General features: G+C 39.5%; 2 protein-coding genes, 1 long non-coding RNA gene and 1 pseudogene across 6 annotated transcripts; 3 read left to right on the top strand and 1 right to left on the bottom strand.

The window, feature by feature from the left end:
* Window positions 1-41,425: 41,425 nt before the first annotated feature.
* LOC101422343 (sorting nexin-9 pseudogene) lies at window positions 41,426-43,143 on the top strand (annotated as a pseudogene).
* Window positions 43,144-46,052: 2,909 nt separating this feature from the next.
* MED23 (mediator complex subunit 23) lies at window positions 46,053-92,680 on the top strand. 4 transcript variants are annotated; one of them, XR_011650142.1, is made up of 30 exons: window positions 46,108-46,841; window positions 47,211-47,242; window positions 47,400-47,487; window positions 53,025-53,149; window positions 53,955-54,066; window positions 55,488-55,586; window positions 56,566-56,667; window positions 57,046-57,115; window positions 58,493-58,605; window positions 59,811-59,906; window positions 60,446-60,463; window positions 65,667-65,867; window positions 67,735-67,878; window positions 69,402-69,547; window positions 70,473-70,718; window positions 72,225-72,367; window positions 73,511-73,685; window positions 74,335-74,498; window positions 75,211-75,335; window positions 76,337-76,542; window positions 76,630-76,810; window positions 77,740-77,910; window positions 78,272-78,488; window positions 81,906-82,142; window positions 82,887-83,862; window positions 84,340-84,412; window positions 87,369-87,583; window positions 88,688-88,808; window positions 89,545-89,676; window positions 91,802-92,680. XR_011650142.1 is itself a non-coding variant. In XM_004450137.4 (30 exons), exons 1-30 carry the CDS (start codon window positions 46,299-46,301, stop codon window positions 91,967-91,969), a joined length of 4,629 nt encoding a protein of 1,542 aa, XP_004450194.2. In that variant the 5' UTR covers window positions 46,108-46,298; the 3' UTR covers window positions 91,970-92,680. The 4 variants fall into 4 exon arrangements, 2 of the variants coding, with proteins under 2 accessions (XP_004450195.2, XP_004450194.2); XM_004450137.4 differs by having other exon boundaries at window positions 83,697-83,862; XM_004450138.5 differs by lacking the exon at window positions 60,446-60,463 and having other exon boundaries at window positions 46,053-46,841; window positions 83,697-83,862.
* A 1,726-nt stretch (window positions 92,681-94,406) lies between these two features.
* ARG1 (arginase 1) lies at window positions 94,407-135,939 on the bottom strand. The gene is made up of 9 exons (XM_004450139.4): window positions 135,805-135,939; window positions 105,544-109,141; window positions 101,760-101,832; window positions 100,271-100,445; window positions 98,234-98,393; window positions 96,981-97,075; window positions 96,579-96,683; window positions 96,242-96,378; window positions 94,407-95,582 (listed from the first exon to the last, which is right to left on the bottom strand). Exons 2-9 carry the CDS (start codon window positions 105,598-105,600, stop codon window positions 95,416-95,418), a joined length of 969 nt encoding a protein of 322 aa, XP_004450196.1. The 5' UTR covers window positions 105,601-109,141; window positions 135,805-135,939; the 3' UTR covers window positions 94,407-95,415.
* LOC131280460 (uncharacterized) lies at window positions 135,683-136,344 on the top strand. Its single transcript, XR_009188060.2, has 2 exons — window positions 135,683-135,783; window positions 136,168-136,344. It is a non-coding gene; the product is annotated as an uncharacterized lncRNA (long non-coding RNA).
* The last annotated feature ends 4,956 nt before the right edge of the window (window positions 136,345-141,300 follow it).

The raw sequence follows: 141,300 nt of genomic DNA, 5'->3' as shown, positions 1-141,300 counted from the left end.
TACTGCCCATTTGCTGAGTGTGTGCCAGGCCCTGTTCCAGGCATTTCCTGTCCTCAGGGAGTCCCTGAACAAATAAATATACACTTTTCAGTAGTTAAAGTCATGTCTCCTATTTAAAATACTTCTGTCCAGTATTTTTTCACATGGGTAAATGGACATAAACAGAATATCATACTGAGCATTTTTCTGGCCTCTCTTGCTTTGTGTGCTACATAATACCAAGAGTATGGCGATACACATGGCTTACAGATGATCAGAGAAAAGAAGAGTGTCTGCAGGATATATCTGACAATGAAAGAGAAGAGAAAAAGGGAACAGGAAGCTGGACTCCAATATCAGTGTTTTGCAGAGTAAGAAGCTACCAATTTGTCAGGGCCTAAGTAATGGAATGACTGGTAAACTCAGCGCCTAGGCCAGAGAATGTGCGATTCCACCATTGACCACTAGATGGCGCTGGTCGTGCTATTTGGGATTGGAGAGTCACAGCCCTTTGTGTATATGGGTGGGCTGTACTTCCCTCAGGACATTTTCTAAAAACTCTTCCTTAAAATATGTGAACAAAATTAAGTTTTACTAATATTGATATACAAGATTTTTTGTAATTTATGTATGTAATATGTAAAGAAGTCTATGTCCCAATGAGGGTAGGCTCTCTAAATATTTACTGTTAAGAGGATGAGATCCAAGTAATTAGGTGCAGACTGACAAAGCACTTGTCCATCTGGCAACTTGACCTGTGGGTTACGGAACCACAGCATGAGAGTCCAGCAACCAGACTATCTCTGGGCATCTTGCCTTAAAACCTGGTCTCAGATTATGAGCTCTCTGTTTTTGGAACTTGGAGCAGTCACCTGAGAGTTCAAAGCCCCTTGGCTTCCCTCTTGCTACTTGTGAGACCTTGGACAAGCCTAAATTGGAGACTAACTTTTCATAAGTGTGCATTGTACATTTTTATAAGGAGCATGCTCTCTAAAAAAGATTTCATAGTGAAAAACATTTTCATTTGAAGGTCCTTCAGACTGCATCTCAATTTTTATTTTTGTCAATGTCTTTTTAACAAAATGCAGACAAAAAATTTTCTCTTTAACTTAAAACAATAGGGCAAAGTGTTAGGGAATCATTTAAGAATTCCTTAAAATAAATGACTATCATTTTCATGATGTCCTAGAACATAAGTTAACAGAAGATCTGCAGACATGTTGGTCCTGTTCCCTGGGCTGCTTTCCGTCCTTACCCCCATGCCTGGTTCCTTCACATCATAGAGCTCAGCTTGAATGTCTTCCTGGAGAAGATGGTTCTGACCAGCTACCTAGACAAGGTCCATATCTGCTTTGTGAGGCTCTGAATGCTCTGTACCTAGTAGTGTGCTCAACATTCAGTAGGCACTCACAAACACTTGTTCAGTGAAGGAGTATTTAAAACTGTATGAAGACATTAGTGTGAAGTGGCAGAGGGTGTGGTACCAGCTCCACTTCCTTCAATACTTGGGTTAACTGAAAATGAGAGTTAATCTCAAGTAGAGAAATATGGGGGGATGGGAACTTTATGAGCAAAAAGGTAATTTACATAACAAAAAATACATATGACATGGCAAAAGAAGCCAATAGAATAAATTGTAGCCAGTCTATCTGAATGAGTCACCAGCTGAGAAGGACTGAAAAGAAAGTTTTGTACTACTGTTGTAGAGAAATCGGGTGTGCACGGTATCGAAGGCCAGGACACGAAAGTACCAAGAAGAAAGTTGGTTTATTTCAACCAGCCGGGCTTGGTGGACTCTCTTCCTAATAAAAACCGAGCCCCAAATAGAATTTTGGGTTCCCTTTTATACAGAAAAGATATAAGGGCAGGGAGTTAAATGGTGCTTTTGTGAAAGAAAATGACTTTCCTTGTTAGTTGTTTGTCTGAATACCAGATAAGTTTTGAATTATAGTACCCCCATATTTTAGGTGAGCTTGAATTAGCATATCACTCACATCTCAGGTGAGCTTGAATTAGCATATCGCCCCCATCTCAGATAAGCTTGAATTAGCATATCCGGATGCAACTTTGAATACACATTTGTCTCACATCCTTTTTGAACATTTAGAGACTATAGGGCCTATATTACTTATTTGGCCATCTTGGGGACTAGGTACTCTTGGAAACAATTTTGAATTTATGCACAGGCTATATCACTACAACTAAGTAACAAACCTACCACATCCCTGTAATGTACGATTAACTCCATTTTTACAGAATTAAAGTAGATGGTGGATTTGCAAAAGGACTGTTAGAATAATTAAACTAGAAATTTTTAGCCCTCTCTTCATCACAGCCTATCACAAAACTCATTCTTTGCTTATTCCAGGGCTTCTAGGCCTGGAAGGGGAGATTTTACAATATTACTATTATTTTCATATGCCCTCTGAAGTGATAAAATATAATCAACGGGGAAGGGGATGGGGCTCAAATGATTGGGCTCCCATCTACCATATGGGAGGTCCAGGATTCAATTTCCAGGGCCTCCTGGTGAAGGCAAGCTGGCCTGAGCAGAGAACTGGCCCAAATGGAGTGCTGGTCTGCACAACAAAATGGCCCAAGCAGAGTGCTGACCCAAGCAGAAAACTGGCACAGCAAGATGATGCAACAAAAAGAGACACAGAGGAGAGACAATAAAGACACTGCAGACTAGGGAAATGAGGTGGCAGAAGAGATTGAGCACCTCTCTCCCTCTCTGGAAGGTCCCAGGATCTGTTCCTGGTGCCACCTAAAAAGAAGACAAGCAGACACAGAAGAACACACAGCAAATGGACACAGAGCACAGACAACGGGGGGGGGGGAGGGGGGAGTATAGCAAGGGAAATAAATAAATAAATCTTTAAAAATATATGTATATAATAGGCAGTGGAATTGGCCCAATGGATAGGGCATCTGCCTACCATATGGGAGGTCTGTGGTTCAAACCCTGGGCCTCCCTGACCCACATGGAGCTGGCCTATGCACAGTGCTGATGCATGCAAGGAGTACTGTGCCATGCAGGGGTGTCCCCCATGTAGGGGAGCCCCACACGCAAGGAGTGCACCCCATAAGGAAAGTAGCCCAGTGCAAAAGTAAGTGCAGCCTGCCCAAGAATGGTGCCGCACACACAGAGAACTGACACAACAAGATGACGCAACGAAAGCGGTCACAGAAGAACATACAGCAAATGGACACAGAGAGCAGACAACTGTGGGGGGGACGGGGAGAGAAATAAATTTTAAAAAAATCTTTAAAATAAATAAATATATATATAATTGATAAAATATAAAAATACCATACCATGGTCAGTCAAAGGATTATGTTGACACAATAGCTTAAGTTCTGCAGTTTGAAACCTTCCATCAACATCCCAAAAGTATGATCTAGTAACTATACGGCTTGAACAACTTAAGGAAAAAACTGGGGTTAAGATGGTCTTCATGAATTAAGTTTTAATTAACCAAGTCATTATCTAATTGAGTAAAATCATCAGTTTCAAACAGGGCATCAGAATGTTAAATAGAACATCATACCACCACATTTACCAAATAATAACGCCCTAAATTCCTACAAACAAAAAGCCAATCATTTTCTCTATAAAGGAAGATAGACTACTGCCAATACATGTATGAAAGGAAAAATCTTCAACCTCATCAAACACTATTCCAGTACAAAGGTTTTCACGATAATGCCCAGTGGTGGGGAGGTGACCCACAGCCCTTCTGTGGAGCCTAAGCTGTGACACGCTTCCTGGAGGATCATGTGACAATGTGTTACCAGAGCTTCAAAATGTGCATCACCTGTAACCTAATAATTCTACTGCAGGGCATCTTCCTAAGAACACAGAGCACAAATAGAGATTTACCTATGTAATTTGAATGAGCCCAAAGTATTTACTGACAGACTCTATGAGGGATATGACAAAGAGGAATCTGTGACAACCTCAAGGGTTTTGGCACAAACAAATGAAAGAATAGAATCACCATCAAGATTAAGACACGTACTGTGATGGTTAAGCTAATATGTCAGTGGGCCAAGTAATTGTACCCAATTGTTTGGTCAAGCAAGCACAGGGCTAAATGTAATACAAGGACGTTTATGAGCTTTAGTCATCTGATTACATCTACATCAACCAGGGAGATTGCCATCAGCAGAGTGACACTTTATCCAGTCAGTTGAATGCCTTAAAAGGGGAAGTGATTTCAGCATTCAGAGATAATTTCCTAGCTCATTTTTGGACAGCCAATGTCTCCTGGAAACTCATCAAGAACCTTCATTAGACCTTCATTGGAGCTCCTGGTTTGTAGCTTGCCTGCAGAACCTGGACTTGTGCATCTCCATGTTCTCTCCATGAGAGACTCTTATAAAACCTCATACTATTTACAGATACTGCCTGTTGATTCTGTTTCCCTAAAGAACCCTGACTAAAACACATATGCACACAAAAAACCCTAATCATTCCTGCAAAAGTGGAGTCACAGCTGCAAGTATCTCACTTACCTGTTGTATATACTATACATGGAAGGAAAGGAGCCATTGATAGTCACATCTGATCCAGGCCAAAAGAATGTCCCTGCTTTTATACTTTGGTACATTGCTGTCAGCCAGATCTGTAAGAAGAGAAAAGTATTTAAGGTAAGAAAAAGTAAATAAAATAATAGAGTTGGGTCAAAATAGTGCAACTTATTAAACTTTTGCAAAGTTTACTATTGCAAAATTTATTTAAGCTATTAAAATTTATTTAAATTATTTAAATTTTGTCTTGGTAGTAGTTTAAAAAAATAATTATCCTGGAATCAGTCTGGATCAAAAATGTAGTAAGGTAGTAAGAAATGTCATCTTTTTCATATTGGTCAATTATATGGCTCCTCTTTCCCTTGTAAATGATTACAAAATGGTGAATTAATATTAATAGATAAATTCTCCGGGTAACTTCCAGATTGCGACATGTTGGAGAAAAATGGCATTCATTAGGATATGGAGACTGATTGACCACAGGCAGAAAACGTATTTATTGAGAAGCTCTCCCAATGGAGGGGCTCTGAAGAACAGACTTCAGTCCCCCCACCACCATGGTGGGGGTCCAAAGAGAGACTTCAGCCCACTCCTGGGAGGGGGAGACTTGAATTTATACAGAGAACTTTCCTAGACAGGGAAATGATAGTTAGTGGGAGGGGAGTTAAGGGTCTGAGTGAGGTAGTGGGAGTTGAGTGGGGTTGAGGGAGTTTAGGGCTTCTTGGAATGCTGCAGGAGCAGACGTTTCTTTTCACCAGTAAGGATTAAAGGATATGTAAATAGTGAAGGTTTCCATCTCTATCTCCCTCTGACATTCAGGTAGAGGTAGTAAAGATCTCCATCTCTCTCTGAGATGCAGACGGTGAAGATCTCTATCTCCTTTTAGTCCTGTCTCTCTGAGGTTTCTTCGTTTAACCTGTGAGAAAGTGCCTGCCATGCCCTCAGACACAGGGGAGGGGGTTTGCCTTTTCCCAATGCATATCAGGGGAATTTAAGTTACAGCTTGTTAATTATTGCAAACTTCTAACAAGACATTTATAACACAATACTCAAGTTTCAATATAAGGCCATTTGATAAAACATAAATAAATTTTAAGATTTGAACTAAAATTAATACTTATAAACCATGGAGAAACACTTTCCCAACCCCAACCCTTGGTAAAGAAGTAGATAATATAAATTGCCAATGGAGAGAAAAGTCTTCTTCACTGTCATAATGGCAAGTGCAGATTACTTTGGGTGCCATGTGCAAAATGATACCTACTGGTTGTCCTTTCCACCAGGCTGGATCATCTTTCTCCTCAGAGAAGAGTGCAAAATTCTTGTTGAGCTTCACGTCATACATGTAATTGTCAATGATGCCATTTGACTCTGGATACAAGCCCTAAAATGAACATCTCAAGATAAGATACAAAATAAAATCTATACTGGTAAAAATATATATTTAAATTATCATAAGATCTATAACTCTGCTGTGTGAGGATTGTCCTATGCCTTTCAATGTAAACCCCCTGGAAATGAACCCAAATAATACCTATATGTGTATGTATGTACTTTACAGATATACACACACACATTATCCAAAAAATAAATAAAAGGACTTTATGAGTCCATGGTGTTGCAACTGCATCAACTACAAATAACTATAAATATTATAAATATTATTTCCTCTCCTTTTAGTACATTCTGAGCTAAATAAGTTTCCCTTGGCTTGTGGTTTGATTCAAGTTTACTGTGATCTATAGCAGCAAATAAATTATATGAGGTGGCAGTGGACTTGGCCCAGTGGTTAGGGCATCCATCTACCACGAGAGGTCTGTGGTTCAAACCCCGGGCCTCCTGGACCATGTGCAGCTGGCCCACGCGCAGTGCTGACGCACACAAGGAGTGCGGTGCCATGCAGGAGTGTCCCCCGCGTAGGGGAGCCCCATGAGCAAGGAGTGCGCCCATAAGGAGAGCCACCCAGCATGAAAGAAAGTGCAGCCTGCCCAGGAATGGTGCCATACACATGGAGAGCTGACACAACAAGATGACACAACAAAAAGAAACACAGATTCCCGTGCTGCTGACAACAACAGAAGCGGAAAAAGAAGACGCAGCAAATAGACACAGAGAATAGTCAACCAGGGTAGAGGGGGAAGGGGAGAGAAATAAATAAAATAAATAAATCTTTTAAAAAAATTATATGAGGCATGATGGTCTGTGTTCACAGTGTTAAAGTATCTCTGTGTGCTTAAAAATTCTGTTAATTAAAGTTTTCAAATATAGCAATGATAAAACACTGATTATGTTGGTAAGAGCAGCAAGAATTTACTAGGTAGAAACTTTTAAGACTCAAATATTCTATCTAGGGGAGCAGATGTAGCTCAAGTGACTGAGCACCTTCTTCCCATGTACGAGGTTCTGAGATCAATCCCCAGTACCTCCTAAAATATTTATTTATCCTGTCTACATGGGATTAAAGTTTGTTACCAGCACTTCAGAAAGGGGTCTACCCAGTCACCATCTACCCACCCTTCTACCCATACCATCACTCCTTCATCAATCTGATCACACATATTCTTTCAGTTATTCCACACATTTTCATTGAGTGCCTATTATTATCCTTGTAGTTGTAATAGTTTTTAGGAGAGGAGCATGCTAAATGGGGGGTTTGCAAAATTTGTCTGTAAAAGGCCAAATAGTAAACATATTAGCCTTTGCAGGCCTTATGTCGCAATTGTTCAACCCTGCCGTTGTAGCACAAAAGCAGCCAGTGGCTATGTTCAGGTAAAATTTTATTTATGGACACTGAAATTTGAATATTTTATAATTTTCATATGTCACAAATATTTTCCTTTTTAATTTTTCTGTTGAACTATTTGAAAATGTAGAACAGTTCTTAGCAGATGGCAGGCTGGATGAAAGCAGACAGGAGGGGATCAGATTTGGTCCTAGCAATGATTTGCCAGCCCTGACATAAATGTATTCCCAAATTACACTCCACCACCTTCATTTACAATTTTTTTTTTTTTTTTAAGGTACTAGAGGTCAGAGAATGATCCCAGGACCTCATATATGGGAAGCCAGCACTCAACCACTGTGTCACATTGGCTCCTCTGAGTTAGTTTTTAACGTATGTTTTTGCTTGCTGTTTGCTGCTGTTTTCCTTGGGAGGCACCAGAAACTGAACCTGGGACCTCCCATGTGGGAGCAAGTGCTCAACCACTTGAGCCACATCTGCTCTCCTTTGTTTACTTTTTGTGTGTGTGTGACACATTCATTGCATTTGGTGAATACATTTTGGAGCACTGCTGCACCACATGAATAATAGTTTACATTGTAGTTTACACTCTCACCCAGTAGATTCAGTGGGCTATGGCAGGATATATAATGTCCAGCATCTGTCCCTGTAATATCATTTAGGACAACTCTAAGTCCCGAAAATTCCCCCACATCTCATCTCTTCTTCCCTCTCCCTGCCCTCAGCAACTACCATGGCCACTTTCTCCACATCAATGCTACAATTTCTTCCATTTTGAGTCACAATTGTTCCATAGTAGAATATCAGTAAATCCACTCTAATCCATATTTTATTCCTCCATCCTGTGGACCCTGGGACAGTGATGTCCACTCCACTCTATATTGAGAGGGGGGCCTTCGTTTACTTTTGCTTTTTACCTCCTCCAACTATGGTCACTACAATAAGAACATCCAGATACCATTTATCTCAGGTGATAGTTCTTATTGTAACATAGTCAATAGTACAAAAGTGAACCAACTGTCTAGGCAACTCCAAAGGGATTTGACTTCTGTAAATCCATTAGCCCGTGTCAGGGAGTAATGTTTACAAAATGAACTAACTTTACAGCTTATTATTCTCAGTACAGTTTCCCTTTCATGGACATGCTTAACAAGCACACCAGGCGATCATGATGTACTTGACTCTGAAAACTACTCTAGGACCTTGTTTTAATTTAGGAGTGACATCAATTTTTTTCTTTCTTAGTCAATACCACCAACAGATAAATCTTGTCCCAACCAGGAAGAGACATATTTAATATTGTTGATAAATCCTATGATAAGAAAATAAAATGAGATTTAATCCACTTTTGTAATTAAAAGAATTTAAGTGGGTGAAAAAGGGCATTTAATAAGCAATGTTATAAGCCAGTTTCTGTTTTTATTTCCTTGAGACATGGCTGACAAGCTCAAATTCTTAAGTAGCAGATGTGGCTCAAGCAGTTGAGTGCCTACTTCCTACATGGAAGATTTCAGGTTCAGTGCCCGGTGACTCCTCAAAAATAAAAACACAAACAACAAGCAAACAAAGGAAGAAACCAACACAGGGGAACCAGTGTGGCTCAGTGGTTGAGCACTAGCTTCCCACATATTAAGTCCCAGTTTCAATACTTGACCCCAGTATGTCCAAAAAAAAAATAAGCTGACAGTGTTGTGAAATCATGACACCTCCCTCTCTACAAAGCCCTAAACAGGACACTCCCAAACTACCAGCACACTGCCTCGATTTTGGGTCACATGGCTCTGAACCAGAGCTACTGGGAGAACATCTCCCAGTGAGCAAAGCTTTTTCTACCAACCTTTCGTCCAGATCTTAGCAATCTAAATTATGACCAAGCAGAATATTTCTGGAAGGACACACAATAAACTGAGAAGAGTGACCCTTCCATTAAAGGAAAACTGGGAAGATGAGTAAGTTTTATTTATTTATTTTACTATATTCCCTTTAACATTGTTAGAATTTTTAAGCATGTGCATATTTTACCTTTAAGAAAAGAGTGGGGTTTTATTTTTTGGTAAGAAAAGAAAAGGAACAATCAAATAAATGTCTGGAGATATGAACATGTATGCATTTTAACTCTAAACTTTAAGAAGGGATGGAGAGACCTAATGGATGAGTAGGTAAAACTGTTGAAGAATGTACAGCTCAAAACTAAAATATCTTTAGGAAATTGTTATAAGGGATGTCATAAGGCAATATGATTACTTAAGGTTTTCCTACAAATTGAAAACATGGCCAACTGCTCAGGAATGTTCATAGGCTCAAAATGCACTTTCATTTTGTGTAGAGTTTAGTAGAATCCCCTTACCAGTACCATTAGCCTGTTTGATTTCCCGCACTCAAGGAAATCAAGAATAATCTGCAAGGCAGGGACTCCAATCTTCACAGTAGCTCCGAGGATGCCCCACCGTAACCCCCACTAGGCATATGGAGAAGAAAGGATGTGAGAGGGCAAAGAGCAAATGGCACCTGCTGTGGGGAACTTCAAGGTTCTAACTCTTCAATAATTCCCACTGTGCTAACTCTGACATTCGAAGCTCCACCTGTCTTCCTGTCTAGATCTTTGCTTTCTTCCTGCTCCTACTAGGCTTGCTTAATACTCAGTCTAACACCCAACTTTCCAGGAAGCCTTCCAGTCCAGGCCCAACCACCTCTGCCTCACCTGACAATCTCCTGACCTTGGGCCTGGCCCTTCCTTGTCTGCCGTCACCCACACAGAGACTAGAACATGTCTTCCCTCCATGCTAGAGCATGAGTCTGACACCCACATTCTGGTCCACTTAGTAATCATCCATGGGGCTTAGTGCTCTGTGCTGTCAGTTCATGCTCAGCAATCTCAACTACTGTAGCCCAACGCAGGCAGCTTCAAAAAAAACACTGGAGATGGGGCCCCAGAGTTCCTATTTTATCAAGTCTCCTCTCAACTGGGCCACCTAGAAGCAAGTGGTCCCCTTGGCCTTGGTCATGACTTTGCCCATTTGAGAACTGTGGTGCTGTCCAGAAGACTGAAAAATTATTTTAACCTTGGAAAGGGGAAAACTCTCAATGGCCCAGTATATATGGTCATAGTCAACTCTCAATGGATGGGCAAATCCAGTAACTCCTCTTCAAAGGGGGTTTAGCTGATTAATTAAATTGCATTTTTGAATACAGGGTTTGATATCCAGATTACCAAATGGAATGCTGATTAGGAAAGAGAAATTGGGAAGTGTTCATTAACTTCCCAGGCCAAAACAACTCAGTAGTAAGTGGCAGGTCCTAGATTTGGATGCAATTTTATCTGGACCCCCCAAACTCCTAATCTCTTTCTTAAAGATCTGTATCAAGGATCCTTATGTTATCTTTCTTAGAATCCTGGAATTTTACACTTGGAATTATCCGTAGAAATCATTAGATCCAACTGTCTCATATTACCAATGAGGAAACTGAGGCTCAGAAAACTCAGTTGCCTTACTCACAGTCAAACAGCAAATTTAAAAAATAATAACTTAGAGGGGAAAAAAAGCTCGGGAAGTTAGTAAAAATGTCATCAACCTTGAAGACTCTGGAAATAGAAGAGGACATGGGAGAATGGGAAGAAAAAGAGGAATTGCAGGGCAGTGAGAAGCAACGCTCTGGTTCTAACCATGCTCTGCCAATCTTGAATTGGGAATAGATCCTACATCTATTGCCTATGGGAGCTTAGTATATGCAGGACCTGCCCAGTCTACCCAGACTCCCTCAGGGCTTCTCCTCTGCTCAAGACCCAGACCTGGTTCTGAAAGACATCACTTTTGAGCCAGTTTACATGAACAGATTTCCACAGGACAGAAGTTATATCCAATACAAAACAAATCCAGATAAACAGACATAAAGGTGAACAAAATAAGGAGGAGCCAATAGGCAGGAAATTATACTTCCCACTGAAAATAGACTTACTCAGCTTATTAATATTAGGTATTAAAGCACTCCACGTTTCCAACTATTCTGTTCTAAAGCCATCCATGGAAAACAAGATAACTGGTAGCAGCTTAACCTGAAAATGGAAAAGAAAAGGTCAGTCCATTATTTTTATTATAAAAATATAAATAAATGCACCTTTCTGACTACAGGAAATACAGTAAGAAAATAGTTCTGGGTCAAGTTTACCTTTCCCTTTTTAAAAATTTATCTATCCTCAATAATCAATACTTAGGTAGTATTAGTAATCCTAATGAAAATATGCAATATGAAAAAATAAGTGCTACATACATTATCTGGGTCTTTCTCCTTTAAGGTCTGCCACTCTGAGCTCTAGGGAGCAAATGACTTTGGCCACATTTCTTTATTTCTACTCACCCCCTGGCCTTGGCTGTCTATGACATCAGGAGCACATGTGTGAAATTACTCTGAGAGTGTGTGGGCCAGGCAGTGTGCTGTTAGGACACGGAAGGGGGTTGGTCTCAGAGAGACCTGAGTTCAAGTCTCAGCTTCATTGTTGACTAGCTATTTAACCCTATGCAACTGTTCTGCTCTCAAAACCTCAGTCCCAACTCATTCACCCAGTATGGATAGTTATAATATGCCATATTAGTACTATTAATACTGATTAATAATACCTGATTAAAATGCATTTAGTATCCTACAGCAGCAGTTGTACATGGAGATAATTATTTGTCATTTCTGGTAGGTCAGAGGCATGCAAGCTGAGCATTAACAAGCCGCAAGCACAGATGGGATACTACACTGCAGCCTCCTATAGCTCAGGTCTGAGCTGAGGAACTAACCAAACTGGAGCAAAGTAAATACTGAATTCTAATTTCAAGCTCAAAAAGTATAAAAATTACAATTATGCTACCATCTTTTAGATATATGGGATTTTAAAACTCTAGATTATATTTTAATATTCTAAATTCTTAATTTCAAATGAGTTAAGTTCTTTGACTTTATATCTTGATATCTCAAGAGTGACAGATCGAAGCTTTTGTAGACCTCAGAAAATCTCATTCTTAAAGCTTATCCATTCCTATGCATGGAAACCTATTATAGGTGGGTCTTTTGATTAAATTACTCCACTTAAGGGCCTTTGATTAGATTGTGGGGTCCAAAGTGGGTCATTTTTATTTGTTTTTTATTTTGTATGATTTCAATTTTTAAAAATTTAATGAGACCTATTTTGTGACCTATCATATGGTCTATCATTGAGAATGATCCATGTTCTGGACATTAAATTCTGTTACATTGGTCTATATGTTCATATTTATTCCAGTACCAATCAGTTTTGAATGTCAAAGTTTTGTTATACAACTTAAAATTGGGAAGTGTGACTCTTCCAACTCTGTTCTTCCCTTTCAAAATTGTTTTGGCTATTCAGAGCCTCTTGCAGTTCATATGAATTTCAGGATTAACTCTTCCATTCGTGTGAGAAAGACTTGTGGGATTTTAATTGGGATTGTTTTGAAGTTTATTTCCAGGGAGGGTAAAGGAACAAAGACATACCAATTATATTTATAGTTCCACCACAATACGCAAAACTATTGGAATAGTTGCTATTTGAAATTCTAAATGGGAAAAGTACATAAATATAAAATTTCAAGAGACTAAAGAAAAGAGAAAATAGAATAACCAGAGGAAAAATTTAAATTGTAATAAGAAGTATGATTGCTGAAAGTGGCATGCTGAACATATTTTAGAAGAATCTGCTAATTAGGAGATTATTTTCCTGGTTTATAAACTTTATCCAAAGATGGAAGGGTTGTATCAATGTCAATATCCTGGCTGTGATATTGCACTATTGTTTTCCATGATGTTATTTTTTTTATTAAACCCAAGGTGGGCCTTAATCCTCTTACTGGACTCCTTTATAAATGGAAGAATGAAAAGCTGCAGACACAGAAAAAAGCTGCAGAGATGGAGAGGAAACCAGAAGCTGAGAGCGAAGGCCCCGCGAGCCAGAAGCTGAGAATGAGCCACTGTTGCCAGAAGCTGATAGCACCAGGCCTGGGGGACAATGAGGCCTGGATTTGGACACTTTCACGGCCTCAGAACTATAAGCTTTTAACCTGAAAATTCCCACTGTAAAAGTTAACCCATTACTGGTCTATTGCTCCCAGCAGCCTTTAGCAAATTAAAACATGCAGGATACTAATACAAACCTAAGAAGCACTGTAAACTTGTTTAGACCAGTATTGAAGCTAAAATGGTAGATGGTCCCTTGGGAGTTATAGGCAGAAGCCATATTTTTTCTCCCCTATCTGCAGTTCTTTCACTTTTTAAAATGTCACTAATTGTATAATATGGTACAGGAAAGTACGCATTTTGAAAATGCACAGTTGAGTGAATTCTTAGGAACTGAATTCCACTGTGCAGCCATCATGCAGATCACGAAACAGAATATTACCAGCACCCAGAAGCCTTTTATACTCTCTTCCAGTCACTCAACTCTGCAAACCACAAACCTCCTACAGAAGATAATCAGTATCTAGATTTGTAGCAGTATAGATTAGTTTCACCTATTTTTGTACTTCCATTTAGACACAAATGGAATCATGCAATACGCATTCTGCTGCATCTGTCCTCTGTGGCTCAACACTATGTTTAGGAGATTCATCCATACTGTTGCATGTAGTTGGAGATCATTCATCCCCATGGTTTGAACCCTGGACTTCCCATGTGGTAGGGGGATGTTCTATCCATTGAGCCAATATCCATTGAGCCAAATCCGCTTCCCCCAGTTGTATTATTGTTGTTGTTGTTGTTGGATATGTTCAAACCCAGGGCCTCCTGTCCTGTGTGGTGAGCTGCCCCACTTGCAGTGCTGATGCATGCAAGGAATGCCCTGCCACACAGGGGTGTACCCTGTGTAGGGGAGCACCATGCGTAAGGAGTGCGCCCCATAAGGAGAGCCACCCTGCATGAATAAAGCGCTGCCTGCCCAGGTGTGGTGCTGCACACATGAAGAGCTGATGGAGAGCTGATGCAGCAAGATGATGCAACAAAAAGAGACACAGATTCCCGGTGCTGCTGACAAGAATCCAAGTGGACACAGAAGAACACACAGCGAATGGACAGAGAGCAGACAATGGGGTAGGGGAGAGAAATAAATAAAAAATAAACCTTTTGGCTGTGGACTTGGCCCAGTGGTTAGGGCGTCCGTCTACCACATGGGAGGTCCGCGGTTCAAACCCCGGGCCTCCTTGACCCGTATGCAGCTGGCCCTCGTGCAGTGCTGATTCGCGCAAGGAGTGCCCTGCCACACAGGGGGAGGGGTGAGAAATAAATAAATAAATAAATCTTTTTTTTAAAAAAATAAATAAATCTTTAAAAAAAAATACAACTGGACTTGGTTCCTTTTTTTCCTTGTTCTACATCTTGGGAGTCCACCGTGACTCATTCCTCCTCACCCTTTTAGTAAGTTACCCTCCTATTAATTTCACTGTAATTTCTCTTAGCTCCATTTACCTCTTCTTGTCTCTGCTGCTGCTATCTTGCTTTGAGAACTTACCATTTGTGGTTGGAGTTAAACTCTACTGCTTTGATCCAAGTAATTTCACTTCTGGAATTCATCTAACCGAAACATACTAAGATTTATGCACAGAAATGTTCTCCACAGTATTATCTCTCATGCAAAAACATTTTAAAAGTGAAACAATCTAAAAGTACATTAAGGAATGAAGTTCAAATTGTGATGTCTACATGCAATAACATCGCAGACATTTCCAGATGCCAGCTGAAGTAGTTATGAACCATTATTGTATGTGATTTTAATGACTTTGAGAAATGCTTCTGTTGTTATTGGGGAAAAGCAAGTTGTAAAATAGTAAACATCGTTCTTATTAAATGTGACTGGTTGATTACTATTTATCTCCTCAATCTCCCCAAATCCCATAAAAAGAAAAGATGGAAAGACATAAACACTCAAAATCTAAGCATAGAAGATGGAAGCAGGAAAAAGGGTTGGTAGACAGGGATGGAAGAATGAAGGAAGCTACAACTGTGAGCCTAAGGAGAGGCAGACCCAGGAGAAGGGAACCAAGTACTTCCCCCAGGGCTCCAGGATGGTCCCAGACTCAGAGAGCACCAGGCTCCCTAGGGGAGAAGGGGGACAGGCACAGCTAAGCATAGCCGGATATGGAGCAGGAGCTCCCCCACCCCAGAACAGGAATTTCATAATCAATCCTACGGAATGTAGGAAGAACAGCAGCAGATAGAGAGGAGGATAACTTACTCTTAGATATTAAGAGATGGTCATAAGATATTTGAGGAAAGCAGGATAGCATCCAACATGGAAGGCAAAGAACAAAACAAACAAGAAAAGAAGAAAGGTGATAAACAGGAAAAAATCTAGGGAGCAGAAGAGTTAAACACACACACACAACTAAAATTAAGATCCTCAGAAAAAAGAGGCAATACTGCAACTGTGAAATGAAAGAAATAACACTGAAGATGCTTTTCAAACTAAAACTATGAAAGCATCATACTATTCTTCAGCTATACACCAAACCAAGAGAGCAACCAACACAGACTGGAGCAGGACAGGGAAACAAAAGTCAAAGCAAAAGATAAGACTCTATACCCAACTTTACACTGCCAAAAATTAGAGAGCCAGGTTATGCCAAGGGATAGTGGGATGCATTGTGAAGGTAAAGGCAGCCATTCTAGTGAGCAGTTAGGGGCTATTCACCCAGGATAAGAAGATGTAAACCCTAAGATCCAGGAATCCTATTCCTGGAAATATGACAAAGCAAATCTCACACCGGTCCATAAAGGAACCTACATGATTTATGTCGTAGTGGGTTAACAGAAGTCAACCTGAATGTCCATTAGGGGAGATGGAATAGTTCAAATACCATACTAGACACATGCCAAAGGGTAGTAGACAAAAGCATAAGAATATGCACATGCATTTAGGTGGATCACTAAAACATAATGCTCAGTAAAAAAAGTAAGCTCAATACCGTCTAAAGAAATGACCTTTATGTTTCTACATTCACTCTCCTCCTTGGAACACTTTCTGTACTTGGCTTCCAGGGCAGGGTGATCATCTGGCTCTCTTTCCACATTCCTGGCCAGTCCTTTCTAGTCTTTTTCTGTGCTTTTCTTTTTTCCTAATCTCTCCAATTCTTTAATGTTGGCATAAATCCTATGGCATTAAGTCCTAGATATGATACAGATAGCAACCACATCATAGGTCCAACCAGGAGGTCTCTTCTAAAAGCCAGACCCATATACCTGACTACCTGTTTATTTTTTCCATTTGGATATTTAAAAGGTATTTTAAATTTAACCTGTCTACAACTGAGCTCCTGATTTTCTTCCCAAACCAACTCCTTCTACAGCCTTTCCCTTGAGTCTTCTCAATTATGGAAACTCCAGCCTTACAGCCAAAATTTTAAAGTCATTCTTTTTTCATTTTTTCATTTTTTCATTTTTTAATTATTTTATTTTATTTTTGTCTTTATTTCTTTTTCTTAAAGTTACATTAAAAAAATATGAGGTCCCCATATAACCCCCACCCCCCTCACCCCACTCCTCCTACATAAACAACCTCTTTCATCATCGTGGCACATTCATTGCATTTGGTGAATACATTTTGGACACTGCTGCACCACATGGATAGTAAACATTGTAGTTTACACTCTCGCCCAGTCCACCCCGTGGGCCGTGGCAGGACATACAATGTCCGGCATCTGCCCCTGCAGTACCACCCAGGACAACTCCAAGTCCTGAAAATGCCCCCACATCATATCTCTTCTTCCCTCTCCCTACCCTCAGCAGCTACCATGGCCACTTTCTCCACATCAGTGCTACATTTTCTTCCATTACTAATAACAATAGTTCCAGAATAGAACATAGTAAGTCCCCTCTAATCCACACTAAGGTCATTCTTGACTACTCTCTCTTTCTTACCCCACATCCTATCTCTCAACAAAACCTATCTACCATGTCAAAATATATCCAGACAACAAATATTTCTCACTATGCTGCCACCCTGGCCCAAGCCAAAGGCTTGTCCAGATTATTACAGTAATTTCTTATTTGGTCTAGCTACCTCTCCTGTTGCCACCATGCCATCTACTCATAACATAGCAACCCCATTGATCCTGTTCATAAGAAAATCAGGTCATACCATTCCTCTGCTCAAAACCTTCAGTCACTTCCCATCCCATTCATGAAAGCCAAAGACCAGAATTTGACCTACTAGCTGCTTTATGACCTGACTCCTCTTTACCTGACAGATCTCATTTTATGACTATCCTCCCCCTAGTCCTCTCAGTTCTAACTGACTGGCTTCCTTGATGTTCCTTGAATGAAACATGTCAGGCAAGGTCTGCTGTAGGTGTTGGAATGTGCCCGCTTGTCTGGAATGTACTTCCCCAAAATGACCCCATGTCTCTCTCTCACTTCCTTCAGCTTTTTACCCAAGAGTTACTTTAAATCTACTGCATAACACAATATTTCATATTTCCCTTATTGGCTTTACTTTTTCCTTAGCATGTTCATTTTCATACTACATATATTTTTTGTCTATTTATATTTTTATTGTCTGTCTTCTGGAGTAGAATGTAGGCTTCTTGAAGGATGTTTGTCTCTTTCCTGCACCACTGTATTTCCAGTAATTAGAATAGCATCTAGCACATATCCAGTGATCAATTGTGGAAGAATAAGTAAAATATATGAGCACATAAAACAGTAAACCTTTTAAACATATAGAAATTTATAAAACTATATTAGGAGGGAAAAAAGGGGTTGCCAATTGAGGGTTAGGAAAACAGATATGGTGGAAGAGTGAAGGGATGAATATGTTAAAGATGCTGAGAGAGCGGCTGGGCTTATGTGCCAAGACCAGGGTCGGAGAAGGAAGGGACAGATGCCACTAGGGCAGAGACTGAAGAAAGGGAGCGAACGAGGAGCAAGGCCTCCAGAAAGCCAGCCAGCAGGAGTGTGAAAGGAAGGAGGGAGCGGAAGAGCTGAGGTCGTAGGAAGCTTTGTTCAGACAATAGTACATGCCCTTCACCGTTCATTTATGCGATTTGTGGGATAAAATATCCAAGAAACGATGGCCTCTTTTGCACCTCAACACCAGAATACTACTACCAAAATCCCTGCCAACATTTGTTATTCTAGGACTGGTGCCAGAGTTCAGAAACGTAATGGTCAAGTGCCAAAGGGAAGACAGTAATATCCCAACTAAAATTCACCTTTTCAATTCCATTGTGTTATAAGTGGGGAACTTGGCACATAAAACTCTTAGGTGAAAACATGCCTGGAGAATTGTCCATTAACCTCAACAAGAGTCTTCCTAAAGAAGAAGTGATAAGATTTTCCCCACTTGAGTCAAACTTGAAGGTAGACAAATTGAAAGTGGAATGACTTATCTAACATTTGGCCTCATATTCCCCTTGGTATAAATATCAAAGCAATACATAACAAGATTATACAAGGTGCTTTTTATTCAATCATTTATAGATAGTTTATTTGTTGTTCAAACGAATAGGTATGGGAAAGGGATGTGAGGTAATTTTATATTTGGGGGCATGTGCCTCATTTTTCTTTGCTTCTTGTGTGAAGAAAAATGAAACTGTTATGAGTTCAAGAATTTGGCACTGCCTACCTAAGCTCTAACAAGCGATTTCAGAGATTGAGTGAACCAAACGTGTTGCCCAGGTGCAGGGGTGGAACAGGAGGGGAAGTCGTGGGAGTGGAGCAACAAAGACTTGCAAGGCCAAGTGGCAGACGGTCATCACATACTCATGAGAACAGTAGGAGCTGGGGCAGAAAGAGTCAGCAATCCAGGGATCAACACCCTCTGAGAAGGCGAGAAAAGGTAAGGAGAAAATGATGAAATGAAAGGACTCTCAAAGGAGCGGGCATTTTGCATGAGGATGAAGGCGCAAAGTCCAGTAAGGGCAGTGGATAACGCTGAACACGGGTCTGGGCTCCTGATAAACGGGGCACGTGAGGGGGAGAGGCCTGGAAGGAGAGTGTGACGTGGTGAAAGAGGAGGCTTGGGGCAGGGAGCCAGGTGTGACTGGTTGAGACCAGGAGAAAGAACAAGGAAATGTTCTGAGAAACCACTGATGTATATACCTTGTGCCTCTGGTTGTCTGAGTCCAAGTCCCAGGCCTAATCCTAGTGAAACAATCACCAACGAAGCAAGAAGAACCTGTTCCAAGAAAGGAAAGGTGACCTTTACCACTTAGGTTAAATATACAAAGATGCAAAATCACCGCTCTCCATCAGAGAACGTTAAGTACTCATGGCATATTAGTTATGCAGGACACAAGACCTAACAGTGTTATTTTATTTAATACCTGGAATTGAGAAAGATGGTTTTGGAAGAATTTTTAAATACCATTCATTATACTTCTCCATACTCAAATATTTTAGTCTCAAAAAACATAATAAGAGTAAAACTGGAGTCATTTATCTTTGTCTGTTTTTCTTTCTTAACTAGGCCCCTGTTTAGAGGTCATTTAGTCTAAAAGCATTCTAGAATTGGGAAATCATTCTTAGGAGGCAGTTTGTTTCCAGTCTGTCCATCAGAAGATAATGAGAACATTAAACATAGGTAAGAACATATTGTTAATGTAATCTACATATCTTTTAAAAATAAATAAAATATATATTTTTTGAAAAATAATATATTGTAAAAATAGTTCATTGATAATTGATCTACTTTGAACTATAGCTCAAACAAATGATTTAGGGTAATTTGGAAGATGTCTGATGAAAGATTGTGTCATTCTTTTTTTTTTATTTTTTTTTTAGAGCCAGATGAAGTAACTTTATTAAGTGGAGAATATCTCTTTTTTTTTTTTTCAAATTCTACTCAATTTATTCATTTTTTAAAAAGATATTACAAGGTCCTCTGTGTAAAGGACTTTGTGCAATGACTAGAATTAAACTATGTTTCAACTAAAGGGATTCTTTTCACTGCCTTCTTTCCCCATCCACTGAGACCAATGATAAGGATGCTGGGCAAAAGAACTTGAAGAGTGTCCATTGCCATAAAGAATACAAATGGAACAGACACATGTGGTCAAATAACTTAGAAAATTATTTTATAACAAACTTAACTATAATAAGGGGAAAAAGAAAATAAGTTTCATGAAAAACAAAAACCCATCAAACTTTATAAAGTAAAGAACTATTGAGCAGTTAATTGCTTCGTGTTCCTTTGGGAAATCAACTGGAAAATTAACACATCTAACATTTACAGTAGAAACAAATCCAGCAATTGGGAAAATAATGTTTGAGTACCAAGAAAACAATTCTCATATGAAGTTTCAAAGTTAGCCTTTGTCCATGTCTGAATTTATCTAGTAAAGTGGATGGAGAGAGGACTGTGAACATAAAGGTTGAACCATGAGTGATAAGAGAGAGAAGACATTTTAGAGGGCCTCAAGTTTTCTTATCAAGTGAATCACTGAGGTAGGAGATCTTGGAATTCAGAAGAGAGAAATCTACAGGGCACACCCAGAGAAACAAAGCTGACAGGCAGCAGAGAGTACCCTCTGTTACTATGTTAGGGTTAGAGAAATTTAGGAGACAAGATAAAGAGAAAAACGTGAGGGTTAAAAAAAAAGAAAAAAATACCACCTACATTATAATAGGAGGGAAAGAAGAAGTCAGCTAGAGAGGTAGATGAGCAAAAGCCAAATTATAATAGGGACAAGAGAAAAGTCCAAATTACGAAAACCAAAGGGAGCTTCATGAAGCAGGAGATAGTACTCTAGAGAAAGGAGAAAGGGGAAGGAACCTGAAGAATTGAGAAAGAGAAGAGTCTTCAACACGTGCCAACTTGGAAGCTGATGACCTTGCCCCAGAGAACAAAGTCTGCTGGGGAGGGGAGTGAAGCTTAGAAGGCATTAAGGAAATAAGTGAAAGAAAGGAAGACAAAGAGAGTCGATGAATCTTCTGAAGAGTTTTGGCAGAAAAAGGAAGCCAAGAAACAGAATCACTAGTTAGAGCAACTGGCTTTTCTATTTGTTTCTTGTGCATCTGTTTGCATGTTTGTTTTTAAATTGGGAGCTCTAAGTCTGTTTCTGAGCAGAGGTTACATATGCAATAGTACTTTCCTCTGCCTGAAAGTATTTTCCTTTCCTTGCTTAATATTTTTTCTATCTAGTATTTCTCACTATCAAATATAATGCATATTTAATTTGTTAATTTATTTACTGATACTATATATATTCCCCACCCACTTGTGGATTTTTGCTTGCTGTCTGCTCTCTTGTGTCCATTCGCTGTGTTTCCTTCTGTGTCTGTATTTATTTTCTTTTATTTCCCCACCCCCCTTGCAGCTTGCTTGCTGTCTGCTCTCTGTGTGTCCATTTGCTGCATGCTCTTCTGTGTTTTTGTCTCCCTTTTTTGTTGTTGTTGCATCACCTTACTGAGTCAGCTCTCCATGATGTCTGTGGGCCAGGCAGCACCCTGCAGTGTCTGTGGGGTGGACAGTGCTCCATGGTGCTTGTGGGCCCAGTGGCTCACCATGGCGTGAGGGTGAGCCTGCCTTCACAAGGAGGCCCCAGGATGCGAATCCAGGACCTCCCATATGGTAGACAGGAGCCCAACTGATTGAGCCACAGCCGCTTCCCTGATACTATTTAACATATTTATCTGGCTTTTTTGGAATGACTTTTTGAAGGCAGGGATATTTATCTCTTTTATTCACTCCTGTATCCCCAGAGCCTAAGTACCTGGTATATTGTAGATGCTCAAGAAATATTTATTGAGGGAAGCGATGTGGCTCAACTGATATAACATCCACCTATCATATGGAGGGCCCAGGGTTGTATACCCAGGGCCTCCTGACCTATGTGGTGAGCTGGCCCATGTGCAGTGCTGCCATGTGCAAGGAGTGCTGTGCCATGCAGGAGAGCCTCCCACCTAGGGGTGCCCCATGCTCAAGGATTGTGCCCTGCAAGGAGAGCCGTCCAGCGTGAAAAAAGTGCAGCCTGCCCAGGAATGACGCCGCACACACAGAGAGCTAACACAGCAAGATGACGCAACAAACAGATTCCTGGTGCCGCTGGCGAGAACACAAGCAGACACAGAAGAACATACAACAAATGGACACAGAGAGCAGACAATGGGGGGAAAGGGGAGAGAAATAAATTTAAAAATTAGTCTTTAAAAAAAAATGTTGAATGACTGAATGAATTGCTAAAGATGCAAAAAAATAAAATAAATTGATGGAGTTAAAATCTATGGAGGTGTTAATGTCAGAAAGTGGGAGTAACCTTTTTTTTCTGAGATGTAAGGGAAAGGAAACAGGGTAAGTAAAGATATAAGAGCTGTAAGAGGACAGCGAGAACTAGAGATGTTGCTGTGAGAAAGGAGAGGCGAGGACAAACGACGCACCACACAGGCAAGGCCACAGGTGAATAGTAATTCAACACGAGATAAGGGAGAATAAAGGAAGACTACCTGGTTCCTCGTGTGCGTGGCAGGAACAATGTCAGTGTCATCGACTAAAGAATTAAACTCAGAAGAAATCTCAGCTGATTATGCATGAGAACATAATGCAAGTGGTTTTGATTCCAGGTACAGGGTGAGCAAGAATTTGGAATTACGTGACAGGAACTCAGCAAGAGGTCAGAGCTAGCAGCTTACTTGGATTTCTCAGTCAGGAATATAATTCTACAAGAAAAGGACACTGCAAAAGCAGAAGACCTTAAGATAGGGCTTCGGGGAACACGTAAGTATTGTGCACAGTGAGAAGGAAGATAAACCAGCCAAGCATACAGAAAAGGAGAAAAGTCATGAAAATGGGAATTGCCATGCCATCGTGGAAGCAAGGGGAGAGAATGCTTCAAAATGAGAGAGTCACTGATGATGCCCCTGTATTATTGTTATGGAGACTCACGCAGGAGACAGACAAGGAGCAGGACTGATTTTGGAGAGGGTGACTTCAGTAGAGTAAAAACAAAGGCAGAATACAAGGACTGGGTGGTGAGAAAGTCTTTTTTCCCAAATGGCTGCTGGTGAAGAGAGAAGATGGCAAAAAAAAAAAAAAAAAAATGGAAAACTTTTTCTTAGGTCTCAAAACAAGAAAGAATCAAAAAGAGAATATAGTCAAACATTATATGTAGAAGAGAAGAAAGTAGAATAGGATAAACATCAGTAATACAGCCAGAAACATAAAATACAATGATTTTTATCTTTCACTCTCTGGTTCTAAACTAGTCACACAAAAAGAAAAAATAAATGACTTGTCTGTGTTGTATTAGATATGAAACACTTTCCTGAAATAAACATTTTTAGTTGCTGTTTAAATGTTAGGAAGCAAAGTTGCTTTGAATTCTCTTAAAAGATTAAGTATCTTCTTTATTTCACATTTTATTTGGAAACATTTAAAAGAAATAGAAAGCTATATCACCTAGCTATCATCACTATCTGTTTGCAAAGTGTTGTCGGATTCTGACTTTGCATTTGACTGAACAAATATTAATTCACTGTTACTCAAATTCCTTACTTGTAGAACACAATTAAAAATACAAATGCACTGGAGTTTTCATAAGTGATGAAACTGAAAACAATCACTTAAAGCTTTACATTTAAATAGCAACACAAACACTATACTTAATATTTGTCACAAAGCTGGAGAGATAAAAATGTAGAACTGAACTTACAGTACAAATTATTTTATATTTTTCAACAGGGCTCTTCTTAACAGATTCTTCCATTGTTGAATCTCGCATGGAATCCAATGTTTTGTTGGTTGCAGGACCCACTCTTACCAGAAGACAGCAGCCTTCATTCCTTCCTTTAGTCTCTCAAGGAAAAACTGCACGAGGTACACAGCTGTAGCCAACTTTTGTAAACCTGGGAGGATCAAAGTTGTTTATAGATTGGGCAATCGAGAGAGGAGAAAAACATTATAGCAATAATACTGTCAAGAGATTAAAATCCATTTCTAGTACGCTGTAGATAGCTATACTCTTTTGCCTTGTAGTTTATACTACATAATAATCAAAAGATATGTAATAAGAATAATACAATAATCAAATTTTAATATAATCTGATAATTAATTTTCCTAAAAATAACCCAGAACAAAAGTCCGGTTATGACAATTCCAGGGAGTTTCTACATTTACATGAACTTCATGTAACAGTTGAAAACAAACATATCACAAATGTGCTGTGACCTTAGTAGGAATTCTAGAGCTCTAATGAACCACTTAAAGTGCCTAATTCTGTGATGACCATGACTTGCATTTTACAGTACAGTTATTCACAATTTGAGACAGGTTTTCATACATATGATCTTCTGTCAGAGCAACAATAGCCCTTATGCTTTATTTCTATTTTGTAGATGAGTAAATTAAGACCCTGAAAAGATACGTGACTTATTTGCCCAAAGTCATATACTTACTACATGCCACAACTAGGACTGGCACCCAAGTCTTCCAAATTGCCCCAATTCAAGGGAAACCTCACTAATCAACTGAAGTCACTCTTTTTTCTTCTTTCTATAAGCCAGAGTTTCCCAACAGGTTTACTCCTGGCTGAGTATGATGACAGAGCTGAGGACGAACAGTGAGGCCTAAGAGAGTAATGGAGGGAAACGGACTTTGGCCCAGTGGTTAGGGCGTCCGTCTACCATATGGAAGGTCCGCGGTTCAAACCCCGGGCCTCCTTGACCCGTGTGGAGCTGGCCATGCGCAGTGCTGATGCGCGCAAGGAGTGCCGTGCCACGCAAGGGTGTCCCCCGCGTGGGGGAGCCCCACGCGCAAGGAGTGCGCCCGTGAGGAAAAGCCGCCCAGCGTGAAAAGAAAGAGAAGCCTGCCCAGGAATGGCGCCGCCCACACTTCCCGTGCCGCTGACGACAACAGAAGTGGACAAAGAAACAAGACACAGCAAATAGACACCAAGACAGACAACCTGGGGAGGGGGGGAAATTAAATAAATAAATAAATCTTTAAAAAATAATAATAATAATAAGAGAGTAATGGAAGTTGTGCCTTAACTCTTCCAGTTTCAAAGGTCCTAGACCAGTACTTCAGAAAGTGTGCTTCCATGAATATAAGGTCCACGATTACATCTGAGAAGAGTTCCTGAGTTGAAAAAAGACTGAGAACCCTTTTCTAATGTAAAGATTATAAAAATCTTGTAAGCTGTGGCACAATCTTTGGAAACACTACTCTACTAAATTCTTCCAACCCTAAAAGCAGTGAAAAGAAACATCAAAAGAACCTATCATAACATATGAGACATAATGTTAAGAATATTTCTGAAAGCCATTTCTAAATTCCTTTGTGTTATTAAAGTCTATTCCCATAAGAAAAAGTCTGCAGCATGAGACTGATGCTTCCTTTTACAGTTTTGAGCATCTGTGCCGTCCTTCGCAGCCTCCCACCTCCGTTCAGTGTCCCCTTACTTCACCACTTCCACTTAGAGTTCTAGCCACAGAGGCACCCTCAGTAATCTCTAAAACACAAAGAATTTGTTTTGGAACCAGAAGATGACACAAAGACCATCTAATCCAAGACCTTGCAGATTTCTTTCCATGGACCACAATGGATTATCAGGTCTTTAAAAATCAGAAGCAAACAAATATATATTGAATAACTTTGGCCAGGGGTTCTCCACACGGGATGAACTTAGAAGCATAGAGAATTTTTTCTTCTTTCTAATTCTGAAGCCCAGGCCCCACTTACACCAACTGAATTAAAGTATTCTAGAGTTTTGACTAGGGTGGTATAATTTTTGTAAACATTCCTCCAAATGACTCCATCAGTAGCTGTCATTCTAAGCCTTTTGGCTTAGGGTGTACATTTTCAAATTCTTTTCTGTAATCATTCACTCTAGATTCCAATCAAACTGCACTCTTTACAGATAAAGTAAGAGAATCTAAGGGGCTTAATCACTTGTCCAAGGCACTTTGATTAGTGATATGTTGGCAGTTGGATCCCACCAGGGCTCCAGATTCTCAGACTGGTTTGTTGCACTGAGGGTTTAAAAGAAAGAGCAAGGCTATATTACCAATTTGTCTCAGAATTAGGGGATTCCCTAAAGCCCTTTTTTTTTCCCTAGTGACCTGACCTCTACCTTCAGATTTCGTGGATTTCCGGGTTCTAAACGCTGATTTGTACTCTGACAATGTACCTACTCGGCTTTGTCTCTGGTTCCTGGTGCTTCTCTCCTCTGAGCATCTCTTCATCTTTCTCCTGGTTTTGAAGACTTTGATTCAGATCTGACTCACCCTCTTGCTTGGATCTTCAGGATCTGTGCTCTTGGTTTTTGACTGCCTTCATAACTTTAAACTCTGTCTTGCTCTTCCCAATGATAATTTGTAAGCCTTGATTTGAGATTGCTTATCTGGTTCTGATATGCCATTGCACTTTACACTGCTGTTTCCTGGTACTCTCCAAGAGGTAACTTGATCTTCTGTAGCTTCGTATACCAGGGTACCACTGAATCTGGAGCTGTACTTTTAAGATAGGAGAGATTACTGCCCACAGGCAATGCTCCAGTATAGAGAAATTTCCTCCCCTCCAACTCTATCCTCATCCACCAGCACGTCTCAACCCTTATGAAAACACAATATAGGGAGGTAAGGAGGCCACTGATAATGTCATTCACAAGTTAATTGACTCTGGACATCAATTTTTTCATTTTTAAAGTGAATCCAGATGATCTCTATGTTACTAAATTATAGCTATTTTTAACAGAGAACTATCCTAGACCTTCAGGTCCTGAAAGAAGAAAAACTCAGGGACCCTACCCAAGTAAGACACAGATAGGTACAGTACAGATGTTGGCTTTACCTGGTCTCCAGGTGTATTTTCCACTATAATATTCCCCGAAATAAGTCCTGAACCCAAACTTCTTATGAGTCTCCCAAGTCTCAGACACCTGCTCTTAACAGTTCACCTGAGTGTAGGACACTTGCCTCCATTCAACTTAGATTTCAGGATAGACTTCCTGTGTCCCTAGAAATGAGCTTATTCTTTCTGGGTCACTTGGACCTGGAAGCTTGTCTCTGTCGTTTCCCTTTAACTTCAGAATGACCTGCATTTTCTGGGCCTGGAAATCTTCACTCTGCACACTCTAGGACTTCATATCCTGGTAAAGCAGGTTAGTAAGATAGAAAATCAATAGATGGATCTGGAACCTGGCAGAGAGTCCACATGGACATCAGTAACCCTAAGATGGCTGCTGGAAGACCGTCTCCAAGATTCTGCCACTCAGAAGAAGGCTTCCTCCAGAAGCCAGGAAAAGCTCTGGATATTCCCCAAGGACTTTATCATTGGGCCCTTCTGGGATATTGACGGATGGGTTAATAAAGCAAATACCTGGAACCCCTCTCTACCATTAGCAAAGGGGTGGAATAATTAACAGTTCAAAAAGCCAAGCATGAGACCTGAACGAGCTCCCTCCCTCCCTCCCTCCATCCTTCCCCCTCCCCCTCCCCCTCTACCCCTATCCCCATCCCCCTCTCTCTCTCTCACCTCTGGACCCCAACTCTGGCTGCCTTCTCCCCTTTTTGGATCACTATGCAAGCTAAACCTGGGGATTTATAATCCATAAGGGGAAATTGTAATCTGTATGTCAGCCCTCTTTTTTACTTTTCAACCCCTTCCTCTCTACCTGGGACCCCTGACCTGTTGTTTTCTCCCATTTCTTGTCCCTCCCTATCTGAATAAATTACTGGCCTTACTCACCTAATGTGCTCTTGAAATTCATTTCTGCAGCAGAGTCAAGAACCTAGGTAAAATCTAGTAACACTGAGACACTTGTATGTGGGCAGCAGCTACTATCAGATCTCCACCGATTTGAATCAGAAATGTTTCTCTAGTTCCAGAACATTCCAATACCTACAGAATTCTTGGGGCTTTTCTAAAGCCACAGACAATCCACTTGTTGCTCTCTCAGGAAAGCCCCCAGAACGCTACAGAGAGATTGACTAGCAGGCACACCTGAACGTCAGCCAAGAAAAAAAGTAAGACAATTATGATCTCCATGACAAACGGAAAGTTGTCCAAAAAGGGGAAAATGTAATCACAGTACACTGTGTTGCTAAATTGCGAATCATAGCTATAGAGCCATAGCAATATAAACAAGGGGTGGTATCCTTAGATCAGACTTAATTTCCTCTAATACAAGGGTGTTGCTGTAGAGTGACAACCCATGGCACAGATTTAGACATTAGCAGAGGATTTCTTTTCCCCTTAGGCAGCCCTTGCCAGAGTCTAATATAATATTAATAAAGCATTAAGTTGTTTACTTTTTCTATTGCGTGCCTGTGGCAATTAAATCAGCCCATAACTGTTTACAGGTTTCATGTGCAGGCCCCTCTGCCCCTTTCGACCACATTCTTTCCGTTTCACCTAAGTTGGCTAATAATGCCTGGGCCACCTGGTGAATGGCCTGGCCAAGAGGAACAGCTCGTTATCAGGCCAGTTAAAGTGATCAGCATGTTCTGCATGCTTTACATCTAGTTCTTGGACTATATCCTGTAACTCTGCCAGAGAAGGTCTTTGCAGTGCCTGGCAAAGACGCTGACGAAGAGGGGGATGTGTAGTTATGCTATTTCCCATTTCCACTACTGAAAGCATAATACCATCTCCCCCTACATCCCATAATCTTAGCAACCAAGCAGTTCTACTTTCTTAGCTTTTTGTTAAAACTTTCTGGGATTCTACTAGTTCTGCAGGTGTGTACTCCCTCATTCCTGTCTGCTTCTGAGGGTCATTGGGAGCCTCATTTTTGTAGTTAACAGCCCTGCTTGTTTAGGTTTGTCTTCAATTCCAATTTCCTTCTCCCAGTTTCCCTCTTCTGCACTGCCCAGAGATCCCACACCCATGGATGCCAGGCTTCCCTCCGGAAAACCTCTTGGAGCCGAAGTTGCTACGTCACTCATCCGTGCTTTTTCACAATTTACATGCCATTACTTCTAATTTCCCTCTTGAGTTTTTACATTTTTGCTAATACATTAGCATTGTTAGCACAAGCTAGCCTAATACCCTGATCTAGAGTTAAAAAGCCTCTTTAAATCCTCCTCCTTTTCAGCTTCTGTTTTTAATTGGACTGCCGTAGCATATCTAACTGCCCATAAAAGTGGCCGCAAGGTGGCAGCACTCGCTTCTTTTCCTTGCAACTTCCATTTTACCCCAGGTTTCCCTTCAGGACAAAACACTGGCTATTTACGGAGTGTCCCCGTACTCCCTTACCTGGCCAAACGGTTCTGAAAAACTGGGCTACCTCCCCCCACACGTGGAAGTTGGCCTCTCCAGTATTGCCCTGCTGAATACCACATTGGTACATATATATTATTATATCTTCTTGTTGATTTGGCCTTTGTATCAGTAGATAGTGACCTCTGTCTCATAATAGTTTCTGACTTAAAAGTCTTTTAATCTGATATCAGGATAACTGCTTAAGCTTTCTGCTGGGATGTCTTTGTACATAACACACTGCTTTTCTCTAAAGCTATCAGAACTCTTTCCTTGTCCTTGGCATTTGGCAGTTTGACCACTATATGGCTTCGTAGTTCTCTTTGAGTTTATACTCTTTGGAATTTATTGGGATTCTTGACTGTGCTATTGATGTCTTTTGTTAAATTTGGGAAGTGTTCTCCCATTATTTCTTTGACTATTCCTTCTGCCCCCTCTTTCTTCTCCTTCGTGGACACCCATGATGCATATATTGGTGTGCTTGATAGTGTCCCATGGGTCTCTTAGGCTCTGTTCACTCTTTTCATTCTTTTATTTTCTGCTTCTCAGCCTGGATCATTTTAACTGTCTTACCTTTGAGATCAATGATTCTTTCTTCTGCAGTTCCCTTCTGCTATAGTTACCTTCAGGGAATTTTTCATTTCAGTTATTGTGGTCTATCATTCCAGTACTTCTGTTTGGTTCCTTTTAAAAATTGTATATCTCTTTATTGATACTGTCATATTGTTCATTCACTATTTTCCATGTATCCTTTAGTTTTTTCCTCCATGTTTTTCATTTTGTCCTTTAGCATATTGAGGGCAATTTTTAAAAAGCCTTTATCCAGTATATCCAAAGTCAAGTTTTCTTTGTTGATGGTTTCTTAATTTTTATCTTATTCTTTTGAATAACCTTCATTTCCTGTTTCTTTGTTTGTTGTATAATCTTTTGCTGCATACTATATATATATATATATATATATATTTTTTTTTTTTTTTTTTTTTTTTTTTAAGGAGTTACTGGTGATCAAACCTGGAACCTTGTACATGGGAAGCAGGTGGTCAACCACTTGAGGTACATCCGCTCCTCCACAGTATACATTTTAATATTTTAATGTGTTACTCTACATTTGGCCCCTGAACTGTCTGTTCCTTCAATTGTATCCAACTAGTAATATGACAGATTTTCTTGAGTGCTCGGAGTTATCAACAAAAAAACCCTAGGCAAAAAACAACCTATACAATCTTTACAAATTGGCACTGCATGGCCTGTCCTCTCTTTCAGAGTTAAGCCCTCCTCTCGAGATTAGCCCAAGTCAAAAGTGACGTACAGGGTCCTCGCTCTTTCTGAGCCTGCTTCTTGTCCGGGGCTTGTGCTCACTCACGGCCTTAGGAATTCCCCCTTTTTTAGGAATCTGATAGTCACCTCCAATCCTTGTGAAACAGACTTTCCCCTGCTCCTAGGTGCTCTATTTTATGTCTTGAAGCAGGCAATCCTTTTCCTTGCTCTTAACAGTTCACGAGAGTGTCACACACCTGCCAAGTCCACATCCTTCATTCATCTTATACTTTGGAATAGACTGCCTGTGTCCTCTAGAAATGAACCCCTATTTTCTAGGTCACTTGGACCTCGGAGCCTGCTTATACCTTTCCCCTTCAACTTCAGAATGATCTGCACTTTCTGGGTCCAGAGATCTTCACTCTACATATTCTAGGAATTAATGTCTTGGGACTTGTGCCTGGGCAGCAGCTACTATTAGCTCTCTACCAGTTTAAATCAGAAATGTTTCTCCAATTCTGGAAATTAGTAATATTTACAGAATCCTTGGAGCTCTTCTAAAATCACAGAAAATGTTTTATTGCTGTCTCAGGAACAAGTATCTGCCAACATCGACTTCCTTAAGTCTCAGAAACTTGCCCTTCCTGGATCCAGCTCTAGAGCTAGAATGGTGGTTAGACAGCGCAACAGGGGTCCAGAGAAACTAGACACACTGAGGGGGCTGATGCAGGTGAGGCAGAAACTAAGCTCAGGCCCAGCAGCATGAGAAAGAAGTCCATCAAGACAAAGGGGACATCAAACAACGTAATAGCAGGGAGAGGCCATCAGGGAGCCATTGCAGAGCAGGCACTTACAGGGAAAAGGCTAGAAGGTCTATGGGGAGATTGATGAGCATGCACAGCTCAGACCAAGCTAAGAAAAAATATAAGACAATGATGATTTCAAAAAACAAACAGAAAGCTGCACAGAAGGGAAAATGTATACACAGTGCATTGTGTGGCAAAATTGTGAATAATGGCTTTACAATCATAGCAATATAAACAATGTCTAATTATCTAAGCAATAAATTATAATCTATAGCAAATGAAGAAATATGGGATACCCAAGAGGCGAAATAGTCATCTCACTTAGAATGAAGTCAGTATCAAAAGAAAGTGGAATAAGTATGTTATTTAGAAAAAAATTAAAGTAATTACATCTGGGAAGTACTGTCACCCAGGCCCTGGCATGTGCCCTGGCTCCGGGACCTGTGGTGAGGCAGGAAGGTGGGGTGCTGCTGGGAGAGGTGACGGATTGCTCGTAGGAGCCTTAAAACGCATCCTGGGGGCCAGAAATGTAGGGCTGAGTTCTAGGAGACAGTCTCCAAATGAGATTTAAAGGGCAAGGAAATAGTTTCAGTACAAAATGGGGTTTTTTTGCTTCATCAAAAAGATACTGTAGGGAAGCAGATGTGACTGAAGCAATTGAGCTCCCACCTACCACACAGGAGGTACCGGGTTCGGTTCCCAGTGCCTACTGAAGAAGACGAACAAGACAGCAAGCTGGTGCGACAGGCTGGCGCAGCAAATTGATGCAACGAGGAGACACAAAGAGGAAACACAATGAGAGAGACAACAAAGCAGGGAATTGAAGTGGTTCAAGCCTCTCTCCCACATGGGAGGTCCTAGGTTTGGTTCCCTGTGCCCCTAAAGAGAAAATGAGAAACTCAGAGAGCACACAGTGAATGGACACAGAGAGCAGACAGTGAGCCCAAAATATGGGGGAGGCAAGGTATGGGAATAAATAAAAAATAAATCAATACACTTTGACAAAACCTGTAAAATTGTGTCATGCAAAGTGTAAAATATAGTGTAAACTATAGACCATGGTTAGCAGCAATGTTTCAATATGTGTTCATCAACTGTAACAAATGTACCACACTAATGAAAGATGTTGCTAATAGGGAAAAGTAGGGGAAGGGGAGGATTAGGGCACATGGGAATTCCCCTATATTTTATTTTATTACCATTCCCTGAAGGAAAGGCCACTCTCCGTCCTCTTCAGTGTGAATGGGAGCGCACACTTCGGCGGAGTGGCTGAGATAAAGTCTGTTGCGGACTCCAATGCACACGGGCTCAGTATAGTGGAAGGGCAAATCTGAAGTCAAATGGACCTTTGTTTTTGAAGATGTTCCCAATAACCAATTAGGACATATTCGTTTAGAAAATAATGGCACAAACCACTCAAGAGGCACCCCAAGAAAAGCTAAGCCAGTGCTTACAATAATTGCCTCTTTCAAGCATACCACCTCAACCTTTGATGACTTTGTACATTATGAAAAGGGTCATGAAAAGAAGGAAGCCATGAGTAGGGGAAGAGAACCAAACAACAACCATATGAAGATGTCCTGCTGGAATTACAACACTGATGGTGTAGACTGTGGAAAAGCCTAATGTGTCAAGGAAGACATTATTAAAGCTTATTTTCTTCTGCTTAAGGTGACATCTTTGAACACTTTGACACAGAATTGACTCTTGCAATGGTTTTCATCAGTACATCTGCTCTTATACTCACAGCAAACACACTTGAGAACTGCAACTTCGTCAAGCACTTTCTATCCTGAAGCTTTTGCCAGTATCTGCCGTCTTTTGTAATTACGCATCCTAGCTAAGACACTGGAGGCTGAATGAATGCAAGGATTCATGAACTCTTTGAATTGGTCAAATAATACGGTTAACCATTAAAAGTGGATCAATGATGTAAGTCACACGACTTCAACTTTTTCTTTGTTGTAGGTTTTAAATGGTCAACTTTTAGCTATTAGACAGATTAAAAGCAAAATAATTACACCATATTTAGTCCTGGAGTCCAAGTCTAAATGTTTATATGAAAAATTATTGTAGTAAACTTTTAATATGGCAAAGCAACCATAAGCTCTATTTTAGCCAAATGAAGCATAATCTGAAATTATATTAGAATGTTTCCCTTGTCTTCAAACTGTTTGGTGTAATAGAATATTGATATACAGCTTGGTGGATTTTGCCAGTCAGTACAAATTCTTCTCACCTCCTTCCCCCAGTGAAATGTATACTGAAAAATATGCATTTGTCTGAGGAATTATTTTATTTGCTATCACTTAACGAATCTCAAATTTTTGAATAAATGTACCTCAGTCTAATCAGACTTATGACCTTTAGAACATTTAAAATCCTTAATTCCTATTTCTGAGTATTTGCAGGCTTGATTGCTATCATGAAATAAAAATGTATTATTCTAGGTATTCACTAGCCAAGTGAACATAGTTCTTGCTTAGCAAGCATTTACTGTTCTTCAATTTTTTTTTTCCAGTTTTTGCAGTATCCTGGCACCTTAAAAAACTTTGAAAATATGGCCATAATCCATGGTTCAAATCAGTATCTAAGTGAATGTGTTGATATTTATTGACCAGAGCCTTATAAATGAAGTACTGCATGTATATGTGTATTCTTACAGCTATTTTTAAGGAGATACTGGGGATTGAACCCAGGACTTCATACATGAGAAGCAGGTACCCAAGCACTGAGCTACATTGGCTCTCCTAGCAATCTTTTTAACTTCTTATTTTTCTCACTAATTACATACAATGAAACAGATTGATTTTATATAATTAAATATGTCAAAGATGTGTATTAACTGATTTGATGGTATATGGTTATAGAGATAGTGTACTGCACCTTATATTACTGTTCTAAAAGAAGAAAGCTATGTAGAAAGATGATACGTTAAGGGTGAAAATAGCAATACAATAGATTTGAATAGCTTGAAGAAAAAGTAATTCCATCTGGAAAATGGGTTTTATGTGTGGGGAGAGGTATAGTATATGGTAGAGGGCTGTAATTGTTTATTATAAGCTTTGGCAAATTATTCATCTTTTTAACATGTACATATAGTACTTTGAAAAATAGTAATAACCTTAAAAGCAGCTAACAATTACATTAAAACTAGTGTCAACTGATCTCATAATGCTAATTCATTAGGAATAGCATGTATTAATAGAAAATCGAAGTTTTTAATTTTAGACCACATAATGAGCTTTAGATGGATTTGTTTCCTAGAGATGCTCTAACAATGTACCACAAACTTGGTGGGTTAAACTACAGAAATTTATCTCAGTCCTGGAGGAAAGAAAAGAAGAAATGAAGGAAGGGAGGAATGAGGAGAAGAAGAACAGAAAAGCAAGAGAAAGGGAGAGAGAGAGAAAGGAAGAAAGGAGGCGGGGAGGGGAGACAGGATGGAGAGAAAAACCACTGAACACAAACATGGCAGTGAACAGCCTCGAGTTAACTCCCAGCCCACAAATTCATCCTCTGGTGGAAGGAAAATCTGTGACCAACTCCATCAGAAAGCAGTTTTAAAATAAGAGTGTGATCAGGAGGGTGCGTGCAGCCCTCATTCTGGAATTCTCCCCTCCTACACGCAGCCATGACAAAGGCATGCACTGGATTAAGGAAAGGCCTCGGGGCCAGTCCTAAAGTGCTGTGGTGTCCCAGGGGCTAGGTGGGCCTGAGCACAACCGGCCCCCTCCCCGCTTGGGCAGGGAGGCTCTTTGCCCTGGCCCTTGGGGTTTGGCCTGGCATAAAGAAAAACAGATGATGGGAAGGAAGACGGAGAAGGGACCTTTAAATGACTTATTTCAAAAGTTTATTGGCTCTCCAATAATTCAATTCTTATTTCACAGTCGCTGACTTTTTCTTTGTTTTTTTTGAAATACCGGGCCCTAAGGTTGAAACCGGGCCTTGTACATGGAAAGCTGGCACTCAACCACCAGGCCACCTGGGCTCCTCTGGGCTGTTTTTTGTTTGTTTGCTTGCTGTTTGTTTATGTTTTTAGGAGGCACTGGGGACAAACCCAGGACCTCCCATGTGGGAAGGGGACGCTCAATGGCTTGAGCCACATCTGCTCCCCAGTCACTGCCTCTTTTAAAGGATGGATGGCGGGTGGGAGTCAGAGCTGGATAAAAAGGAGTCTAGCACCCCCCTCCCCTGAGAGGTTAATAAATGAGAGGTATTCAAAAGCACATGGTAAACCTCACCAAAATCTCCCTTCCACACACCAAAAACAGTTTTGTTTTGCCTTGGTCCAATAATTCTATTTCTGAAACTTTATCCTACAAATACTCTGACACACATATGAACTGACATATATATATATATAGTTATTTTCTTTAGAGATATTTTTTGGAATAGGCTAAAAACACTGTCTAGTTCCACATGAATGGGTACTGGCCCACCACTGGCCTTCCAGGGGGCTTGGGCCCGGGCCACTGTTTGGGGAGCCCACGTGATGTCCTCATTCATGGAAAACCTGTGGACAAGCATCTCCATAGGAGTTGCTGAGGGGGAGATTCAGGGATGGAGCATCCACTAGTTTACCTATTCAATGAATTTTTAAGAGCTTACTGTGTGCCAATGGAAGGGAACAAACAGGGCCAAATCTCTGTCCTCACAGACCTTATCATCTAGTGGGGAAAAAAGTAGAGGAGTTGTGGGTTTACAAAAATATAAAAAAATCAATGCAGAAAATACAGATTTCCCATATACCACCCCTCACACAAACAATTTTCCCTTCTATTGACACAATCAGCCTTCAGTACTATCATGCGGCTGCTTACAGGAACTATTTTAAGAGCATTGTTATTTAAATCTTTACAAGCATTTTATTCTAAAGAATGTTTCACAGTTTTTCTTCTACTGGCCAGTTGTCTGTCATTTAGAAAAAAAACAAAATGTATTAAAAGTCAGTGTACTTTTCTATACATTTTTGTTTTTTTAATTTTTATTTTCTTTACTTTTTTATAGATAGAGAAGCTGTAGGTTTAAAGAAAAATAATGCATAAAATACAGATTTCCCATATATACCCCTCACACATGCAATTTTCCCTATTATTAACACTTTGCATTAGTGTGGTAACTTTGCTACAATTGAAGAAACAATGTTATGTTATATTAGTAGGTGGAGACCCACACAATAAACAAGAATATATTAAACTCATACCCTGGAGAGTCCTGCTATGATCTCAGATGGAGGGGAAGGGTCTCTCAAGAACATAGGCATTGCCTAATAAGAGAAAAAAAAAGACCAGTATATCAAGCCCTCAATACTATTGCAAGTAACCATGAATCTTATTCTTCAAAAAGTGAAACTTAGTGGTTACCATAGCTTCCAAGGGGGGGGGAGGGAATAAAATAACTTTGAGAATTTATGAGGACCATATTAGTGATATAGTGAATGGACTATTCAAGCCTAATCCCTGAAGCTATTCTCCAGCAGGTATTTGGATTCTTCCATCTCAGTTTTTATTAGCTATTGTGTGGTAATAATAACACATAGTGGCTGTAATGTACTTACAATTGTTAGGGAACTGAGTTTCCCCCAGATTTGAGACTCGTATAACAAAGTCCTGACTGGAGTCATCAGGTCATTGCAGTGCCTATCATTTGTGGTATTCCACGGCCCTCAAAGAAGTTAAAGGGCCTTTGGAAGCCAATCACTTCCATCAACAATATTTTTTTCATGAGCTAAAGGATATGGATCATCCAGGAAAGCAGATGTGGCTCAAGTGATTGGGCTTCCACCTACTACATGGGAAGTCCTGGGTTCAGTTCCTGGTGCCTCCTGGAGAAGGTGAGCTGGCGCTGTGGGCAGGTGCAGTGAGCTGACACAGCAAGATGATGCAACAAAAGAGACACAAAGAAGAAAGACAATGAGACACGACAAACCAGGGAGCTGAGGTGGCTCAGGTGATTGAGCACCTCTCTTCCACATGGGAGGTCCCAGGTTTGGTTCTGAGTGCCTCCCAAAGAGAAGACAAGAAGATGAAAAGACACAGAGAGCACACAGCAAATGGACAGAGAGAGCAGACAGCAACCACAAGCAACAAGGGGAGTGGGGGTGGGTAGATAAATAAATAAAATAAATCTTAAAAAATACATATGGATCATCCAAAAGAGACAACGTTTTTCAGGGTTTGGCAATGAAAGTGGCATGTGAAGAAAAACACATGATCTGAACAGAATATTAGCAAATAGAATCCAGCAATATATTAAAAAGAATAACATATTGTTAGCAAGTAGCATTTATTCCATAAAAGCAAAGTTGGTTCAGTACTAAAAGTCAATCAACGAAATTTATCATATTAACCGAATAAAGGAGAAAAATCACATAATCATCTCAATGGAGGCAAACAAGCATTTGACACAATTCAATATCCATCCATGATTAAAAAAAAAAAATCTCTCCATAGACTAGGAATAGATGGGGTACTAGTCAGCCAAAGGGGTGCTGATACAAAGTACCAGAAAACTATTCGCTTTTATAAAGAGTATTTGGGGTAAAAGCTTACAGTTAAAAGGCCCTAAAGAGTCCAACGTAAGGTTGCTTTCTCACCAAAGATGGTTGCCAATTTCTGCAAAAGTTCAGCCTTCCCCTTCGGGTTTTCTTTCTCTCAGCTGCAGGCTGGCATAGGCTTGTCTCTCAGGGCTTCCTCTTCCTCTTGAGGTTCCGTGGGCCCAGCTTCTTCCCACCCTCAGCTGTAGGCTATCAGGCAAATGGCTCGTCTCCCTTCCCAGGGCTGTTTGAGCCTTCTGCTTTCTGTCACATGGCAGAAACAAAATGACCACTCTGCCATGTCTGCCATGTCTCCAGAGCTCTCCTCGGCTTGAGTGAGTGCCCATTTATTGGATTTACCTGCACTTTGACTAGTTTTAAGTTTCATGCTTATAAAAATAAGATGTATTATTTTTTCCCTGTTTTGCAGACTTTAAAAAATACCCTTTTTCCTTGCAAATTATATTATGATATTTTTGACAGATTTTTAAAAAATAAACAGTAGAAAACTATTCACAGAGCTAATTATCTTTCTTAAAAACAACCCAGCCATAGTAGACATAAGACATATTATGGAAGTATTTTTCCAAGGAATTAGAAAAGAAAATTTGTCTGTGTACTTAAACCAGGTGGACTTGAAGCAAAAAAAAAACAAAAACAAAAAACTGATGCCCATGTAGAATTTTATGAGTTTGTACTTAATAAAACTGATACGCCTTTTAAAAATCTCCTAAAATATTTGCTAAAATTGAGATACAAAAAGTTCACAGTTTGCTTTATTGTAGACATGACAAGTGAACAACTCTTGAGATATTAGCGTTAACTAAACTGTGGTGACTTGGACTGGCCACATTAATGCTCATAGTTTGGTCTCTGCATTTCCCAGGAAAAAGAAAATCACTAACCTTTTTGAAAGGAATATTTAAAATGTCACAATTGTCAGTATTGAGTTATCAATGTAAAATGCCTTTGATGCTTGTTAATTAAAATGTTCCTGACTAATTAAAAAAAAACCACCAAGGGGGCGGGGACTCAACCATGAGTCACCCCCCACTGATGTGGCCGAATCAAAGCCTTAATCTAGGGTTTTTTAGCCTTTTTGTTCCACAGACCCTTTTGCCAGTCAGATGAAAACCACAGCCCCCTTACTAAGTCCACAATGTACTATACATTATTTAATGAATATATCACATTCGCACCAACAAGTCCCCAAAAGAATAATGTTTTTATGAATTTCGATTTATGCTCATGGACCCCTTGTCAAGAACTCCTGCTCTAGTTGCTTAATAGTGGTCTTTTACTTGTTCTTGTTAGGAACCCGTACCTAATCTTAACAGGTAATTTAATCAAGACATGTCAGCTGAATCTAATGTATTCAGCCAGTATCACACCGAGAGGAATAGGTTCGTTCACAAACATAATCTCTCTTTTGGGAATTCATAAATAGTCTCAAACTGCCACAGATGGGAACTTCCTCAGTCTGATAAAGACCATCAGTGGAATGACAAAGAGGTCAGTGAAAAACCTACAGCTACCAGCATACTTTACAGTGAATAGCTGACTGCTTTCTGCCTAAGCTCAGGAACAAGGCAAGATACGTCTGCACTCACTCCTTATATTCAACATTGTTTTGGGGGTCCTGGTCAGTACAATCAGGCATGAAACAAGCAAAAGATATGCACTTTGGAAAGGAAGAAGTAAAACTGACTCATCTGAAGATGATTCTAAGGAATCTACAAAAAAACTACTAGACCTAATAAGTGAATTTAGCAACATCACAGCAAACTTAAAGGAATGAGCCAAAGGCCGGCCCTGTGTATTGGTGCTGTTTCCCAGCGGGCTGAGATTGTCGGCCCAAAGTCCATCAGCAGCAAACTCAAGTCTTATGCATTAGTGTTTTACATATAGTCCTTTTGGAGCCATTTGGAGCCTATCTGCTTAGCACACCCTGTAAAACTTCACCCAGCATCTGCTAACCACAATTAAGACAGACCCTGGGGCTATAAAAGACCCTGAAATGCTGCTGTCCTTCAGAGTTCGCTGACCCAGGGACTCTGATCAAGTTGCTGAGTGACGTTACCCAGACACCTAAGTGCCCTCTTTGATCTCCCCTGCCCCCACCAGGAGTTTCCCTTCCTCTGCTTCCCCTTCTGGGTGGTGGCTCCTTTAGCTGCTGCTGTCTTCAGAAAAGTCTCTCCTGCAAAAGCTGTCCACATGGCAGCCCTAATTAAAGGCATGTTTTAGTGCCATCTAGCAGTCCTATCTTTTACCTGGATCAGCCCTGAAATCATCAAATTAACAACAAAAGGCCAATATAGCAAAAGGAATTGTATTTAAACATGCTGGCAACAAAGAGTTGGAAAATAGAATCTTAAAAATACTGTTTAAAATAGCAACCAAAAACCCTGTAAACACTTAGGAATAAATTTAAGAAAAGATATATTAGACTAGCACACTGAAAACTATAAAATATTGCTAAAAAATTTTAAAGAACCCAAATAAATGGAGTGATCTGCCATCTTCATGGATTGCATGACTCAGTATTATTTAGGTATAAATTGCCAACAAATTGCTCTATTTAGTCAATCCAATCCAAATCAAAGTACCAATATGCCCCATCCCTTTGGTTAAAAATGACAAGCTATTTCTAAAATTATATAGGAATGCAAAAAAAACCTGAATAACCAAAATAAGATTGAAAAAAAAGTTGGAGAACTTATCTTACCCTATTTCCAAACTTACTAAGTCATGTTACTTGAGACAGTGTGATATTGGCATTGAGATAATAAGTCCAGAAACAAAGCCATACTAATACAAGGAAAGTCAGTGGAGAAAGGAAAGTTGTTTTAACAAATAGTACTGGAACAAATGGATAAGTATATGGGAAAAAAGTCGAATCTCAATTCCTACTGTACTGCATTCACAAAAATTAATTCAATATAGATCATGTATCTACTCACTAAAGAAAACTATAAAGCTTCTAGGAAAAAAAAAAAACTGAGGATATCTTCACGATCTCAGGGAAGACAACGATTTCCTAGGCCACTAAATCTTCTAGTGTGCACATATGATCCATGTTGCCCTGTCCTGAAAAATCCTTTAAGTCAAGGGTTCTTAACCTTTTTTGTTCCACAGACCCCTCTGCCAGTCAGGTGAAAACCACAGACCCCTTACTAAGTCTACACTGTATTGTATATTATTTAATAAATACATCACTCCTGTACCAACACATCCCCACAAGAATAATATATTTTTTTTAAATTTTCAATTCAAGCTCACAGACCTCCTGGTTAAGATCCCCTGCCCTAGAAGATACCACAAACCCATTAAAAAAAACTGACATTAACAAACTGAAATAGGGCCATCCCAGGCTGGGGGCCCACCCACCATGGCCACCAAGGCTTGGGATATGTATGATTTTGCTGCTAAACCTAGAAATAATGAACTGACAGTTAATGAAGGAGAAATCTTCACAATTACAAATCTGGATGGTGGTGGAGGATGGTTGGAAAGAGGAAACGGCACAGGAGAATGAAGGCTTGTTCCTACAGACTATGTCGAAATCTTGCCCAATGATGGAAAAGGTCAATTTTCTTATGGTAATTCAGTGGCTGACCAAAACTTCCTTGATTCCCTCTCAGCACGTACAGTGCAAACCAATTCAACAACTGTCAACAGTAATAACCAGTTAAATAATGGGGAGCCAAACCAGAGGTGCCGATACCCAGAGAAACGTGTCCGGTAACTGGGACACTGCCTTTGGCCATCCCCAGACCTACCAAGGACCAGCACCTGGTGATGATGATGACTGGGATGAAGACGGGATGACCTCAAGCCATCGTCGCCTTATTTTAAGGATTCAGAGTCTGCTGAAGCACGCCCTGCTCAGAGATGAAACAGTCATGTAGGTACATCGTCCAGGAAACTCCCACTCGACAGGTTTCCTGGATTTGAGAAGCCTGGAATAGAACAGTATTTATTGGTCAAACAACTAACAAAACCCAAAGAGAAAATTCCCATCATTGTTGGAAATTATGGCCCCATGTGTTTTATCCTACCTCTGCATTTGACTATGTAGTAGCAGATCCTAGGCAATGCTCCAAAATGGACGGTCTGAAAACCTACATGATCTGAAGAATACCAGCTAACACCTACTAACACAAAACGATCTGTAAACCGCAGGTGCAAGCACGTTGACTGGTTATCTGAGCGTCTCTTGGTTAAGTTTGGGTCAGCCGTTTCAATCCCTTCTCTTCCAGATGAGCAAGTCACAAGTCACTGCAAAGAGGAATTTATCAAAATGAGCATGAAGAGACTTCGAGTGTGGATGACCAGGATGTGTCAGCCTCCAGTCACCTCAGAAAGAGAGCTTTTCCAGCAGTTCCTAAATTTCTGAGATACAAAGTAATAGAAAACTGGAAAAAGGAAAACTGGGAAGATGGGCTCATGGGAGTTATATTTTTTACCATGGAGCCAGAGGCTCCAGGCTTGGACTTAATAGAAATAGAGCAGAAATGTGATGCTGTTGGTAAATGTGCCAAAGCCATGGATGACGGCGTGAAGGAGCTTCTGACAGAGGGATAGGAGCCCTGGAAGCCACGCACTGGGCATTACCCAAGAACTATCAGAAGATGGGAAAGATCTTGCAGAATTTAGCAGCAGTGTTCATTTCTGGTGGCTATCAAGGTGAAACAGATCTCAATGATGCAATAATGGAAGCAAGAAAGCCTTATGAAGAAATTGCCAATCTGGTAGCAGAAGAGCCAAAGAAAGATCTCCATTTCCTGATGGAAAGCGATCATGAATATAAAGAATTCCTTGACTCCTTCTCTGGTATTACTGGCACCTACAAGGGAGCAATAGGAAAAGTGAAAGAAAGTAATAAACTAGTTGCCACTAGTAAAAATCACTCCGCAACACAAGCAGACTGTGGTGAAATGAGTTTGCACATCATATGCACTACAAGCTGAGATGAACCACTTTCTCAGTAACCGCGTCTATGATTACAACGAGGTCATTTGCCTGTACGTACAGCAGCAAGTGCAGCTTTATGAAATGATTGCAGGGACGCTGAGGCAAGCCCTCAGCCACTTTCCAGTTATGTAGAACAGAATGAAACATGAAGAAAACACAGAAGTGCTTCTTTCTGACTTGGGACAATGCAATTTAAAGATTTTTGTTTTGTTCTTCTTTCTTTCCTTATCATTATAAAAGAAAAGAAAAGAAAACTCAAATTAGAGTTGCAAACATTTTGTGTTTATTTTATTAACCAGCCCAAATTCATCCATTTTTTAGGGATGGTCTTTTGTTCCTTTCCACAGCCAATACTGAAACCAGTGGAAAATGTCTCTATTTGGAAAGTACTTAAAGCTATCAGAATTTTGAATGGAAAGATTAGTTTTTTCCTCCCACCAGTATTTTACATGGAGTCTTAATGTATAAGTCTCTCACAATCTTCTAGTTCCCACTCAATGCCAGATAATTACTAATCACTTTCTTAAAAATACAAAGTATGCCAAGATAAAACTTATGTTTGTATATTTTTATAACATCAGTCCTTTGAGGATTCCTGCCTATTTAGGGAAATCTGCATATCTTTCACTTACATGTCTGTGACTCAAGTGCTTCCATTTTCAGGAGGAAGGAGGCAATGAGGGGTTCCTGGGGCTGCTGACAGCTGTCAGGCTCCTGCTGTCACTAGGTCAGATCAGAGCGTCATCAATCCCCTCCCCACCAGCTAGCCTCAGGTTGTTTTTGATGCACTGCTCTTGCATGAGGACCAGTGTTTCCTCTCTTTGCACTTCCTCTTAATCATTGCTAAGGCATGTTTTGCACTAGGGAGAAGTCAGAAAAGTTAAGAGGACTTTTAAACAAACTGCTGTCCCTTTGCTGCCTGGGAGAGGGCAGCCTTACTGATATCTGTGCTAGAAAGTGCTTCAGGGTAACAGTTTTTGCTTCCCCTCTACTTTTTGGCCCCATTCTCTTGGTTTTTTTATTCCATCCGGCAGGTGAGAAATGCTGGAGGTGACATGATTTGGCACTTGGTTTGGACTGTGCACTAGCAGGCTAACTGGTATTACCTGAAAAGATGGGAAACAGTGTGGACAGTAAAACCTGTACCCTCCCCACCACATGCAAAGTTTAGGGACTAGTCTTCAGGTCTTGGAGAAAAGTGGTCACCTGAAAGATGTGCAGTAATCCCCAGGGCTTTTATACTTAGAAAAAAGGACAGCGTGATGTTTTTCCTGACTATATCCTAACCTACCAAGTTGTTCTAATTACCAGTACTTCAATTAACGCCTTAGAGCAAAACAGAATCTTGACACACTGTCAGCTTTAAATCTAAATATTCACATGTCCATACAATAGCTTACTCTGTCAGACAAATAAATCTATCTGCCAGAGTTGCCTTACTACATTATCTCCACTGCTTTCACTTTTCTGACAATAATTATAGAAAATGGAAAGTCTAGGCCAGCTTAAATAAAATGAAACAAAAAAAAAAGTAGTTGAGAATATCAGATGAAAATGAATATGAGAACATCTTGTTCTTTAATATCAAGGGTTTTTGATAATGCTTTATAAGTAATTTTTCCCACTTGATTTTTCCTTTATTAAATCCTATAGAACAGTGTTTATAATACAGCTATTTAATATATATACAGATTGTACAGTACATGTATAAATATTTTACACAAATGTAAGAGCACGTAGAAGCCAACATATAAATAAAAAAAATTTTAAACTAACATCAAATGTGTTAAGGATGCAGAACAATTGGAATTCTCCTCCAATAGTAGTGGAAGTCTAAAATAGTACATCTATTTTGGAGAACTGTTTGGCAATTTTTTATAAAGTTAAACCTATGCTTTATGACATAAACATAAACATGAATCAGAATTTCTGCTCTTTACCCAACGTTAAAGAAAATATGTGTTCACAGAAAGACTTTATGAGAATGTTCATAGCAACTTTATTCATAAGAGTAAAAAACTGAAAATAACCTAAATATCTATCAACAGGTGAATCAATAAATAGCTATCCATAAATATAATGGAAGGCAATTCAGCAATGACACATATGGATAGATCTCAAAATATAATGTGTGAAAGAAGGCAGTTACAAGAGTACACACTGTATGATTCCAATGATATTAATTTCAAGAAATGATATTAAATTCAAGAAAAGCAAAATGAAACAGTGGTTAGCCTCTGAGTAGGGGGATTAACTGCAAGAGTACCAGGAACATTTTTTAGGTGATAGAAATATTCTATATCTTGACTGGGTATGAACATTCGTCAAAATTCATGGATCCATATGTTACAATCTGTACATTTTAAATCCATGTATTTATTGTATGTAAAGTATACATAAATTTTAAAAATGAGTATTGGGGAAAAACATATTAAGAAGGCCTGGAAATGGATAGCCAAATTTTATTGCATGAATGGAGTATCAGCAGGCATGATAACATTAATTTGCATTTGGTTATAGCAACAGCAACAAAAAATTCTTTCCTGACCACTTTACCTTTCTAATTACACAAGCTTCGGTCAATACTAAAGTTGCCATTTGCTGAGAATACACTGATTTAGACAGCAGGGAGAGAGGAAGCAGGGAAATCTACTAGATACTAGGTGAAACTGTTTAGAACTAAAATATGATTAAAGATAATCTACAATAGAGATTATCTGTTTTTCATAGAGAAAATAAGAATAAATTATTAAGGGACTTGGATTTTCAATACTCAGGCTCTGTCATCTTTCCGTCTTGGAATTCAGCAAAATCAATGACTGCAACACAGTTTATTAAATACCTAATAGTGCTTCTGGCACTGAGTAAATGGGGGATAAATGTTCCCTAAGTGGAGTGTTCTGATACCTATGCACAAGGTGTTATATGAGGAGAAATTTCCTTAAGGGGAATAAGGCAAACCTCCATGAATGTATAAAACAAATTGATAATTGAAAGAATGAAGCGGCCCCCCACCCGCCCCCACCCGCCCCCCACGCAGTACACTCACTGCTCTGACCCATCGCCAGTGGATCAGCCTGCCGCTGCCCCTTCTCTGCTCCTACCCCCACCAAAGAGGCAGCAGATACAGAATAAGTGGCAATTATTATTTTTAGATGATTAAAACTAAAAATGGTAGCTGTTATTATTTGATGATTCTAATTAAATAACGCATCAATAGTGATGCATTCATTCTTTTTTTTCCCGATCTTTATGGAGAGGCTGCAGCCGGCTCTGAGTCCGGCACTATGCTACTCCTGGGTTACCGCAGTAAAGAAACGTCCCTGTCGTCAAAAAAGAGGGGCTTCAACAATCCGCTGCCGGTGGAGCTCCGCTCCCGGCTTTTTTATTCCGGTTTGGCAGAAGCGTTAGCCCGAGGAGGAAGCAACTCCAACTCTGACCGGCATGAGGCGCCCGGCAGCCGCCGACGCCTCCGGGGGACTTGTGCTCGAGGTTCCGCTGGGGGCGCCCTTGTGAGGCTCGCGGGCGGCCCTTCACCACAGGCGGAACTATCTGCCAGGCTCCTAGTTTCTGGGGGTTCCGCCTTCGGCGCGCGCCTGGCCCTTCGCGGTTTCCGTGCAGGTCCCGGTTGTTTACTGGGCCGCGCCGGCCCGAGCACCTGCGGAGGAAACCGACCCCGGCGAGCTGAGGTTTCCTCCGCCCCGCCCCGCTCCTCCGCCCCTCCGTTCCTGGAGCTGTGGCCTAACCCGGGCGGCGCCGCTAGCCCCGGGATGGTGGGGGCGATGGTACAGATGGAGACGCAGCTGCAGAGCATATTTGAGGAGGTGGTGGTGAGTGGAGCGGCCCGGGACCCGGGGCGATGCCTCGGAAAGGGAAGAGAAGCCGGGCCGTGGACCCGCGGCCGGGCCTGGGCCTCAGCCGTTGCATCCTCCCCTTTCGTTTCGACACCAAATCTGTGTGGGTGGAGCGGGTTATGGTTCTCAAGTGCTGTCAAATTCAGGATCTCCTTTGAAATCCGCAGTACCCTTTGTGCCTGGTCTGGCAGGGATTGTTAGATTCTGCGTTTCTGATCGAGGTGATTTGTCCAATATTACATTGTAATAAGTCGTCTGGGGAGCCCTCCAAGTCCCGACTCCCCTTTTTTTATTCACATCATTTACTTGTTTGTTTCCCTCCTCCTCCCTCCCCCCCCCCTTCAGAAAACAGAAGTTATAGAAGAGGCTTTCCCTGGGTGAGTATAATGTATGGTAGATTTCTGTGTTAAAGTATGACCGTACCTTTGTAAGACAATTTAGCTTCATTTTGGAGTTTATAATATAGACTATTCTGGTTATGTTGGATTATGTTTTTTAAAGCTCGTGACAAATCATGTAATTTTTTTTTGCCAGTATGTTTATGGATACCCCTGAAGATGAAAAAACAAAACTTATCAGCTGTTTGGGGGCCTTCAGACAGTTTTGGGGTGGTCTTTCTCAGGTAAGCACTGCATTTTTGACACATTCAGCTGATAATATTTAGCCCCATCTTTCCTTAAGTTTATTCTGATGTTGCTGTTAAGGTCTTTCTGGAAAGGGAGAAAGAAAATTTTCATCATCTTTTATTTTTCTATTCCGGCTTCCACTTGTTTTAGTTTGCTTAATTCCAGTGGAGAACTTACATAGAAGTCAAGTTATTAACAGCACAGTGTGAGATGTCCTTTCTTTTTCACTAACATGTAATGGGATCCCTTTATTTGAGGTTTAAAAAATGTCCCCCATGTAAAATTAAGACCATTTCATTCATTCTTCTGATGTGTTTGGTACACTTGAAAGCAACTGTGTTAGGCATTGTAAAGATTAAAATTTCATCCCTCAACTAGTCAAGGGACTGCCACAACCACAGAAATTTGATGAATATTTAAAGATACCATGGTAAGGATACAAAGGTACTACAATAAGGATACAAAGATACTCCAATTTAAAGGATACAAAAATATCATATTATAAAATGGGGAAAGGTGCAGTAAAACTAATTACAAAGAACAGTTACCAGAAAAAAAGATATCCATGGAAAAGATAAACTGTGTAATCCTTATAGTTCATGTTGGAGTAGTTCATTATATTCTCATGGTGCATTAAGGTAGGGAATTGAGAACTGTTTGTAGTTGAGCTTCTAGTGGTAAAACTTCACATGTAGGCATCACATAGTCGCATGACATTTAAAAATTTGTTTCTTTTGTTCTTTTTTATTTTTCTTTATTTTCTTTAAATGTTACGTTCAAAAAATATGAGGTCCTCATATACCCCCACACCCCCTACCCCACTCCTCCCACATCAACAACCTCTTCCATCATTGTGGCACATTCACCGCACCTGGTGAATACATTTGGAGCACTGCTGCACCACATGGACAGTGGTCTACATTGTAGTCTACACTCTCCCCCAGTCCACCCAGTGGACCATGGCAGGACACACAGTGTGCAGCATCTGTCCCTGTAGCACCACCCAGGATAACTCCAAGTCCTGAAAATGTGCCCACATCATATCTCTTCTTCCCTCTCCCTACCAACAGCGGCTATTGTGGCCACTTTCTCTGCATCAATATTACAATTTCTTCCCTTACTAATTACAATAGTTCCCCAGGAGAACACCAGTAAGTCCACTCTAATCTATACATTTTAATTGTTTTTTTTTAATAGGTAATACATTTGTGTGCATCAAAATGCAAATGGTACAACAGGGTAGATCCAATGAAAAATCTCTCCCATCTCTCTTAGCTTAATTACCTATTCTTTTATTCTCTCTGAAGCCAATGTACTCAGTTTTTTCCTACAAATATTTTATGCATATAGAATCATACCTATGGAAGAGTCATCTCTCATGCATGCTGTTGATTAACTCCTTGCTTTTTTCCCCTTAATAATATACTCTGAAGGTAATTCCACATCAGTCCAGTAAGAACCAACTTCCTCCCTCCCTCCCCTTGCTTCTTACCTTTTCCACTTTAAATAGTGCTGTAACGAATTATAGTGTGCACAAGACATAAAATAATTGCTGGGTTATAGGGTATGTTTATTTATAATTTTTATAGAAATTGCCAAATAGCCTTCCATAAGGGTTGTGCTAATTTATACTCCCACCTGCAGCGTGTGAGCATGTCTGTTCTTTCTAGTTTCATGATTGAGTGTTAAGGAACTTTATGAATCCTGCCAGTCAAAAAAGTCAGAAATTTTATCTCAGTATACTTTTATTTTACATTCCCATTTTTCTGAGTTAAGTTTGACATCTTTTCAATATATTTTAGTTTTTAATTCATTAAGCATTTGAGGAGTTAAAGTATGGCCTTGTCTTCAAGAAGTTTACATTCTAATGGGGAAGCTGGGAAGTAAATAGATATCTCTAAATAAGTCACACATCAATAGTACAGATATCAATGAGGGACAGTGGTACTGCAGAGGACATGTAGGCTCTCCTTGGACATATCCCAGAAGGCAATTTTTTTTAAACAAATCAATTTTACAAAACCTGTTAATAAACATACAACCCATCCAAAGTATACAATCAGTGGTATTTGGTATAATCACTTAGTTGTGCATTCATCACCTTAATCATTTTTAGAGCATTTTCATTAATACAATAATATTAATAAAAAACAGACCAAAAAAATTCATCACCCCTTTGTCTCTCTGTGCTTCCCCTGCCATACATAGCTGCTATTCTGTTTCTGTCTCTCTGTTTATGGTATTTATATTTTGTATAGATGAAATCAAGCAGTATGTAGTACCTTGTGCCTGGTTTTTTCCCCTTGGTATATTTCCTTTTTTAAAAAAACTTTTTATCTTAATGGAAGATTATTAATATATTACTATATACTACTATCCATAGTTTGCTTTAGGTTGTATTTTTGCCTGATAATAACATCTTGTAACATTAACATACATTTATTCAGTTTCAACAAAAAACAGCCATATGTGCAATATATCCATATTCATATTTTACACAAGGTTTCACTATGTTATACAGTTGTTACATTTTTTAGCTTTTTTTCTAATAATATACATGTCCTTAGACTTTCTCTTTCAACCATTGTCATACCCATATAATGGCACTGCTAATTATAAACATTATGATGTGCTTTCGTCATCTCTATTCATTTCCAAAGAAAAACAAATAACCTTTTTACCAATTCTGTACAGATTAACCCTCAGCTTTCTCTTCTCTATGCTGGTTCTATTTCCTGGTGATCCATATTCTAGTTATTAACTCCATGAATTTACACAATATATTTAGCTTATAGTAACATAGTCATATAGTACTTATCTTTTTGTATCTGGCTTGTTTCACTCAACATAATATCTTCCAGGTTCATCAATGTTGTCCTATGCTTAATGATTCCATTTCTTCTTATAGTTGCATAATATTCCATCATGTATACACCACAATTTATTTATCCTTTCATCTGTTGATGGACAGCTGGGTTGTTTCCATCTTTTGACAATTGTGAATAATGCCGCTGTGCACATTGGTGTGCGGATGTCTGTTCATGTCAGTGCTCTCAGCTCTTCTGGTTATACACCTAGTAGTGATACTGCCAGGTCATGTGGCAAATCTATATTCCGCTTCCTTGGGAACTACCAAATAGTCCTCTCTAGTGGCTATACCATTTTCCATTACTACCCACAGTGAATAAGCATTCCTATCTCTCCACATCCTCTCTAACATTTACAGTTTTCCAACTTTTTAATAGTGACCATTCTCATAGGTGTAATATGATATCTCATTGTAGTTTTGATTTACATTTCCCTAATCACTAATGCTGTTGAACATTTTTTCACCATTCGTATTGCATCTTTGGCAAATGTCTATTCAAGTCCTGTTCCCATTTTTTAATGAGGTTATTTGTTTTTTGATTTTTGAGTTGTAGTGTCTCTTTATATATCATGGACATTAAACTCTTATCAGATATGTGATTTCCAAATATTTTTTCCTATTGAGTCAGCTGCCTTTTCACCCTTTGACAAAGTCCTTTGAGGTGCAAGTGTTTAATTTTGAGGTGGTCCCATTTATCTATTTTTTCTTTTGTGGCTTGTGCTTTGGGTATAAGATCCAAGAAACCACCACTTACCACAAGATCTTGAAGATCTACATTTTCTTCTAATAGTTTTATTGTCCTGGCTTTTATATTTAGGTCTTTGGTCCATTTTGAGTTGATTCTTGTATAGGGAGTAAGATAGCAGTCCTCTTTCATTCTTTTAGTTATGGGTATCCAGTTCTCCCCGCACCATTTGTTGAAGAGACCATTTTATCCCAGAAAACTAGCATTGGTAGGCATATCAAAAATCAGTTGGCTGTAGAGGTGAGGTTTACTTATAGACTTGCAGTCTATTCCACTGATCAATGTGTCTGTCTTTATGCCAGTACCATGCTGTTTTCATCACTCCAGCTTTGTAATATGTTTCGAGGTCAGGCAGTGAGAGTCCTCTAACATTACTTTTCTTTTTTAGAAATTTTTTTTTGTTTTTATTTTTTTTAGGAGGTACCAGGGATTGAACCCAGGACCTCGTACATGGGAAGCAGGTGCTCAACCACTTGAGCTACATCTGCTCCCCTTTAGGATGCTTTTGTCTATTCAGGTATCCTTTCTCTTTCAAATGATTTGGTAATTGCCTTTGCTATTTCTGCAAAGTAGGCTGTACTGTATTGAATCTGTAAATCTGTTTGGGTAGGATTGACATCTTCATGATATTTAGACTTCCAGTCCATGAACATGGAAAGTCATTCTATTTGTTTAGGTCTCCAGAAGACAAATTTTGATAGGGGCACAGTGTTCTAGTGTCAGAGTTAAAGCTTTGCAAATCTAGAAATTGGATATATAATTGTGTTCATAATTGATTGGGCTCTTAGAGGTTAATTTCATACTAACTTCTCATGAGGCTGATGTACTAACCCATAAAGGATTTTTTCCCCCAGTGAGACAACAGTATTTATATCTGCCATTAAAGGCACTGTTTCTCTTACTTCTTCAGGGTATCTGGAGGCCCAATGATAGCCAGAATACTGATTAGTTCTAAGGTGTGAGATATCTGTTGAGTTTTCCTCCTCCTATTGTAGATCTTTTGTGACTGAAGAATCATCTCCTGCTGCTCCCACTATTCGCTCAAATTCTTTCTCCCTACTAGACCACCATTTTCTTCTCACACAGATCCCCCCCCACCTTGGTGTTTCCCTCATCTGTTTGCTTGCTGTTTTGGCTTGTTGTCTGCTCATTGTTTTTTGTTCCTTGTTTGCTCATTATCTTTTTTTTTTGTTTTTTCTTTAGGAGGCACTGGGAACCAAACCTGTGACCTCCCATGTGGGAGGCAGGTGCTCAACTGCCTGAGCCGCATCCCCATTCCCCTTCACACAGATTTTATTGATAGAACCAGCTGGCTTTCACACTCAGTCCTTCATTTAGTTTCCACATAGTTCCCTCCAAAGGTGATATATGCAAAAAGGTACTCCCATCCATTGTGATTTTACCAGGGTTTGTCATTTGGAAGGTCTTCTTGCATCCATTCTGGAACACTTTACTTTAGCTACCTATATACTTTTCACAGGGTGTGCTTTGTCCTTCAGATAGTCTAACAAGGCCAATATCATCCAGTAAAATAAAATATATTTTTTTAAAAATCAAGGAGCTTTTGAAGAAGTTAGATTCATTATGTTTTCCTTCAGCTTTCAACTTATTCACTTCATACAGTGTGTTAGAGTTTTCTGTTGGCTGTGAGAACATTCATAAACTCTTACTCCTTCTGGAGGTTTACATGTAATAAAAATGATGGTATTTTCATGTATATAATTGCAAAAGTTTAAGCTTTATAAAAGTGAAAGAACAAATCTGAGTTTTTTAATTTTGCTTTTTGAAAAATTATTTTTATCCACAGGTGCTTATAGTGGAGTATTTTATTCATAACTTTATATGCTCTTAGGAGTAGTATTAGCTATTTGTTAACGTCAAAATATGACCTAACATATAATCATTTTCTGTCTTACCAGGAGTCTCATGAGCAGTGCATTCAATGGATTGTTAAATTCATTCATGGCCAGCATAGTCCTAAGAGAATTTCTTTTCTTTATGACTGCTTAGCTATGGCCGTCGAAACTGGCCTTCTTCCACCTAGGTATGCTTAATGGAGAGTATGATTAGTCCAAAGAATTTTCCTTTATATTAATATTTAGAAATTGGTTGAGGTAGATGTTAAAAAAGCATAAGGGTGTGAGGAAGGAAGTTAGGCTTATCAAGTAATCCTGCCTAATACCTCAGGTGTGAGTTTCTAGGATGCACTATTCTTTGAACTGTGTACTTATATGCTCAAAACAGGGCAAGTTCTGCCTTTCAGCCCAGGAGCTGAGCTCTCTCACTTTGGCGAGCTAGTCCCAGATAGTTTTGCGGAAAAACAAATTACCCCAACAATTTGTGGCTTAAAACAAAAGTATTCATAGCCATAGCACCTCTTATTACCTTGCCTTGGAAGTCACATGGTGACCCTTCTGCCACAGTAGTAGGTCTACCCAGATTTAAGGGGAGAAAACATAGACCCCCCACCTCTCCATGGGAAGAATGTCAGTGTCACTTGTCAGAAGAACATATGGGATGGAAATATTGCACATGTCTTGAGAAAAATACAGTCTGCCTTGAGCTGACAAATGGTGAATGTTTAACCAATAGCTTTGGATACATTTCTTTCTAGTAAAAATATGGCCTAATGGCTATTATGTAGTTCTACTTTGTATTTACTCTTTGATACAGACAGGCAATATAAAATGTTATGCACACTTTCAAAAAAGTGCCCTTGAGTAATAATGTACTTTCATGAAAAACACTTGCTATGACAAAATGTAATTCCTAGATTACATAGACCTAGTTTATTAGAGAACTTACAAAATTCTGTCTTTTGACTGAGATAGGTTTTCCTTTTTTTCTAGGATGGTTTGTGAATCCCTGATAAATTCCGACACTCTTGAATGGGAAAGAACACAGCTTTGGGCATTAACATTTAAACTGGTTCGGAAAATAATTGGGGGAGTGGATTACAAGGTATTTTTTTCTAATTATGGAAAATGATTGCATTCAGACATGATTACTTTTTCAGTGTACATGTGTTATCTGAAGTTGAGAGGAATGAAGTGGGAGCATCTAAATATCTGTCTTCTTTTTTTGTGTTATAGTTATTAAAGTGATTTAAAATTACTCAAGTGATTGTCACAGCTTCCCTCCCTCTCTCCCCTCCCAACAATTTAAAAAACACATGGCTGTGTACTTTTATCTTGCGTGGGAGGCCACAAAGCAGAAAATGTGGTCCTTCATGCCACAGGTCTTATGAGGGTGTGGTCCCTTCAGATGATGTGTGAGCACAGAGCAGAGAAGTGGGAATGGATGGTGTCCCTGTCTCATGTCTGCTTAGTCCTGCCGTGGACTTGTGTCCTTCCTTAACTACTATCTTAAGCACTCTGCAGCTGGAACAAAAAATTCTACCCCTCCAGTTGTGTCTCTTAATACAGCTCAGGAACTTTGGAGTTGCAAAATCCTCTGCTTCATTCAAGTCACTTTTAAAATTGTCCTTTTTGGAAGAATTGTCAGTACCTGATTCTGCTTTATAATTGCATTTTCTCTCATCTGAAGTGACTTAACAGAAAATGACCTACAATTTAACACAAAATTAACCTTAACAGGCTTTTTCTGATTGCTTTCCTTTTAGCTCATATTTCAGTTTACTTAGCAAATTACTACCCAGTTTTTATCTTCTTATTTATTTGTGTGGTACTTTATAATTGTTTCTAGTTTCTTCTACGTGTGTGCTTTTTTAAATAATATTGGCTACATAGTTCTTAATAAGTGGATGTTGAGTGAAATTTCCTTTCTGTAAATCAGATTCTGCTCTGAAATAATACATCTAGTAGTGGATACGTGGATATGTTCAATTAACAGAACATCCTTGTTGGGAAAGCTTGAGGGATTAAGGTATGTGATAGATGAGAAGAGGGAATTAAGTTAGAATATGCTAAGGAAGTAAGCAGAAAGAATCATCTACAATAAAGTGTAATATAATTACCCAGGTTTTCAGAGCTTTTTCAAGTCTTATTCAAATATATTTCTATACTCAAGCACAAATTAAGCTTTTTTGACCCTTGTAACATCAGACAACAGAAGTGTGGAAAGTTTAATTTTTATTTATAAGTGACTTACTTTGCTTATTGATGCTGTAAGACAATCTTTAGAATTCTGTTTTCAGATATGGCCCTTTTCTTAGGTTAATGCTGGGTACTTAAATGCTAACTGATTCAGAAAAATTACAACTGTGACTTTAAGGTAACATTTTTTCTGAGCCCTTTGCCTTGAAACTTTTGATTTAGCATAGCTAGGAAGTAAACAGTTTCAGTATTAGAGCACATCTTGAAATTAAAACTAGCACAGGGTACATTACTTAGTTTTAACCTATATCTCTTTTCATTTTTCAGGGTGTTCGGGATCTCTTAAAAGTGATTTTGGAAAAAATTTTAACAATTCCTAATACAGTCAGCTCAGCAGTTGTACAGCAGCTTCTGGTAGCAAGAGAGGTAATATAGACATAGCTGAAATTCATTAATTCTGATCTCAGAAAAATCTAGTTTGTTCTGTACTTTTTGAATGTTTGGTATTTTGTGTAATGTTCCATTTGCTTACATCTACAAAAATCACTTCTTTTAAAAGTGCTTTTTATTTTATTTCAAAAGAAAACTGTATCTTAATTAATTTATGATTTTTATTTATGAAAACAGCAATGTAATATTGATGTTAGGCCATTATAAGACATTACTTATGGATCACTTAAAAGATCTTCATACTTTATCGCTGATGTGGCAAAGATATTTATTCTGGTCTGTTGCTCTCCTGTCTGAGTCTACCAAATTTTCACGGTTAATTTCCTAACCATGAACAATTCACTTCATTCTTTCTTTCTTTCTATATTTATTTTTTAAGATTTATTTTATTTCTCTCCCCCCCCCCCCCACCAAGTTGTCTGTTCTCTGTGTCCATTTGCTGCGTGTTCTTTGTCCACTTCTGTTGTTGTCAGTGGCACGGGAATCTGTGTCTCTTTTTGTTGCATCATCTTGCTGTGTCAGTTCTCCGTGTGCGGTGCCATTCCTGGGCAGGCTGCACTTTCTTTCGCACTGGGCAGCTCTCCTTACAGGGCACACTCCTTGTACGTGGGGCTCCCCTACGCAGGGGCACCCCTGCGTGGCATGGCACTCCTTGCACTCATCAGCACTGCACGTGGGCCAGCTCCACACGGGTCAAGGAGGCCCGGGGTTTGAACCGCGGACCTCCCATGTGGTAGGTGGACGCCCTACCCACTGGGCCAAGTCTGCTTCCCGGCTTCATTGTTTATTAATCTTCATTTTTAGACATTTTTTAACATGCAAATGAATTTCTTCATGCTACAGTTTAAGCCCTGTACGTCCATGAAACAATTTTTCTATGTTTTAATAGTCTTTTTGTTGTTATTACAGCACTAATCAAGAGTAATAGTAACATTATCCTTTTTTTTCCCCATAGGTTATAGCATATATCTTGGAAAGAAATGCCTGTTTATTACCAGCTTATTTTGCAGTCACAGAAATCAGGAAACTATATCCTGAGGGAAAACTACCACACTGGGTAAATTTTAATTTCCAAAATTCATAATTGGAATTTTACTAAAATTAGTTATAGTAATCTTAATGTTGTTTGCTTATTTTTTTAAATGGTGTATTTCTTTAATTTCTTTACTGTCCCATTTAGGCAGTTTATGTGCATTGTGATAAAATACACTCAACTCATCAAGTAGCTAAGAATATGGTGATTTGACTTGGCTTAATTCAGGGATGGATGTACGTGTTTGGAAGGAAGTCAAAGGGATTTAACCTTTGTGTAATTATCATGTGCCAAGCATTGAATTAAAACTTTCACATATATTATCTCATTTTATGTAAATAATCATTGTGTTCAGAGAAACCTTGATTTTATTTTCATATTTGTTGGTTTTTCTATTTTTAGTTACTTGGAAGCCTGGTGTCAGACTTTGTGGATACCTTCAGACCCACAGCAAGGATAAACTCCATTTGTGGTAGGATTATAAATTAAAATATACTAAATGGTATGTGATTTTTAGTGATCCAACCATTAAGCAAAGTGGAAAGATGGTATCTTAAACAGGTCTTAATGGCTCATCATTTTAGTAACTCTCTAGGACAGGGGTTCTTAACCTTTTTTGTTCCACGGACCCCTTCGCCAGTCAGGTGGAAACCACGGAACCCTTACTAAGTCCACAACTATACTATGTATTATTTAATAAATATATCATACCCACACCAATACGTCCCCACAAGAATAATGTTTTTTTGAATTTCAGTTCAAGCTCACGGACCCTTTGTTAAGAACCCCTGCTCTAGGAGCTTAATAATCATCTTTTGCTTGCCTTTAGGTACTTGTGGTGAGTGTAGGGAGGGTAAAGCAGCTGTCTGGAGCTGGGGCTAAGTTTCAGGTAGAGCTGTTGGAGAAGGTGTTGTCCCTGGGAATTAGGAGGACTTCCTGATACAGCCACAAAGCACCATGGGCTCTCCAGGCAACTGGCAGCTCAGCACACCTGTGCTTCTGTGACTATGGTATGTGGGATCATCTGGCCCTGTCAGCCGAGTCTAGTCTACTCTTGCACTCTTCCCTATTATGTTTATTTTGTTTTCCATTTTGTCATGGTGGGTTAGATTCTTTGAACTTTCTTGAAAAAATAACGTGATTTGGCAGTTTTTGTGGTGCCCACATGTACTCTTAAATTGTTTCCAGAAATTGTGTTGGTCTCAGAACTGTCTGGGAAGAGAAACCACTATTTATTCATTGTTCAACTGTTGAGTTCCTGTGAGCTAGGTACTATTCTGATACTGGAAATTCAACAATAAACTAAACAGACACCAGACAGGTACTTCTTAGGCTTCTTCTGGCTTTTGTGATTGAGTGGATATTGATGTCATTTAATGAAGTATGGAAGTGGAGCAGATTTGAGAAGGAACATGATGAGTTGAATTTGGGACTTACTAAATTTGAGGTACCTGTAGGACAGTTAGGCAATTGGATTTCTCTCTTTATTTACTCGCTCACTCTCTCTCATACACTTCATCTAAGACTTCTAGGGGCATCCTGCCAATAGTTAATTATCTTGACCTAGACCAAGGGTTCTTAACCTATTTTGTTCCACAGCCCCCTTTGCTATACAAATGAAAACCACAAACCTCTTACTAAGTCCACACTATACTGTGTATTATTTAGTAAATATGTCACACCGCACCAACACAGCCCCACAAGAATAATGTTATCTTGAATTTCAGTTCAAGCCCACGGATCCCTTGTTAAGAACCCCTGCCCTAGACAGTTTTTGTGAAGTGAATGAAGGACAAGGCATCGCTGTGTTCACATTTACTTAAAATGTATTTTTTTGTAATACATACAGGCCGCTGCAGTCTTCTGCCAGTTGTAAATAACTCAGGGGCTATTTGTAATTCATGGAAATTGGATCCTGCAACTCTTCGTTTTCCTTTGAAAGGCCTTTTGCCATATGATAAGGTATGTTACTAAATATAATGGAACACTTAGCTCTGTTTAACAGTCTTCATCCTGGATTATAAGATTGGTATGCTAAATTGTATCTTCATAGTCTCTGGCAGTAAATATTAAATGAAAGGTAGGTTATGGTTTATCATGTTATTCCTGCATTAGGGAAACCGAGTGGTTTGTGATGGTGCAGCTGTTTATGCTCCAGTGGGCCTCCTTGGCAAAGCACTTGATAGAAAACTGAATTTTTAAATGGATTCTAAGCTTTCATTCTTCATTTACAATTTGAGGATATATGCAAATATATTAAAATTTGGAGCAAGGGAGCTTCCCACTTGATAAATTTAAAAAAGAAAAAGAAAAAAAGCAGAGTAAAAGAAAAAAAATCCTCAGAGTAATAAAATGAAACATGAAATAATAATAGACATAAGGCTGTAAGAAATTTGGCAGTTTCTTTATACTACCTGGAGTGGACTGGGGTGGTGAACATAGCAGAGCATGGGGAAGGCATCCTTTTTCATGTACGTGTTTTATGTCAAAAATGATACACAGGGTGATTAGATAACTTGCCCAAAGATAAGAAGAAGAAAATAGTGAAACTGAGGTGACAATTCTGGGTTCCTGGGGTGCTAATCAACAAAACTTTAAAATTGGAATGTACAGTCATCTTGAGGTCAGTCATAATGACAACAGCGCCAGGCACTATTCTAAGCACTCAGCTTGGCAATAACTCTTCTTCTTAGCCCCATTCTTATTTAGAGATGGTGGGGGTGAGACATGAGACGTGAGATGGAGTGGTGTAGTGACTTGATTAAGGTCTCACGTTTAGGTAGTGGTGAAGCAGGATTTCGACTCGGTCTATAAATTAACACTGGTGGCTCTAACATTAAAAAATTTAAGGCTTTTAAACTGTCCAGGAAATAGAGAGGAAAGTGCACTGAAGAGAGGTGGGGAAGATTTGGGTTCTAGTCTCATGTCTACTCTTAGCCTTTGTATGACCTTGGGCAAGTCCTTTCACCTAAGTTTTATAATTTACCAAGTGAGGGGTGGGAAGAGATTTACCCTGAGCACTAAATCCCATGATTTTCTCCACTAGATACTGCCTACTTGTGAAGAGAACAAGTGCCTTGAGAGGATGCTTTAATTCCACTTTCAGATAATTTGAACAGACATTTATTTTGGTCTTGAAGCAATAATTTTCTTTATTTTCTTTAAAGGATCTGTTTGAACCACAGACTGCTTTGTTGAGATATGTATTGGAGCAGCCTTATTCCAGGGATATGGTCTGCAATATGCTAGGTTTAAATAAGCAGGTACTGTACTGTGCTGGAAACCTAGTAAATTCTGCATAGAATCTGCACTATTCTTTTCTCTTTTCTTTGCTGTAGCTAACTGAGCAAAACAGTTAAGAACAATTTGGTGATTTTTTTAAATACATGGTTTATTAAACACTGTATTGTTCCTATCATTTATATATTACCTTAAGAATGTTTAAATTGAAAAGAAGGTATTTTAAAAGTTGGTTTATTTTGCATTGCTTTTTTTTTCTATAAGGCCAGTTTCAAGTATACCTTTTGCCAGCTAAACCTACACATGACTTAACCATAATTTTTGACTTTTTTGTTTGTTTCTTTGGGTGTCTATTTTTATAACCCTTGGTATCTTCAAGGTGGCCTCATTGCTGATTTTTGTTTGGTATGTGTTTGTTTTTGGTGGTTTAACATGTGGGAGGGTTTATGCTGACTCTGGGTTCCTTGAGGCTGGCCTCATAGTCACTGTTTTGTCTTTTCTTTTTTTCTTCCTTTATTTTTGTTCTGTCCTGTCTTGTCCTGCCCATCCTCCAATGCTCTAGACCTTGAACATTGCTCAGGTATGTTCACAACCTTACTGTTGTATTGTGACTAACGATACGCTGGCCGCTTTGTAGCCACTGATTCCATTTAGAGATTACGTGTATGGTCGGGGCTTGAAATTGGCAGGACCATGCTGAGACCAAGGCCACTGAAACAAACTTCTTCTTGGGATATGAGAGTTCTTTTTGGTGGATTGTTTTTGTTTTTTCGTTTTTTTTGTTTTTTGGGTTTTTTGTTTTTGTTTTTGTTTTGTTTTTTGGTGTTTGTTTTTTTATACGCTGGTTTTTTTTTTTTTGGAAAAGAAAAAACAAAAAACAGAGACAACACCTGGCACTCAATAAAGCCTGTCAGTTTTGATGGGTTGTTTTTCCTTCCCACTCCATTTTACTGTTTTTATACTTCAGGGCTAAAGCTAGCCTGGTGGAATTTTCAGAGATGGAAAGATTTGTGGTGGCCTTTATCTTTCCAGACTTAAAACAAATAACAATAAGAACAACAAAAAATATTTATGTTGCTTTGCCTTAAAAAAAAATTTAAAACAAAAACAAGAAACAAAAAGAACCACTTTGATCGTGATACATTGCTTTTAAAAGTTGGAGTGGTATACTTTCTACAGGGAAAGCTTTTTTGGAAACATGGGGATTGACTAAGAAATGTCACTCTTAGGTGACCCCACACCTACTTGACAAACACCCTTCTTTGTCAGTCTTTGCCAGAAATGTCCTCCTGCTAGAGAGAGCTCTCTGTTGAAGCTCACCTATGGTGGGAGAAAAGGACTTTGGCCAAACTTTATAAACCAAACTCTTATACAGTCCCAAGTCTGTTTCCAGGACTTTTCACCTTTGAGATTTTAAGTAAAATAGTGGTTCCAATTATTTTTGTTAAAAATTTTTGAACCCAACATATTAAAATAAACCACCTTTTTGCTTTTAAAAAGACATTGTTGTCCAGGTTATATAAAATAGCGTGACTGTTTGCAATACTATAGTGAAGGTTGTGCCAGTGCTTCCATTTATAAAGCCCTATTTTTAAGGACATATAGCTTGGCCATAAAACTTGCTCAGTGTTGAAACTTTGCATGCCAAACCTCTCCCTAGTAGCAGTCTCTCCTATTATTTTAAGTTTTTTCTTCTGAAAAATTTACCAAGTTTCCTTGTTTGGACAAGCCTTTGTACATGTGAAATGGAAACTGCTTCACACTACAGTATCTGACAGTTACCACATATAAGTTGTCAGTTTAACATCTTAAACACCAAGTCTTTTAATTCTGATCAACTTTCACTTGAGTAAGAGGTAAGTATTCAGTTAATCTTGGAAGAATGCTTTATGCTTTGTCATAAAATTAATTTTTGTAATGAACTTTAAGTCATACTTGACTCAATTTTTTACAGTTTGGTGAATAAATTTACCCATGGTCATATGAGCTGCATGTATCTCCCCCCAGATATGCTTAGCATTTTTTGGGGGGTGGGTGGGGAGCAGCTCTTCTCAAACTAGAAATTGACAAAACTCAGAAAAGAGTATTTCTGATCTGATCATTTCAATGACAAGTTTCAACCTAAAAAAAGTTTATGACTAAGACATAATTCCATAAAAAATAAAGTTTATAATGGAAATGCTGACAGAACATAATTAGTATCGGTCCAACTGTAGTGTAAACATTGTCAAAAATTCACAATTCATCAGTAATTGTTTTGATAGAAAACTCTGTAGTGAGGGAACTTGTAAATGCAAGATGATATACTGGGTTGCCTTGATATGTTATTTTTACCTCCTGGAAAATAGAGTAGAAAATGAAAATGTACAGTATGAGAAGCATATGATTAAAAAGTAATCAAATCATCTTACTATATCTTTTATCATTACAGAACTGTATCCTGCACTATACTTTCTTGTCCTTTCTCTAGCAATGCAATAATTTACTTAAAGCTTGAAGCCTTTTAAGAGCTGTCCATATTGCATTTTCCAGTAGGAATTGGGCTATATTTTATCCCCAAATGGGTCAGATTCAGAAAGTCATAAATAGCCCAGTTCTGTGGCCAGCAAGGTAGAGCTTTAAACCCAAAGTGGAAAAGTTCTGTTTTATTTGTTTACACAAGATTTTGTGTTGTTGGTCCTGAATAAAGGCATTACAAAACAGATGCACCCCTCGAGCTCCTACGTGGTCGTGTATGAACACTGTCTACCCTGAGATGGTGACGTATTAGATAATCGCTCAGTTTATCATTGGAAGGCATCCTTGAAAGTGGTATTAACTGGCATAGGGCTCCAGTTCTAAGTCAGCAGCTTTCTTGGTTAAAGTAGAAAATATGACAAAGGACATAGAAAGGAATTTTTCTTCCCAGTTTGTTCTGAATAGGGTATTACTTTAAAATTGATTTCTAGCACTGAAATAAAAATTTAAAATTTATCTGGGCCTACCTATGTACATGTTAAAATTTCACAGCAAAGCATTACCAGGCCATTCTAAAAGTGTAAGGTGCCACTGAATATAGAATATGGGTTACTAAGCTTGAAAAAAATACTATCATTTACCATTTGAAATAATGGTAGGAAAGAATCAGAGTGTGGATAGGGTTAATGTTAATGTTTCTAATAATGCCTCGTGCCAGATTTTTAGCTTTTATTAAAGCTGAAAATTTAAGTTTCCAATGTAGTTGGCACTATTATGTAGAAAGTGAAGCATTAAAATATTTAATTTAAATATTGTTATTGTTAAAATGGATTTTAACTTAATTTAGTATACATCTCTATAAGAGGTAGACTGGCAAATTCAGCTTTGTATGCCTATTTTTAGAAGATTTCTGTTTATTAAAGTTTTCAGAAAGCAAGATGTGATTAGTCACAGATACAGTATCTATTGCCTTACAGAATTAGTTTAGTGATTGCTAATTAGACTTTATTCATAGACCATTAAACTGCTTTACAAATTTTCATTTGTTCTACTTTGTAAAATCTGTTATGTATATGGAGGAGAGTCTAAATTTTAATATCCTTGTCTTTAGTAATTGAAAACTAAAGCAAACTTACTCTAAAATAGTTAACAGCATGGATCAGTTTATATTTTAGGTTTTTCTTTCTTTTTTGGTATTATGAAAATTGGCAGGTAAACAAAGCACATGTTTAAGCTATCTTTAAGTTTGATTTGAGAAATATCCTTGGCTATACCCAAAAAAACACCTGGGAAATTCAGAGTCAGTCCTGATCCCCTGCCTCCTCAGAAACCACTGTATTAGGCACCCTAGAGATTCCTACTGATTTCATTCTTAGCAGGAAATTTGGGGGTAATTTTGAGTCATGGCATAAGTTGAAAGACCATCAGCTTTAACTATAAATTTCCTAGTTGTTTTTGCTGTGTGAAAATCTTAATATTTTTGACTTTCTTATTTACAGCATTAATTGTATGACCACCGAAACATCCCTGAAAATATGTAGGTGAAAATATAGGGATTTAAAAAAAAACAAAAATAACTGATATTAAAAAGGGAAACTCCATAGTGACTCAGGTGCTAAAAACCAATTTTATTTAGTTTGCTCTTTTTTCCTGAAGCAGATTGATGGACCACCATCATGGATGGAGGGATAGGTGACAAGCTGGTTAGCTTCCAATCTAGAAGCAAATACCTATGACTAGTGAAAAATTCCTACTGGAAATCCTGGCTTTACTTCTTTTCACAATTTTTTCTGACTCTTATATACTTTGAATGATCTCACTCTAAATTTGTGTTGTCTGACACATTTCTTAGGTTATTGGTGGTTGGCAGAACTAGTGAATTTCAAGCCCTGTACACAGTAGTTTTTGCATGCTGATTTAAGAAATAGTATGTAGTGTTGTCTGTTGCACTTTGCTCTGCTTCATAATGATAATTACATTTGGAGGAAAATTACTGTAGTCTTAATTGGTGGTGTTAATATTGCTCTCTGTAAACCTGTAATGTGGTTGAACTGTGATCATGGCATTGTGTTTTTGGAAAAAATATGAAACAACCATTGACGCTTACTGTTTTGGATAGATGTTTGTTTTATTTGCATGCTTTAAGAAAGTGCAGCTATACTGGAGCTTTACAAGTCTGGAGCTGGCAAAGAGCATGCAAAAGAGGGGATCCTATTCATTTTGTTTTGTTTTTTTCCAAATTCGCCCCCATTTTGCATTTTTCCCCTAAATTTGGAGAAACCATATCCCTTTTTCATGGCAAAAGACAAATAATTGCACCTAAAGTTTAGGGGGAAAACATCTAAATTAGAAATTTGTATTCATTAGAAAGGCCTCTCACTGCCTGGCTAAGTCATATAACATTTATAAAGGAAATATGAAAACAGCTTAAAATATGACTTAACATATTTCTTAGATAAAAACATTTAAAAATAATTTTAAAAAGCACAGATCTTTTTGCCTCTAGAAAGGGAAGATGCATTTTCATTTTTAGTGTTAAACTCAATTATTTTTCTTGTTTTAGATTTTGAAATAGTCAAATTTTAAATTAAAGCTGCATGATGTTTGCCTTCCAAGAGGGAAGAATAGAGATTAACTTTGAGATTAGATTTTTTTGCAGAGGAAGTTTTCATTTCAGTATTGCGGTCAGTACTACACATCGAAAAACAGTCACTGAGTAATCTGTATAAAAAGTTAGTATAAGTTTTTGCATTTACTTTAAAATAAATAGATTCACACACTACTTTATTTGCTCTCCTGTCACAATATTTGATCCTTTGAAACCTAAGGTTGATATTTTGATTGAGATTGCAAAATTAATGCTCTTGTACCTATTGATAGACCTTTTAAGATGTGATTTTTTTTCAAAGGGTAAATTACACAATTTCCTACTGTGTAGTGCCTTTTGTCAAATCAAAACAATAATGACTACAGTGGAAGTGAAAAGTTAATGGAAAGTAGAGTGGGTGTAGTTCAGTGGTTGTGCACCTGCTTTGCATGTATGAAGTCTTGGGTCTGATCCTGGGTACCTCCTTAAAAATAAAAAAAAAAGTTAATGGGAAGTTTCTTTTGTGGGAGACCTGGAAAAATAGTTTTTTAACGACACTCATTCTCTATGATATTGTAACATGATGCAGCTTTAATAGACTAAACTTAACCTTAACTTCTTGAGTTCAACTTCATTCCATGCTTCCCAGCCTCTTGTTACAATTAATGCCCATTAACTGGTAATTTATGAAACTAACCAGGAGGCTTTTGGAATACTGTATTTGGTCTCTGCCCTACAGCACAAGCAGCGCTGCCCTGTGCTGGAGGACCAGTTGGTGGATCTGGTGGTTTATGCTATGGAACGATCTGAGACTGAGGAGAAGTTTGACGATGGGGGAACAAGCCAACTCCTGTGGCAGCATCTCTCCAGTCAGCTCATTTTCTTTGTGCTTTTCCAGTTTGCAAGTTTTCCACATATGGTCCTTTCTCTTCATCAGAAGGTATGTATTAGCTCTTTTAGCTAGGGCCACTTCACCTACTGACAAATGCATTTTACTCTGGTATGGGCATTGGTAGTGGTGGTAGTTCATTTGGCAGTGGTGGAAGTTCTGAGCCTTAATTTCTGTTCCGTTCAGCGCTTTTATGGTTTCTTAACTTGCTACTTTTTTGTCACTGTAAAAACTGGATCCAGTCATTCATTCACATATTCACAGTGAATACACAAGATGCAAAGGCACTACCTATACCCTTAAGGAGCTCCCTACTGGAGGCGAACATATATGTATAAACAATTTGACTTTACTACCAAAGTTCCCATAATTACGTTTTTCTGAAACATGCATAAGAAATCAGGAATACCTTTATCAGAGAGATCTTTAAGCTAGTACTTGAAGGACCATCAGAAATTTGCCTAGAAGAAAAGATAGGGAAGTGTTTCCTTAGCAATAAGATCCTTATTTACAAACGGATAGATGTGTGTGAGGATGGGAAAGAAACATAAAGGGAAAAGTGTGGGTGAGATGAAAATAGCAGGAAAGGCCTGGATAGGCATGGACATCATTATTTGGCCATGTGCTTGTTCTAGAGTGTTTGGATTTTCTTTTGGAGGCAGTGAGAAGAGGAACAACACTAAATTTGGAAAAAATCACTACTAATAGCCATATGTAGGGAGACTGGCATGAAGATGGATGGGGGCAAAACCAGAGGCAAGGAAATGAGTAGGAAAGTGTTACACTGAGAGATGCTAAAGGCCTGAACTGGGGCAGAGAGGAAGAGCCAGATCCTAAATAAGCTGAGGTGAGTGGGCTGTGGTGACGGGCAGGAGTCTAGGATCACTGTCAAGTTTCTGCTTTGGCAGTGAATGGATAGATGATGCAGTGCATCAAAAAAGGAGAATACAAATGGAAGATTAAGTTTGTGGCAAAAGTTGGTTTTAGTCCTAAGTTTTTTAGACATGTCAAGGGGGAATAAAGTAAATATGACATCTAATTTTTCTACAGTGTGGATTATTTTTGGCAAAATTTTATATAAAAATTATTTGGAAATAAAAATCCTTTGAAACCTTGCCCTCTCCTCCCCGTCCCCCTCATCATCTCTACCACCAGTGATTTATGATAACCTCTCCTTGAGGATTTTAAATGTAAAAAAGTCCTTTTGGTTTAATAAAGTATTTCTTGTATTTTGATGAGATATTTTTAGTAAGACTACCCTCTCTTAACTTGATCAAGCATACATGATCAATTTAAATATGTTCTTTTTTTGTATATATTTTTTATTTATTTTTAAAAGATATAGATCACACAAAATGTTACATTAAAAAAATAAAGTTTCCCATATGCCCCACTCCCCACACCCTCCACTTTTCCCACATCAATAACTTCTTTCATTAGTGTGGCACATTCATTGCAATTGGCATATTTTAGAGCACTGTTGAATAGCATGGATTATAGTTTACATTGTAGTTTATACTCTCTTAACTTATGTTCTAAAACATTGAATTTTTGATGTGTATAGTTGGTTTTGTGAGCAGGGCAATATGTATATATGTGTGTGTATATATATATATAAAATATAAATAATAAGTATTGCTTGGTAGTGTTGATTGAAACTAAATTTAGTAAGCAGTGAAGGCGCAACTCACCTTGCAGTATGCCCGTAGTCCATTCCTTGGACCATGGACTTTTCTCATTTCCTTGTTTCTTAATAAACTCTTAGAAAAAAAATAAGTAGTGAATTCCAAAGTTAGGTGTGACTTTCTGAGATCAGAAAACAAAGGTTTCTCTTTTTACTTTTTTTTTTTTTAACTTTCCTACATTCATCTGTTTTTGACTAGCTGTGTATAGATTTGTATTTAATCATCTTTTACAGTTAGCAGGGCGAGGACTTATTAAAGGCAGAGATCACCTGATGTGGGTTCTCCTGCAATTCATTTCTGGAAGTATTCAGAAAAATGCACTAGCTGATTTTCTCCCTGTTATGAAGCTCTTTGACCTTCTATATCCTGAAAAAGAAGTAAGTTTTACTGAATAGTTGAGCAAACAATGTGATGACTGAATTATGTCTAACTTACGTTAAAGAATTTCAGTGTTGTTTTATGAAGAGAGCCCTGAATTTGGAGACTGGAAGCCTGAGTCCTCTTCCCAGGTTTGTGACTAATAACCAAGAACATGGAATGAACATTTGGTCTCTCTTGATGTTAGATTCTTCATATTTTATAAAGTGAAGAAATTAAACTGATTATTTCTAAGGTTTATCCTAACTTAAAATTCAAGATCTAGTATAGCAAGCTCTTTCTCTGTGTTCTGGATAGGTCTACAGATGTAAAAAGCATGCTGTGAAGCTCTTTTAAGCTATGCACAGCTTTGAATGACCACTTAACAGTGTCTGTTAATACATATTTTTTTGTTTGCCATATTTTATAAAGTGAAGAAATTAAACTGATTATTTCTAAGGTTTATCCTAACTTAAAATTCAAGATCTAGTATAGCAAGCTCTTTCTCTGTGTTCTGGATAGGTCTACAGATGTAAAAAGCATGCTGTGAAGCTGTTTTAAGCTATGCACAGCTTTGAATGACCACTTAACAGTGTCTGTTAATACATATTTTTTTGTTTGCCAGTCGAGTCTCAGTCATTATATAAGGTTTTTGAGTAAATTGTAATATATTTTGATGACTGCTTTTTTTAAATTTAAAAAAAAAACATTTTAAAAATAAAATTTCATTGATGTATCTCATTCATACATGGATATACATAAACAATAAGTGTAGAGTAAAAGTTGTGAACTTACAAAAAATACATACATATCACCATACAGGACTTCCATATATCACCCCACCACCACCACCTTGCTTTATAAAAAACAGACAAACATTATTTTGGAAAATTTTTAACACATACAAAAATAGTGTGTGTATCTATCATCCCTTGCCAAATGTGTCATTCATTTTTCCTCCTCATCTTTTTTATTTTAATGCTGGACAATTGTAAAGCAAATTTCAGACAATGTGCCATTTCATCCATCAATATTCAGTAGGTCTACTGATAGTTATTTAGAGTATATATTTCTTCAAGTTTTATATGTTCTTAAAAAGCATATATGAGACTTGTAGAAATTCCATGTTTTTCAATTTATCACCTTCAGTAAGGTTTCATAACAATGTTTTTGTTAAAAAGTAACTAAATATGAAGGAAGCTAAACACCTTGTCTTTGATTTTTTTTTTTTTTAATGCCGTAAGAGTTTGGGCAGAATTTGTATGTTTTGAGCATTTAAAGTTTAAAAATTTACCATTCAAAAATTATTTCGGGTTGAGAATGTTCTGTGATAATAAAAAAATATTGACTAAGTACCTAGGATTGCTATTACTGTCTTTGCAAGTAACACATGATCTTGTAGTCGTATTTTGTGGCTTCTACACCATTGGGCTAGATTAATATAGGATATTTTAAAGAGATATGCTGGAAATGCTAGAATTACTGAAATTCATATAATTTGTTTAATCCTTCTTTGTTCAATATGCAAATTGTTACTTTTCAGTGTATCCCTGTTCCTGATATTAACAAACCCCAGTCAACTCATGCCTTTGCAATGACTTGTATTTGGATTCATCTCAATAGAAAAGCACAAAATGACAACTCCAAGCTACAGATTCCCATACCTCATTCCCTAAAGCTTCACCATGAGTAAGTTATTTGTAGCTTGATACTTAATTTGCTTATTCAGTGAATAGTGGAATTGTGGAATAATATTGGTCTCAGGATGGGTGGGACGTTTGGAGATCCTCCCACCTTTCTGGGGGTACTGAGAGTGATTATTAAATGTGTGCATTATAGCAAGAGAAAACTTAACAACTAATACCTGCATCAGAAAAAAATCTAGATTAACCCATCCTGTGCACACATACATGTACATAAATATTTACACAACATATTTTAATTTCCAAGGCGGATCTTTCAACTTATTGTACCTTAATTAAAGTCATTAATTTCTAAAAGTTTGTGAAACTATTTCAAAATTTCTTAAGTGTTTGGGATTTGAGAATGATCTGACTGAGATATCTTTAACTGTATGGACTGCCAAGATTGATTGAGCTGGTCTGACTGGCATGTTCCTTTTCATATCTTCCAAAGCTGTGATGGCAAAGAAGATGCCTTTCTAAAAAGGACTGTCAAATCTATTTGTAGGAGACTATAGAGTAGTTAAGCCTTTCATTTCATTTTATGGGATACCACCAACCATCTTTTCATAGAGACATCTATAATTGAGCCATATTATTGTGCTTTAGCAGATAGATAATAAGTAGAAACCTAATTTATGAATTTGTGAATTATTTCTTTTCCATTCTCTGAAACTTAACCTAATACAGTGCTGTCTGTGTAGCACATAATAACAAATACCTATTTATTGTTAACTTACAATTACTTGTTTCTTCTGAAATGCTACCAAGCTTTTATATGTGTTTCCATCTGCATTTGGACCGAACTTAGTAGCTGTATGATTTAAGGTTGAATTAGTAGATAGTTGAATTCAATTCAAGTTTTTAAAAAATATGAGTTAACTTTGTGAAAATTTTTATTTTTTTCTGTTTAATGAAACTCGAATTTTTAGGTTCTTACAGCAAAGTCTTAGAAATAAAAGCTTACAGATGAATGACTATAAGATTGCCCTCTTGTGTAATGCATACTCCACAAATTCAGAATGTTTTACATTGCCCATGGGAGCTCTAGTCGAAACTATTTATGGAAATGGGATCATGAGGATACCGCTCCCTGGAACAAGCTGTTTGGCATCAGGATCTATCACTCCCTTACCAATGAACCTCCTGGATTCACTCACAGTTCATGCCAAAATGAGGTATGTTCTTATTTAGCCTCCTGTCAGGGAATTGATATCAGTAGTGTACACACCTTGATTTCATGATTTTGTATGTATATTTTATTGCCAGGTACATTCTTTTGTTTTTTTAATAATTAGGTTTGTTTTGTTACAAAACTGAATAGTGTTTACTTTGAGAATTCTAGAATATACAATAAAGCCCAAAGAAGTTGCTAATTGTCGTCATCTCTTCATAAGAGATAATCATTGGAAAAATAATTTGTATGTGAATAAATAAGAATTTGTGGCTTGTTGTTTTTGTTTTTTAACCAAAATAAGGGCTATACTGCAATACTGTTTTACAATAACCCTTTTCACATAGTCTGTCAACCATCTTTTCAGGTCCATATTTTTCAAGGACACTTTCTTTAGTTGCTATAAAGAAGTCTTTGTGCGGCACTATGTGACTATTTTAGCCAGTCCCACGTGGTTGGAAATTGAGGTCATTTGCAATTTCTTACCACTGTAATGATGGCTATGAAGAATATCTTTATGGTCAAATCTTTGCACCCATCCACAATTTTATTCTCACAGGATAATTTGCTTGAAGTAGAATTGCTGAGTCAGGGATGTATAGCATTTTAAGGGCTTTGCTGTATTATTTACACATGGAGGTACTTTTTGCCTTGGCCATTATGGTTTCTAGAAGATAGAAACAGCTCTGTTAGGTGTGGTTCTAGCCCCTGAGGTGCCCCTGGGGGCCAAACCCATGATTTGAAGGAGAAAGGCTGCTGCTGCATGGAGGGGGCCCAGGTGTTAGGTGGACACGGAAGCACATTTGTGTGCAGGGAGGGAGGCCAAATGAAGAGTGCAGGCCCATCTTGTGGAACTGCCTCCTTAGCTAAGTCCTGTATTGTGGGAATGTGGCCTAGTATACCTAGATCTTCTGCATTATCAAGAAGGACTGGTTTCTAGTTTTTCAGCTTTTTCATATTGACTCAAACTTAAAACAAACACATACTCAGGGAGCTACAGAGAAAGCACAAAGAGCCTCCAGTTGGCCATTGGTTCTAAAGGAACCATGTTCTCTTCCAAGGGGGAAGAAGTGTTGAATAGAATTATATCTGGGCTATTGGGTATATGTAGCAGGTCTGAGGAGAGCCCTGCTGGAACTTCAGGTTTGGGTTTTAACAGTGATTTATTAAGTAATTCTGTAACAGTTCTGTAAATAGTTTTAGTTGCATTTTGAAAAAGAAAAATAGACTAAAATCACTCCAATATGTCTCTATGAGTTATACCCAAATCTTGCTTTTTCCATGAGCAAACAGACTCTGATACCCACTGAAAGCTCATAAAAACCAGATTAGTCTCTAGTCATACAGTATACTGAAAGCAAGTTTCCTGTGTAATTTAAATAGTATTAACTGAATAAGCTAGATTTTAACCATTAAAATTCAGATTTATACCAAGTTACATTATAGAGTAAATCTTGTCTTTATATCAAAAATACAGATTTTTTTTTCCTTCCTCATTGTTTCTCCTCAGCCTTATTCACAGCATTGCAACCAGGGTGATAAAACTTGCTCATGCAAAATCCAGTGTGGCCTTGGCTCCAGCCCTAGTGGAAACTTACAGTCGCTTATTGGTCTATATGGAAATAGAGTCTTTGGGCATCAAAGGATTTATCAGTAAGGCAGAGTTTTCTTATAACTATTTACCATCTACTCGGTACTCTTCTCTGGGCACTGGGGCTACAGCAGTGAGCAAAAGTCACTGTCATCATGGGGTTCACCTGCCAGTGGGTGGCAGGCAGTAAACAAAGTCCATATGTGAAATGGCCTGTGTCAGAAGGCAAGAAGTATTAGAGGGAAAATAAAGCTGGAAGGAGGGTTAAGGGAGTGAGGTGTGTTTTTGAGTCTAGTCGTAGGAAAGGGGCCTTGTGCTAGGTACAGGAATGTAGTGAGCAGGATGCACATGGTCCCTAACCTGGAACTAAAGTCGTTAATTCATCTGTCCCTGGCTGTCGCTACAGGAAGCCACGGTCCCAGCACTCCCATTGTTGTGTGTCTGCTGCTAGTCATCCAGGGCAGAAGGAGAGTTTGTTATAATTGCAGAAGACACATTATAATGTCTGACAGTTGCTAGGCAACTCTAAACAATTGCTTTCTAATATGAAAGTGCTTTTCTGATTTATGATAATTCTAAGTTTTTACTATAGTATAATTTTTACTTTAACCCAGATATTTGAGAGTTAAATAAAAGTAAGTATTTTTTTGGGAGGTGGGAGAGAACATGAATCAGTATAGTGCTATTTTTTAATATTAAAAAGGGATTCTCATGATTCAAAAGGTTGGAAATATTAACTATGAAAGTAATTTAAAAGATAACTGAGATATGAGGAAACACAGAGTAATTTTTTTCGTATCTGGGCTCATTTTATTTTTCCAGATGAATTTGAATATTCTTTTTTCAGATTCCAGGAAAAAATAACTTTATATTTTAATTGGGACTTGTATTTTTATTTGCATTTAAAATAGAATTTATGAATTATATGTGTATGATTAAATCTATATATCCGTTTTACTCAATGTGACTTTTCTTCACCTTTTTTTTTTTAGAGAAATTGTGATTTTACAGAGCAATCATGCCTAAGATACAGGATTCCCATACACGACCTGACCACCAACACCTTGCATTGGTGTAGAATATTTGTTATGATAGCACTCTTTTATGATTATACTATTATAAATATACTAATTTGACTTTTTTTCAAATGTTTTTTAATGCACAGCTTTTAATAATTGGTGCCTTAAATTGTCTTGTTCTTTAAGGCCAGCTTCTTCCAACTGTTTTCAAGTCTCACGCATGGGGCATCTTACACACTCTCCTTGAGATGTTCAGCTACCGCATGCACCACATTCAGCCTCATTACAGAGTTCAGCTCCTGAGTCATCTTCATACCTTGGCTGCAGTTGCGCAAACAAACCAGAACCAGCTCCATCTTTGGTGAGCCCATGGGAGACTGTCTTTCCTTAGGATTTATTAGAAGCTTTTTTGGAGAAGGTGAACCTGATCCTTTGCCTCATAATTTTTTTTTTTCTTCATTTCATTCAAACTCCTCTTCTTCTGCAATATTTTTTCTCCAATATAATAAGAATAGAGTTGAGTTTCTTAAACAGGAACTTATTAAATTTTTGCCCTTGAATCTTTGGACTGAGAATTAGTGTTTCCAAGGCTTTTGTCATTAAGTTTTAACTTAGCTGGGTTTAAATATATTTCGGAGTATGGCTTAAGTATCATGTCATTTTGATTTTACCTTAGGTGAAAATATATTTCAGATAGAAGAATGTAATTATTTAAATGCAGTATATCCAGGTGAAAATTTTGAGTTCTACAGGCCACAAGTTCTTTCAAATATATAAAAATGGTGAATGGTTTTTACTATAAAATTTGGCACAATCAGGTTTTTAAAACAAATTAACCAAAATTTATTCTCACACAAAAGAGGCCCTTTTTAAAAAAAAAAATAAAAGAAGGGAAGTTTGTGTTTACATTTTGGTTTCAACTGAAATTGACTTTCAGTTAGATTTAATTTTCTGACATTTTATATGCAATTTGTAACTTTTTCACGTTCTGTTGTCCTCCCACCTTCCAGTGTTGAGAGCACTGCTCTCAGGCTTATAACTGCATTAGGGAGCTCAGAGGTGCAGCCACAGTTTACACGCTTCCTTAGTGATCCCAAAACAGTGCTGTCAGCGGAATCAGAAGAACTAAACCGGGCCTTGATACTGACCTTGGCTAGAGCAACTCATGTAACAGGTATAGTGAGCATGTGGCAACAGTAACAGGAAGAGGAATTGGAGGGTATGGGGCTTCTGGAGGGCTTCTGCCATTGTTTTTGCATCATCAATGTAAACACAGTAAAAAGCCCAATGATATCTTTGTATTATTACTTAAATAACTTTGACCTCATCAACCCCTTGAATGGGTCTTGGGGACCTGCCAAGTCCACAGACCACACTTGGAGAGCTATTGTTTTAAAGGTATAGTTATTGAATTTAGCCATCACAAATACGTTTGTCTAAGCTGTCTGGTTTTATATAAATACGCCTCCTTGATTTAGAGATCTGTATTTGTAGTCTACAGAACATGCTTTCAACTACCAGAAAAGACATCTCCTTTTTTAATTCTATTCTCTTAGCTCAGTAAAGTCCTAGGAAATCATTGTCAGAGGAAATTATCTGAGCAGTGACCCTGGGCCAGTATCACTGTTATATCATGGGTACTCTGTAATCTAAAAGAGAGATTCCAAATGTCTTTTGTCTTCTTTTTACTAATTATGCTCATATTTACTAATACAAATCACTCATAAACTAAGACAGTTTAGGTCCTAAGCTGAATATAACTAATCTGTGAATGCACTGCAGTGAAATTCTCTGAGTGTACAAAATTGTTTGTGAGTTTCTCTAGGTATGTTTTATGAATTGTGGATATGATCATTTATATCTGGATTACATCTCTGTCTGTTTAGATTTTTTTACAGGCTCTGATTCAATCCAGGGAACTTGGTGTAAAGACATACTTCAGACCATCATGAGCTTTACTCCTCATAATTGGGCTTCACATACCCTTAGCTGTTTTCCAGGCCCGCTACAGGTAATTGTCTTGAATAACATAATGAATACATATGCAGTTTTTCTTCCCATTCATAGGAAGTTGTTTTGGTTACATCTGAAAGAAAATTAGATTTGATTTCTTCTTTCATGCTCTTACTTCCAAAATCTCTTGAGTTGTTCTTTGCCCAATGTGTCTCTACGAATTTAATCATTATGGTTTTACCTTAATAGTTAAAAGTTTTAGGATCTCATGAGAATTAACACATTACCTGTATAATTCTTCCTCTGTCACAGAGCTGAAATGGGGAGGAATATAATTTAGTGTAGCTTCACACAGTATATATATGCAGTACTTAAGTGAATAGTTTAAAAAAATCCCACAGAAAGACTGTGAAACTTGGCTATTACAATATGAAGACATGTAAACCTGATTTGTTGTCTACTTTTCAGGGAAAATTTACAGCATGGTGAGCATCTGTTTTCCATAATTTCTGATAGGGTTAGAGCAGTGATTCTTAAAGTTAGGTACAACTGAATCACCAGGGATTGCTGGGCTCCAGCCCAGAAGTCTCTGATTCAGTAGGACTTGGGTGAGATTTACAAAACTGCATTTCTTACAAGTTTCCAGGTGATAACTCATATTGCTCTCCTGGTGTCCATACTCTGAAAACCACTGGGTTGGAGTAATGAACTTTTCTTACAGAGATACTGAAATGTGTAACCCAAAGGGCCCCCTAAATGTCCTTTTCTTTTCTAAGATGAGCAGAAGTGTTGACAGATATTTGAAAAAGCTTTGAATTCAGACTTGCTTGGAGTTTGAGCTAAAAGGAATCTTTGAGATGTTCTAGTGTTGTATGTATTTTCCAGCTGAGGAAATTCAGGCATTAATTACTGAGTTGTTCAAGGTCACCTAAAGTTTATTAGTGTCAAAGCCAAGTTTGGTTTCTTGCCTCTGAATCTAGTGCTCATTTGATTACATTGAGCTTATATATTTAATCTTTCACTACTTATTCCTTTGAAATAAACTTCTGATCTTTTTAGGCCTTCTTCAAACAAAATAATGTACCACAGGAAAGCCGTTTTAATCTGAAAAAGAATGTGGAGGAGGAGTATAGGAAGTGGAAGTCAATGAGCAATGAAAATGACATCATTACCCACTTTTCTATGCAAGGCTCTCCCCCTCTCTTCCTTTGTCTTCTCTGGAAAATGCTTTTGGAAACAGATCATATTAATCAGATTGGCTACAGGTAAGCTGAAGGCCTACATCTGCACTCCATTTGGCCAACTGCTATATCCAAAAGAGTAGAATTTATTTTGTACTCACTGCCTTCCAGAGTACTAGAGAGAATTGGAGCCAGGGCCTTGGTAGCCCATGTGAGGACATTTGCAGATTTCCTGGTCTATGAGTTCTCCACATCAGCGGGGGGTCAGCAACTCAACAAATGCATCGAGATTCTTAATGACATGGTATGGAAGTACAACATTGTTACATTGGACAGATTAATTCTCTGCCTGGTAAGAATAAATATGTTTCTAAGCTTTTCCATTTTCTTTGACTCAAGGAGTATGATGATGCTCCTTGCACTGATCTACTCGATGTTGTTTCTGAGAATTTGAAGGATTCATACTATAATCCAGCATTGCTAACCCTTTCCTAAGCAACTAGAGATTATCCGCATTTCCTTATTCATTTATTCAGTAAATATGTACTGAATATCTTTTGTGTCCTCTGCATAGAAGAGACAGATATCAATGAGACTGAGGGTCCTGCAAGCAGTTAGACTCTTGAGGTTGATTCTCAGTGACTTACCATAGAGGCAGAAAGTAGTAAAAAGTCACTGCATTTGTATGCTGACTACCATTATACCTGTTCCTGTTCGCTTGGTAATCACAGTCAGGACTGCATGTTGTGCAAAGCCATCAAGTGTTTTTTCTTTTGACTTTGATGTCTATTTCAGTCAGAGTGTTAGAAAAGATACTGCAGAGTTATTCTTTTTTCTTTAATACTCTGGTGATGCTATTTGGAGCAGCTTATCAGTTGGTTAACATTAACCTCTTTGCTGTGGAAAATAGATATAAAGGTGGTTTATAATCTGGTAGGGGAAATAAGATAAGTCTGTAAACCATTAAAATAAAAGGATAAGAAGAAGTATCAGGAAACAGTTGCTAGGCATCAGAGATCACATCTACCTAGGCAGTGGATCTTCGAGGAAATATTAAATTTCAAAATAAAGATGGACATTCTAGGCAGAAGGATTGGTGAGGGCCAAATATATGTTAGGAGAATGCAGAATAGTTGGTTTGGAATAGACTAGACATATAAGGAAATAATAGTAGATTTTACTGCATTGAGATTTAGATTCTGAAGTGGCAGAGAAAAATCTTGAGTCCTCCTTTTGCACTGGTCAGTCTTTTTCATATAATTTTATTGTTGTTCTCCAAAGGCCATGCGTAGTCATGAAGGAAATGAAGCTCAGGTTTGTTATTTCATAATTCAGTTGCTCTTACTCAAGCCAAATGATTTTAGAAATCGAGTAAGTGACTTTGTGAAGGAAAATTCCCCGGAGCACTGGCTACAGAATGACTGGCATACAAAGCACATGAATTACCACAAGGTACGTTCTCATTAGTACTCCATCTCACCCTTTCAAGCCATACTAGGAATTTTGCTTATCGGTTTAGGTGTGTTCTCTATTATGTTCTGCTGGTTTTCTCTCTAGTCTATCCAGAGGTAAATGAACTTGTGAAACATCCTCAAGGTTCTAGAGATTCTCCAATATTAAGAATATTTTGAAACTGCTGTTTCAGGAGCTATGGGTATTTAAAATACAAAATGAATTGAATATAATAAAGTATAATTTTTAATGTTTATTTATAAAAAATGTGTTTCTAAATATTATTTTCAAGGTTATTTTGCTCTTTTTTTAAGAGAAAGAAAAAGGTGTCTGAAACATACCTTCTCTTCTACCTCCACAGAAATATCCAGAGAAGCTGTATTTTGAGGGCCTGGCAGAACAAGTCGATCCTCCTGTACAGATCCAGTCTCCCTACCTGCCCATCTATTTTGGAAATGTGTGTCTTCGATTCCTTCCAGTATTTGATATAGTAATACACAGATTTTTAGAGTTGCTTCCAGTTTCTAAATCACTGGAGACTCTATTGGATCACCTAGGAGGCTTATATAAATTTCATGGTGAGCTTTTTCAAACTTTAATTCTATCTAATAGCTCTAGAAACAGAAGTGGGCTAGGCCTGACTGTTGTTACAGTGGTACTAAAAGATTTTTAAACTTTTTAAAAAATATAAGTATTTTCAGAGTAAGTATTGTGGAATGATACCACTAAGTCTAAAATATACTGTATAAATATATGAACAGATAGATCATAACAAAAGTTCTAAAGAGTAAAAATAATTGGTATGCAAGGGATGCCATAATTTACATAGTACATTATTAATTGCCAAGTGAGTACAGGAGGAGAGAAGTATGGGTTTAAACAGAGTGATGTTCCTTTGAACTAAATGAATGTGGGTATGCTTCTTAGACTGAATGTCAACTGTGGTGCACATGATTTGTATAAGCAGAAAGGAGAAGAAAGCTCACCAGGCAGAAGGAATAATTTTGGAAAATCATGAAGACAGAAAAAACAAACACACACAAAAAAATGCAAGATATATTTGAAGAGCAGTGACCTAGGTTGAATTGAGAATTCCTACCAGGGAGTTCTAGAAATAAATCTGGATGAGAGGTCACACCTGACTGTAGATCAACGTGAATGCCATGCTGAGAAACTTTGATTTTATAACCTGCAGATAAGGGGAAGTCAGAAGTTACTGAATAAGGTCATGGCCTAGAAAGCATTATTTTAGAAAAGATGAATTAGCTGTCGTTGGTAGGATGTGTTGGAAGGAGGAAATCATTTCAATGATCAATGTCAAAAAGCTCAGGTGCATGATGAGTTTTAAAGGAGGGTGGGAGGGTGATGGTAGTGGAAATGAGAAAGGAGGAACAAGACTTGATTGATTAAGAGGACAATGGTGAAAGAAAAATACCAAAGACAGCTAAGTGCTAAACACAGTAACTGGGCACTTGGTGGGGTCGGAGGGAGGAGTGCCGAAGGCCTGGAGCAGCTGCAAGGGCCCAAAGAGAAGGCCTTTGTCTGGTGGGCAGTTCTGGTTGTAGCCCTTAATCTAAGACACCTCCCTACAAACCAGAAGTGTGACTTGGGTTTTCACGCTATAAAGGAGGTCTGAAGTTCGAGGGCGCATTCCTGTAAAAACACTTTTCTTTTGGTTTAGGTAATAAATGCACATGGTAGAGAGAAGGGTATACAGTGAAAGTAATTCAGTGCCAACCCTGTCCTCCAGTTAGCCAGTCCCTTTCTCTGTAGGCGGCCACTGTCACCACCTTCTCATGAGTCTTTTCTTAGATATCCTGGCTTGTTTTTTGTTTTTTGTTTTTGTCTTTATTTATTTAATATTACATTCAAAAAATATGAGGTCCCAATATACTCCCCACCCCCCTCACCCCACTCCTCCCCCCATAACAACAATCTCCTCCATCATCATGAGACATTCATTGCATTTGGTGAATACATCTCTGAGCACCACTGCACCTCATGGTCAGTGGTCCACATCATAGCCCACACTCTCCCACATTCCACCCAGTAGGCCATGAGAGGACATACAGTGTCCGGAAACTGTCCCTGCAGCACCACCCAGGACAACTCCCAAGTCCTGAAAACGCCACCACATCTCATCTCTTCCTCCCACTCCCTACCCCCAGCAGCCACCATGGCCACTTTCTCTACACTACTGCCACAATTTCTTCGATTACTAATCACAGTAGTTCATGAATAGAATATCAGTAAGTCAACTCTAATCCATACTCTATTCCTTCATCCTGTGGACCTTGGAATGGTTGTGTCCACTCCACATCTGTATCAAGAGGGGGCTTAGATTCCACATGGATGCTGGATGCAATCCTCCTGCTTTCAGTTGTAGGCACTCTTGGCTCCCTGGTGTGGTGGTTGACCTTCTTCACCTCCATGTTAGATGAGTGGGGTAAGTCCAATAAACCAGAGTGTAAGAGCTGAAGTCTGTGGAGGCTCAGGGCCTGGCTATCACATGGTCAGTCCAGAGATTCAGGTGCCCTGGGTATACATTAAACCCCAGCACCAACTACAGTTCTGGTAAAACAGGAGAGGCTTGTGAACAAAGATCACATCTGAGTCCAGCTCCATCACACAGAAACACAAACTCCAAAGTAGGGCCAACTGACATGGCACTGAACTCCATCTGCCATGACCATAGAACCTGTGGGTCTCTATAGCCCTCAGAAGAACCAATACCTGGGGTTGTATCTACTTTATCTGTCTCTGGGACTCTGCTGAGGTGTGCCTAAGGGCAACCCCTCTGATAACCTCCCAGCTCTTTTTGGAGACTCATAGCCATATAAATGCATTTGTCCTTTCCATTTCCCCCTTTTATTCAGGTCAAGAAGGATTTTTAACTCCTGGTATTATATGTAGACTGAGATATTCTGCTGGTCCGAGTTGAACCTTTTATTCAAGGTCATTTTCTAGTTACATCATCAGCTGGTACTTGGTAGTAATCTCTCGGTGCCAGGGAGGCGTATCCCTGGGAGTCATGTCCCACGCTGGGGGGAAGGCAATGCATTTACATGCTGAGTTTGGCTTCGAGACTGGCTACTTTTGAGCAACATGGAGGCTCTCAGGAGGTAACTCTTAGGCACCCTGCAGCTCTATGCCTTGTTCTTATTTCAGGTGCACAGGCTCACAAGCTTAGTCATTAGTATCAAGGGCTCACTGTTGGACCTTCCTTCTTTTTTGGTCTTTGCCATTGCACTTGGGGGATTGTTGCTGTTCCTTTAGGGACTGTGATAGAGCTCCCCTGGCTAGGAACTCAGCACTCCCTCAGTTGTTTTTAATTGTATCCACTATGAAAATATCCAGACGTTTTTATGTACCCTGGATATATGCCCTGGAGAACTCCCTGCCGACCATGTGTCCCCTGTCAATAACATCCCACACCAGTATTCCTCCCCTACCATTTTCGAACCTCTCTGGATCCAAAACTTCTTCAAAAGTGAAGCCCAATATATTGTCCTGGCTTGTTTTGTCTACACAAAATAGGATAATACACATTGTTCTGTACTTCGTTTTCCACCCTTATAATGTGGATATATACTGATGGTTTCCTTTCAGTGCACAAAAATCTGCTTCATACATACCATCATTTTCTTAAACTAGTCCCTCTTTCCAACCATGTAGGTTGTTGCTAGTATTTTGCTAGCACAAACCAGGGCTGCAGCAAGTGGCCTACACGGATGTCCCTTGCATAGGATAAATTCCCAGAAGTGGAATTGCTAGCTTAAAGGGTATGATGGACACCCTTTTGGAATACATTAGTTTGAGATTCAATCATTGTATATTGTTAGAAGCCTTCTGCCTTGCCATAGATAAAAATATGCAATTGCCAGCATTTGAAATAGTTTTGTAATCTTATCAGTAATCTTGAAAACAGAGGATTCATTTTTCATTGTTGTCAGTAATCAGATAAACATGGTAGTGATCGATTTTCTTCTTGGCAGATCGTCCAGTGACTTATTTGTATAATACTCTGCACTATTATGAAATGCATTTGAGAGAGCGTCCACATCTCAAACGTAAACTCGTCCATGCGATCATTGGTTCTCTCAAGGACAATCGACCGCAGGGCTGGTGTTTGAGTGACACTTACCTGAAGTGCGCCATGAATGCACGAGAAGACAACCCTTGGATCCCCGATGACTCCTACTATTGCAGGCTGATTGGCAGACTAGTAGATAATATCCTTTTTATTTGATTTTGCAGACTTTCCAGAAATAACAGTATTTCAATTACAAGGCCATATATTTTTTCTTTCCTAGGTAATGTTTTTATATATTCTGAGACTTCAGTTTCTAAAAATGATTTTATCAATTTTATTTCTACCTTTATAAGGGTTTTAAAATCTTAAATTAGCAGCATCATGCCAGATAGGCTAAAATTCACTCCATGAAAATTTATACTCAATAGGCTTCATGGAGATTTGTTTCAAAGAGAAAAATCTTATTCCTAAATAAAAGTATTATATGTTGTACCATGTGCATTTGCTGCTGGGGCACATAGTTTCTTGTTGCTTTAAATAATTATTTAGTACTTGGAACAGTAATAATAGACAACAATACTTTTTTAAAAAAAGGGTATTTTAGTGAAAAAAAGCTTTTTTAATGAAAAAGAGCTGCTATACTGGTATTTTTATTTTCTTCATTTTTGATTTCATGTTTTAAGTTAGCACACTATCCCTAAATATCTATATGCCATATTGCTGTTTACTAGATGGAAATTTTGTGTAAATAGGTGTGACAGATTCTTTCCTGCACAAAGAAATGTGTTTTCTGAAATATAAGTATATTAGTCAGCCAAAGGGGTGCTGATGCAAAATACCAGAAATTGATTGGTTTTTATAAAGGGTATTTATTTGGGATAGGAGCTTACAGATACCAGGCCATAAAGCATAAGTTACTTCCTTCACCAAAGTCTTTTTCCACTTGTTGGAGCAAGATGGCTGCCAACTCTGCGAGGGTTCAGGCTTCCTGGGTTCCTCTGGGCTCAACCCCTCTGTTTTCTCCATAAGGTCAGCTGTAGACTATGAGGCTCTCTAGGCTTTGCCTTTCCACAAGGTCAGCTTTAGACTATCAGGCGAATGGCTCTGTCTCTCTCCCTGGGGCTCCAGCTTGAGCATCAAACTTCAACATCAAAACTCCAACATTAAAAGCCCTAACTCTGTCCTTTACCATGCCTTTTATCTGTGAGTCCATGAGTCCCCACTCACCAAAGGGTGGGGACTCAACACCCTACTGAACAAGGGGTTTACATAATTACTTAATCAAGTAAAACTATGAATCCAATATAATCTAATATGCCCAGAGAAAAAGATCACTTTGTAAACATAATCCAATATTTCTTTTTGGAATTCATAACCATATCAAACTGCTACAATAAGAATTGCTCATTATAATGTAATATTCTTATTAATTGTCCTATAACTTAAAAAAAATAGCCAGGCTGATAAAGCCTCAGGATACCTTGGTTATATGCATAATGTCACAGTTAAAAGAAAAGCCCATCTATGAAGCCAGTGCTTGTTTTCAGCACATTTCAGCCATGTCAAAATTATTTGCAGTTTATTTATATCATTTGCCTCAATCTTTCTGCCCTTAGGTTACTTCTCTATCTCTTACTTGAAGCTCATAATCAAAATTATCTTATGAGATGCTTAGAAACATTTTAAAAGCACTACACAGAAGTGAGCAATTAGTCTCAAAATAATCAAATTGTGATTCCTTAACTGTCTGCACCTATGGCTGGCAAATCTCCTGGTCCGTTCCCAAACTGTGACTGGAGGTTCAACGAGTTTCCCAACCCAGCAGCCCACGCCCTGCATGTCACTTGTGTAGAGCTCATGGCCTTGGATGTTTCAGGCAAAGACGTGGGGAACGCCCTTCTTAATGTTGTCCTGAAGAGGTGGGTATCCCATTTCCTGAGGTTAGGCTGCCAGGTGTCTGAAAAGCGAATGTGTTCTATTTGGAGCTGATAGACCAGTCTGTTGCCCTGAAGCCCAGACCCCCCTCGCTTGTTGCTGCTTCTGTTCTTCATGAGCTGTTTGACATTTAACTTCAGAATAGTGTGAATTTGTAATTAAAGACAGCCTTTTCATGATTCCTCTCTTGATGTGATGTAAAGTAGGAGCTGATGATTAGGAAGAAATATAGATAAGAGGAAGTAGTGTTTTCAATTCAACAACTGTTGTCAAAGGATAAAACTAAAAAAAAATGTCTTATTGACATTTGTGAAATTGAATATTTATTAAATGAGAATCCATTTTTGCTTTATTGGAGTAAATCAGTTTGTTACCCAATATATGTCCTCAAATTAAGATCTGTCAACTATATAAAATTTTTTTGTAATTTCACATTTTTACTCTTCTTTGCCCACCTGAAGTCAACCTTTAGTGCCAAGAGAGAACATCACAGCATGGATGAATGCAATTGGATTGATCATCACTGCCCTACCAGTGAGTTAATAATTGTAGTTTACTCTTAATAAGGAAATGCAGCCATGTCCTATAGGCAGAAAGAATAAGGTGTATATAGGATGCCTTTGTGCAAAGACATCTTGCAAATTAATTGTTTCAAATTTTTAAAAATGATATGTGATTGCTTCAGAAATCTACAAGGACTATTTTCTGCATCTGAACTCAATATACCTACCCGATTTACAGGTCCCTGCATCTTCTAGCCCACCTTGCCTATCCAGCCTTAGTTATTACATCATAATCTGATCTATTTTGGCCACTTAAAATGCTGTGTGTCTAGAGCCTTTACTCATACAAATAATGCTTACTGAGACATGTTCCAGGCACTTCTGAGATGTTAGTGAAGAAAACATTATGCCTGAATCCTTCTTTCTTCATCACCTTCTCTAAATCCTCCTCACTGTAGGCCAGCATAGGGCCTACTTCTTCTGCAAAGCCTTCTATGGCTTCTCCAGTCACACACAGTCTCCCTTCTGTGATCCCCTCATACATATAGTCAGCACCACAGAATTTGATAAATTAGTGATTACCTGTGGTTTGGTGTGTGATGATTCTCCCCAGCGAAGATCAGTTCAGCACAGCACATGCCAAGCATTTATTGTATGCTGGTATAGGAGTGTAGAAAAGACGAAACAGGCGACGAACTTGGCCCAGGGGTTAGGGCGTCCATCTACCACATGGGAAGCCCGCGGTTCAAACCCTCCTTGACCCGTGTGGAGCTGGCCCATGCACAGTGCTGATGCGCGCAAGGAGTGCCATGCCATGCAGGGGTGTCCCAGCATAGGGGAGCCCCATGCGCAAGGAGTGCACCTCTTAAGGAGAGCTGCCCAGGACGAAAGAAAGTGCAGCCTGCCCAGGAATGGTGCCGCACACACAGAGAACTGACACAGCAAGATGACGCAACAAAAAGAAACACAGATTCCTGTGCCACTGACAACAGAAGTGGACAAAGAAGATGCAGCAAATAGACACAGAGAACAGACAATCAGGGTGGGGGGAGGGGAGAGAAATAAATAAATAAATTGGAAAAAAAAAGAAAAAGAAAAGACCAAATAACCCCTCAAAAATGTTACTGATAAATAAAACCTAGCCTAGTACAGTTGAGCAGGGCTCCACTGGTAGTATGAATGAGCCACTTTTCCCGATTTGATCAGGAAAGGCGTTAGGAGTCTGGGAATGGAGATGGGGGACAGGGGAGGATTGGGAAGATTGCACCAGTAATTGCTTGAGAGTGTGTGTAAGCATGGGAAGCAGTTGTGTCACAGTAGAGATAGTAATTGCCACTGAATAGAAACACAAATGGAACATGAGATGCATTGGGAGCATGGCAAGAGGTGATGTTGGAAAGATAATATTGAGCCAACTACTATATATCCTTGAAAGACATTTAGGGGACTTAAAATTTCCCACATTGATAGTGAGAGGCCTTCAAAGTTTTAAAGGAAGGATATCAAATCTGCGTTTTGGAGGGCAGGTGTTGATTGACCAGGTAAGGCCTAGGGGAAGGGAATGGCTGGAAGCAGAGAGATCAGTTAGCTAGGAGGCCCTTGCAGAAGTCAGAGCGGGCTTTGCAAGGGTTTGAGCAAAGGCAGTGATGGTAGAAACTGAAAGGAGGTGACAAATTCAAGAGCTGATTTTGAAGGTAGAGTCACTAGAAAATGGCAATGAATAATGGGGAGTAAGAAGTATAATGAATCAAAGTAAACTTGCAGGTTTCTAACATGGGAGACTGTGTGAGAGAGAGAAATTCAGGAACAGATTAGGGAGTGTATGGGAGGTGGATTTATCCTCAAGGATTATAAGCTTACATATGGTATTCAGCTTCTTTATCCTATAGTTTTACAGATTTAATGCCAAACGAAATTGAAAAATGAAATCCATCTTGTTAGCTTTGTCTCTTGTAAATTCTCTGAATTTCAATACTGTTGTCTAATCTAGTGCTCTCCTAGCTTGTTTGATTATGCACCTCTAGGAATAATTGTTTCCTTACATACCTCCAAAAATATATCTATTTCTAAATTATGTGTTCATACCATTGTTTCTCTGTATAGTAAATATCGGTAAAACGTAATTCTTTTCATATTATCTTATTTCATCTAGAGGGGTCATCTTGCATATCCTCAGGAGTAGTGTTTTTTGGAAGCTGTTGATCTAACATCTTAAAATCTAGCATCTCCCAGCTCTGTAACATTTTCAAATGTGATGAGCATGTGACGGATCTTATGGTTTAAGAACCCAGAATTAAGAGTCAGAAAAAACTGAAAGAATCACAGCTTCAGCATAACTCCTGTGTGATCTGGTTTAGTTACCAACGCCTTCTACGTTTCATACCCTCACCTGTCAAATGGGGATAGTAATAATTTCTACCATATAAGATAGTGGTTGTGAACATTTAAGTTACACTTTCAGTGCTGAGCTTGACATAGTATAAGAACTAAATTGCTTTCTATTGTCATTATTGATCTTAATTGAAAAATGGAGTTCAATGTCTTAGTTTTGACTGTTGTGGTATCTGTGAATTTCAACACTATTGTCTAACCCTTTGTTCTACAAGCTTTAGGTGCCTCTGTGAACAATTTCTGTTTTCCTTATACACTTCCAAAAGATATATTTTTTATTTCTAAATTATGTGTATGTAACAGTGTCACCCATATAGTAAATCTTGGCAAAGCCAATTTACTACATAGTGAATAGCAAGTACTAAATGAGCAAATATGGAGCCCTCTAACTCACAGATACTTCTCTGCAGGTTCTTATTGACCAGTTTGACTAGTTATTAAACTATCCAGCTATATTCCAAAATCCCTGTATGCACAAAGACACATGCTAGATAAGTAGAAAATTTTAAAGGGTGAAAAGGTTCTATTACTATAGGTTTTGGGGTTGAATACTGGATAAGTGATGTTTTTCAGCAGGCTTTCCTCTGGTTTCAAAGGAGCCATATTGGATTGTCCTTCATGATCGAATTGTGAGTGTTATCAGCAGTCCCAGCTTGACATCGGAGACAGAGTGGGTTGGCTATCCATTCCGCCTTTTTGATTTCACGGCTTGTCATCAATCCTACTCGGAGATGAGCTGTAGTTACACGCTAGCTCTAGCACATGCTGTGTGGCACCACTCAAACATTGGGCAACTTTCTCTCATTCCAAAGTAAGTATGATTTCATCAAGAAATTTGACTTTCTCCATGTTTGTTTTTGTTTTTGCTTTTGTTTTTTTTTTTTTAATCTCATTTATACATGAGGTCTATATTTCAATCCATAAGAACTGAAGTAGGTTTTTCTGGTTAATCAGAAAGCCTCTTTTATTTCACAGTTGTTTGAAGAAAATAGATTGGTATGCACAGTAATAATCTACTTTTTATAGTTTCAGGAAGCTTAGTCAAATTTGAGTATGTGTTTTCCAAATCATATCCTGAAAATTCCCTTTTGACCGACATAACTAATATTAGCCTATTTTCTGATTTATTTTATTTTAAACTCAGTATTTTTTAGATTCAAATTTTTTGAGAATGGCATTTACATTAGATTAGATTTTTTTTTTACTTCAGATTATTCACTTTCTATTACCCAGTAGTTTTGCTGTTCAGAATAACTCCTAAAACTGAAGTAATTTGTTCTGATAATCATATGACAGCAAGAGCCAGGAAGAGATATGGGATTAATTAGAACTATTCTTTTTTTTCCTAAAGGTATATTTTATTTATTTCTCCCTACCCCATTGTTTGCATTTGCTTTGTCTGTTCAATTTCCTTATCTCTTTAGGAAGCACTGGGAGCCAAACCCAGGACCTTTGATGTGGGAGGGAGGTGCCTGATCTCTCAAGCCACTTTCACTCCCTGCTTGGGTGTGTTTATTGTTATGTTTTCCTTCCCTGCCTCTCTTGTTGTGCCATCTTGTTGCGTCAGCTTGCCATGCCTGCCTGTCATGTCAGCTCTCTGTCTTCTTTTAGGAGGCACTAGAAACCTCTGCTCCCTGCTTTGTTGTGTCTCTCATTATGTTTTTTCTTCTTGTGTCAACTTGCCATGCCTGCCTCTCGCGTCAGCTCACTGTCTTCTTTAGGAGGCACGGGGATCCAAACCAGGCACCTCCCGGATGGTAGGTGGGAGCCCAGTTACCTGAACCACATCCGCTTCCCAGAACTATTCTTGTTAACAGAATTTAAAGTTTTGCAAGTACTTGGGTAGGTTGTATTAACAAAATTCAAACAAACTGATTTCAAATTACAAGAGATTTTTTTTATCTTCAAATTTTAGATTTCTTACTGAAGTACTTCTTCCTATAGTGAAGACTGAATTTCAGTTGCTTTATGTATACCATCTTGTAGGACCATTTTTACAAAGATTTCAGCAAGAGAGAACGCGGTGTATGATAGAGGTAAAATATGTGCTGGGTCTTTTGTGATAAGATTAAATTTTAAAGGATCTATTTAGGTTTCTATCCCAGTGTTTTTCAAACTGCTGGTCACAATCATTCATAGTGATACCAGTTTAGTAGGATCTCAGAGAAATTTTAGAGGACTTGGTGTACCTGTGACTTTGTGTACCTATAATACTGTGAGTTTGATGTCAGATGTGCTGAATTGGAGATGCAGGGGGAAATAGCCATTGAGTTTAGGATTCAGAGGAGAAAACCAAAAATGGAAAAGTATATTGGGGACCCATGCTACACAGGACTTAATTATAACCATAAGTATAGAAAGAATAGAGAAAAAATAGAAAATGAACTAGGAATAGAACCTCAAAGCATGAGCTATCAAATGGAACTAAGAAGGTACAATCCAACACATCCTGGAGAGTACAGTTTCCTAGATACTGGAGTTGGTTTCCAGAAAGGGGATTATATGTCTCTTAATTTTAAGGGAAATGACTAAATTATGAAGAGAAATTCCATTTAAGCCTGTTAGGAGGCACTTTGTAGTACCCTGGAGTCCCATTATACATGCAGGGCATGTCCTTTCTCCCATGTGCATAGAGATCTGTCTGACATCTGACAGTTCCTTCAGTAAACTCGTGACCCCTATGCTGGTGTTGTTACAGAGTCTAGCTGTATCATGCTGAATTACTGAACCAGTTTGAACTATTGCAGTAATTTTACAATATTTTTTAAATAGATTGGTGTGGCATTTTATGACATGCTGCTGAACGTGGACCAGTGTAGCAACCATTTAAATTACATGGATCCCATCTGTGACTTCCTCTATCATATGAAGTATATGTTTACTGGTGACAGTGTGAAAGAGCAAGTAAGTTGAATTTACTTAATGTTCTGGTTTTTTGTTTCTGTTTTTTAAGATTTGTTTTTTTATTTATTTCTCCCTCTACCCCGTTCCCCCCTTGGCTGCTCTCTGTGTCCATTTGCTGTGTTTTCTTCTGTGTCTGCTTGTATTCTCATTAGGCAGCTCCAGGAACCAATCCTGGGACCTTCTGGAGTGGGGGAGAGGCGATTAGTCTTGCACCACCTCAGCTCCCCTGTTCTGTTACGTCTCCTTATTTTCTCTCCTCTGTCTCTTGTTGTGTCACCTTACTGCACCAGCTCTCTGCATCGGCCAGAACTCCTGCATAGGGCAGCTTCTTCCTGCGCGAGGCAGCATTCCATGCAGGGTGGCTCTCCTGCTCAGGGATGCATTCCCGCATGGGCCGGCACTCCACGTGGGCCAGCTCTCCACGTAGGCCGACTTGCCCTCACCAGGAGGCCCTGGGCATCAAACCCTGGACCTCTTGTATGGTAGACAGGAGCCCAATTGATTGAGCCACATCCATTTCCATATTTAATGTTAATTTAGAAAACTTGAACAGAGGGTGATAGACTTTTTGTTTGGGTGGATTTTTTTGTTTTGATTGAATTTTTTTTTTTTAAGAAAAGGTTGGTATCGGACCCTGTTAGTTCATAGTATTCTGTATAGTAAATACTTATTATACTTTCTTGCCTTTTTACCTTTTGCTGTTTATAGCAGAACATGTGGCAAAGCCAGGAGTTTAGTTAACCACGTCTCATTAGGAAGCCGCAGGGTGGAGTGGCTGCTGGGAGGCTCGAGTGCTGTGTTAGGAGTGCAGGCTTTGCCCACAGTGGTTAGGGTGTACTCTGGGGCCTTGTACAAACTGAAGCGTGACTAGAGGCAAGGATGTCAAGAGAATAAGTCATGACAAGTATTTGAAGGATCTGGAAATGCTTAATCTAAGTGAGAAAAATCCTGGGGGATTCTCAGGTCCTCAGTATTGGGAGGTTGTCGTTTAGAATATTCGATTTGTTCTGGGTCACCTCAGAGAGGCTCTGAATTCCAGCAAAGTTCAGGGGAGGCCACGCTGATGTAGGGTGCAATAAGGCACTTCCCAGTAGAGCTGTCTGAGAGCGTGGGGACCTCCTGGGAGCCTGAGTCTCCCACACGTAGGCCGCAGAGTTGTGAGTGGAGAGGAGTGAGGGTGGTGCAGATAGGTAGTGTTTACTGTCCCCTTTCTCATACTTGATTGTTATTTATTTCTGTAATGGGGGAGGAAGGTAAATTGGTTTATCAGTCCTAGTCTGCTGGGTTCTTCGAACTGCTGGGGTGAGGAAGATGTTGACTCCTTTATTCCTCAGTAGGACTGTCAAAGAGAGGTGAGTGGGAACCGATAATGAAATATTTTATTTAGCATATCCTTTATATTTCGACCTAAAAAACTTTTACACAAGGGAAAACAGACTATGCAGTAGCACCCCTTCCCAGAATCTTTATGTCTTCTGCTGGAATTGAGTGCATATTCTCATGGTTTTGTCAGCCCTAAGAAGAGCAAAAGGTTACAGCTAGAACAGGGACAAAGCTAGTCAGGTGAAGGTGAAGCAGGAGAGTGTTTCTCCCTGTCTTCAACCTCACTAGACCTGAAAAGGAAAACTCTTAGTGGATTCTGACTTCAGGTAAGGTACAAGATCATTTCAGTAAAACTAAGAAAATTGTGAAACCAGCGATGTACTTATTTCCCTAAATTATTTTAAGTAATAATAGATCTAATACTATTTTGATAAATGTTGCAGATGTGAGTTATTCAAAGAACTATGAAATATTGCTATGCTTTGTGCATCTGTGAAGGTAGCATTTTAAAAGGATTATCAACTTGTTGGATGTGTAGAATTTCCACTGTGAGCTATGCTAGCTTGTGGTGGTGGGATAACTGGCTAGTTAGGTAACTGGATGTTTTTGTAAGTGTGTGCATATAGATGATGGAGGGAGGGAGTGGGGAGGAAAGGCAGGAGGAAGGGAGAGAGGAAAGGAACAAAAAAAAAAAGGTTTCTGCATTTAAAACTTCTCATTCACCCCACTACACTTCCTATTTTTCATGGAGGAAAGTTGAAGTTCTCTGGTTAAAATATTTTTAATGTGTTTTCATTCATAGGTAGAGAAGATTATCTGTAATTTAAAACCAGCTTTAAAGCTTCGTCTTCGGTTCATCACACACATCAGCAAGATGGAGCCAGCCGCAGTGCCTCCACAGGCCATGAGCAGTGGGTCCCCAGCACCTCCATCCAGTCAGGTGCCTGGGTCTCTGCCAGTGACTCAGTGAACCCAGGGCATACTGTGGCAAAAACAGAATTCCATCCATCTTTGAAAGTGGATTCAGATCTGTTAAATCTGAACATGATATTGCTACCTAGTGATGTAGTAGAAGAGGCAATTGTGTTCGGATTGTTTCATTTGATTCAAATGGTGAATCTGTTGACACCTGTAACTCCCATCCCCCTGTCTATTTTTTTTTTGTCTCTAAGAGACCAGTTAAGCTACATGTTGTTCGTATCTATAACAATTTATTAGAGCTTCCTGGGAACATAGAAATATCTTTGATCAAAGACTTTTACTAGGCATTCTCAGTCTTGTCTGTTCTAGCTGTTGTTTTATTTTTTATTCTAATGACAGATTCGGTTTTCAAATAGGTTATTTTAAAAACACCATACATGTAAAAGAGGTAGTTATTACAAATTATTTTATACATAAATCTCCTTTTTGTGTCTTTGGAATAATAAATTTTTATTAGGTGTAAAGGACACTAGATTTCATTGTATTGAAAGAACAAACACAATTTTATATGCTTTTAAAACTGGCTTAAAAATTTTACTGTAAACTACCAAGTAAATGGCCCAATATTTCTGTCAAGGTAGATTGGCAATGTTTTACCTTTGTTTTGAACTTGAACTTACTGAGTGAAATGAATTCAAATTCATGTATGGAAGTATCTCTAGAAGTGTAAAAACTTAAATAAAATCATGTTTAAATGGTTGATTCTCCAATCTCTGTTTTTAAAAGTAGAGTAATTGCTTTTCCAATCCACACTCACATCTGGAAAATGATATGATGATTCTTTGAATTTTCTTAATCTCAAAATTAAGATATTTGGGAAACGGACTTTGGCCCAGTGGTTAGGGCATCCGTCTACCACATAGGAGGTCCGCGGTTCAAACCCCGGGCCTCCTTGACCCGTGTGGAGCTGGCCCATGCGCAGTGCTGATGCGCGCAAGGAGTGCCGTGCCACACAGGGGTGTCCCCCGCGTAGGGGAGCCCCACGCGCAAGGAGTGCACCCATAAGGAGAGCTGCCCAGCGCGAAGGAGGGAGCAGCCTGCCGAGGAATGGCGCTGCCCACTTCCCGTGCCGCTGACGAAAACAGAAGCGGACAAAGAAACAAGACGCAGCAAAAAGACAGAAAAACAGACAACCGGGGGAGGGGAGGGGAATTAAATAAATAAAAATAAATCTTTAAAAAAAAAAAATTAAGATATTTATGTATTTAAATACAGTACACATTTTGCTTCTTTAGGGTTTAATCATTTTGATAGATATTCTGTTAATTGGAGGGAAGGCAATAAATGGCCTTAACATTGTAAAAGATTTGAAAAATAGTAAAATCTGTTGAATAAGTGATATTATCTTTTCTTTAATTTCTCAATTTGAATGTGTCTGCTATATGCCAGGCAGTGTGCTCCCTGGGTCACAAGACAACTGTGCCAATTGGAGTGGACGACTGTCACTGACCTGAGAATTCAGAGCTACTCGTTTCTTTTAAAGAATTAGTGAAATTTAATCAGATATACTGTAGTTTCTTTTTAAATATATTCCTCATACATAGATCTTGATTTTCTTCACGGTTCATACTATTACAGTCACTTAAGCTAAATCTTTACTTGCCATGCCAATCTGGCCTAAAATTTTTGTAATGGTATAAGTTTCTTTCCAGACTAATAATGTTCTTGACGTTTTTCAGAAGTTTTATGCTAGAAATGATTTCAAGTGTTACTCTCAGCACAGTCTCTACATATTCTTGCTGCCTCAAGAGGAATATATTTCCTTTGAGACCCTAGAATGGTAATAATTTTTATTTTTTTATTTTTTTAATTTATAATAAACTTCATTTTTAGAGATGTTTTAGATTACAGTAAAGTTAACATCAAAAGTATAGGGGATCAGGAAAGTGGACTCGGCCCAATGGATAGGGCATCTGCCTACCACATGGGAGGTCCGCGGTTCAAACCCCGGGCCTCCTTGACCCGTGTGGAGCTGGCCCATGCGCAGTGCTGATGCGCGCAAGGAGTGCCGTGCCACACGGGTGTCCCCCATGGAGGGGAGCCCCATGCACAAGGAGTGCGCCCCGCAAGGAGAACTGCCTAGCATGAAAGAAAGTACAGCCTGCCCAAGAATGGCGCTGCATACACGGAGAGCTGACGCAGCGAGATGACGCAACAAAAAGAGACACAGATTCCCGGTGCCACTGACAAGAATGCAAGCGGACACAGAAGAACACACAGCGAATGGACACAGAGCAGACAATGGTGGGGGGGGGGAGAGAAATAAATAAATCTTAAAAAAAACAAAACAATAATAGTGAAAATCAAAATGATGAATTCCCCAAATATATATGCATTCTAATTAACTTATTATTAAAATTATTTTTTTCTCTCTAGCTTTATTTTTTTCTCAGAATGGGCTTTTAAAAGAGTTTATAACAATCAGGGACGTTACAGAAGACAGAAACTTTATTTGGTTTTAGGATACAACTGAGAAAAAAAAATGCCCTTTATAGTCATTACCTCCTACAAGTTTTTCGTTTTAAAAATCAACAGTTACTTTAGAGCAGCTGTGTCCACTTGACCTTTGTGCTGTTGGAAATGTTCTCTACTTGTGCTGTCCAATATAGTGGCTAGTAGCCACTGTGGCTACTGAGCACTTGAGACATGGTTAGTGGAACTGTGGAAATGAATTTTTAATTTTATTAAACTAACCACGTGTGGCTACAATATTTGGCAGCATAGTTCTAGAGTAAGCTCCATCATAATTGTTACCTAAAAGTAATTCAATAAAATATTTTTCTTGCAAAGACCATAGAGACAAATGAGATGATTATTTGAACTTTTATAGGTTTAAACTAGGGTTAGGGGAATGGATGTAGCTCAAGTGGTTGAGTGCCTGCAACCCATGTGCAAGGTCCTGGGTTCAAGTCCCAGTACCTCCTAAAAAAGCAAAAAACGGGTTAGGTTTAAAATTCTGGGTTGCATGTGTGTGTGTGAACATATAATTTATATTTATTTGGAAACATGTAACATGCACAAAAGAATCATTATAAAGAGTTTATTATAAAAAAAATCACCTCCTTTGACCAACATGGACATGGCAGCTTTTCAGGTTGGGGTAGTTTGTCCTGGAATACCATGACTCCTCCTGATGGGGGTTCATATAGGTGTGTTAATCTGTAATGTCAGGATATTTTAAACTGGGAATTAACGTATATTTCTGTTTCTAAGGATGCTTTTTAAAAAAAATTTCACCGGTTAGAATTCACAAATCTTGAATTTCACACCAAGTGGAAAACCAGTTTGTACAGTTAATACTAAACTGTGTCGATATTTTCTAAGGCAAAACATGTTTCTTAAAAGGACAACCCTTTGGGAGGGTAACTCTAGCCTTGTCATTAGATTTGCTAATTATGTCATTAGCTGTGAGCTTTTTGTCCGATGTCTCCATATCTACTTAGGTGGGTTAAGGTAGTCAACGGGTTTATGGTTGCCCTCCCGGGCAACTCCAAAGCAAGCCAAGGTTAAGGCTACTGCTGTGTTCACTGTTCGAGTTACTTCTTCTGGTGTCTTCCCCAGAGAAGGATTCACTTCCATTATATCTAATCCTGACAGCAGCCCTAAAATGACAAATAGTAAAAAATGTAATTTATAAAATACATTTTTAGGGGGTTCAAAGCAAAGCCTTGACTTAGAATTTCTTTACTTTTTAGAATAATTTCTGCCTTAAAATGTTTAAACATATAAGTCTTCCTAATAAAAGAGAAATGCATGTTTGTTCATGGCTTTTTATAAATACAAATGCAGTGATATATGGCTTAAAAAATACTTCGTTTCTGTAACAGTGTTTGTTAATCCAGCCAATGGAGTTATTTACAGAAAAATGGAGCATGAAATACAATAAGTACTTAATATACAAAAACTTTTCTCCCCCAAAACCTTAGTTACCTGAATAAGAGTATTTGTAAAAACTAAAATACAGTGATTAAAAAGAATGAATTCTTCGGGAGCAGGTGTAGCTCAGTGGTTGACAGCCTGCTTCCTATGTATGAGGTCCCAGGTTCAATCTCCCATGCCTTCTCAAAAAAAAAAAAAAAAAGTGATATTTTAAATTATTTTTAATTTAGTACAGATGGACTTGAAAGATTATCCAGGAACATAAAGAGCTGAGGACTAACTGAAAACACTTTAGTTATTGCATCGTTTTCTGGAAGTGTCCTCAGGGGCTTGGCTTTCAGAGCATGGAGACAAATATGTGTCAGACCAGATTTCAACCTACCTGTTTTGTAAATTTCCTCTGTGAGGTAGAGCCCTTCTCTGTAAGACAAACCTCCCAGGACAGGTGTGCCAGTAGCTGGTGTGTGAGCCGGATCTAGTCCATCCACATCAAAACTCAGGTGAATTGGCCTTTTTTTTCTTTAAGAGATGGGAGAGGAATTCATTTTAAAGGTGATGGTTTAATATTTAGTGGTATGTATTGTTCTTACCTTGCTTTGTAAACCGTAATACCCACTGAAGTTCTGTGATTTTACTTAAAGACTTTATTAATAATTTACATTGATTGTCAGTAGCAAGTGTGCTTTGCCACACACACACACCCACCACACACAGCATACCTTCCTAGTAGATAGCTGAATGTTTCTTCCATCACCTTGCCAATTCCTAGTTTGTCCACTTCAGTCATTGAAAAGTATTTAATGCCCAGAGTTTTCAAAATGTAGCTGTGAAAGAAGAGATATTAACAGTCTACGATTAATAAGGAGGCTGATTCTATGCCTTGTTTCTTTGTAAGGAAAAAGTCAATGTGGTAAATAAAATATTTAGGTTCTGTGAACTGTATTTCTATCTCAATATATTTATCAGTAATTGTAACAGTGAGCCAATTAAGATATACATCACCTGAAAATACATCCACGGAGATGTACTTGCTTTTAAATAATTTCCTCTTGTAGATTTTGCCAGAAACACACATCTAACACCCAGAAGCAAAGGTAAATCACACCAGGGAATAAACTTACTGCTCCCCAGGGTCCACGTCTCTCAAGCCAATATACACGATGTCTTTGGCAGATAGGCAGGGCGTCACCCAGGAGAATCCTGGCACATCAGGGATCTAAAATTGCAATGTTTCCATTTGGTTAAATATGCTTCTCTTGGGCAAATCTCACATTTAAAGTTAAGACTAGCTGGCCTACAATATCTTACATTTAGATGGTGAGTGTCAATAGCATCATTTAAAAATGATTCAGGATTCAGAAGGGAATGCCTGCCTTCCCTTGTGGTATACCTCAGGTTCCTTCTGGTTCCTTCTGGACCTTGCTTTCCCAGGACTTTTCCATAAAGAAATCAGCATGCATCATTAACTTTGGCAGCTGCCTCCTTTACTTCTCTTTCTCAATAAGTGACTTAATCCAGAGGAAGACCTGGGGTGCCCAGGGGAAAGTTCTGGCCCAACCAACCTTAGGTTGCTTCTCACATCATCATTTGATGCTACCTGCCTGTCCTGGAGCCTAGCTGGGTTGTTCCCACATGCAAACTAGACATTTTGAAAGTTTATAAACCCATCACTTGGTCGCCAATTCAGAAAACATTACTTCTGAACATAAGGAGGTTTGACTCACCAAGTATCATCATAAGATCGGTGCTGTTCACCTGTTACACATTAACAATAAAAGTTTGGAACTACAATGTTCAATCTTAGTCTGGAATTTCATCTCACATCTCTTAGAATAGAAGTTTCCAGAGAGCAAGGAGGTAGTTCTATTATTAAGATATGTGTGTCTCACAGTAAAGGTGTTAGTAATAGAAACCATTGTATCCCACCTTTAAAGATTCCATTTTTGGAAAGGCCCTTGGATGTGGAGGGGACACTTTGCATGAAAGAGAGACTGCATGGTGTCTGGTGGAAAGAGGTCAGAGTTAGGAGCTAGTCCTGGGCCTTACCTTGCTAGACACTTGCATAGGATCTCAGGTGAGTTGCTTAACCTCTGAGTCTCTCCTTATAAAGGATTCCTCTTTTCTTCACCCCCCTCCACACTAAAGAGGGTAACTCAAAGCGGAAGCGACATACAAAGTCAGTTTGCAAACTATCAAGTACAGTGGAGGCAGAAAGCCTCACCACCTTCGTTAGCCACTTCTTTGCCTATTGGCTAAAGGGAACATGATTTGAGGTTATGCCAAGAAGAAGTTGGCACAGGGGTTCTTCCCTTCTACTTCCTGAACTTCCGCTGAAGATGATTCTTTCGTCACAGAAAACCAACCAGCCTTTTACCTTTCCCTTTAGTTCCTTCAGGAGGAAAGACACTGGCTGTCCATGCAAGTTCCCGCTCGTGGTTGTCTGTGGAGTGTTGATATCAGTGTGAGCATCCACCCAAATGACGCAGAGGTCAGGATGGACCTTGGCATGGCCAGAGATGCTGCCAATCGCCATACTTCAAAGGAAGAAAAGTTCGTGCGACCATCAGGTTTGCAATCTCTACACACAGCAGGTAATACATTAACTCTTTCAATGCACTTGCTTTGTTTCCCTCTAAGTCAAAGTGGCTGATATTGGGATAGGTTTGAAAATGGAAATGCCAGCTAAACAATTTTAAAAGCAGAAAGTATAGCCCACACTTAGTACTTACTAGCAAGTTTTATTTGCACTGCTAACATTATTTAAAAATTTGTGATCATTTTTTTTAAAATCCACCTTCTAATAAAATGGCAAATTATAATGTATCCAAAGACATAAATGGGTGTAAAAACACTTGCTGCACCAGAAATTCCTTAGCATGAAAGGCTCTTCAATTCTCAGTGGTAAATCTCATTCATTTTGGCACTCTTATTTCCCCTGGTTAATACTTAATTCTCCCAAGTGAATTATGACAAAGTCCTCTGATTTTTTTAAAAGTCCAACTCTTTTCCAGTCGGGTAGCATCACTCAGAGGTCCTTATGTCCACTTCAGCCAGCATGTCCTGGTGCTCACTCACTGTCAACTTTCTCCGATCCTCTTTCACTTCCTACTCTGCTCACATGTTCCATGAGCTGCGCTTACCCAGCTCCAAAACCCCGAATCCAACCCAAAGGCCTCAAGCTCCAGAGATTTTGTTGAATGAAAGAGCTAAGTAATATCTTACACCAAAATGGAAAGAGTGGGATTTGCTATACAGTGGTAGCTGGACTTTCCCACTTGTGAACATTTAAGTATCATTCAGACAGCCACGAACTTTAGGAGCTCAAAGGGGAAGCCACGAGTCCTTGGTGTTCAGATAGTGATCGTTCTGAAGTTTGTTTCCCCTTCAGGTTTCATTTGCAACTCTTTAATTTTTCCATTTGCAAATCTTTCCCCTTAGAAAATGAGCCCCTGGTTCCCCAATTGCAGTTTTGTTATGAAACCCTGGAAATGGGTTGGCTCAAGAAGAGAAAACTGAGGGGCTCAAGTAGTTGACTCTTCATTAAGAGTCAGAGGAACATTTATACTTTTTGATCAGTCAGTCCTCTTCTGGTAAAACATCCCAGGACTATGACAGTCCTGGGAGTCTAAGAAGACTCATGATCTTAAAAGTTATCCTTGCCACAGTATTTACAGTGTTGAAATTTTGTAAATACCTGCATATCAGTCCATGTCTTGATGAAAAATTATGTAAGAATGAAAAATGATGCTTGTGAAGCTTATACATAAAATGAAGTTATATTAGGCAATTTGTACTGCAGATTAAAACAGAGGATATAACATACACATATGCACACATAATTGCTCTAAACACAGTCATGTACCAGGGGAAAAAAATATTCCAGGAAGGGTATATATCAAAGTGCTTACAGTAGTTAGGAGAGAAGCACAATTACCACTATTTTTTAAAAACTTTTATATACATGTATGTTTCTAAATTTTATAGTGGAAAACACCCACTTTTACATTGCTGACCTAACGGAATTGTTTGTATTATCAGTAAACAAATATATCAAGCTGACTACAAATTTCCTGAATGCGTATTTACTGAGAAATGTTAGGCTGTGCTATATAGTTCACTGAAATGCATTCAGGTTTCATGAATTTTCAGCTGTAATAGATAAAAATCAAGATATCGAAGACTCCAAATAGAGGTCATTGTATGTTTCCATAAGGAAGCAGTAACTGATAAAATTAAGAGGAAAAATGTCTAAAAATTGGTATCCGGTCACAGCCTTTGCCACGAGTATGAACGGAAGAGGAGGCTGTGGAGTACTGTGTCCCTGCTGTACTCCCTGCCTCCCCATGCCCAGGCTACCCTTCCTTTCTGTCATTTGTTCTAGATTCCCAGAGACGTCATTAGCAAACCAGACCTGTGGTCTCCGCCAAGCACCAGGCTGGTCCTCCCGTTCTTCTTGACCTCCGCTACCAGGCCAGCCAGCTGCTCGTTCGCTTTCCCCACAGACCTCGGGTTCTTCACTATTCGAAAGGGGCTATCGTTGGGGACCTCAGCAAAGGTCAGGTCCCCATAATCCTTCACATCACACTCTAGAATGAAAATCAAAAACTTAAGGGGCACCGGATGGAGAAAGCAGATTATCAAATAGTCGGTGTAGGCTGATTACAAATTTACAGCATAGGTACATTTTCAAAAGTGTAAGTGAAGAAGTCCCGGAAGGACAGTCAGCGTCAAGTAGCTGGGATGGTACTTCTCCTCCCCGCCACCATTTCACCAGCGCTGCTCTGTGCCCTCTGGTTGGGACCTTGTGGGGGGGGATCTCTCTCTCTGCTGATGTGTTTTCTAACTCTTTTTTTTTTTCACAATCAGCTTGTTATTTTTCTGTCATAAATAAATAGTTAGGAAAAGAAAATTGTCACATTTCGTCCAGAAGAAAATACACCAGTATTTTTTAAACTTTCTGATACTGTAGTAACAGTTTTTGTTTTTAATCCTCTCTGTCACCTGTGGAAGCAGCAACCCTATCCATTGGACCTACCTCAGAGTTTTGCTGTGAGAATAAAATAAGAACATATGCTTAGCGCTGTTCTCCACTGCATAGCTGTACCATATTCTATTGATCCATGCACCAGTTGGTGGGCATCATGTTGTTTCCTCTTTTTTGGGGGGGTGGGGGCGCTACAATAAATAATGCTACAAACATTCATATGGGCGTGGACATGTGTTTTCACTTCCCTTGGATAAACACCTGGGAGCAGAATCTCTGGGTCAAGAGGTAAATATATGTTTAACTATTTAAGCAACTGCGATAACTGTTTTCCAAAGTGGCTGCATCATTCTGCATTCCCATGAGCAATCTATGGGGGTTCCACATTCTCGCCAACATTTCATCAGGGTTTTATATATAAAGATAAAATGTACTCAAGCCTACACATTAAGTATATATATTTGCATTTGCACATGTCGGTGCACGCATGTGTCTACACACTTACATACACTATGCAAACGCTTGGCCACATTGTTATTACTGTTACATTTCCTTTCACAAATAAGTATCCTTGTGCTAGCTTTGTACTTCCTGCTGCCCCTTGACTTTCATTTCCAATTGCCCTGACACCCCCACCCCCATTCCAGCTCCCCCACCACAGATTCTCTTATGGCTTAAAAGACAAAATATCTGAGTGAAGATATTTGTTCTCATCTGAAGGAATATTCACCAACAATGTGTACTGAGCATTCTCCCTGCTTCTTTTAGAGGATGTGTTGCCGTGATTACAGCCAAGGCTGCAATTCTGTGGTACAAATGTCACTCTGCCCTGGGACCACCCCATTTTCCAAGAGCCTGCTCCTTCCTTCAGAGGGGAGACGAAATGAGGCTGATCATCTTTTGACTTAAAAATTACCTTGTTCTTTAAGTTTCTCAAGCAGACCAGCTTTTCTCAAAACTGTAGGGCCTTCTTCCACCCCTCCTCGTGGCTAAACAATTAGAAAAGTAAATAATTCAGATATTGTCATGACCATCCGCCGTCCACCTAGGAACCCTTTCCATTATTTAAGCAGCTGGAAAGGAACGATCAGGGCCAGGCATTTTACACTATCTCATGTAATCCTCACAGCAAGATGGATTGAATTCCTCCTAGATTAGGTATGAGAAAATAGTCAGAAAAGTTATTGTCTTTTCCTACAAGCACACAACAAATAAGTACTGGCGCTTAGGCTCCCATCCTTTGGATTTCAAACCTGCTTTCTTCCTCCCGTCTTCCCCATGTTATCAATATACTGGGCCCACATTTTGTGCACATCACTTTGGTATGTGGAGATACAAAAATGAAAAAGAGAGGGCTTCCTTTTGTCTTTGAGTGACTTACAAGCTAACGGAGATTTGGACCTGGAAACCCAATTACAGTGCACTGAGATTTGTGTCAGTAGATTCCAGATGCCATGGCAACAAAAAACAGGATGCTTCTCACTCTGAGGGAGGGAGGGTTACATGGATGAGGTGGCATTTAAGCTGAGTCTTACAATGTGAGTGGGTGTTCACCAGCCAAACAGGATGGAACTATGGAGAAACTTCACAAACCAGGGAAACAGCTTAAACGAAGGAATGAGGAAGGAAAGAGTGTGAGTAAGAGAGGCCTGCGTGCAGATCATCACAGCAAGAAAAAGGCACTTGAACAGAAAGCCGCCAGGAGGGAAAATAATCACCTGGGAGCTGAAACCCACAAAGACCAACCCAGTTGTTTCAAATTTTGAACTGCTTCAGGGCAGTTGACACAAACTAGCTACCCATGCTGTTTTTATGTCAGGGAAGTTGACACAAACTAGCTACCCATGCTGTTTTTATGTCAGGGAAGCTGATGCTCTTTCTCCTTGCAGTAAGCCTTCTCTAGCCCCCTGGCTGACTGCAGGTCGGAAGGCACAGTGCCCTCATGACTTTCTGACTGAAATTTTCAACAAGGCTTTTAGTGCAAAGTTAGCGCATGAGATATACTGAACATGTGTCTCTCCCTAGGGCTGAGGCTGTGGTACCAAACCAGTGTCTCTCCCTAGGGCTGAGGCTGTGGTACCAAACCAAGCACATCTTCCTAATTCAAATCACCACATGGCTTGCCTCAGATGCCAGGAGAGGTCTCCATCTTGTTTTCTGACTCAGGCAGCAAGGATGCCACATGCTCTCCAATCTCTTTTCCCCTGGAGTTTCCCACCCCATGTAAATAGAACAGCTCTTTCTTTAAACCCCAGTAGGGTACTCCTTGGCTCACGTTCTGCCTTTGGTTTTTCTTTTGTTTTTCTGTGTATTTGTTTCTGTTTTATTCTCATTTTTAGGTTTCATTCCAAAGTTCTTTACATGTAGGGCACTGTTTTTTTTGTAGTGTAGGCCTGCCCCTCAGTAGGTGTTCAAAAACTGTCAATTTGATGAATTCCCTTGACTTTTTGACCCCTCTCCCTTTCAAACTTTAAAGCACAAGTCTTGTCAACTCCTTTGTTGATACTGTACTTGCTCTAATACAGTCATTACATTAAATTTCCCATAGTGATAGGATTCTTTTTCATTTGGTTTAAACTTTTTCTCACGGTTGATCTTCTGTCATTGCTTGGTTTGTCTGCCCACTTTGGCAACTGCTTTGGCTTTGTCAGTTTGACTGACTTTCCCCATTGGTGGTGGTGGTGGGGACAGGGGTGGGGCAGGGACCAGGCCCTAACTCTGCCTTCCTGGCCACAAGGTAAGGTTCACTGGGAACTCAAACCCTCAGAAGAGGCATCAGCAGCATAGGTAGGGGCACAGGCTTTGCAATCAAACAGCCCTAGCTCTCACAGGTTGTGTGACCTTGAACAAATTACTCAGCCTCTTTGTGCTTTAGTTATCACAACTATAAAACAGAAATAAGGCCTATCTCAGTGTTTACCAGCCCTCGCCTTCCCCCCAATGCCTGGTGAGGGGGATAAGGCCTATCTCAGTGTTTACCACCCCTCGCCTTTCCCCCAATGCCTGGCGAGGGGGTGCTGCAAGGGACAGAGCCCTTTCTTGGGCACCCTCCCACACCAACCTTGTGTTTCCAGTGCCCCCCGTCCCTGCACCTCTCCCTTTGCCTGCTTGTCAAACTGTAATTTCCATTTAGGTAGGAACAAATGCTTACGTGTTCCCCATTATCTTCCTAATCTGTGGCCTTGTGCAGAAAAATCTCTTTCCATCCTATCCCAGGCAATTAGCTTCATTCTAGTAGCCATGTTTTAATGGGAAGAGAGTTGCAGAGGAGAAAGAGAGATAAAGAAAGAGAGTGTGTCTGAGAAGGGAAACTGCAGCAGGCTGTCTTTCCCTGGCTGTGATTCTCTACTTCAGGCCTTGAGCTGAGGCCCAGAGGCCCTAGCCTGCCCTGTGGCCCCTCCTCCCTCCTTCCCTTCCTCTCTTCCTTCCTTCTAGTTCCCCTCTTTTCTTTCCCTCTTTGTTATCAATGATTTCAATTCTGTCTTTGTTCTAAACTGCTCCAGAAACAGACAAGCATGCTGTGGATTTCAGCGTTAACTCCCTCATTAAAAGAAACACTTCTGTGCCAGCAAACTGTCCCTGTGCTCTGGGAAAGACCTTTGCAGTATTTCCAAAAGGAGTGAAGCAGTATTTACTGACAGTCCAAATATACTTTGGGTCTCTTACCTCTGACCTCTCCCAAGTTACATTGTAATAAAAAACCAGAGGCAAAGCAAGAGTGCAAAACTTAGAGGTGGGGGCAGGGGGAGAGGGTAAAACACTGAACAGATAGGCAAAAAGAATCCTGAGAGGCCTGGAGAAAGGCTTCATTCAAAAAAAAAAAAGCAAAAACCAAAACTAAATCCATAAACTTTGGGAATTTCAATTCACATTTTGTCTTATTTGTTTTTGTGTTGTTGTTGTTTTTCCTCCTAAGACACAGACCTACGTCAAAGTCTGTGGTTTTCTGTCATCTCACTACTTTTAGTCAGAGTGAGTGTACCCAAGCAGGAAAAAAAGACTATATTTAAATATTGCTGGCAGGTTTTGAATCACAACTGTTTGGCTCTAAGGCAGTCTAGAAATTTCAAAAATCCCCTAGTCTTTTCAATTGTTGCCAACTTGCAGAAGGATTTTCTTTCTTTCTTCATTTCCCCTCTCAAAGAGAAGTACATAAAATAGCATTCTGCCTAATTCATTAACTATGAGTTTATAGAGCCGTAAAACAAAAGGAATCACTCACAAAGGTGCATAAAGCAATAATATTTTGGTTAGCTGAAGTAAAAGAAGTCTGAAAGTTGCCTCCAATCTATGAAATTTTTCTCAACACAAATTACATAACTAAACACATGAGTTTTCTTGAAATTCCCTCTCCCTCTAATATACACAGTAATATCAAAAAAGAGCACAAGAGCAACTTGGCCTGAATGAGTAGCTACAATATGGAAACAGTACATTTCAAGTAAAAAAAAAATGCTTTCTCTTCAAAAATAATAATGAAAAATTTAGAAGATTTAAATAAAATTGGTTTTGCAATTTGTAACCTGCATTTGTAACCATAACTGTACAATGTTGCAATACGGTAAGAGGACTTTAAAATGTATGTATTTTAGAGCAGGATTGTATCAGGGTACCAAAGTACCCAGACAAGAGCCCCTTAAAAATTTTTAGGTCCACACTTGCCACATAAATTCCAGTTACAAGCCTGGCTCTGTACTCACCTGTCCCTTGGAGAAAGGTGCTCCAATGACCCCTATGGATTTGGACCTGGAGCTCATGCTCTGACACGTCCCCTCTCTGCAGTGGAGGCCTCAGTCCTTATCTTCTGCAACCTTCAGTGAGGGAGGGCACACATTCTTTCTATTTATAATTAGGTTGGATTGTTTACCTTATTCTAATGAGTGAGGCTGGTTCCACCCACTGAACCAGACGAGGACAGTAGTCACCAGGAAACCACACAAGTTGCTCATACATGATTCCTCTAACCTAAGCCTCTAATTCAATGACCCTAATACACGCTGCCAGTCCACACCCTTTTTTAAAAGCCGGCTGGGTGACAATCTTTCCTCAGACAATTGACAGTTAGGTGTGGTTTCATAGGGAGTGCTGTGTTTCAAGCTGAGCAACCTTGGGGCGGGGCATTGACCTTCTCAAGCCCTCTGAGTCCTTTTGTGTAAAATAAGGCTTGGGACAGGTGAGCTGGTCTCAGCAACTCCCACCCTAGAACCTGAGTTAAGGTTTCATACACCAGAATAAATGGTTAAACCATGAGAGAGATTTCACTACTAGGATACCGTCTCAGGGAGAGAACAGGACTTTCTTCTCTGATCACTATGTGAAGAAAAAATTAATTGCCTAATTAACCCACAGGTATTACTATAACAATTTTGAAACAAGGCATGCAGGGAAATAATCATCTTTAAAATAATCAAGGGATGCAAACAAAATTAGCTAACATTGAGTTTTACCATGTGCCATGTGCTCTTTTGTTTTATATTTATTAATTTATTTAATTCTTTTAACAATTGTCATAAGTCCCTGTGATGGCCTGAAGCTGAAAGGACCCCAGAAAATTATGTTTTTAAAGTTAGTCCATTCTTGTGGGTATAAACCTACTATAAATAGGGCCTTTTGATTCAGTTACTTCAGTTAAGGTATGGCTCAGGGTAGGTCTTAATCCTCTTATTGGAGTCCTTTTTAAATGGGGTAAATATGGAGAAAAGGCCATGGAAGTCAGACGCTGAAAGCAACATAACTTGAAAGAGAAGGGAGAGACCAGCAGATGCTACCATGTGCCTTGCCATATAACAAAGGCATAAAGGATCGCCAGCAGCTGGTCTTTGGGAAGAAAGCATCACGTGCTGATTCCTTGATTTGGACTTTTTTATAGCCTCATAGCCTTTATTCTGTTGCAAGCTAATAAATCCCCATTAGAAAAGCCAACCCATTTCTGGTATATTGCATTCCAGCAGTATAGAAAACTAAAGCAGTCCCATTATTAGAGCTGTTTTTATAGATAAAGGTTCTGATGCTCAGAGATTCCTCAAGGTAATATACAGGTTTAGTAGAACTGTGACTCAGTCTTAGACATTCTGGATCCACCTAACCTCTGTGCTTTGTAGTCTAATCACACTGTTTATGTGCCCTTGGGAAGTTGTTTATTGTTAGGCACAAGTTATGGTTTTATAAGACATGTACCCTAAAGATCCATGCAACTATAAAATTTTGTCATTATAATTAAATAATTTTTTTTCCAATCTTTTTCCTATCAGTAGGAGAGCATTGTGGGGAAGGTAAATTCCATAAGGGCAGAGAACTGTGCAGCTGTATGTAGTTCCCAGAACTGTGCCTAATATATCTTGGGCAGCTAATAAATATTTATTGAATGAATGAATGAGTAAACCAAGATCTCACAGGTCCATTTGAATAGGCCCATTTTCCTAATTGGCATCCTATCATTTACTTGTGGATTTGCAGGAATTCCTTAAATATCCTAGCTATTAACCTCTTCTGGTATGAACATGGCAAATGTCTTTCTGAATCTGCCGTTGGTCTGATGACTTTTTATTTGCTACCATCCAGAATCCTTAATTTTAAAATAGACAATTTAATAATTTTCCCCTTCTGCACTGTGCATATATATGATTTGGAGGTTTTGTTTAAATCCTTCCTCACACCCAATTCGCAAATATGTAATTCTACATTTGTTCTATTTGCTTTAGAGTTTGTCTTTCACATTTAGATCTTTGATCCATTTCTGGATCAGCTTTGTATATTGTAGAAGTAAGTTTCCCAACTTTATTTTCCTTATATAGTCTATCAGTTTCCTCAGCAACATCCATTGAGGGGTCTGTCCATTTTACCATCAATGTGCGGTGCTACATTAATCATATACTAAGTTCCCCTCCATACATGGGACTGCTGCTGAACACTTTCTTCATCCATTGACTTACTTGTCTGTCAATGGACTTACTTTCCTTAGTTTGGACAAGAGTAACATTGCTTTTCCTTTTAAAAATGTATTTGGCTATCCCTAAATACACAAATATAAGATATTTTTTATTGAATTTATAGAATAATCTGTGGAAATATACTATCTTTCAAATTTCTTTGCCAGCATTTTTCTTTCTTTGAAAAACTCTAACATCCTGAAAATTCTTCCTAAATCAAGCCGAGATTGCCTTCCTGACATTTAATCCATTGGTCTCAAGCCTTGGATATAAATAAAACATACTTGTCTCTTGACTGTCATGTCTTTCTTGGGTAATCTATTGTTTAGGCTGACTACGTCCAAATACCTTGCCAGTTTATTGTGTTACATGATTTCCATTCTCCTTCAGGTCACCATCCTAGTCGCTCTCTTTAAACCATCTTCAGGTTTGCCTGTGCCCTCCTTAAGTGAAGCAAGGGCAGGCATAGCCAGAGTCTAGGTATAACCAGAGTCATCTGGCCCAACACACACAAATTTGGTAATGCTCTATTTTTCCAGGTCACTGATAAAATGATGAACAGGGCAACACTTATGTAAGAGCTCCTTGGCATTCCATTGGGAACCTCAACCAAGACTGACATAGTTCCAGTGATTAATAATCAACCTGAAGATGTAGCTGTTCACACAATTTCAAGCTCAACTGCTCCATCACATCCATGTGGACATCATAAGGAAACCTGTCAGATGTCTCAAAAAACTTTAGCCACTTTTCTCCCTTTTGTCACCTACCAGTCTGATATTCCTGTTAAAGGCTACCCTGACAGAGCCTGTTCTTGATGAACTCATGCTGACTTCCAGTAGTCATTGCTTTCCATTTGTTGTAAACATAAACCATCTTTTCAAATTTCCAAATCTGTCATCTCAGGATTTCTAAAGGAATAGGACTGGGACATCTTGTCTATGTCAAATCATATAAGAAAGATCAGAACTCCACTTTCTCCAGCTCAGGGTTTTAATTTATTTTAGAGGGCATATATTGAGTTTTTAAAGCCCTCTACTAGTAATAGAGGTCTCTTAACCAAGCTCATTTTTTCTTTCCTATCTAGCATTTTCCTTGGACTGAGACCACATCTTATATGACCTTGATCTACAGCCAATAGAGTGAAATCTGAAAAATAGGAAGTCCTCAATTAAGGTTACTTGCAATTATAATCAGAGAGGATGAATAGATAAATTGAAAGATAAGAGGAACTAAAAAATGACAAGCCTCTCACCTTCTGTCTCTTTCTCTTACTGAGGTTCCAAACTGTGACCCATTTCTTCAGTGATTTTCCATCAGCCCACAGGTGGCTGAGACTCCTTTCAGGTGAAGCTCAGGATTTGGAGCACTTTTATAGAACAGAAAAGAAAAAAAATCCAAGGGACTAAGTCTCGAATGGAGTGATTTCAGGGAACCATTTTATTTTCTATCACCTGGTCTCCTTAAACAGTGAGAATGGGTCTGCTCTTAGAACACTATGAGTTTATAGAAATGTTAAAAACTGAACTGATCCTTAGGCAAATTATGTAACCATATGTCTGGATAGGAACTCCCCTAATGCTCTGAAGGTATACCAGAAGCTTCAGTGGAATGGGCAGCCACAAATATAAGGTTTATTCAGTGTTTGGCTCATATTGCCTTCTTACTATATTTTTATAGCCTCTCCCTCTTACTTTCCCTTCTGCTCTCTTTATCTATTCAGACTTTATCTATGCCATGCTCTGAGAAGTGTGAAAGTTATAGGAAACGGAATGGCGAAGCACATTGTTACTGATCTCCTGTGAACAAAGGGGGCTCAAGGCTTCACTGCTCTGTGACCAGGAGACAGAGAGTAGCCCAAAGAGGGCAAAGGTTCCCACCCACTTTGGTGCCCTGAACTCTCTGGAGATATCACCCAGTGCTCAAAAGGGCCCTGAACTTGGTGTTCAGGCTCATTTCAGAGGCCACGACTTTATATATCCTTACAGAGAGTCTAAAATTAGGGGAGACAGGAAAGCAGACTTGGCCCAATGGATAGGGCATCCACCTACCACATGGGAGGTCCGCGGTTCAAACCCCGGACCTCCCTGACCCGTGTGGAGCTGGCCCAAGCAGACTTGGCCCAATGGATAGGGCATCCACCTACCACATGGGAGGTCCGCGGTTCAAACCCCGGACCTCCCTGACCCGTGTGGAGCTGGCCCATGCACAGTGCTGATGTGCGCAAGGAGTGCCCTGCCATGCAGGGTTGTCCCCCGCGTAGGGGAGCCCCACGTGCAAGGAGTGTACCCCGTAAGGAGAGCCGCCCAGCGCAAAAGAAAGTGCAGCTTGCCCAGGAATGGCGCCGCACACACGGAGAGCTGACACAACAAGATGATGCAACAAAAAGAGACACAGATTCCCGGTGCCACTGACAAGGAAAGAAGTGGTCACAGAAGAATACACAGTGAATGGAGGGGGGGAGGGGAAGAAGGGGAGAGAAATAAAAAATAAATCTTTAAAAGTAGGAGAGACAGAAGCACGTATAAATCACAGAATAATTAAAATCATTAGGTTCATGAGCATGTATGAGTCATCTCTGGTATACCTCAACCTAATTGTCCAGAAATAGTGGTGAGAGTCAGAGGCAGAGAAATACCGGGTTTGGCCGTTATTGAGCTCTAGATTCATTCTAAGGTAAATATGGCCTTGAATATAGGATTGTAAGTATATGAGAAAGCTGACCCTTGAGGTAAATAGCTTTTCCAAGTCACACAGCTAATGGAGGCTAGACTAGGAATGGAATCTACATTTCCTGGACCCCCCTGAAGGTATTCCCACTTCCACTTGCCTCTTCTTTGCCTGCAAGATTTCATTCTTGTAAATGAAGCAGCCATTTTTAAATTTTTTATTTTTTTAAACTTTATTTTTAAAGAAATTTTAGATTACATAAAGTTACATAGAAAATATAGGGGATTCCCATATGAGCCACTCCCTGACAGTCAGCCTTTGGCACTTAAAAGATTAAAAGGGTTTCCAGAATCTTCCAGAAACTAAACCTGGTGTGTAGCAAACCATACATTCTGAGAAACTGACAAAGAATCTGCAGAGTATTAATCATACTCCCTCCCCAAACCCAGAGAGTCAATCCAAGTTTATGTTCTCTTTTTCAGTTTCTTTCTTTTGATTTGCTTTATGAAGTGATGGCTGACCTCTGAGCTCCAGTTTAATTTTAGCCCCAGTTTAGAAAATTAAACTGAAATTAAAAGCCAAATTTTATTTTTTTGCTGAAGAGTTTAGAGTATCTGTATATTAACTGGTGCCGAATATCAATCAATTGTAGTTGTTAAAGGAAAACAGCAGTGTATTAACTTAAGAGAATAGTTTTCTTTATGAAATAAAATATCTTGTTCTGGGAACAAACATCTAAGTATACACTGAGGCATTTCTGGAGGAAATCTTGCACTTTCATCTTGTATTTTCCCTGCTCCAGCCATGGAAGTTGCCATTTGTATAAGGATCCCTGGTTCCTTTATTGGAGACAGGTATCTGGACACCAAGGTCTGTGTGGCAGCTGTGCCCATTGGTTTGGGGAATCCTTGTTCCTAGGCTCTTTCAGCAGACAGAGCTAGGAAATATTTGTATGCATGCATACATGCACACAAGCTCTGTGCCCCTTACCTCAGCAGAGGGAGATGGCTGGGCAGAGGGCACGGCACACAAAACTTCCTGGCTTTCATTTCTTTTCATTTCATTTCATTCCCTCCTTCTGGAGGGAAGAGAGTATTATAGGAGTAGGTACAAGGAATGAGGATTTGGGTCTAGACAAAATGTTTTGGCCAAAAGCATGAAAGGAAAGGATTTTTTCCAGGAAAAAAACTAGACATTACGCTGAGACATGGAGATCTTTGAACAGAAAGGACCCTGGTGCCTGGAATAGAGGAGATAAGATCTTTGCCATGCTTCTCGTCAAATAAATGGGAAGAAATCAGAAAGGTTTCTGCCCCCAGTCACAGCAACTGATGACCAGTGGACCTACAAGAACTTTCCAACTGGTGTGTGGACACCTCATTGGCACCTGCATGGACCAGAAGCCTTGTGAGACTCCATGCCCACTACAACCTGGCCCCGGGCAAGGTCGTAGAGCCAAGGCCCAACTCAGTTTAGGGGTCATGGATGGACACTGCAAATCACTGAGGCTTTTCCAGCCAGGTGGGAGAGGGCCCATGACAGAGAATGATGAATCAGGAACCAAAGGCAATTATACTTTTGCAAAATTTGATACAGTGAACTGCAAAGCAGACAATTATTTGAATTATTAATTTTAAAATATTTATGAGATTTGAGTCTAAAAGATAAAAATAAAACTCATACAATCATCTCTGGCTATCATTTTGGATTTAAGAGAAGGGATTTTCTGATCAGATTGGCTTGTTTCAACTACCATGTGGTTTGAACTTATTACAGGTCGACGCTAAATGGTCAATCTCATCTTCTATCTGAATATAAGAACTCAATTTTGGTCATATTTCTTATCTATCTAGATTTCATAAGTAAACTTTCTCTCTCTCGAGTCCTAAATTGAAAAGAAGTGGACAAGTTTCCAATCCCTTACAGTTAAATTAGCAACTTGATCTGAAATGACACATAATGGTCATATATCCTTGTTCCTGGTCTACAGCAGGGAAATTATTTCCTTGACTGTGTGATGCAGAAGTGACTCAAGACGTTTTGAGGATTTGAAACCTTATTATCTTTTAAGTCTGTGCTCAGGCAATAAAACTTCATATCATGGAAACTGTAATACAGTTCTCAATCCTTTGTCAATTAAAAAACATTCATTTTTGAACATTTGAGCAGTTGTTAAGGACTTGTTAACAGCAACTGTACGGTACGATCACAGAAGGCTTGATGGAGAAGAGAAGGAATGCTCTATGGGGACTTACTGCTTCAAGAAGCCTTTCCAATCAGCTCATGATGCTCTTGACTCTAATAGCTCATGTAGAGCAGTTACTGTCAGGAACAGTCATTGCATCCCTTAGTAACACATTCTAGACATTGCATCCTTATCCATCTTGAATTAAAGGGCTGTGTTTTCATTCCTTTTGCTCCTCCAAGAGCATTTGGTAAGTGCTCAAATAAATACTTGTTCACTGAATTGGTAAAGAATTTTAGGGGGAAATCATTAGGGTTCTATTCAGAACCTTCAGTCTGAAAAAAATCTAGCCATTTATAAAAATTTTTTCAAGTGTGATAGTAACATCTCTGGCGTTTGCCTAGTGTTAGAGTATACAGCGCACTTTCAAGTTACTTATGTCATTTGATCTTTGACCTTTGATTGTAGTCCCACTTTTCAAAGTGGAAAGTTGCTCAGAGAGGCTGGCTAACTTGCAAACCCTGATTGTAACTGATGAAGCTAAGTTTATAAACAGTATTATTTTTAGTTTACATATTATTATTTCATTGGATAATTTGGCCCCATATGGTTACAGGTTTACCCCACACAAACACCAAACGTTACAGGTTGAAAACTTAAAGAATTCCATATGCATTTAAAAAGCAGTTTGGTCCAAAGGTAGTTCCAAGAGTATTGATCGAACAAAACCCTAACTTTGTGTGCAGGTACCTTTGTCAGAAAAGGTGGAATGGCTAATGAAGACTGGTTTGTTTAGTCCTTAACTTTATTATAGAAAATCAACTCTACTATCTGGTTGATTTTAAATTATTTGGCTGGAACCTCCTTCAAACAGTAGCACTTCATATGTGCATCTGCTGGTAGATAAATGATCAAAAGTGAGGCAAGCCATCATTCTGATTTTTATTCAGGGTTCAAGTCAAAATATAAGAAAATGATATTTGTCGCAATATTGTTTTGATTCATTGCACAATGATCTCTGGATTACTTTTTAGCATCAGGAAATCGAACTTTTTTGAAGGACTCAGCGAGATGAAATCTTTATCTGTATTTGCTATAGGGATAATATTGAGGTCATTGTGTACTGTATGTTTAAGCGTTACTTACATGAAGTCTATTGAATACTTTCTTTCAGAACTAAGTGCTGTAAAATCTTTGCTTGGCCTGAGAAACTACGTTTTCTTCTCTTGGATAATGAATAATGTGTAACTGACTTTTTTGGGCTTTGGTGTCCAGGAAGCTCAAATTCATATTTGTGTTCCACCTATATCCACTTACATTGGGCAGTATTTCTTGAGTCTTTATCAGGGTTGTATGTGTGTTTTCACTGATTAAGTTTTCAATAAAATATATAAACACCTACAATAATCCTTTGCAGTTTACTTACTAGAGTGGAACATGAGTTTTAGGAGGGATTGATTTGGTTAGAGTTGGGGAGGTGCATGAAGCCACAAAGTACTTCAATTTAATTTTGCTTTCTGATTATTATATTTTATGTATTTCCTGAAAGCACCCTCAAATCCTTTCTAATCTCAAGGCTTAGGAAAAATAAATATGCAATTAAATAGAAAATGTATATGTTTTGATATACCTTTTTTCTTGAGATACCCATTTGTTGATTTAGTTGTCTCTGTTGAAAATGAGACCTGAATTGCTTTTGAATATCAGTAGAAAAGCCCTACATAGGCTCCAAGAGTATAAAAATACAACTTTTCTTAAGGATAAGTGGTTTCTGAAGTAGGTCGAACTTGTCACTACTCTTCTTGGATTTAAGTATGTCCATTTCTTATCACTGCTTTCTCTTCTTCCTACTGAGGTCTTGCTTGTGAAAACGGTACTTCTGAGTTTGAAAATTGTTACCAAAAAGGCATTGGGAAGCAGGGCTACTCATTATAGCCTAAGGACTCATCTCCTACGTATTCATTAAATAAGTATTTATTGAGAACATCCTTTTGTACTAGGAACCTTCTGGTGTTTTTCCAGCATGAAAGACAATGTCTGTCTGTCTGTCTATCTATCTATCTATCTATCTTCACTGACAATTTATATATGAACATATAAACCAATATCTTATAAAGACAAGCCTCCTAAGGGAGGTGGTAAGAACTTATGTTTTTCTATAAAACAGATATACTTTCACAGAAGTATTATAACCAAACATGAATACCTATAATTGAGAATGACTGGGGACATTCATCATTCCAATTAGTCAACCCTTAATTATTATTAGGTGATTTGTAAGGTTTCTCTAATTGACTTTTTCTTCCAAATGATAGACCAAATTATTTATTTATTCTGATTGAAAGAAGAATATTTTCCCATTGTAAAATATTAAAAATATTGAAAAGAATAAAAAGAAGAGAATATTACCCACAAACTTACCTTCCCTGTATAAATACTGCTACTATTCTGCTGTACTAGTTTCTATGTAATGTATTTATATGTTTTATTCATTGGTATAATACTGCATATACCATTTTATATCCTGATTTTTCTCTTAGAATTATTTTGTGAACATTTCCCGTATTATTAAAATTTCATGGAAAAATGCTTCTAAAGATACCAATATTCTTCCAAATGATAGTACCATAATAAATTTGAATGATGTCTATTTGGATTGTTCCACTCTTCACTATGATTAAAAATACTGTGATAGACGACATGACCAAAGTCTCCTTGTTAATGAAGAAAATTAAGAAAATACGTTGAACCATATTCTTATATTATAAAATTAAATCCCATATTCTTTTTTATTTTTTGGACTTGTCATTTAAACAAGCTGTACTTATTTATGTATCTCTCTGAACACTGGAAAAACAATTGAGTTTGTTTTTAGGATTAAATGAGATGAATGTACCTGGACAGAATTTTTTAAAGTAATACTTCCATATTTCACTAAGCTACCTTTTGTCTGTTATTTTAATTTTTGAAGTTAAAATAAAGTTAACTTAAAAAAATTTTTTTTAACTATGATAGGCTTTAAAAGTTATTTCAACATCTGATTTTCTAGAACACTGCAAACAATTTGAAAATGAATGGCATTTGGTATAATTGTTGAATTCAGGGAGCTTTCTTTTTACCTATACCAAGAACTTAGGTTCCAAACTGGGTAACTATTGTATGGATTAAAAAATTCCTATTTTCTGAAAAGGTACCTGGGTATAACAAATCGACCTTTATTGGTGGACGTAGAAAGCATTTCTCACAAACATAGCATAATCTCTTTCTTAACACAAGGAATAAATTTAGCATTTAGAGAACATGGAGGTAGGGAGAAAATACACAGTGTGAACCAAAATTAGTTGATCGTGTTAGCCTGAAACGTTCCCCTTTACTGGTAATTTTATTATTTTCTTTTTTTCTTCTTCTTCTTATGATGAAATGCATCTCTATAATCCAACATGATAGAGTTGAAATGTTTTTTAAATAAAATTTTTAAAAATGTTTTAAAAGGAGAAAGCAGTGTTTAGTCATGATAAACTACACAGCTAAATAATAAAGAAAATAAGTTAACATTGATGAATAAAATCTACAGTATAATAAAAGGCAGGTCTGTCGATAGAATGCAGAACTGAATAATTGTACATGTATCACATGTGACCCCAAAGAATGTCCAACTTCATTAGGAGTTTGAAAAGGCATCTTTTAGGCATCTAAGAGAAGCAGCAGCTAAATCACTTTTGTGTATGGCCCATCCATAGGAAAAATTCCTTTCTGTCTGTGAACCTATACAACCTAGAAAGCAAGTTATCTGTTCCAAAATATAATGGTGATATAGGCATGGGATATATATTCCCATTCTAGGAGGGAGAAACTGGAAGGAAAACAGGGTCACAGGTGCCAAGGAGGTCCAAAATCCAGCAAAGCAAATTCCATGAGTTTTCAAGGTCTAGAATAATCTGTGGCTTGATACTTTGTTTTCTGGAACTGCTCAAGTGGCAGCTCCACCTTCTCCAAACACCAGGGTCGTGGTGATGTTTTCCTAGAATGCTGGGGGTCCTTCCCTTTCCAAAGGATGGGGTGAACCCACCCTTTCCAAATACTGGGGCAAGCTTACCTTTTCCAAACACTTGAGTAGGGACCTTTCTCTATTGGCCCAAAGAAGTCCTTTTAGCTTAGAGCTTTGCATCCATGGTACAACCGTTGGGATAATTCTTTCATTTCATACCTTCTCTGTCCATTTCAGTTCAGGCTGGCAGTGTTTCTGCTTATACAAAATACGCAAAAACCTTATCAATCTTCCATGTAATTCAAAGAATTCCAAGTCATCAGGCAAAAGGATCTTCAACAGATTCTTCCTGGATAATTCCTGACTTCCTCTGTAATGGCTGATTGGATGCATGAGTCATAAGCCAAATCTCTTTAGCGAATGATTGTTTTGCCATCCCCTTATGCAGTTTCTGACTCCTCAGGAACTTGGGGAGGGCCCTATGAGTGCCACTTAAGGCATCAGTCTCCGAGCATGCAATCTAGATAGGCTGAGAATTTTCAAAATCATCAAATGCTGCTTTCCTTTTGCTTAACAGTTCAACTTATTTATTTGCTCTTGCATTTTTACTATAAGCAGTAAGGATAAATCAGCTACCACATTCTATGCTTTATTTGGAAATCTCCTTAGCGAAATATATAAGTTCATCATTTACAAATTTTACTTCCAATCCAACTCTAGGAAATAAGTCAGCCAAGTTCTCTCTTTATAACAAGGATCACCTTTTCTCCAGGTTCTAATAACACATTCATCGTTTTCTCCTAGGGCCTCACCAGGAGCAAATTTAACATCCGTATTTCCACTGACATGATGTTTATGATATATAATCTAAGGTAATAGAAATTTTCTTTACTGCTCCCCTCACTTCTTTCTGTGCCCTCACCAGAATCATCTTTAATGCCCATATCTCTACCTATAGTCTCTTCAAGGCAATTTAAGCTTTTCATATCAAGTGTCTCAAAATTCTTCCTGCCTCTACTCATTACCAAATTCCAAAGCCACTTCCATATTTTCAGGTATTTGTAATAGCAGCACCATTCTTTCTGGTTACCAAAAACTGTCTTAGTTTTCCAGGGCTTCTATAACAAATACAATGACTGGCTGGCTTAAAAAACAGCAATTTATTGTCTCACTGCTTTGGAGACTAGAGGTTCAAAATCAAGGTGGACCATGCTTTCTCTGAACTTCATTGTGTTCTGGTGGTGGCTTGCCAATGATCCATAATTCAATCTTTGGCTCTAACACATGGAGATCTGTCTCTTTCTGTCTCATTCTTCCAGCTGTATCCAAATATCTGCTGCTTTTATAGACTTCAGTCATATTGGATTAAGGCCCCACCCTGATTCAGTTTAGCCTCAGCTTAACGGGATCTTTAAAGATTCTATTTACAAATGAGTTCACATCCACAGGCCTGGGGAATAGGACTTGAACATGTCTGCGTGGGGGCATGATTCAACCCATAACTCAGAGCAAAGTGAAGATTTGGCAAATATTTCCTTATTCTCATGAACATAAAGACATATCACATTAATCAGGCCCTAAATAAATTGTTCCTTGCTTTAAAAATATGGTTAGCTTTTCTTTAACTTACTGTGCTGGTTTGAAGCTGTATCCCAGAAAGGCATGTTTTTAAATCTAATCCATTCCAGTGGGTGTAAACCCATTGTAAGCAGGAACTTTTTATGAAATTATTCCAGTTGTGTGTCCCACCTCAACCAGGATGGGTCTAAATCCTATTACAGGAGTCTTTTATAAGAGAATGAAATTCAGAAAGTGAGAAAACCATGAAAGCAAGAAAGTGGAATAAAAAATTTAAAAAACGGGAAGAGAAGGGAGAGACTGGTAGACAGCTGTCATGTGCCTTGCCATATGGCAGAGGAGTCAAGGATCATCAGCAGCCAGTCTTTTGGAAGAACACTTCACCTTGATGATGCCCTGATTTGGACATTTTCCCAGCCTCAAAACTGTAAGCTAATAAATTCCTATTGTTTAAGCCAACACATTTCATGGTATTTGCTTTGAGCAGCCTAAGAAGCTAAAATACTTTCCAAAGCAAGAAGAGAGTTCTTAGATTAGTATTACTCTTATATTATTTGAATACAGTAATAGATGATAGCATGAATGAGTTAACCCATTACACAGGTTGTCATATAACTGTGAAAATAGATCCAATATTAATAGAGAGCATTTTACCTTAAAAGAGGCAGCTTTCATAGAAACTAAAAACAGGGCGATGATGAGCATTCTGACACTATCATCTCAAGCACTTTAAATATTCATTTGCAAGAGGTATTTGGTATGAATCTCTCCCCTATGGCAATTCATGGAAGCAGGATATGAATATTTGCATTCTTCATGTCATAATAGGATGAATAATAACATAATATGGTGAAAAGTCCATAGATTCTGGAATCAGAAAGATATGGATTTGAATTCTAGATATGTAACCTTGGACAATCATCTAAAAAATGGGGGCTATATTAACAACTTTCAGTGGTTCTTGAGAAGAATATATTGACTAATAATGTATGTAATATGTCCAATACAGTGCCCAGCTATAAGTTCTCAACAAAATGGTGGTTATTATCATTATTTTTAAAGTAACAGATACTAGTGAGTCATTTAATGAGAATTACTCTACTTGGTGAGGCAGCATCTTTTATCTAACTTTGGGAATCCCATACAGACCTTTCAGAGAGCAGTGACTTGCAAAAATTGCTGCTCAGATGAATTGAAAACTTAGAAATTCTTCAAAGCAAAAATTTCCCCATGAGTTGTGAAATAGACGTATCTTACAGAAAATGTTAGCTGAGTGGCTGATCAGTAACAAAAATTGATCTATTTGTTATTAAAGACAGCAATTGGAAGTTAAAAGCCTCCACCCCAAGAATGGATTCCCTATTCACCAGTTTCATGCAGACCAGTCAGAAATGCTATCTTATCTTCTTCATTAGAAAAGGACTCTAAAAGAAAAATTAATATTCATCAATATTCATCACCTAGAAAGCAGGGTCTGAGGATCCTCGTCCTGAACAGTTAATTGGTTGCAGGGGAAGGGAACGTTGTGGCCAAAGTGCCTGCATGATTGAACAGGAACTGCCTCCTCATCCTGGCCACCTTTAAAGCTCCTGGTCTATACCCACCATGTGCACTGGGAGCCCAAAACACATGTATGTGGTTATGGATTTTCTTCCTTTAAGGCTGTGAATGTTATTAGGAGCCAGAGAGCATATTTCCAGTGTTAAAACCAATGGGTCACACCTATAACTGCATGTGAGAATTTCCTAGAGAGCTTTTTAAAAAACCAGTGATTAATGTTAATTAATTTCTCTTCTGAAGATCTATCATGTTGACTAATTGAGTAATAATTCAAATAGAGTATCCCAGGAGGAAACCCACTTCCTTGGTCTGCCTGTTTGGCTGGTGGGCCTGAGCTGGCCAGTGGTCCCAACGACTCACCATCGCCCTGTTCTTAGAGGCCTCCCAGGCTGCAAACAGGCCTAATTAGCAGAGTGCGCTGGAAACAACCTTGGCTCCAGGGTTCTGTTTGGGAGTTATTTGGCCAGGGTCTTTTGAAAAGTAGTGTCCCAATGAAGTACTAGATATTTATGTAATGAATGAGCTTTTTTCTTTTATTAACAATAATACCCTTTCAGAAATTTCTAACTACTTTGTAACTGTATGACTTAACCTGGTGATAAAAGCAGTTATTAAAAGTCTACCTTTTCCGAAAAAAAAACAAACAAACCAGTGATTAGGCCCCTACACCAATTCAAATAAATCAGAACCTCTGCGTACAGAGCCTAGGTATGAAATTTTTAAAAGCTCTTCAAGTATTTCTCCTCTCTTGTCAAGGTTGAAAATTATTGGTTTAGGCCAGTAGAGCATGTGTCAGAGTTACCTGGATGGCTTAATAAAACACAGATTTCTGGTCCCCATCTTATATAGTGCTTTTGCATAATATAGTACAGGTGCTCTACAAATACTTGCTGAATGAATATTGCTAGATTTGCTTTTGAAAAGAACAAACTTCTAGCATAGTGTTTATTAACTGGTATACATGGATCAGTTTTGGAGGTCCTTGAGGTTCCCAGGTTGCCTACCATATTTCATGCGTTTGTACATTTTTCAAGGGACAGGATTTGCTTCAATCAGATTTTTAAAGGAGTCAATGCCTACAAATGTTACAAACTACTCTGACAGAAATTAAGTGTGTCTTTAAGTTCCTATCTTCATTAATAAAATCTCAAAACTAACAGGCATAAAAAGCATTTCTTTTTGTTAAAAATAATAAATCAGTCACTAAAGACACTTGCCTCTTCATCCTAGATCTTTGCAAATGATGGTCTATTACTTGAGGAATACATCTGTTTGTTTTACTTTGAACAGAATTTATTGCACCTTGAAAAATAAGCAGTGAGACTGTCAGTTTTTTCAGGGCAGGGATCTTGTCTTGGCATCTCATTGCTTCCAACACCTGACTAGGAAAGACACACATGATTGGCTAAAAGTTGAGTGATATCAATGCTGAAAAAGCATACAAGATATATTAATAAAATATCACCTTTAAGATGCTCTGTAGTTGTGAGTTTGGAAAAAAATCTTTGATTATTTTTCAAAAAAATATCCTCATCCCATCCAATGTATGCCCTTCAAGACAAAGACTCACCATTCCCCAAGCAAAATCCCCTGGCTAAACATATTCCCCACCTTTTTATTTTCTTTAATTTATATTCCCCTTTGACGAGTGAATAACAATTTTACTTGTATTTTGGTCAATTTTGCAATGCATCACAAACATTTTTCTATGTTAATAAAAAAAGATTGCAGATTCTTCCACCACACAAATCCTACATGATTTTGCGTTTTTTTTTGTTTTTTAAATAAAAACCAGTTCCCTATTGACAAACATTTTTTTTTGATGCTTCCAATTTTTCCCTGTGAAAACCATAGCAATGAACATCTTTGTGAGCACAACTTTATACCCTTGCCTTTTAGGGAGTTGGAGTATCTATTATTATATCTCCTCCCCTCCCAAGCGGTGAAAATCCTGGATATATCCATGACTATCATCTAGTAGCAATATAAACTTGGGGAAATTACTTAAGTTCTCTTTTTTTTTTCCAAATGGAAATACCCACCATCATCCTGCCACTCTCACAGTAGAAACAGAGAGGAAGCAATGGATATGAACATGCTTTGAGAACTGACCAGCACCACACAGATGGGAGATGTTTTATTCTGTTATTGTTTTGTATTCACATTTTCATACACTGAATGAATTGATTTTTGTTTGTCCTCTGATTGATTCTGCCACAATGCCTAACGTTCTCCCTAGGAACTCAGTAAAAGCTCACTGAATGAAGGATTCTACCAGTGCATCTCAAAATGGGATATGAGGACTACCTGCCTCCAAGTTGCCTGGTGTACTAGTTTAAAAAGACAGATTCTTGGAACATAATCCATACCCTCCCTGACCTCCTGTCCCACTCCTGTACCACAACCTAGTGTATTAGGATTTGTGAGTAAGGGGGAGGTAAGAGTGGAAAGGCCTTGGATTCTGTTTTATTCTTAAAATTCCCAAGTATTGGGAATTTATTTTTATAGGAAGATGAAAATTGGAGAACCTCTTAACTAGGCTGACATTAAAATTGCTAATCCTCATTATAAAGCTCTGCAGTGGGAAAGGTAATACTATTTCCTTGACTGGGGGACAAGTAGGTTAATATGGGGAAAAGTTCCATATACCTCCTACTGCCTCTGATTCCATAATATTTTTATTTTTTTCTGTGTTATTCTTTTTATTAAAGTTAATAGATCACAAGGAATGTTACATTAAAAAACATAAACAAAAACATAAGAGGTTCCCATATAACCCACTCCCCACTCCCCCACCTTATCATTTTTGTAAATTGTATTTTTTTGACATCACATGTCTTTAGAGACCCCAACTTAGAATTGAATGGGGGATGAGCCTCCCTGGCACCGAGGGATCACTATCAACTAACAACTGATAATGCAACTGGAAAATGACCTTGAATTGAAGGTTCGATGCGGATCAGTAGAATATCTCTGTCTACATAGAATAATATGACTTTAAAATGCTGTTTGATCTAATGTAAGGGGGAAATAGAAAGGAGAAATGAATTTATATGGCTATGAGTCTCTAAAAAAAAGAGTCTGGAGGCTGTCAGAAGGATTTCCCTTATGCACAACTGAGCAGAGTCTAAGAGACAGATAAAGTAGATACAATCCCCAGGTATTGGTTCCTTTGAGGGCTAAAGGGACCCACGGGTTCTACGGTCATGGCAGATAGGGTTCACTGCCATGTCAGATGGCCCTTCTATAGAGCTGGTGTTTCTGCGTGATGAAACTGGACCCAGAGGGGATCTCTTTTCATAAGACTATCATGCTACTTTACTGAAATTGTAGTTGGTATTGGGGTTTAAGATATATTTAGGGGATTGAATCTTTTTACTGACAATATAATAGCCAGGCCCTGAGCCTCAACAGATTCCAGCTCCTACAATCTGAATTATTGGACTCACCTCACTCAGCTAAGATGGAGTTGAAGAAGGGCAACCACCACACCATGGAGCCTAGAGTGACTACAACTGAAAGCAGGAGGTTTGCATCCAGTAACCATGTGGAATCTGAGCCTCCTCTTGACATAGAGGTGCAACCAATCCAAGGACCTCACAGAAAAGGTGGCAATGGAGTGGGAAAAGTGGACATGGTGGCTGATGGGTATGGGGAATGGCAGGAAGAGATGAGATGTGGAGGCGCCTTTGGGACTTGGAGTTGCCCTGGATGGTGCTTCAGGGGCAATCACCGGACATTGTAAATCCTCCCAGGGCTCACTGGATGGAATGGGGGAGAGTGTGGGCCATGATGTGGACCAATGACCATGAGGTGCAGAGATACCCAGAGATGTACTTACCAAATGCAATGGATGTGTCATGATGATGGGAGTGAGTGTTGCTGGGGGGGGGGAGGGGTGCGGTGGGGGTGGTGGGGTCGAATGGGACCTCATTTTTTTTAATGTAATATTTTTACAAAATCAATAAAAAAAAAAAATAAGAATTGAATGAACAGACTATACAGTGGACTGTAAATTTCTTGCAACTCTATTTTCCAAGAGGGACTTGTGGATGTCTAGATTTGACTGACTAGAAAACTACCTGCCATAATGGCTAACAGTCAAACTAGATGTAGGCTGTGCAAGAGGTCCCTGCAGAAATCAGAATCTAGGGCAGCCTTTCTGGGTAATGAAGGCCATGAATAATGCACAGAGAAGGCAGTTTCTTCACATGGAGTTTCTATTACACATAGGGGAAATAGGGAGATACCTTAAAAATGAATAAAAACATCAAGCATGATGTCTTCAATAACTTGCATGTGACTTTCTCATATACTGTCGCTTATGGTTATGTCAGAGAATGGTGAATACAATGGTTTCTCCAAAGTTCAAGAAATATCGATATAATAGTGCACTCTATGGGGACTCAATTCATGTCAAAGCTGTGTTGTGCTTTTCATATATTAGATCACTAAACCTCATCAATTTGCCATTTTACTAATAAAAAAGAAAGTGTTTAATAAAAATAAATGAGGAATGAAGTGAGGAAAATATGAATGAGCACTCCATATTTTTTGAGCCAAGAGGTGAAGTCAAAACATTGGTTTGTTCAAAGGTTATTTGCTTCAGTTTTATGACATCATTCACTGGGCACCTCCACTGGCTGGGGTCAGGGCTTTGTGAACCACACAGTGAGAAACATCTCAGGGAAGCAATAGGCAGTCCTCTTGGGAAAGAAAAACAAACAAGTCTGGAACGTCCAGTGCTGTTTGACAGTTTCACCTGTGACGCTAAGGACAGAGCCACAGCCGTCACTTAACATTTCCAAATTCTCACTGTTGCATAGTAGATAACATGAGGCATCTTGTAGAATGTGGATTACTTGGAGGGGTCCCAGTCTTACAGGGAGGGTCAGTGTAGAGGGAGCAGTACTAAAGGGCTCTAAACAATAGGAGAGCACAACAGAAGAGCAGGAAACCAAGCCATTAGTTACTAACCTTGTCTAAGTCACCCCATATTTACCCAGACCTGTGCCTGGGGTTCAGCGATGTCTGAGTAACCAGTCTTGTCTCTGTACCACAGACCTCCTAGGACCTGCTCTTCCCACTTCCTCTTCCAGGATCCATCCAGCCCTTGCAGCTTCTTCAACCTGCGTGAGCCTCTGTGTTTTCAGGGAGGAGTGCATTCCCCTGCCCCCTAGACTCTGAAGCTGCACTACTTTCCCAACTCTGATCCTCCCAGGCATCTCCCCAGCTCTTTTCAGTAGCCTACAAGAACAGGGCAAGTGCTTGATTCCAGGGCAGCTGAGGAGTGCCCCAGCCCAGGAACAACAACGGCACTGACAGGAACCAGGGAAAGGAGAACATCCCATCTTCCAGGCATGTGCTAAGTGACATGCAACTAGGATCATGGTATCAGGGGTCTGTGTGTGGTCACGTCTCTGTCAACGCTTGTTGCTGATACTAGTTGCTCCTTAGTCTCTTCGGTTGCTTGTGCTGTGCCCTTGTTCCACTCTTAGGCGGCCAGATCCACAGGTTCTCTCTACTTCACCCCCAGGTTTCTCAGATCCATCCATCCAGATTAGGGCCTCATCTCCTACAGAAATGGGAGAAAAACCCAAACCTTCTTGTGACATCCCCCACTCTTCCTGCTTTGAGTGTTTTGGCATAAACTGTAAGGACTGAGTTCTCCAGGCTCTGCTTTTGATATTCAAAGACAGGATTGTTGGACTTCTAAAAATCAACTAACCAAATTTCTTGGCACCCTCCAATCTGGCTCTTGGAATTGAAACTCATGTTTTAAAATTAAAATTGCCCTTATAGATTTACAAGTCTCCTTGGCAACCCAAAAGTCAAGAATTTGACTCTCCTCCCTATATCATGCCTATCTTGAAAGCAATCCATGTGTAAGACCCTTTTTACTGCCAGCATGAAAGGAGAAGGATAGTGGGAAACATGTGATGGGAAGGGAGGGAGATTTCAGTATGATATCTCCAATTGGCAACCTGCTGCACAAAGAAGATAAAAAGCATGGGATTGACAACTCTGCTTTCGTGAGCAGAGAAATGAAGATAAAAGAAAAGTTGAGGACAGGCTAAGAGAGAGTGGATTGAAGATGATTTGTAACACCTCATGTAAGAACAGACGGTACTCTTTTTCCTCCCTCCCTATATTTAGTATTTTTAAACCAATACTTTTTAATAAGGAGTATTTGGGTCAGAGATCTTAGTTGTAAATGAGAAAAACAAACTCTAGCCAAATAAGCAGAAAAGGAATTTATTGAAAGGATCCCGGGCCACTCAGAAAAATGTTGGGTGGGTTACAAAAGCTGGCTCAAGGCTAATCTTCTGGAAACAAGGTCCCAGACATCACCAGAGTCCATCATCCACCAGGTGTTTAGGTAGATGGTGCAGTGCAATGAACAGAGCAGACTCAGCCTCTTCCTGCCCTCCTGGAGCCCAGATTCCTGTGGTGTGTGGCAGGGAGACAGACAGATATGTGTCAGGGATTCGTGGAGTAGGGAAGCCTTGTTCAGATGATTAATCATGATCCCTCTATGGTTGATCCTCTTTCACCAGTCTCCTGCTCGATTACCCAATACTAGAATAACCAGGGCGGAGTTTGGGCATGGGGTGAGGACCTGGGGATGGGATTGGAGCAGGCACAGGAGCCCTTCTTCATACACATACACACAAAAGGATATTATAGAAGGGAACCATGGAAGGAAAGGCCGGGCCTCTGATCTGCTGCCTACCCTCCTCCCCATATCCTACTTCCTGAGATCCTGGCTGGACCACCTCAGTGCAGACATCTTTCATCCCCCAGACTCTCCTAGCTTCAAGGTACTGGTGGGCTACATGGAGATAAACATTCTGGTCTTACAATTGCAGTGCTGGGCCCATCTTTTCTGTGCCCAGCTTGAGACTCTGGATTCAAAAGAGGCTGAGCCAAAGGGTCATGAAGACTGGGGGGTGGGTGCCTGAGAACATGTGGGGAGAATCCAGGTAAGAGCCTCCAGGGCTGGTGTTGTGCCAGGAGTAAGAGGATCTCAGAAGAGTCATCTGGTGGAACTCTGTCCAGGAAGGCTTCCTGGTTTGGGGGTAATGGGTTTGGGCTTTAGCATCTGAAAGACTTGAGGATATTTTCTGCCTTTGAAAAGGTACCTGGAAAGGTTGTCATGGTGTGAACTCTCCACTTCTAGCCCCAGTGTCAGGTCTAGTGCCTGCTGCATAGCCAGCTCATGCTACTGCTCCAATACCAGAAGAAAATACCTGTAGAGCTAGAACCCCTCCAACTCTGGCTTTTGGACCTTATCTGGATCTAGAGCCAACTTTATGGCCCCTTCTAGGGGCAACCATAGATGTAGTGCAAACTCCAGCACAGGCTGGGATTTGGAGTAGGCTCCTAAGCTGGAGGAAGCAGAAACATCAGGGCCATATATGGAGTTGAACACAAGGCCAGTCTGTTCCAGCATCACCACCCCCAGGATTGTTAGGTGATGAGCTCAAGCCAGCCCAAGCACCAGTTGAAGCTCTAGTTCCCCTTCTCCATCTTGGGTGAGAGAAAGAAAAGGAGACTTCCTTTCCATCTCCTGAGAGGTCATCTTTGTTCCTTTTCATAACTTTTGTTTTTTTACTTTTATATGTTTTGTTTTAGTTTGCCAGATGAGAGCTGATACAAACTACCAGAAATGCGAAGGGTTTTATAATGGAAATTCATTTGGGGTAAAAGCTTAACCATTTCAAGACTGTGAAAAGTCAACACTGGGGCACCATCAGAGATGCTTTCTCACCAAAGTCAGCTACTGTTGATCCCAGCATATTACCATGTGGTGAAACAAGATGGCCACTGATCTCTGCCAAGGTTCCAGCCATCCCCTCTGGGCTCACCCTCTCCTTTTGAGCTGTTCCATGGGCCTTACCTCTTGGGGCTTCATGCTTAAGTGATCCTGTGGTTTTATCTCTTACACGGCAGGATCAAACATGGTGGTTTCCTTTTCTTTGTGTCTGGAAGCAGCAACTGCAATTGGAGTCACCACCTGTTTAAGTTTACAATTATTTACTGTCATCATCCAAGACCCATCTGTTTTCTGCACAGGCCAAATAGGAAAGTTGAATGGCGGTGTGGTGGGAATCACCAACCCTGCATTCTTCAAATCCTTGATGGTGGCACTGATCTCTGCAATCCCTACAGGAATCTGGTATTGCTTTGATTTACTATTTTGCTAGGTAAGGGCAGCTAGGTAAGGGCCATAATAGCCCTTACTCCACAAGTCAGGGATCCAGTGTGAGGATTCTGCCAGTTACTGAGTATTTCTATTCCAATTATGCATTCTGGAACAGGGGAAATAACTACAGAAATAAGCCACCCTGAATGGTGGACAACAGTGACATTCTGGGTCTCTTGGAATTAATGTCACTTCTGACCAAGGTTTAATAATCCCCCAAATATCTGATCATTTCCTTTTCCCCAATGCACAATTACCCTGGTCAAAGGTCATAGGTCTCTTTGGGGAAATCTGGGAGGAAGAGTAACAATATAAATTTTTGGCAGTTTAACAGGATCCTTTCCCAAGAGAACCTGGCCTTCCCCTCATCAAGGGGCTCTGGATCTGTAACTGTCTCAAGTCTTGGAATTGATTAAGGGGCTATGATTCTGTTTCTGTAACTCACCTTAGGGTTTTGTTCACTCAACCTAGAACTCTTGTGCTTATACACATCAGGTAGGAATTTAGTAGACTGCCCATCTATTTCACTTCTTAGTACCCCGTGATCTATTAGCCAATGTCACAGGTATATGCAACTCAGACTCTCTTGATTGTTGCTTTAAGTCTGCCTTTCATTGTGGTAGCCACACCCACCTTGTCTTTGACAATTCAGTGCTGCCACTTGGCTTCTGCCAGCCCAGTATCTGATCATCCCCTTTGATGCTTAAGGATTCTGGTTCCATGACAGCAATTCCCATATACCCTACTCCCTCCCCCTCCCACACTTTTCTCCATTAACAACATCTTTCATTAGTGTGGTGCATTTGTTACAATTGATGAAAACACATTGAAGCATTGTACTAGCATGGTCTTTAGTATACATTATGGTTTTTGGGTCATTGGAATTGTTCTGCATGATATTGCAATGACGGATACAAGCCATTATATATTTTGTCAAAACCTATAAATTGTGCAGTGCAGAGTAAACCATAATGTAAAAACTGCTTTTCCATCATTTCCTGAATGGATATTTTGGGTAACATAAAATCACATTTCCATCTTTAAGGGCTCAGTCATACAACATGATATGGCAGTTAATTCTATTCATAACCTTAATATTAAAAGCCTCTGATTGGTTCTCTGGAACGAATGGCACCCAAAGCATTTGGGACCTTAGCAGTCCCTCAAGGTTGGATCTAGAGCCAGAACAAGAACTGACCTATGCAGAGATAGCTTGAGACCTAGAGAGAAACAGTTCATAGGCAGAAGATAAACCTGGTGGGAGGTACATCAGGCACCAAGAGCAATTCAGCGGGCAGAATTTGGAATCAAGATACAGCTTAGGTAAGTGGATTTGGCTCACCTGATAGAGCGTCCACCTACCACATAGGAGGTCCAGGGTTCAAACCAAGGGTCTCCTGACCTGCGTGGGGCTGGCCCACTCGTAGTGCTGATGCACACAAGGAGTGCCATGCCACACAGGGGTGTCCCCCGTATAGGGGAGCCCCACATGCAAGGGGTGCACCCCTCAAGGAGAGCCGCCACATGCAGAAAAAGCACAGCCTGCCCAGGAGTGACACTGCACACATGGAGAGCTGACACAGCAAGATGACACAACAAAAAGAGACATAGATTCTTGGTGCCGCTGACAAGAATGTAAGCAGACAAAGAAGAATGCACAACAAATGGACACAGAGAGCAGACAACGGGGGTGGGGGGAAAGGGGAAAGAAATGAATAATAAAAAATAAATCTGGGGAGGCAGACTTGGCCCAGTGGTTAGGGCATCCACCTACCACATGGGAGGTCCTCGGTTCGGACCCCGGGCCTCCTTGACCCATGTGGAGCTGGCCCACGTGCAGTGCTGATGCCCACAGGGAGTGCCATGCCACGCAGGGGTTTCCCCGAGTGGGGGAGCCCCACGCGCAAGGAGCGCGCCTCATAAGGAGAGCCGCCCACACGGAGAGCTGACAAAGCAAGATGACGCAACAAAAAAAAGAAACACAGTTTCCTGTGCCGCTGACAACAATGGAAGCAGACAGGGAAGAAGAAGATGCAGGGGACCGACGCAGAGAGCAGACAACCGGGTCGGGAAACTGGGGGGAGGGAAAAGGGGAGAGAAATAAATGAATAAATCTTTTTAAAAAAATCTGAAAAACAAAACAAAGTACACTATCAAAATCAGGACATTTAAGGAAAGAAAAAAGATACAGTTTAGGTCTCAGGAGCAAGGATATGCTGGGATCTGGTCAATTATAAGAGAGAAGTTACAGATTCCTAGAGTTTGGAGCTGCTTAAATTCCTCCTGCTGATCCTCAGAATTTGTTCTAGACAAAATTGATCTAGGTCAAGTGGCTTCAGTAGGGGAAGATGGGATGTGAAGAAAGGAGAGGAGTGGAGGAATTTAGAAGCCAGGTATTACCTGGTATTATCACCTGACCTTATAGGGGCTTATATTTTTCAGCCTTTGTAAAGAAGACAACATATTAGAAATCCTAAACCAAATGATAAAGCCTATTCTGCCCTTCCCCCACACCACACTAATCAACACATCACGGGACAAATATCCCCCAGAGAATCAGGAAGTCCTTGGTTCATTCCTGGGACTCATTTTGAGCATTTTCTGTGTGTGGGCACTGTGCTGTGAATTGGAACTTCAGAGGGGAGGAGCACACAGCCTTGATTTCAGGAATTCTGATATCTACTGGAGAATCAGATACGCTAGGAGATCATTTCAGTCCATGTTTATGGCTGTGCTGGAGGCAGCGCTAGTTGCTGAGGCCACTGTGAGTGCCTCTTACAACACTGAGTGGAGTGAGCCAGGATGGAGGGGACAGGAGGTGCGTGGGTGTCACAGGACATATGTTCCAGGCGCAACAGGAATTTCAGGTCTTGTGTGTTGAATTGTGTCCTCCAAAAAGACTTGTTCAAGTGTTAACCCCCGGTCCTATGAATGTGGCATTATTGGGAAATAGTGTCTTTGAATTTGTAATTAGCCAAAATGAGGCCAAATGGGAGTATGGCTGTGCCCTCACTGGAAGAGCAAAGTGGACACATAGACACATTGACTGACACAGAGAAGTCCAAATGATGACTAAGGTAGAGCTGGGAGCGATGCAGCTACAAGCTAGGAACATTGAGGATGGCCTGCAACCACCAGATGCTGGAGGGAATAGGGAGGAATTCTCCCCAACAGGTGTCAGAGGGAACATGATTCTCCTGTTACCTTGAGAGTGTCAATAGTGCAGATCAAATTGGAGAGATTTAAATAAGGAAGAGCTGGCTGAAAATCCACTCCAGCATTCATGGACAGCTCTATAAATACCAAATCTGACTTTGCCAAGTCTCATCTGTCCGTACCTCTCACCTCCCATTTCCATAAAATCTCCCTTAACTCTGAGATTAGGAAGACAGATTTGAGCCCTGACTCCTGTCTTCATATAAGTTGTCTTGCATTAAAGCTTTCTTTTCTCAAAATCCCAATATCACAGTAATGGCTTCTGTGCATGTTGGGTAATAAGCCCTTGTTCAGAAAGTGTTTCAGAATCTTGCTGCTGGGTTATGCTGACAAGAGACATGACCAAAGCCTAGGCATTCTGTAGTCAATTTGGACCCGTTTTGGTAGTTTGAGCCAAGGGTCAAAGAGATTAAAGGAAAATTTGGGCACTACATTGTACCTGGAGCACATGGTGGTTATTAATTCAATCTTTCACGCAACAAGTATTTATTGAGCATCTACAATGTTTCAGCACTTTTCAGGGGTTTAAGGATATATACGGTAGTGTGTAATCTTGACCAGAAGCTTATGTTCTAGTCTAGGCAGAGATCAATATGCAAAGTAAGGAATGTAAATTTTAGTAAGGTAGTATTAAGAGCCATGGGGAAAATAAAGCAGGAAAGTGGAGTAAGAAGTTCTGAAGGAAGTGGGAGTGCAGTTTTGCAGAGAGTAGTCAGGAAAGCCCTCCTTCAGAAGGTAGCATTTGATCTAAAGTGAGGAATGAGGGAGCCAAGCACTTAATTGAAGAGAGAATATTCCAGGAAGCAGGATACACAACCATCAGCAGGAGAGTGTCTCGTGTCTCCAAGGAAGAATACAGAGGCTGGGATGCAAGAGCAGCATGAGCAAGGGAAAATGGCAGAGGTGACGGGAAACAGTTCATTGCCACTCAAATGCCTAAGGGCTTTACTGTGAACACGATGGGGTTTGATCACACATGTCACGATTCATCATAGCTAGGGAGAACATAACGTCCATCTTAGAGCAAGACTAAAAAATAACTCAGCTAAATTGGAAATACTAGCATTAACTCAGGATCCTCCTTCAAATGGCAGCATATGGAGAGGTGTAAAGTCGCTTCCTCCTGGATATAATCAGCTGTTATGGGTTGAATTGTATCTACACAAAAGATATGTTGAAGTCCTAATCCTTGGTGTCCCAGAATGTGGAAGTATTTGGAAATACGGCCATTGCAGATGCAATTATTAAAATGAAGACTACTGGACAAAGTGGGCCCTTAACCCAATATAACTGGTGTCACTCAGCTATAAAACAAGCTCCTCTACTTCCACAATTCTATGACTTTTTTTGGACATTAATTCAAAGGACCCTAAAGATCTGACTTCCACAAGTTATTTAGAGAACATCAATGGCTTCTTCCTGCTGGGCTGCTGGTGACCCATGGACGGAGGCACACACCTTTGCCAGCTGACATTTCCAGAAGCCCGTCTGCTGTAAACTGGAAACAGGACATTTTTAGTGAGAATGTTTGCCTGTGGAATTCCCTGCCCATCGGGGTGACTTGGCCTTAAGAGCTGATCTTCAGTTTCTGAAATTTGCTGTCCCTGCTCTCCCAGGGGTATCACCACATTGACTTTTAATAGGTTTATTTCATGACGAATCTGCTGTAACCTGCATTACATTTGGGTAGTGGACAAGAGTGTACAGGTACAAGAGCATCCAGGGGAGTGGGGGGGGGCTGTGCACACTAACCCCTGGGTGTGTCCTTTCTGTGTACCCATCTCTCCTGAATAATGACTCTGATCAGTGTCCTCTGCCCACCCCCTCCCTGCAGTTACCCCAACTCCTTCATTGGGCATCAGAGCCCTGTGTGATCTGTTCAGACAGCCCCAGTATGCTCCCCACACCATGCAGCCCCTCATTAGAGCCTCCTTCACTCTGGGACCCATCAAGCCATTGCCCACCTCAGAATCCCCATGCTTAGTGTCCTTCCTGTGGGACACTGGCCTAGATGTTCCAATGGAAGTGTTTTCTAGATATCTCAGTTTCTCAGTTGACTGTAAGGAAAGGAGATCACCCTCATGATGTAGTTGGACCTCATCCAATCAGTTGGAGGCCTTAAGAACTGAGGTCTCCAGAAGACAAAATATGGCCAAGACTACAGCTACTTCTCTCTGAGTTTGCAGGCCTTCTGGTTTCTCCTGTGGACTTTAGACTCAATACATCAACATCACTTTTACTGGAATTTCCCACTTGCCAGGCTGCCCTACAGATTTCAGACTTGCCAACCCACACAACTGCATGAGCCAATTCCTTAAAATAAATATCTTTGATAGACAGATGATAGGTAATTGATATAGATAGATGATAGATAGATAGACAGACAGACCAACCCTTTGGTTCCCTTTCTCTGGAAAGCTCTACTGATGCAGAGACCTTAGAGATGCCCATCTGTTTGAATCTCAATTTCTATCCTGATCAATGAGGACCATGGGGCTGCTAGAGTGGACCTCAGCTAGGCCTGAACTCTCACTCTAATGGAGGGTGCACCCGCTGGAAATCACCTGGGCAGGAACCACCTGCTGGAAGCTCCTCTAGGTAGGAATGAATCCCAGACCCTGGGCCCTCCCAGATATATCTGGATGCACAAGGCCTGCCTGGTCAGTTTCAATGGACTCTAAACACCAAATTGCTGAAAAGCAGGGCATTTGGTTCTCCTTGTAAGGTCAAAGAATGCAGTTTTGGATGCCTCTTATACTCCAGACAAAAATTTATATATTCCACACTAACATGTTCTGACACCAAAAACATTTATATTCTTTGTGTTCATTTTATGGGTATTTAAAACTACTGGGAGTCAGCAAACAACAACAACCGTTTGATCATTTAGGGGATATCCAAAAGTAAGGCAAGTATGGTTTTCAACTAAAACTTGTTTTCAAAATATTTTGATAGGTTTTTTATAAGTTGATTCTTGAGAAATCAGGCACATTGAAAAATATGAACCTACAAAAACTATTTCACTTTATCATTTGTAATCAGGTTGTAAAAATTGCAAATGAATTTTGATAAATAATTTAGCCGTTTTTTGAAACTCTTAATTTGTATTTAAAAAGTTGTATTTGTATAATATTGTGGCAATGAACACCCCTATCCAGTCAAAGGCTTTAAGAAGCTGGAATCCAATATTATAGCTGCCTATGACATGGTGGAATATCCAACACTAATACCAATGAATGGATAAGAGCTAAAGCAGGACTGAAGCTAAACCTCAAAGGCTTCCGTTTGTCTATGGATCCCTTTCTCATTAGATTTAAAGATCACTGATGAGAGATATTTTTTTTTGTTTTTAAAGCTTTTTTAAACTACATTTTTAATTAGTACATTTTGAGATAAATTGAAATCCATGTTTATCATAATGGCATATAAAAATGACAAAAGTTTCATGAAACTATACTTACCCTTAATATGCGAACACACTGATAAATTCTATTTTTTAAAACATCGTGTGCCATCACAAAATTGATATCACAAGCCAATAATAGGATGGGAGCCATAGTTTGGGAAACATTAATCTGTCCAAATTTCCCATTAGTTGATAAAGTGTAGCTCACTGGTAAGGTAAGATTTTCAGCCACAAGAAATTTGACTGTGCTATTAAACCAGATCTGTCAAGTCCCAGACCAGTGGGTTTTTTTTGTTGTTGTTGTTTTTAAAGATTTATTTATTTATTTTAATAAATTGTTGTCTACTCTCTCTATTTGCTGTGTCTTGTTTCTTTGTCTACTTCTGTTGCTTCGGTTGCCATCAGCGGCAAGAGAAGTATGGGCGGCACCATTTCTGGGCAGGCTGCACTTTCTTTCCCGCTAGGTGGCTCTCCTTACGGGCGCACTCCTTGCGCGTCGGGCTCCCCTGAGGGGGGGACACCCCTGCGTGGCAGGGCACTCCTTGCGCGCATCAGCACTGATGTACTGCGCATGGGCCAGCTCCACACGGGTCAAGGAAGCCCCGGGTTTGAACCGGGGACCTCCCATGTGGTAGGCGGACGCCCTAACTACTGGGCCAAGTCCGTTTCCCAGCCAGACCAGTGTTCTTTCCACTAAAGCCCTTCTCTGCCCAGTCACAGCCACTCAGTCACACCCTATCCCAATCTCAACCCCATAGCACCTTTCCTGGACCCTGCCCCTCACTCTCTCCAAGTCAGCCCCCTCAGAGTCACTGCTCCTCCGTCAGAGTCGCCTCGCTACTGCTACTTCCTGTTCCTTAGGGTGGAGTCCCCTTACAGTCACTCTCCATCCAGCAGTCGCCTTAACGTCATTGCCCCTTGACCACGCAGTCCCCTCGCAGTCACTGCCTCTCCCTTCCTCGGTCACCCCCTCGCAGCCTCTGCCCCAGGCGCTCCGACGTCTGAGTGCCCTCGCATTCACTGCTGTTCGGCCGCAGACTCCTCGCAGACAACGACTCCTCAGTCACAGCCCCTCGCTCTCACCGGCCCTCGGTCGCCGTCCCCTCGCTGTCACCGGCCCTCGGTCACAGTCGTTCTCTCCAACAGAGCCGCAGCTGTCACCGGCCCTCGGTCACAGTCACTCTCCAACAGAGCCGCAGGATGTGAGTACATCCGGTCCTTACCCGCCACTCACTCTCCCGGGCGCCCCTGTCCAGTCGCATCTCTCTCAGACGCTAAGTTATGTACCAGGCAAGTTGAGGAGTCGGCGGGAGACGCCCTGGAAAGACCTCTGAGAAAAGCAGCCGACCGGAAGTCCCGCCCACTGCTCGCCCTCCTGTCAATCCGACCGCGGCTTTTCCCTGGAAACCTCCCGAGGCCCCGGGTTTCAAGTGGCAGGGCGGGAAGTATCAGAGGTGGGCTGGGAAATGGCTGAGGGTCAGGCTCAGTGCGGAACCGGGATGTACAGTGAAGACGACTCTTAAGAGTGGGGCACGGATGGGGACTGTCACCCGTGCCCCCGGCAGTCAAACAGCCTTGCCCCGCAGCTCTCTTCCAGGGCCCAGCGCGGGGCTGGTGCCCGCAGGCTGCCCTCTGCGTCTCGGGCCTTCCTGGTGGCGTCCTAGGGCCCAGCGCAGCTGCAGGCCCTCAGGAGGCCTTCCCTGTGCGGCAGCCCAGACGCCTCCGCAGAGACCCCCGGACATGGCGCCTTCCCGCAGGGACAGCTGTTTACCAGTGAGGCCAAGAATCCACGAGCGCCACCGGGTCTGCGAACACCTGTGACTGCCCCAAACCCTTTTTCTTCTTGTTTCTGACTCATGTTGATTCACCAAAAAAAAAAAAAAAGTAATTAAAAAAATAGAAATCCCTTGTCATTGAGTAAAGGCTAGTTGAGCAAGAGTGGATTCTAGGGAGGGTGTCTGGTTAGGGAAAACTTTCCTTTGCTAGAATGAACCTGTGGAGGGGGCCATTCTGTAGATGTAAGGCAAGTAGGTACAAAATGTTAATCAGGAAGAAGGATGTAAAAGGACTTTTTAAAAAACAAATCAATTTTATCGATACATGTTAATAAAGCATAAAATTTATCCAAAGTATACAATCAGAGGTATTCGGTATAATTGCATCGTTGTGTGTTCATGACTTGACCCATTTAAGCATTTTCATTATTAAAGTAGTAATAAAAAACCGACAAGAAAATTTCTCACCTCTGAATCTCTGTTTCCCCTGCTGTTCATAGCTGCTGTTTCTGGCTATTCTTGTACAATTATTTATTTATTAAGCAGTTTTACTGAAATATATTCACATATCATATGAACTCTCTAAACTATAATCAATGGCTTTTTTTAGCTGTTAGATCTTTATATAAAGTTGTAAAATGAATAGAAAAATAGATTGAAAGAAATTACAAATTTTACAAGACAGTGCAAGGCCAGGTTAGCTTTAATATAATCAATGATAAGAAATAGATAGTATAGCAACAAACATAAATGGATATATAATTAAAATATAATAGAAATTAATTATAACATAATTCTAATTTTTATATTACACCACTAACTATTGGACATAATAAGCTCCAAGAATGAAATAAATTATTGGTTCAGTTATTTAGTTTCCATTTAGGCCATAATTCTTTCCAGATAATCAAATTCCTATTTGGGAATTCTTCACATCTGTTGGAATGACTTACAGCAGACAATTTACCAATTCATAATTTTATGGGGCAGAAAAACTCAAAATCTTGTTCAACAGTAGTCATGCTAAATCATAATTGATCCAGACAGATTATTTTAATTAAAGAGTATCGGGAAGCGGACTTGGCCTAGTGGTTAGGGCATCCATCTACCACATGGGAGGTCCACGGTTCAAACCCTGGGCCTCCTTGACGCATGTGGAGCTGGCCTACACACAGTGCTGATGCACGCAAGGAGTGCCATGCCACGCAGGGGTGTCCGTGTAGGGGAGTCCCACGTGCAAGGAGTGCACCCTGTAAGGAGAGTCACCCTGCGTGAAAGAAAGTTCATCCTGCCCAGGAATGGCGCCGCACATTCAGAGAGCTGACACAAGATGATGCAACAAAAAGAAACACAGATTCCCATGCCGCTGACAACAACAGAAGTGGACAAAGAAGAACATGCGGTAAAGAGACACAGAGAACAGACAACTGGGATGGGGAAGGGGGGAAGGGGGGGAGGGGAGAGAAATAAATAAATCTTTAAAAAAGTAAAATAAAGAGTATGAATAAGAAGGGGTTAAAGAAAAATGAAGTATCCAAAAATATATCTCTTTTCCAGTCCTCAATAAAAGCAAGTGTCTATTTTGTATGAAAAAAAGATCACAGAATACTGATCACAGGAACAATTTGCCAGTTGCACTGAGTAATTATTAGTCATATACTATTATGTTATTTTACATTTATATAGAGCTAGTCTACTGCAGGTCTTTTTTGGTTACTATTTGGATGGAATACCTTTTTCCAGCCTTTCACTTTTAAGCTAGTTGTGTCCTTATATCTGAAGTGGGTTTCTCATAAACAACATATAGACAGCTCTTTTTTTTTTAAATCCATTCCATCAGTCTATGTCTTTAATTGGATAGTTCATTAACATTAAGTGTTAATACTGTAAAGGCATTATTTACTTCACCCGTTTTGTCCTTCAGCTCTGTGCTGTCATATCATTCTATTGTCTGCCTTCTTATCCTTAATTTACCCTTCCTAATAATCTTCATTTCTAAACTCTTTCCAATTCTCTTACCCTTGTTTTTCCTTTCAGTCTGCAGCACTCCTTTTAGTATCTCTTGCAAATCTGGTCTTTTGGTAGTATATTCTGTCAGTTTTTATTTGTGTTTGAAGGCTTTGAACTCACCCTCATTTTTGAAGGACAGCTTTGCCAGATACAGAATTCTTGGCTGGCAGTTTTTCTCTTTCAGTACCTTAAATACATCATTCCCCATTCTTCTCTCCTACATAGTTTCTGATGAAGGTTAGAACTTAATCTTATTGATGTTCCCTTGTATGTGATGCTTTTTCTCTTGCTGCTTTCAGAATCCTCTGTTTATCTCTGATATTTGTCATTCTGAACAGAAGGTGTCTCAGGGTAGGTCAGTTTGGATTTATTCTGTTTGGGGTATGTTGTCCTTGGATATTGATATTTGTGTCCTTCATAAGGGTTGGAAGTTTTCAGTCATTATTTCCTCAAATAGTCTTTGTGTCCCTTTTCCATTCTCTTCTCTTTCTGGGACACCAATAATACGAATGTTTGTGTTTCGCATTGTAATTCAATTCCCTGAGACTCTTCCATTTTTTCCATTCTCTTCTCTTTCTGTTCTCCTGTCTTTTCCAGTTCAGATGTTTTGTCTTTGAAATCACAAATTCTGTCTTCAAGCAATTCAAATCTGCTCTTATGTGCAGGGAATCACCTATATTTGTGACATAACATTCATGCAATCTAAAGCTTCTTTAAAAATAAAGATTTTTTTAATATAAAAAAAGCCAACAACAACACAAGCACTAGTATATATCAAAATATTTACAATTGATTATGCTTGAACAATTTAATTATGGATTTTTCCCTACCTTTTTCTCTACTTTCTGAATATAAGAACAAATTATAGCAAAATCAAAACATTAAAAATATAAGGCCTAAAACCCAACAGATTCAGTTGTCAAACGGCCAATTTATCTTTATTTTGTCTAGCTATTTAACAATATAAAAGAGTTCATATTTCTTCATGGTCATGTCTTTTCCCAGCTTTTTAAAGATTCAGTAGTAGAAACCACCAAATACTGCAAAAACACAATACTATATCATTCATGAAAACATTGTGAGCATAGTTATCAGTGTCCGTATCCCAGAACCAGTGAACAGCCATGAATATGCCTTCACCTCTTTGTTCTCCAATTACTACTTGCACCATTTTATATTGTTCAAATCCCATTTCTTTTAATTTATTCTTAATGTTTTCTGATAAACATTTTGTGAGCTGAGGCATTTTTTCTGGAGAATATTCATCACTTGCCAGTTCCTCCTTGAGCACAGCATGAATACATACTTTAACCAGAGAGGGTCTAAGCCTTTGCTGGGAAAAGCGCTATAGTATGTAGGTGCTCTCAGACTCCCGTACTTTCATCTCACTTTCAGGCACCTCGTCGCGTCATGAATACAGGAGTATTTCATGATGATGGCCTTGCATGTTGCAGCAGTCTGTGGCTGATGGCTGGTGTATTAGTTAGCCAATAAGGCTGCTGATGCAAAGTACCGAAAATCTGTTGGCTTTTATAAAGGGTATTTATTTGGGATAGAAACTTATAGTCACAAGCCCCTAAAAAGTCCAACTCAAGTAGCATAAGTGGTACTTTCTCACCCAAAGTCATTTGCCACATGTTGAAGCAAGATGGTGGATGATGTCTGTGATAGTTCAGCCTTCCTTATTCCTCTTAAGGCTCTGTGGCTACGGCTTCTTCTGATCTCACCTGTAGGCTGGCATAAGGCTTATCTCTCAGGGCTTCTCAGCTGCTCTGTTCTCTTCAGCTGCAAACTATCACACTCATCTCTCTTCCTGGGGCCTCTGCTGTAGCTATGGAGCTCTCTCTCTTCCTCTGTGTTGTTCTTCTCTGCGCATCTATTTCTTTTTAAAAATTTTTTTTAAATTTTCTTTTTTAAAAAAAGATAAATAGATCACACAAAACATTACATTAAAAAACATAAGGAGGCGGGCTTGGCCCAGTGGATGGGGCGTCCATCTGCCATGTGGGAGTTCCGTGGTTCAGACCCCGGACCTCCTTGACCCGTGTGGAGCTGGCCCACGCGTGGTGCTGATGTGTGCGAGGAGTGCTGTGCCACGCGGGGGTGTCCCCGCGTGGGGGAGCCCCACATGCAGGGAGTGTGCCCCATAGGGGGAACCGCCCAGCGCGGAGGAGGGTGCAGCCTGCGCAGGGGTGGTGCCGCACGCTTGGAGAGCTGAGGGGGCAAGGTGAGGCAACAAGGGGAAGCACAGATTCTGACAAAGAGGAGCACACAGTGGGGTGGATGAGAGCAGACAACAGACAATGGGGGGGGGGGTGTCGATTGTGGGGGAGAGAAATAAATATAAATAAAACTTCTTTAAAAAAAGAACATAAGAGCTTCCCATATATCCCCTCCCCTCCCCATCCCCACTCCTCCCTCGACAAATCCCTTCATCAGTAAGGCACATTCATTGTATTTGATGAATACACCCTGGAGCACTGCCACACTGCGTGGACCAGAGTTTGCATTGTAGTTTACACTACCCCCAGTCCATCCAGTGGGTTATGTCAGGATATACAACGTCCTGCAGCTGTCCCTGCAATATCATTCAGGACAACTCCAAGTCCCGACAATGCCCCATAACACACCTCTTCCTCCCTCTCCCTGCCCTCAGCAAATCCTGTGGCTACCGTCTCCACATCAATGATACAACTACTTCCATTGCTAGAGTCCAACAGTTCTATAGTAGAATACCAGCAATTCCACTCCAATCCATTTTATGTTCCTCCGTCCTGTGGACACTGGGATGGCGATGTGCACTCCACCTCTAAATCGAGAGGAGGCTTAGATCCCACATGGTTGGTGGATATGCATGTATTTCTGTGTTCTTGAATAAGCATCTGTTTTTTATAGTTCACCAAGGGGGCAGGGACTCAACCCTGCATGCCCTAA

Source organism: Dasypus novemcinctus, chromosome 11, assembly GCF_030445035.2.
Source record: "Dasypus novemcinctus isolate mDasNov1 chromosome 11, mDasNov1.1.hap2, whole genome shotgun sequence".
NCBI lineage: Eukaryota > Metazoa > Chordata > Mammalia > Cingulata > Dasypodidae > Dasypus > Dasypus novemcinctus.
This window is presented reverse-complemented; position numbering and strand designations above follow the sequence as displayed.

Excerpts from the sequence above, each read along its gene's own strand:
- MED23 (XM_004450137.4), top strand. The coding sequence starts at position 46,299 with ATGCTACTCCTGGGTTACCGCAGTAAAGAAACGTCCCTGTCGTCAAAA. Across the intron at positions 58,606-59,810 it reads GCCTTTTGCCATATGATAAG|GATCTGTTTGAACCACAGAC; the intron begins GTATGTTACTAA and ends TTTTCTTTAAAG. Across the intron at positions 76,811-77,739 it reads ACAGATTAATTCTCTGCCTG|GCCATGCGTAGTCATGAAGG; the intron begins GTAAGAATAAAT and ends TGTTCTCCAAAG.
- ARG1 (XM_004450139.4), bottom strand. The coding sequence starts at position 105,600 with ATGAGCTCCAGGTCCAAATCCATAGGGGTCATTGGAGCACCTTTCTCC. Across the intron at positions 98,394-100,270 it reads GTGCTTGGCGGAGACCACAG|TATGGCGATTGGCAGCATCT; the intron begins GTCTGGTTTGCT and ends CTTCCTTTGAAG. Across the intron at positions 95,583-96,241 it reads AGAGGAAATTTACAAAACAG|GGCTGCTGTCAGGATTAGAT; the intron begins GTAGGTTGAAAT and ends TTGTCATTTTAG.